At 38.9% G+C, this 141821-nt stretch overlaps 10 protein-coding genes across 16 annotated transcripts in view; 6 read left to right on the top strand and 4 right to left on the bottom strand.

Annotated features, from left to right (window-relative positions):
* The window catches only part of nceh1a (neutral cholesterol ester hydrolase 1a), a 9342-nt gene extending 4629 nt beyond the window's left edge, over positions 1–4713 (top strand). The window contains exons 2-5 of the mRNA XM_072458077.1: positions 63–291; positions 941–1010; positions 1536–1707; positions 4041–4713. Coding sequence (XP_072314178.1) covers positions 63–291; positions 941–1010; positions 1536–1707; positions 4041–4658 — 1089 coding nt within the window. The 3' untranslated portion in view covers positions 4659–4713. The remainder of the gene's footprint in view (positions 1–62; positions 292–940; positions 1011–1535; positions 1708–4040) is intronic.
* A 1321-nt stretch (positions 4714–6034) lies between these two features.
* On the bottom strand, positions 6035–15860 carry LOC140370249 (ELAV-like protein 1). Of its 4 annotated transcripts, none has more exons than XM_072457313.1 (7): positions 15712–15860; positions 14928–14984; positions 13678–13858; positions 13136–13239; positions 11968–12121; positions 11464–11692; positions 6035–10107 (listed from the first exon to the last, which is right to left on the bottom strand). In XM_072457313.1, exons 2-7 carry the CDS (start codon positions 14958–14960, stop codon positions 9780–9782), a joined length of 1029 nt encoding a protein of 342 aa, XP_072313414.1. In that variant the 5' UTR covers positions 14961–14984; positions 15712–15860; the 3' UTR covers positions 6035–9779. The 4 variants fall into 4 exon arrangements, with proteins under 4 accessions (XP_072313414.1, XP_072313411.1, XP_072313413.1 ...); XM_072457310.1 differs by having other exon boundaries at positions 11959–12121; positions 13678–13861; positions 15712–15859; XM_072457312.1 differs by having other exon boundaries at positions 13678–13861; positions 15712–15859.
* Positions 15861–16468: 608 nt separating this feature from the next.
* tspan37 (tetraspanin 37) lies at positions 16469–21516 on the bottom strand. Its single transcript, XM_072457768.1, has 7 exons — positions 21430–21516; positions 20230–20427; positions 19326–19400; positions 19155–19253; positions 17598–17750; positions 17068–17151; positions 16469–16885 (listed from the first exon to the last, which is right to left on the bottom strand). The coding sequence occupies exons 1-7, from the start codon at positions 21490–21492 to the stop codon at positions 16811–16813; spliced, it is 747 nt and encodes a 248-aa protein (XP_072313869.1). The 5' UTR covers positions 21493–21516; the 3' UTR covers positions 16469–16810.
* A 5091-nt stretch (positions 21517–26607) lies between these two features.
* Positions 26608–43863, bottom strand: LOC140370410 (serine/threonine-protein kinase PAK 2-like). 3 transcript variants are annotated; one of them, XM_072457555.1, is made up of 15 exons: positions 43840–43863; positions 34694–34887; positions 33603–33709; positions 31831–31978; positions 31725–31741; positions 30658–30765; positions 30314–30437; positions 30166–30229; positions 29968–30016; positions 29780–29892; positions 29144–29261; positions 28965–29064; positions 27785–27981; positions 26939–27076; positions 26608–26733 (listed from the first exon to the last, which is right to left on the bottom strand). In XM_072457555.1, the coding sequence occupies exons 2-15, from the start codon at positions 34869–34871 to the stop codon at positions 26647–26649; spliced, it is 1548 nt and encodes a 515-aa protein (XP_072313656.1). In that variant the 5' UTR covers positions 34872–34887; positions 43840–43863; the 3' UTR covers positions 26608–26646. The 3 variants fall into 3 exon arrangements, with proteins under 3 accessions (XP_072313656.1, XP_072313654.1, XP_072313655.1); XM_072457553.1 differs by lacking the exon at positions 43840–43863 and adding an exon at positions 38568–38838; XM_072457554.1 differs by lacking the exon at positions 43840–43863 and adding an exon at positions 35791–35929.
* Positions 43864–45588: 1725 nt separating this feature from the next.
* On the top strand, positions 45589–56282 carry hltf (helicase-like transcription factor). Its single transcript, XM_072457949.1, has 24 exons — positions 45589–45800; positions 45997–46163; positions 46319–46476; positions 46571–46638; positions 46723–46794; positions 47279–47470; positions 48210–48284; positions 48357–48486; positions 48562–48604; positions 49209–49273; positions 49345–49392; positions 49466–49576; positions 49804–49895; positions 50595–50738; positions 50814–50946; positions 51358–51493; positions 52179–52358; positions 52427–52542; positions 53368–53549; positions 53649–53765; positions 54120–54232; positions 54847–55027; positions 55106–55186; positions 55609–56282. Exons 1-24 carry the CDS (start codon positions 45603–45605, stop codon positions 55753–55755), a joined length of 2949 nt encoding a protein of 982 aa, XP_072314050.1. The 5' UTR covers positions 45589–45602; the 3' UTR covers positions 55756–56282.
* Positions 56283–56398: 116 nt separating this feature from the next.
* On the bottom strand, positions 56399–65470 carry gyg1a (glycogenin 1a). Of its 2 annotated transcripts, none has more exons than XM_072457872.1 (7): positions 65317–65470; positions 62299–62434; positions 61506–61680; positions 61019–61181; positions 60430–60556; positions 59653–59878; positions 56399–57275 (listed from the first exon to the last, which is right to left on the bottom strand). In XM_072457872.1, the coding sequence occupies exons 1-7, from the start codon at positions 65453–65455 to the stop codon at positions 57099–57101; spliced, it is 1143 nt and encodes a 380-aa protein (XP_072313973.1). In that variant the 5' UTR covers positions 65456–65470; the 3' UTR covers positions 56399–57098. The 2 variants fall into 2 exon arrangements, with proteins under 2 accessions (XP_072313973.1, XP_072313972.1); XM_072457871.1 differs by having other exon boundaries at positions 56400–57284.
* Positions 65471–70320: 4850 nt separating this feature from the next.
* On the top strand, positions 70321–83415 carry LOC140370722 (plastin-1-like). Its single transcript, XM_072457931.1, has 16 exons — positions 70321–70486; positions 72642–72723; positions 74881–75041; positions 75746–75875; positions 76473–76605; positions 76695–76776; positions 77626–77791; positions 78688–78830; positions 79624–79716; positions 79798–79993; positions 80948–81026; positions 81123–81237; positions 81318–81451; positions 81819–81942; positions 82261–82394; positions 82766–83415. Exons 2-16 carry the CDS (start codon positions 72654–72656, stop codon positions 82902–82904), a joined length of 1899 nt encoding a protein of 632 aa, XP_072314032.1. The 5' UTR covers positions 70321–70486; positions 72642–72653; the 3' UTR covers positions 82905–83415.
* Positions 83416–83795: 380 nt separating this feature from the next.
* Positions 83796–114071, top strand: atr (ATR serine/threonine kinase). The gene is made up of 48 exons (XM_072457328.1): positions 83796–83969; positions 84753–84844; positions 85324–85476; positions 85815–86710; positions 87570–87691; positions 87776–87952; positions 88043–88209; positions 88622–88774; positions 89256–89454; positions 90501–90751; positions 91766–91962; positions 93146–93246; positions 93629–93800; positions 94497–94652; positions 95355–95549; positions 96506–96601; positions 96689–96778; positions 97034–97129; positions 97223–97353; positions 98040–98183; positions 98262–98355; positions 98757–98882; positions 99764–99970; positions 100540–100653; positions 100733–100848; positions 101547–101667; positions 101806–101943; positions 102538–102712; positions 103940–104106; positions 104949–105113; positions 105192–105283; positions 105655–105746; positions 105825–106002; positions 106438–106617; positions 106853–107012; positions 107240–107419; positions 107878–108020; positions 108177–108274; positions 108965–109194; positions 109715–109849; positions 110052–110252; positions 110338–110481; positions 110856–111006; positions 111684–111840; positions 112574–112727; positions 112905–113056; positions 113194–113299; positions 113687–114071. The coding sequence occupies exons 1-48, from the start codon at positions 83917–83919 to the stop codon at positions 113858–113860; spliced, it is 7791 nt and encodes a 2596-aa protein (XP_072313429.1). The 5' UTR covers positions 83796–83916; the 3' UTR covers positions 113861–114071.
* A 1502-nt stretch (positions 114072–115573) lies between these two features.
* LOC140370848 (endophilin-B1-like) lies at positions 115574–123101 on the top strand. Its single transcript, XM_072458101.1, has 10 exons — positions 115574–115836; positions 116796–116937; positions 118663–118791; positions 119454–119587; positions 119677–119769; positions 119922–120005; positions 120089–120112; positions 120750–120839; positions 121609–121709; positions 121902–123101. The coding sequence occupies exons 1-10, from the start codon at positions 115780–115782 to the stop codon at positions 122404–122406; spliced, it is 1359 nt and encodes a 452-aa protein (XP_072314202.1). The 5' UTR covers positions 115574–115779; the 3' UTR covers positions 122407–123101.
* A 13670-nt stretch (positions 123102–136771) lies between these two features.
* LOC140370990 (pentraxin-related protein PTX3-like) lies at positions 136772–138770 on the top strand. Its single transcript, XM_072458268.1, has 2 exons — positions 136772–136898; positions 137959–138770. Exons 1-2 carry the CDS (start codon positions 136772–136774, stop codon positions 138516–138518), a joined length of 687 nt encoding a protein of 228 aa, XP_072314369.1. The 3' UTR covers positions 138519–138770.
* The last annotated feature ends 3051 nt before the right edge of the window (positions 138771–141821 follow it).

Raw genomic sequence — 141821 nt, 5'->3', positions numbered from 1 at the left:
ATACTTCTATATATTTATTTTATTTATATATTATTATGTATATTCTTCTGTGCCTCTTCCAGGCTGCACTGATGCACTGGCTCGGCTTTGGCCACAGCATCCTGACCATGCGAGCGGTTTCAGAGTTCATGGAGGTGGACATTGGACCGGAGTTTGTCCCCGGAGTTAAAGTGACGGATGAGACTTTTGCCGGTGTCCCGGTCCGAGTGTATGAAGCGTCTGGAGGAGATGGAAGTCTGAGGAGAGGACTGGTGTATTTCCACGGAGGAGGATGGGCGCTGGGCAGTGCTAGTAAGTGTGTACTGTCTGTAGTATTGCAATTTTGTACATTTCACACTTGATTTTGAGACAGAAAAAGGCTCAATGTTGATACTGCAATGAGAAGGAAAATCACAATTTTAATTTAATTTTATTTCCATGGGGTTCTTTATTTCCATGGGGTCCTATACCAGTTCTGATAGACCAATCCAAAACCGCCCCAGTTTGGTTAATGTTTTTTCTTTATTGATACTTCAAATGAGTATGATTGCTTAGTTTTGACAAATTAAGTGTAAATACATCTAATGCCATATATATATTAAAGCCCAACACAAAAGGCCACAAATAGATAGAAATAAAGACATTTATTTAATTAGAGGTGTTTTTATTGCACAAAAAACCCTTGTGAGCGGTTCGTCACTAAATATAAAATACCTGACATGTAATTTTGCTGGAACATTCCAAAGAATATCATAAAGCTGATCTATCGCCAAGGAGAATGGTCCAAGATTTGTTTTTTTTTACCCTTCTGTCTCCCTGGAGTTATGCAGGTGCTACTCATCTTAAAATCTATTGGTTTTGGATTTTCACATAATAAAAAGATGACATAATCTATTTATTCAGGATAAGCAGTTTTGTGCATTTGTGTCCTAACAACAACAACATGGTTCTGTGTTCTCAGAGAAAGGGGCTTATGACAAAATGAACCGGATCTTCTCTGATGAGCTCAACGCTGTAGTGGTCTCTGTGGAGTAAGTCTGTGGTCAAAGTATTTATGTGTCAGTCCACAAAGAAATACATAATAAATACACATACTACCTGCTAAATGAACATATACATTGTAAATAGATAAGATAAGATATTCCTTTATTGTCCACACATGGGGAAATTTCATTGTTGCAACGCAGGTAGATACAGAGGAAAAGAACAGATAACTTATAGGAAGTTTAAAGAAACACTCTCAATAGAAGAACTCTTATAAACAAAAACTCCTATAAACAAAACCTCCCATTTCCCAACAAGGGATGGAGGGGGAAAATAAATAGATAAAAATAATAATAAATAAATAAATAAATAAAAATAGAATAAAAAAACAGCTAGCGTAAGACAAGATAATACTAATAATAATAATAATGGAAAAATAAACACCATGTGACACCATTGCATGTGAGCACGACAGTAATTGCACATGAATATAGATAAATTCAAATAAATATAAATAAATAGAAATAGAATGATAAATATATAGATGATAGATTCTTCTTTTGCTATTACAGATACCGTCTTTACCCGGAAGTGCAGTTCCCCGAGCCGTACTTGGACTGCCTCGCCGCGGCCAAGCACTTCCTGTCGGTGGAGGTTTTGTCCCGATACTCCGTGGACCCAGAGCGAGTTGGCGTGTTCGGAGACAGCGCCGGGGGAAACCTGGCCGCAGCAGTGTCTCAGGAGGTGCACACATGGCTCTGTTATCAGGGGGGAAATAATCATTGTGTTTATAGCAGCGCTGTCACAAACTCCATCAAGGTGTCAGTCAGAGCTCAGGGTTGTGAGTGACTCTAATGATGACTCTAATTGACATTTTTAATTGCAATATGACCAGTGCAATTCCATTACATAAGCAATATTATGTTCTGTGTAGCGGTGGGGTAGTTAAACATTTGAGTAGAAATTGCATACGTACGTTTGCCTAGATACGAGGTATAATTTAAATATTGTGACAGGAAGATGACTATTGCTGGCCAGTTCCTATAACTAGGGCTGCACAATTTGTGAAAAATATCTAATTGCGATTTATTTCTTTTTTTTAACAAGAATTGTGATTAGATTTAAGCTTCATTTTTAATAATAGGATTCTGTTCAAAATTCACATTGAAATGCAAATAAACAAAAAGACTGAAAAAGACCTGTGAAGTGCCAAAAATACTAAAAGACTCATGTATTTCAGAGCATAACTGCAGATCCAAACTATAGTTGGCAGTTTTTGCGTGGAATTAGACTTCATATTTTGTTGTTTGTGGAGTAAATGATGGTACTTTTTTTTTAATTTGCTAATTGCATCCATTCACATTGCGATTAATCTTGCAGCCATAACAACAACTAAAAGCAGTTGTATTACACCTAAAAGACCTCTGATCCTAAGCTCGGCACCAAACTGAATTATGTTAAATGGACTAAAGTTTTAAACACTGAAACTAACACAAGCTAGTTATTTACTCATTACTCACTAGCTTGTGTTAATAATAATACATGAAACTTATATAGCGCTTTTTTTAACACTCAAAGACGCTTTAAAACATAGAAACAAAGTAAAAAGACAATAAAGGTGTAAGAATCAGGGAAATGCAAGGCTATACGGGTGAGTTTTTAGCTGTGATGTGAAGTTCTGTGATGAGTTCCAGGGGGTGAGGGCAGCTGCAGCGAAGGCCCCGCCCCCCCGAGGCGTTGTCCTGACGACGAGAGCGAGGAGGCTGCCGTGGGCTGATCTGAGGCGGCGGGTGGGACAGTGCGATTCAGAGGGGGCCAGGTTGTGGAGGGACTGTGATGAGGAGAACCTTGCGTCGGATGCGGCATTGCACAGGGAGCCAGTGGAGTTGTTCGAAGGGTGGGCGTGGTTTCTGGAGCGGGCGTGGTTTCTGGAGCGGGTGTGGCTGTGTAGGCAGGCGGCAGAGCTGTGGATTGTCGGCGTGCTCGTTTATGAAAGAAGGGGCAAGAATCAGAAAGTGAAAATCAATCAGATGTTTAATAATCCCTGCCATTTACAAGACTAATACAGATAACCAGAGTGCTTGCCTAAAATGTCCCTAACGAATATGACGGCGACTTACACGGGCGTGGTCCGGACGCGCCCTGTCCCTGTGCGCTCAAACAATTTATACATTTTCATATGGGGCGTGATATGAAGGTTGTATTCTTCCATTCGCTGTTCCATCGCACAGAGATGTCCTTGGGGTCTGCAGCTTTCTCCTTATCTAGGAATGTGGTCTGTGTGAGGCCAGTGTCAGCACAACTTAAGAGTGACTAAAATGAATACAATCTAAAGTTAATATAGTTGGAATTCCCGTATTATATCAAAGCACAGTTTTAATACAATTACGTAAAGTTAATATTTGGTGTTCCCTTCAGGATGTACTCTAGTTTTTGGGAGGTGGGTGGAGAGACCATACAGAAGGCTATTGCAGTATTGTGATTTCTGCAGTAGGTTGTGAGAGTTAGTTTAGTTTCAGTGCAGCTCGCCTCTCCCCCCAGAAAGATAGAAGACAGTGACTCTCCAGTTCTCTGAAGAAGCTACCGTATTTTCCACACTATAAGGTGCACTTAAAAGCCTTTAATTTTCTTATTTCTTATATATGGATTAATTCCGGTTGTACTTACTGACCTCAAAGCGATTTTGTGTGGTACACCTTTTGTTCCGCTTAATGCACCTTATATATGAAAAATTATCCAAAATAGACCATTCACTGACAATGCGCTTTACAATCTAGTGCGCCTTATAGTGCGGAAAATACGGTACTCTTACAATTTTAGTCCAGTTGGCAGAATAACATTTTCTTTTCCTAACTTTTGGAACTACCAGGACAGACATCTGAACTCTGCTCTTACAAACCGTGTGTATTTTTTCATGTTAAAAAGTTCAAATTACTGGATTCTCTCAAATCTTAAGGCTCCAGTTTGGATCCTTCCAATACCAATAACTGCTAATGACATATTATTTTGTACAAATACCATACATTTCTGCTATGTAAGTTACTACCGGTGCTTACTAAACTGATTTGCATTCACAGATCTCCCAAGACTCCAGCATGAGTGCTAAATTCAGCGTCCAGGCTTTGATTTACCCCGCACTTCAGGCCCTGGACTTCAACACCCCGTCCGAAATCCAGAACCGTAATGCCCCCGTGCTGACCCGCTCAGCCCTGGTAAAGTTCTGGGTTCAGTATTTGGGCCTAGACCTTTCTTTGATGGACCAGGTGCTGCTCAACCACCACAGCTCCCTCCAGCAGCCTCTCCTCACTCCCCAGGTGAGAGCGCGATACGACTGGAAACTCCTCCTCCCCGCCGAGCACCAGAAGCACTACGAGCCGGTGGTCGCGGACAAAGGGCTGGAGCGTATTTCCGAGACGGTCCCGGCACTGCTGGACGTCAGGGCCTCTCCGCTCTTGGCCGACTCGCAGGTGCTGTCCGAATGTCCGAAGTCGTACGTCATGACGTGCGAGTTCGACGTGCTGAGAGACGACGGTTTGATGTACGCGCGGCGCTTGGAGGACGCCGGGGTCCCGGTCACGAGTGTCCACTACGAAGAGGGATTCCACGGATGCTTCAGTTTGGCCGTCACAATGGACTTTGATGTGGGAAAGCGAGCAAAGGAAGACTTGATAAAGTGGCTCCGGGACAATCTGTAGAAGTCCTGTGTGTCTGAGCAGTGCTGAACCAGAAAGAGGGGAATGATTTATCCAGGCTTCAATTAAAAGGTGCACTTTGTAACCTGTCGAGTGCTTGTCCCCATGGTTCGTGTGGCTTTAACTTGGCTATCGCCGTGGAGACAAGCAGGCGACGCAGGCCAAAAGTACTTTATTTACAGTGAAGAACATAAACACAACCGAATAAATGCAAGATAGACAACTTTAAGACACACTGGAGAGAAGTTAACAATTAAACATAAAAAACAATAACATTTTGCCATTACTAATAATTAATTAATTAATAATTAATATGTACCCATGAGTAATGCATGCAGTGTACCGTATTTTCTGCACTATAAGGCGCACTGTCAATGAATGGTCTATTTTTTATATATGTCGCATCGAAATATAATGTGCATTAGGCAAAACAAAATCGCTTCGAGGTCTGTAAGCACCACCAAAATTAATCCTTTTTAAGGCGCACTGGATTATAAAGTAATTTTTTGAGAAAATTAAAGGCTTTTAAGTGCGCCTTATAGTGCGGAAAATACAGTAAGTGTGTGTCTGAGTTCATATGTGCAAGATGATGCTGATGCAGTTTTAGGAGTGATCGATCTAAGGATGGGGTTTTTTGTTTGTAATGATTAAATTACATTTTATTGAAACATGTACCAAGTATCCATCTACATTTATGTTCCGTTTTTGAAGATTGGCCTGGGACTACAGGTGGAAATGAGCCTTTTTTACCCCTTTTCTTTTGGCTATAATCATGTACAAGGCATCTGTTCACTGTTCAAATAAAAAAAATACTCCACACTATAATTTTGCCTCACTTTGAAAACGGGTCAAAAAACAAGAAATATTGTTTGAAAAATAATCATGGTTTCATTGAGGACCAAATACCATGTTTTTTTCTTTTTAAATCAAGAAGCCCTACAATGGATCAATGATGAAAACTAAATACAACATGCTTCTAACAAACACCTAAACTAAATAATTTGATACAACTGCTATTTTTCATTAAACCAGTCGATAAACTATTCATTTATAGCTACATTCACGCCAGCCATAACCGCCCTGGGGCAGTCGAGTAATGGGAATTGAACCATGTGCTGCATCATCCGGTTTCTGCATTTGTGTCCAAAATCATTAATATTTTAAGCACCCTTTAGCTCCTGTAGTAAATACATCTTACTGTATTGGGATAGAGCCATTTTTAAATAGACTTTCAACTCAATTTAAATGTATTGGCCAATTTCAATTTTCAATATTCACCTTACATTTATTTGGTGCAATAATCAAAAAGCATCTTTTGTCATCAGAAAATAAAAAAAATGGAAAACATTGTTAAGAATCATGAATAACAACAAAATGTGTTTAAATGCATGGAGATTTATTAGAAGCATTTTTTTCTTCTTTTTACATTTACAAATGCAGTGTATGATTTCTAATAAAAAACCCAAAATGAAAACTTCCTGTCAAATATTTTTTTACTACAAATGATCACATGTGAGTACTATTTATAACAACATGAACCAACATTGTGATAATTTATAATGTAGCGGTGCCCTTACAAAATGAAGTCGTTTCGGGGCCAAATAAGAATTCAAGAAAAGACAAATACACCATTAATCCAATGTACAGTTACACTTTCAACCTGCTTGTGTCCTAAAACCAAATAAATATTCTTTCATGTAAACAAACACTTAAATTAAGGCAAAATAATGTTTTCTACTGCTATATTTAGCTGCACCTCTAAATGAAACCCCCGCCCTCCCAGAAAAACGCTGGCATCTTCTCCCGATATGACATTTAAATAACACTGAATACACATTTTACACATAACAGAACAGATGTGAACGCTGCAAAAGTTAAAATGTCAAGAATTTAAAATATTCGCTTTGAGTAGGTTTATCTGAGGAAGTTTTGATACGCTCTAGACTTGTATGTATAAGGGTTTGAACTCAGAAATATATGGTCCATTTTGACGTTCAACTGTCAGACTGCAGATTTATTGACTTTATGGTTAAATATCTCTGTAAATACTGGGACAAACAACATTAGTGCTTCAATTAATCAACTAAAAAAAGAAGATTTGGCATGGCAAAAGTCTCAGAATTATTAGAATCTTGCCAAAAAACACAGGAGAAATGGTAAAGGGCATATTCAACGTAAACGCCTAAACTAAACTGTGCACTCATCCCCAAAGCTCCAGCAAACACTTGTGTTGTGCTTACAAATTAAAATCCTGGAAAAAAGGTACAGATTACAAAAGATAACGCTACAAATTTGGTTGAATAAGAATAACACCATTTGACCGTTGAAACAAAACACAAAAATGGCATGAAGTTCGACATCTTCTCTGCCGTTATAAACTCAATTTCACAATCATGGTAAAATGTGGTGGTATTTTTTATATTCTTTTACATTTGTTGTCAGTTGAATGGACTAAAAGCCATAAAATGAATGTCTATTTCCTTTAAAAAAAACCTTAACCCTCCGTTAAGTCTGAAATGTTGGCATCATGAAATCGAAGAATGTGTCGTGAACGAAACACACGATCTACATTTCAAACTAAAATGACCAGCAGAGTCAAAGAAATGAGCAAATTGCAAATCATCCAAATATTGATATTGTTACCTAACGACAAGATAGTCACGTCGATCCTCAACATAACATCCTGAATTCTGCTCATTTTAACTCATGCAGATTTCCATCCGACATCGAACCGTAGCCTCGTTTGTGGATTTATTGCAGACTAGTTGAAGTTAAAACAGTTAAAGGTTTTTTGTTAAACGTGTTAAAATGTGAATATTAAAAAGACCACGTCACAAACACAACACGGAGATATGCTCAAAATGTCAGTCACGGACAGAGTCAAACGATTAAGAGACATCGAAAAATTAATCTCGAGGACAGAAGATTGACGTGGAAATGTTTCTCAGGCCTCAGTAAACATGCCAGGGGCCAAATACTGTAGTGCGGTTCCTACTTTTAGTCCCTATAACCACTTCATTAGCATGCAATTAGCTCAAGTTACGCAATAACTCACCAATGGACTATTGTATTATTGGTCAAAGTCCTCCAATACTGAATTATTCAACTTAATAAACGCCATGTTAGTCTGGAATCAACTGAACTTCACTGAAATTCGCCAAAAGAGTGATCAATTTGAATTATATAAAAATGTATAAAATATATGACGACCTCTATTACTAGTGCTGGAACTGGAAGTATAAGAATCAGGATTTATAAACTTTTAAGTGCTGAAGAATGTTTCCATGAGCTCACAAAAGTCAAACAAATCTCAGAAACTGGTCAGGAAAAGGGTCGATCGTGGAGTCGAAACGTCTCCCAAGCGCGTACGGATATTTAACGGACATCGCTGTACGTTTACGCGAGTTGGGCGGGTCCAGAATATCGCTCTGCATTTACACAGATATTAAACACGAGTCGGGTAAACCCTGCAATCTACCGGAGTTCAGTGCGTCTGCGTTCTAACAGATGTGGAAAACGGGATTGGCAAACGGTATCGCAAGGACTAAAACAATAAAAAGTGTCATATATTTTACATATTTTAAGTTTGATAAAGTTCTGAGTGATAAATGACCAATGAGCTCATTTGATTCACACGGAAATAAACAAATGTGACTGCACGGTTCTGTTTGAGTTAGAAAGTAATGGAGAAGTGCGTTCCCTGGATACGAGACATAACTGTTCATGGGTTTTATGGACGACGTGGGCGCCCTATTGTTAACTTTCAATGTGTTAAAAAGACATGGCAATCTAAAATAAGGAGTAAAATGGACTAATAATATAAACTAGTTTCATTTTTGTTCATTTTTTGGTCATCATGCATACTGCATGCAAATGTGCTGAAAAAGAAAAGAACTATTTCAAAAGAAGAAAAACCAAACAAAATCGTGGATGAAAATGAACTAAAATTTAATGATTTATGCTGAAAATGAAACAAAAAACAAACACCAAAGCAAGGTAAAGAAATCAAAACTAAAATGGTTAACAGAACTCGGCACTCGGCATTAACACTTCGTAAAAGCCGCTAGAAACAAGAAAACAAAATAAAAAAAAAACTCTGAAATAAGAGATCGAAAATTACTCAGAAAAATAAATCAAAAAATGAAATCAAAAAGGAAAAACCGCAAACTTAAAGCTGCACTGTGTAACTTTCCTGGTCGAGGCTTTCTCTCTCAAACATTTCACTTCGTTGCGTGAAACGTTTTAATGCAAATCGCTGAATCAGACCTACATTCTTACTGCGTGCGACGTCGCCTCTCCGTCGATCCGCCCGGTAACTTTGCCCGGCGCCGTAGACCGCTCGTCTCCGCGGAGATAAGACCAGTTTATATCGCGTACTGTGGAAGACTCCCGGCAAAGCAAGAAGAGCATCTCCGTGGAGACGAGCGGGCGACAAGAGCCTCCGTCGGAAAAGTTTTGCGGTGCATCTTTACGGACTTCGCAGGTTTCGAACTCAAAAGTACCTCTTCGCAAACCTCCAAAAAGAAAAAGAAAAGAAGCGGTTTCTAGTTGCAGGCAGAAAACCTCCCTTTGGTCCATCCAGACTCCCTGCTCCGTACTGGGCCTTTTACAGGACAAAACTAAAAATAAATCCACTTTAGATAAACATAAACCACATTTTCATATAATTACAGAGTTCGATATATGTAGTCAGTGGTGATATTATATTATTCATTAAAAGCGCTTTGCTCTTAGAACGGAGGCAACATCTTTTAAGTGTCTTAAAGATGATAATTTAAGGCAACTATTTCTAAATTAGAAGGATCCGGAACAGAGTTGATTGGAGGAACGCCTCCCTCTCTTCTTTAGATTTATAAATTACCACTAAAAACCTTAACAAATAACTTTGAGACATATTTTACAATTAACCAAAAACCTTTTGCCTTTGCGTGTTGTTCAATTGATGCTCTGAAATAGCAACGCTGCCCAAACTCTGCAGGAGCTATTTAAAAAAGACAATTACCCAAATATTCTTAAACACAATACAAAAGGTGCAGGATAGTGATTTTACAAACCTTTCAAAATAAAAGCCTAGTGAATGTCGCCTCCTTACCACTTGACTCACTCGATTGTCCAGCTCTTTCCTTACTTGTGTCCTTTGTTTGTCTTGAAGGACACTTGCAGCACCTTGTCTCCGAGGCGGTAACCGTTGAGACTGGCGATCGCCATGGACGCCTCCTCGTAGTTGGTCATGGTGACGAAGCCGAACCCTTTGCACTTGTTGGTGTTGAAGTCGCGGATGACTTTGACGTTTGTGACGGCGCCGAATGGGCCGAACATCTGCCACAGGACGCTCTCGTCCGCGTCCTGCGTCAGGTTGTAGATGAAGATGCACCAGCCGTTGTTGTTGTTGCCGCCCGGGACGCCCACGCCGCCCATGCCGCTCATGTGGTCCACGCCCATCGGGGAGAACCTTGGAGTCAAACAGAAAATGATGTGCAGGGTTCCTTTCAACAATGCAATCAAATCTCCCTCTTATAAAAGCAACGCCCAGTATCTATGATCATAAAAAATATTAAAAAAAAGGTTATTTCACATTTGCGTCGTCACAAAACTCAAATTTCAAACTAAAATAAGATACAGATTGATATGCCAGACGCACATTTTGATACAATCATCTCGTTTTCTAAGCAATCAACTGTTTTTCAACACAAAATAGTACTTTTTTACTTACAATGTGGTCTCATACCATTTATCTATGTTCCATTTTTTTTATACAATTATTTAACCTGGAAGTCCCATGTGGAATAAAGTAGATTGATTTGAGTAAAATGTTCATGTGACCAACAAGTCAACCATGCACGACTTTTTAGTCTGTGTAGAACTTATATTCTCTCAAAATCAGCAGCCCTGTGGTAACTAATAAAAACAAGAGGATTATGTGGGGTCGTGGCGCTCAGACGGGCTTCAGGAATAAGGTGAATTACATAAGAGTACAGCTCTTTTAACATCGGATTTAATACTTTACACAACATCTATAACAATATTCTGATCAGTCACATGGTTCATTTTTATACAGTAAAAAAACAAACCTCAAACTGTAGTTCTGGGTTCCAATTGGCAAGATATGACACATTAACAGAGAAAGAACACCCAAGGCCTGCCTCGCAGCACAAAACAATAATCTGTCTGTTGTTGCCACGTTATTAAAATATAACAAATTCCATCTGATGTGCGTAGTCCAATTTCTTTCTGATTGTGAAGGTTTTGACAAGAAATATGATAAGCCAACTCATGAATCTGTTAAATTACGATACATTTTGAAACAACTCTTCTTCCAAAGTCTTCCAAATGCAACAGCTACTCTAAAAACGTTACTGGTCATGTACCACAACTGTACCCACCGCAACCACCGCCTACGTTCACATGTACACTAAAATCAGATTGTCATCCCGTTTCTTGACCTTTAAGATTATTTAAACGGGAAAATGTGACGTGAGAAGAACTTGGCCGTCTTTGCCGTTTACATATACCGTATTTTCCGGACTATAAGTCGCACCTTTTTCATAGTTTTGGCCGGGTGCAACTTATACTTATATTCCGGAGCAACTTATATGTAATATCATTTGTTATTTTCACACTTGCAACTGCATTTCATACTCCAGTGCAACTTATGTTTTGTTCTTCTCTATTATACATTTTTTGGCTGGTGCGACTTATACTCCAGTGCGACTTATAGTCCAGAAAATACGGTAATAATCTTGTAACCCCCAAAAATCTGATAACTCTTTTGCGTGCCCATGCAATGCTAACCGGTCTACTGCCGTACCTGAAGCGCTGGGCCTGGTGGTGCAGAGGCCCCCCGAACCGCCTCGAGGGATTGGGGAACACTTGCGGCGGGACGAGCTGGGCGTTCTTCATCTGGTTGGGATTCGCCGCAAACTTCACGATGATCGGCTCCGTGGCGTTGGGAGGCTTTTGGCCGTTCAGATTCTTGATGGCCTCCTCCGCCTCCGAGCGCTTGTCGTAGCGGATGAACGCGACGCCGCGGGACGAGCCTGGACGCAGAAACGAACGTGAGACTGACGGAAAAAAGCCGTCACAAGATAAACCGTCGGAAGCGATGGGTGCGACCGGATTCATGTCGGAGTATTTCTCTCGTGTGAAAATAATCAAACATGTGCATTTCTAACCTGTGGCGGCAGAGTTTGTTTGGCAAATACATCCAGCAATAGCTCTTTTACAGCATTTCCCCAAATTTTCATGGGTGTTTCTTACGTGAAAAAGTAACAACATTAAGAAAAGTAGCAAGGACGTCAATCACCTTTCATACCTGTGCCCTGTTCTACAAGCAGACGGGAGTTAATGATTTGTCCATATCGTGAGAACATGTCCTCCACATCCTTCTGGCTCAGGCCCCGGGGCAGCCCGCTGATGTACAGGTTGGCATCTTTAATATTGTCAGAGCTCGGCCGCGCGTAAGACACCTATGGAGAACAGGCAGCGAAAGCATGAGAGAGGTTTGACAGGTTAAACGGTTAAAAGTCAATCATGGTGAATATCGTTTGGCTAACTGTCACTATCGAGCAAATATTTATTTTTCGTCGGCGTACAGCGGTCGAAAAGTGTGTCTACGTTCACAAACTAGCAGTAGCCGTACGTGGAAATTGTTTAAAAAAATATTCTATCTGATGTGTGGAGGCGGAAGCATTAGAAACGTTACAGCGACAATAATAATAATAATAAAATAAATGAACATCTGAAGGGGATAAATAAAATGTGAACATAGGGCTGGGCAGAATGCGTGACATCACCAGGACTTTTGGCAAAATGTTGGGGCATTGTTGGCTTTTTTTGTCAACTCTGAAATAAAGTTGAATTTTGGTTCATTCTTATTAATTTTTTATTCCAATTCAACACATTTTCCAATCAATAACACTAAATTTATAACCAATTCGAGAGGCATTAGGGCTACGTCTAATGATTATTTTAGTAGTCGACTAGTCAAGACTTTGTAATATAAAATGTAATCAGTTTAAGCTATAAGACGAGAAATGGTGGCACCTTGATAGCCAAGTTATTTAATAAAAAAATGACAACGTATATAATCCTCTTGCTGGCAGATCGTTTAGAGTCCCAGATGACGATTGATAATAATTAAAAATAGAGTATTTCTGTAGTCGACAAGTCCATTCTGATTGCTGCAGTGGCATACATTAATACAGAAAACACGACAAATGACAAAACTGCATTTATTGCCCAGCCCTAGATGGATGTCAAACGGAAAATCAACAGAAAGTATAAATTAAAGTATAAATGGGTCAAATTAAAAGGCAGACTGAAACAAACATGTCAGAGGGCGATCAGTGAGCTGGAGAAGCCTCAGCAGCTGACATGTACAGGGACTAGAGCTAGTTAGCGACAAAACAAGAGCCACAATAGAGAGTTATGACATGAACAAGTTTACTTTGAGAATTGTAGAACACCCGTTTGCACGTTACCTTGATAGTTTTGGACTGGAGTCTTAGTCCATTCAGAGTACTGATAGCTCTGTCTGCATCACTAGGGTTTACATAGTTAACAAATCCGTACCCTAAACTGTGGCCTAGAGGAAAAAAAAGGAAAACAACAAAATAAAAACAAAAAAAGTTCAAAAAAATCTGTGAAAAAACAAACAAATCATTAAAAGCAAAAAACAAATCCAAACATTGCGTACTATTGGAAGCAAACAAATTGAAAAGCTTCTGAAATAGAGTAGAAACAAATAAAACAGCTCTATGGCATATTAGAGTAAAACAATTTGGAAAACATGCCCGAATTAAGCAGGAAACAAATCTTCCGACACTTAAAACAAATTTGAAAATTCACAGAACTCCTGCTGTAACAAATAAACGTTAAATAAAAACAACACTGGTCAAAATTTACAAGCTAAAATTTGGTTCAGCTTCTTTTTTTTTTCTTCCCCGTGCTCCTCCTTTTCAAGTCTGTCTTATTTGCATTTTCGGGTTGTCGTGGCGATATCCCTCTAAACCAGGGGCCTTACCTTGCACTTTGTCCCGTATGAGGTTGGCCGAGTTCACCTCCCCGATGCTGCTGAAGAGGCTGTGCAGCTCCTCCTGCGACATGCTCTGGGGCAGGTAGTTTATGATCAGGTTGGTCTTGGCGTCCTTGTCCGCGTCGCCCCCCATGTGGTCTTCGTAACCGTTCGACATGTCAAACACCTCCTGCTGAAGAAATGAACCACACTTAAAACCAGCGTTATAGACAACTCGCACGGTAAAGAGTTCTTGGAATACTAAAACGTAACATTTCGATACCGATTTTAATATCCAAACAGAAAAGCCGATTTTAACAATACAAATGTAGTCTTATAGTTTAGACATTAATCAAGAATTCTAAAACTAATCATGAAAGGTCAATATTTTCTCCTATTTATTTGCCATTTCCGCCCAGGTTTCAATTTTACATTTGGAATTGATAGTATCTGGGTATTTTTTATTTCCCTTCCTATTCCTATATACATATACCGTATTTTCCGGATTATGAGTCGCACCTTTTTTTTTTTTTATAGTTTTGGCCGGGGTGCGACGTATACTTCTATTTATACTTATACTCCGGAGCAACTTATGTGTGATATTATTTGTTATTTTCACACTTGCAACCGCATTTCATACTCCAGTGTAACTCATGTTTTTTTTCCTTCTCTATTATGCATTTTTTGGCTGCAACTTATACTCCGGAAAATACGGTAACCATTTCCTTTTCCTTCTTTCCTTTTGAATTTGAAGTATTCTTTACCCAGGATAAACTAAAATAATGTACATAATTATGCCCGCAGCTCAACTCATTGCAATGGGAACGATTCACTACTTCGCAACTCATTTGAATTCTCGTTTGAAGACCAACTTTTGGGGGTATGAAAGCGGCATTTAAAGTGATCTCGTGATCCTTTAATGTTTAGGAGATAGTGTTGGGAGTGTGACCTGGCAAACATCCATTCATGCATAAAAAGAGGGATGTAATTGTGTAGTCTGGGGTTTCGGAAACACCGGCCATGAATGAAAGGTTTGTGCTCGACTGCGCACCGACTGGAGTGTGTAAAGCCACTGTTGTTGAGCTTGGTCCACTTATCCAATAAAGCATTGTTTTGTTCAGTCATTTTGATACTATATAATCAAACATAGTGGAGATGCAGAGTTTGAAATACCGTTTTGTTTTGTGTGTATGTGTTACAAATTTTCAGTTGCATTGAGGTAAGATTTAGTAATTCGTAGATACACTTACATCACTTACTTTAGAGTACTTTGAATGTCCTCGAATTGCCATGAAGACACCTCACTGCTCTGAAAGCTGGGGGAGAAAGGCATGGTTAAAACATATTATGACAAAAATACACAGTAACACATAAACGTCAGAGTACTGGGGAAAAACTAAATAGAAATTAAAAAGGCGTAATATATTTCAATGCATTGTGTCATTTGAAATAGTAAAAAATAATGTTCACTGTTGTAAAAACTTAAAGTTTTGCTTTTCCTCATCTGTAGTACATAACTCATTCATTCATCATTTACAGTAGCGTGAAACACATACGCCCCCATAAGACAATGATCTTTTGAGCATAAGAACAACGACTTTCTTATCCCTCATGTATAGACGTGTTGTTTCAATCAAACAGTGAATATATCGCTTTTATTCATAATTGTATATGTTTTATGTGTCACTTTATTGTCAACGTCGTGTTTTACGCGCATGTGACGCGCACAGGCCCAGGCCTATCACCAAGGCAACGTAGCAGCTAATGCTAGTGCATCGTTCATGAATGAATGCTTCACATCATCCAAAAACCGTGACTGGCAAATCAAATGAAGTCTAAATAGAGACAGAAAAGAGAAGCTTGTCAAGTAAATGGTTTCCAAATGTGGAATGCAGCGTCCACGATCCGAAACAAGAGCGGCCTGAGGCTAGGCTAACGTTAGCACAAACAGCTAACACCATGCTAACATGCACCATCAACATCTAGACTCAAAGTGAAACGGCTTAAGACTTCATATGCGCGGAAGAGTCTCCATTGTCTTACCAGTTTTTTTAAATACTCGTTTCTCGCCTCCTTTTAATCCAGTGTACGCATCGACAGGGGCTTTGCAGAGGTGGAAGGACCGAGTGGTGTAACACGAAAATGCGACGTGATCACCGCCGCAGACTGACGCTGCCTGATCTGCCACGCCTCTGCGCCGCGCCGTGCGCATGCTGCTTTCACACCGCTGCCACTGCTCCACATTAGAACAGATCAATGCCACTGCTCAGAACGAAAACTACAACAAGTACAACGATTACAAAAAAAATGTGTCGAATAGTCACCTTTTATTTTTCGATGAGTCGAATATTCAAACGAAAATCTCAATTGAGCGTTAAAATACATTTTAACCAAATAACTTTGATGACTGAAGATCTCTAATTAGAAGTATATCAATTATTCTCTAGTAATTGATTAAAATTTCGATCTATAATTTTGTTGACATTTTGATCAAATGATGGCATTGTCTTATGTTATTTAAAAAATATATGTAAAAATGATGTTCATTTGTTAGAGTTTGTATATTCGCTTATGGTGATCAGGATCAGAATCAGGATCAGAAAAAGGTTTATTGCCACTTGTTAGTGAACAAAATTCACATAGACATAGGACCTTGTTTTCGGCATTAATGTACAACATAAAAGAAGAAGAATAACTGCAAAGTATATACAATCAAATAAGGCATTCATACATTAAGAATTTACTAATAAAACAAAAATAATCTCGGTCATAGTATGTCGGTGTAATCCCTCATTCGGTCTCATTTGGTCATAGTATGTACACAACATTTACAGATGGTGAGATAAGATTATGATGTTTTAAAACTTGAATAGCTACAAATATAACAACCAAAACTAGGCCTGTACATTTATAGTCCACACATTTAATTTTAATTTCCATTAAGTTAGGCTTTTTAGCCTTGTCCTTTACAACTGTCACAGCAAGGGGCATTTATTCACACAAACACAGCAGCAATAAAGCAACAGTATTAGTATTAGTGTAGACAGTAGAATGCTCTGCTTTGCTATGCTTGGCCAGATGCTCCTGTTTATTGTTTGTTGCAACTTGCAATATAAGACAGTCCTTAGTCACATGTTAAGGATCAGCTTTGGTCCAAAAACTGATAAGAAAGAAGTGGTTTCCTCATCAGCAACACAACAGGCACAAGCAAAATCACCTGTGTGGAAGAAATGGAAAATATTATCGCAACTTCCACTTGAAAGCAATAGAAGCTTAAATTTGTCGATTAGCATGTGATAAAGAAAACATTTTTGTAGGAGATATTAAGTCAATATAATGTTTTAGAGGTGCCAAAGACAGGAGATGTATAGAGGAAGTCAAAATCAGATATTAACCTACCAGCAATAGAAAAACCCCTGCAAACATCCACATAACACTGTCCAGAAGAAGCCGAAAGACAATTTGTAACTTTACTTCACAGCCCTGAAACAGAAATTGTTGCATTCAAAAACATAATAAGTATACAGTAGTGTTTTTCTTTGTATATTTACAAAAAGAACATTAAAAAGGCAAAAGGAAAGTTGGTGCCGGGGCAAGTAATGATAGCTGTATTGTTTGAATGGTAACAGCAGTAGTTTTGTCGGTCTAATAGTTTTACAAGTACTTAAAAGATTACTCTGTAAATTTAAATCAAATGGTGAAAGGTCTGCCATTCGCTTGTGTCATGGATACGTTATTGCTTTGCCTGGAATGCTCCACAGTATTGCATTAAAGATATTCATCATGCATTTATTCAATTACATGCGTTTTTATTATAACCTTGACCTGGCTTGTAACTTCTATTGTCTCAGTAGAGATAGATACGCCTGAAAAGTTACAGCGCGCACCTGAGGATATTTGACTACATGTGCATTTTATTTGGGGCGTACCATTTGGTAAAAGTGATCGGGCAGAAGGACGGTGCCGTTGCAGGAGGTGAAGGTCCGATTGCAGCAGCTGTGAGGGAGCATATGACTCCCGCTGCGAATAAACCAGGAAGTAGCTCTCCAGTCACTGTAGTTCTGGAGACCACAGCACTCCATCTGAATCACAAACAAAGTACACCTTATTATGGGAGATAAAGCATGTACATGATACCATTCTTAAAGAAGGGATATTACATGATAATTAATATATAATATAATGTATATAATTTCCCTATTTTCCATACTGTTCATTGTAAACCAAGTTGATTTAAAACAGCTTCAGAGAAATTCAGTTTTTACATGAGCAGTAAAGTTATCTGATTGATTGATTGATTGATTGATTAAATTTTCTGAGCACTCAAGCCTCAGTTGCAGGACAATACAGGATGCATGAATCAATCAAAATACAACTTAGAGTAAGCATTGCATTTTTTAAAAGTCAATTTTGCATAATGTGTCCCCTTTAATTGTTTACTCTTCACAGTGTCAGTACATTTCCTGCTGGTGCCCAGAGTCAGGACTAAACATGGACCGGCCTCCTGCTGGTGCCAGAGTCAGGACTAAACATGGACCGGCCTCCTGCTGGTGCCAGAGTCAGGACTAAACATGGACCTGCCTCCTGCTGGTGCCAGAGTCAGGACTAAACATGGACCGGCCTCCTGCTGGTGCCAGAGTCAGGACTAAACATGGACCGGCCTCCTGCTGGTGCTAGAGTCAGGACTAAACATGGACCGGCCTCCTGCTGGTGCCAGAGTCAGGACTAAACATGGACCTGCCTCCTGCTGGTGCCAGAGTCAGGACTAAACATGGACCGGCCTCCTGCTGGTGCTAGAGTCAGGACTAAACAGGGACCGGCCTCCTGCTGGTGCCCAGAGTCAGGACTAAACATGGACCGGCCTGCTGGTGCCTAGAGTCAGGACTAAACATGGACCGGCCTCCTGCTGGTGCTAGAGTCAGGACTAAACATGGACCGGCCTCCTGCTGGTGCCAGAGTCAGGACTAAACATGGACCGGCCTCCTGCTGGTGCCAGAGTCAGGACTAAACAGGGACCGGCCTCCTGCTGGTGCCCAGAGTCAGGACTAAACATGGACCGGCCTCCTGCTGGTGCCAGAGTCAGGACTAAACATGGACCGGCCTCCTGCTGGTGCCAGAGTCAGGACTAAACAGGGACCGGCCTCCTGCTGGTGCCCAGAGTCAGGACTAAACATGGACCGGCCTCCTGCTGGTGCCAGAGTCAGGACTAAACATGGACCGGCCTCCTGCTGGTGCCAGAGTCAGGACTAAACAGGGACCGGCCTCCTGCTGGTGCCCAGAGTCAGGACTAAACATGGACCGGCCTCCTGCTGGTGCCAGAGTCTGTGTATGAGTGCTGCCATCATGAAGAAGTACAATTATTTACAGGAGTTGCTAAATCTTAATTTGCCTTTTGACAAATGAAACTAGCGATTGCAGTTTTAACAACCGTCAGGGGAATTTTGAGGGAAGTAGCCTTTTTTGTGGCATGCTAACGTAAAGTGTACCGATTCTTGTAAGCCGTCCACAGCTCGTGAATTCTGATCTTGGCTGCTTCCTGTGTAGGTCCTGAACACTTCACCGAGAGGTTGCAATTCTGAATCAAGCTGCGGCAAAAACATCAAATATTAAGTTAGTGCCCAAAACACTGTTGCAACTACCACTGATAGTAATTGTACCTGGAGTGAGTGGTGAAAGGCCAGTGCTGAGGCTGTGCACGCCAGGCAGAAAACCACAAAAAGGAGATAAACAAACTGCAAACAACAAAACGTTTAATACATCCATTTTGAGTTGAGTAGTTTTGACTGAATAGAAAAATGTGCTTATTCTTGCATTTTACTTTGTTTCCCTTTTTTATATGTAATCTATTTTAAAGGGGCACTGCGTAACTTTTCAGGTGGAGTCACTGTCCGTGGTGCCACCAGGCCAGGTTACAGGTCAAATGTGGAGAGCGCAGTAAGAATGCCTGGTACCTGTATTTTTGAGTGCTTAAAAACACCGTCATTAAATAAATGTAAGATGGATAGGTTTAATGCCATGCTGTGGAACAATCCAAGGAAAGCCAAAGCATTTCCATGGAGACAAGCAGGTGGCAGACCCTCCACGAGAAAAGTTAAACGGTGAACGATTGTGCGATGTAATTTATAAGTCGGAAATACCTTGAAATAAGTTAAATGGTAAATAAATAGTGAATAAATGAATCTAAATCATGTTAAAAAAAAAAAAAAAAGAAGCTAATTCCTGAATCCCCAACCTCAAATTAAAGGTGCACTAAGTAACTTTTCAGGTGGAGGGTCTGTCACCTGCTTTGCCTGGAATATTCCACAGTATTGAACTCACCAGTGGAAATACATGCATACTTACTTACTTGCAGGCAGTAAGTTTGCATGTTTTTCAAGGTTAGCAATAAAAACACCTGCAGATGAACGTGTTTAATGCCAAACTACTCACGCAAACTGACGACATCTCCATGGAAACAAACAGGCGATGGACACTCCACCAGAAAAAGCTACATATTCCACCTTTAAATAACGTTTACAATGCATGTTTTTCTGTGTTTACAGTGTGTCACAAAGCCCTTACCAGTCCCTGCAGACACGTTGACTCCCTGGCGCTGCCCACGAACGACCCCACGAACCCGCTGACCAATAAGAACGCAGCGGTGGCAACGGTGATGAGGAACGGCAGCGTCATGTACGAGGAGGGGGAGAAGAACACGCTGCTCTGCCTGAACTTCAACAGCAGGTAGAGTCCGGCCAGGCCCACGAGCGTGCCCACCAGCTGACACGGGCAAAACAACAAGCAGTAGAATTAGACTTAGCATTAGAGGTGCTCTGCGCAACTTTTCCGTCTTGCGTTTATTCATTTACAGCTGCTTTTAATGCTGCGTTGTGGATTTTTTTCAAACCCTGAAGGAAAGGTACATAGTGCACATTTAACAAGCAAATGACAAACTTTAGGGTGATTACGTTTCGTTGTCTGCTGAGATTCATCCACCCACGGACTATAATCAAACGTGCTAAAACATGCCTGTAATTGTCATGGGTGCACAAAGAACTAAACTGTGAAACTAAATTAAAAATGTCATCTGTAACGTTAAATACAAATTTGTTTGCCTGGTTTGCCTGGTACAATAAATAAATGAATGTTTTCTACAGACTTACTTAGATGTGACATTCAAACTGTGCATATCTTCAAAACAACCATTTCTAAATGATCATAAACAATATATCACCTCTGGTCAAGGTTTATCGTTTTAAAACAGCTGTATTTTTTTGTAAATAATCACCATAGCCTATGACTTTTTAAAACTAAAAAGGGCTTGTACATTTTACCATTGCTCTTTTTCTTTATTAAATGTGTCGTTTTAGCTCTTAAACCTATCAATTCTCTTTAACATTACATTATTTTATTAGATTAATCACCTTTACGGGCTGAATCAACAAACCCTATAATAATTACTATGACTATTCATGCCTGAGACAAAAAACACAATTTGATACTGATTTCGATACCACAATAATAAACACAATATATAATGCATAATGTAATTTTCAATACACAATAATAGGGGTTTCTGAATGTGATTGTGGACTTTACTAGAGCTGATAGACATCCAGAACATTCCAAAATTATTCATAAAGGGACCATTTTGAGTGATATGTATGATTTATTCCAGGATTAGTACGTTCTCAAAAGTAAGTACACAATTTTCTACTTATGGTTTACAAATACACGGCGGGTTTATGATTACAGTTTAAGAAAAATGAAGCGCTGGCTCACCCACAGAAGCAGACTCATGCCGTGGAGCGCTGTCTTCAAAGCTTTCCGTCTCCGGTCATACATTTTCTCTTTTATTAAGTATTCTGCTTCTTCACAATGCGGAACGGCCCTTAAACGTAACCGTAAGTCATGCTACATTCCACTTTGGACTTCCTCAAAGAAATTCAGGAAGAACAACTTTACTGTAGCGTGTTCATTGGGGGTGGGTGTCGAAAACCAGTTCCACTAGTCAAACTTTTGTCTAAATGTGTCAAAATTAGATTAGCCTAAAATATATGGTTATAAAAAGATACATAAGATACATTTAGGGGATATATAGTGAAAGGAATCGATCAGAGAATTGTTCAGGGATTGAATTGATAATAGGAATTGTTCATACCATTGATAAAATCCTATCAATTCAAAGTTTAAAATATGCTCCTGTTGTGAACTTCTATCTCCTAACGACCTTATTTATGTACCACCATTACCCAAAAGAACATGCCATATGGATTGATAGAAAAATTGTTGCGTACTTGGGTTGCACAGACTGTGGTGCCGCTTTATTTCAACAATAAAGGAAGTTACAATCATAATCATTCAGCCGCATCTGCAGCTGGACATCATTTTAACTGACAAAGCCAAAATTAAAATTAAAATTAAAATTAAAATTAAAATTAAAATTAAAATTAAAATTAAAATTAAAATTAAAATTAAAATTAAAATTAAAATTGAAATTGAAATTGAAATTGAAATTGAAATTGAAATTGAAATTGAAATTGAAATTGAAATTGAAATTGAAATTGAAATTGAAATTAAAATTAATTAAATCAATATAAAATAAAATAACAATACATTTTTAGATTTTATGTACAAATTGAATTTAAAAATAAGATTAATGGAAGATTTATAACATTGTGACGTCATTGTAATGTCAGTAATTGGCAGAATTACTATTTATTTATTTTTTTGATAATTGAACACACGTTATTTCAATGGCCAATGCGAAATATGTACATTTACCAAGTGGCTTAGATTTTCCTGAGTAGAGTAAAGACTTTTTACTAACAAAATTACTAACATGTAAAACAATAAGTGATTTATTTTAGTTTTGTTTAGTTAGATCTTAGATTAGACTTCCAAACATGGGCTACATATAACTTTTCCTGAGCGTGTGTTCTCAGCTTGTGTTTAGGCTGTGTGAAGGCTTTTTATTGCAATTAATTTATAGATGAAAACAAGTCAAATAAAGTTAAGGAATTAAATCTGCCTGACGAAAACTTTATTTGAATGAACTTAACTTTATTTTAGTTTATGTTATTTCTGCCCAAGTGGAGTATTAAAATTGGACAAAACGAAAAAAGTCAAAGAATCGGAAGTGGAAATAATCAAGTAAACATATTTAAGGTTTACAGTCATAACTCAAATAAAAATTAACAAACGTAATGTTATAAAAGAATGATAATGCGTGCTGCTGGTGGTCGAGTGGTTAAGTCACAGCGCATGCCGGGCTCCAAGTGTGTCCACAGTGTCTTGAGTTTGAATCCCGACTCCAACAATTTACTGAATGTCCTCCCTTCTCTCTCACCCCCATTTCACCTTTCCTTTCTAATAAAACCTTCTTGCAAAATATGTAAAAAAATGTGCGTTCATGCCGAGTGAATGAGGAACTTACTGTAAAAGTTGTGCAGGAGGTTTTTGTACGGCGCTTTTTCATCGTGTGCTCCTTCCACCTGTATAAGCTCCAAAACAAAAGTACTCCCCGGCGTCCTCAGCCTCCACTCCACTGATGGTCAGTGTGAAGTCGGGTTCAGATCCATTGCTGCTGTAGCGACTCGCAGTACCAGATGCACGAGAACTTATTTTATAAAATAACAGTTTAGGAGGCTGTCCAGGTTTCTGATGGTACCAGCTCAGGTCATCATCAACTCCTCTGCTCGCTGTACACGACAAAGAAACTGTCTCTTTCAGACGAGCCAAGAGGGTCCGAGGGGACTGAGTAACTGATCCACAGAACCTGAAAATGAAATGACATCTTTATTGTATTTGAACCATTCATTTTTAAAGTAATTATAAAGTTTAGAGACCTTGTTTGAATCTGGTGTAGTCATAACATAGTGCAGGTTTAGTCCTGGTTTAGTCCATTTAGTACTATTTTAGTCCTGATTTATTTCACATAGTACATTGTCCTATTTTAGAACGAACCCGTGTTAATATTTGGTCCTAAATTGAGCCCATTTTAGTCCTAATGTGGATTTGATTTGTTCCTGTTCTAGTTCTTGAGCTGATTTAGTCCCGCTTTAGTCCCATCATGGTCAGATTTTGCCGTTTGCGTGCCATGTAAATAATCTTAAAGGTCCAGATAATAAGATAATAATACATTTTGATGCGATGAATGCACCCGTAGTCCTCCCAGTTTGGTTCTAATATAGTCCTGGTTTAGTTTTACTCTGTTCCTGGGTGTTTAGAATTAGACCTTCAGCGCTAGTAAAGGCCTGGGTTAGTCATAGTTTAGGCCTAATTTAATCCAGGTGAAATTATAATCACTATTAAAAAAAAAACACACACACAATTCCTCACCCAGAAAAATGATGACCACTGCAGCAAACAGCAAAGTCCCCACAGTCTTCATCTTGACACTCAGCAGTTCACAGAGCAAACGAGCAGCACAAACTGGTCTCACTGTTCCCATTTTTAACGGAGCTGAAGGCACTGAAGCAGAACAGACACAGATGACTAACCTCAAACAAATGCAAAGGGTAAATGCAACCGAAACATCCAGCAGATCCGAAAACAGTTTAACAAATATCAAGACCCCGCTGTATCATGCAAGAGCTGGTCCTGTTTTAGGCCCAGGTTTAGACTAAGGGGGTTTAGTCCTCGTTTAGTCCTCGTTTAGTCCTTGTTTAGTTCTGGTTAAGTTGTGTTGTACTGGTTATTGTACTGGTGCCGTCCCAGTTTAAAGAGGCAGTATGTAGTTTTCTGGTGGGAAGCCCGTTACCTGCTTGTTGTTATTTCGTTGCCTGGAATGTTCTGTATTTGTCTTTGTTTGGTCCTGGTTTGAGCCCAGTTTAATTGTGACGTAGACTGGATTTGGTCCTATTTTAGTCCTGTTCTAGCCCTGGCCTTGTCCATGTCGAGTCCCGGGTTTAGTCCTAGTTTATTCCCAATCTTAATGTAGCGTTTGTGCAAAAGTGAGATTCAATTTATTCATCTGGTGTACTCTTTTGTTATTTAAAAATGACCTTGAACTTGGTACTGTGCTAGTGGCTCGTCTCCATGGAGATAGACAAGTTTAAAGTAGTGATGGGCGATATCACAGATTTTTTATTCGATCCGATATAAGTAATACTGTATATATAAATATTGTGGTATTGATTCGATACTGATACCAATGAGTTTTGTGCTAAAATGCATTGAAACTCCTTGAAAATTAACAATTTTACCATAATTATCATTGTTTTCTTTAAATCTCTCCTTGAACTATTATGAAAAGTAAATATATGTGCAGAAAACATACAATATAAACAATGTATTACAGAAAATTGAACAAAGTGTATTAAAAACAGCATTAAAAAAAAGTATTGATGCTTTTCGATACCGCCGTCTGTATTGATTTATCGATATTTGGTATTAATCTGCCCGTGCCCAACACCTAACCCTTGTTTAAAGCCATTCTGGGGAACATTTTAATCCTCTTTTAGCCCCTTCAATACAAAACCTTAAAATTAATTACAATTCACAACAGTGTGGAGTGAAAAAAACAATTTATTTGTAAAATTGCACTATTTGCTGTACAAACTCAGTATTCACATAAAAATAACTGGAATGCATGTTTGTTTGTTTTCTAGCAGCCGAAGAGAGAGGCAGTCTACAGTAATACAATGGTTTTGACTTAAAACACATTGAAGTTCAACAAACCGTGGCTTGAAAATACTATGAGTGTCATGGATTTTCAAATACAGTTCCTCGTCTAAAATAATTGCACTAAACATCAACATAAGATCCAAAAAATGTTGACTGAGAGCCGTTTGTGCCACTTACAAATATAAAACAATGATAAAAAAAAACAAAAAAATCTCCATAAAATAAAATAGAACAAGAAATGCAGCACTTAAAAAATAATGTCTTGGTGTAAGTTACTTTTTTCCACTCACACACAAAAAAAGAATAAACATGCAAAGTCTGAAAGCGCCTGAAGGTGGCAGTAGCACAACAAATAGAAAGGACTATTCAATTCAATTACTATTCATTACTAGAATAAAAATATCACTAACTTTTGCTGTCTTGAATAGGGACATTAACATTTAAACTGCCTGTTTGACATGTGACAACAACATTTAAACTGCCTGTTGGATAGTTTAACAACATTTAAACTGCCTGTTTTATAGTTTAAATGTGACAACATTTAAACTGCCTGTTTGACATGTGACAACAACATTTAAACTGCCCGTTTGATAGTTTACACATGACAACATTTCATTTTGTAAAAGTCACGAAGCGCAATGGTCTGAGTTTGTCCAATAAAACATTTGCATCATTTCTCGTGGCATTATCATTCAAAAGATGCACTATTTAACTTTTCTGGTGGAGGCTCTGCTACATGTTTGTCTCCATGGCGATTTGAGTGCTTTGCCTGAAATGTTCCAGAGTATGGCATTCAACTTATCTACGCTACATTTATTCAACTACAGGTGTTTTATTGCTCAGAAATGCCTTAAAAATCACCCATCCTTGCTGTGAATGTGCTCGTCTCTCCACAGATCTGACATGTAACTTGACATGTAGCTTGACGGGGCCACCTGCTCGTCTCCATGGAGATATACAGATCCAGACTGTGGAACATTGCAGGCAAAGCAAAAAACACTTCATGTGGACTAGCAGCAGAAAAGTCATGTAGTGCACTTTTACTGTTATTTTGTTGCCATGGTGAATAACAAATAGAAAGTCTCCTTCCACAGACTGGGATAGCACCTTTGTACAAACGTTCAGCGTCGACTGCAAGGTCTCGTCAGGCGTATTGACTGAATAAAAGGCTGTTGCTGTTGTTGATCTCTGAGGTGCGTTACTGGAAAACCTCGTGGCGAATTTGAATACCAAAATGTTGCAAAAAGTAGTCATCTGGATTTAACAGGAACAAAAGATGTGCAACTTAGAAAATGCAATTGTTAAAAAAAATAAAAAAACAGAACATCAGACGAGATGGAGAGAAAGTTTAAGTCCTTTTCTTTCTTGTGTTTAGCGGTTGCTCCTCATGGCTTCTTTAGCGGCCAGGATGAGCGGAGTGAGGCTGGACAAAGGCTTGGCCAACTTCAGGAAGGGATGCTGCACACAAGATACAGGAGAAATCACCAAATTATTAATATATACGAAGGTTGGACATGGTAGAAAATCCCAAAATATATTTAAAAAAACAATACAAATGTGCCGTGTTTGTTGTTCTCGTCACACTAGATGTACCTTTAGTTTAGTTAAAGCAGAATAAACGTGATTGGAATGTGTTGTTACGTAAGTGAAAAGGTTCCTGTACCTGCAGTAGTTCCCGTCCGGACCCTCGCTTGTCCACGTCCATCTCTAGGCAGCGAGTCAGGAACGATCTGAAGACGGGCGACAGCTTCTCTGGACTCTGGAGCTCCGGGGTCCCATTGGTTGCAATTAGATACAGAGCCTAAAAAAAAAAAAAAGAGTGGGACGTGACAGTGTGAATGAAGATAAAACAGCAAAAATGAAGGGCGTTTTAACTTGGTTGTTAATTATTGAAATAAATGTAATAATTTTGATGTAAATTCTATACTGATAAATCTACTCAAGTCACGATATTGATTTCAAAACCACAGTAATGATTATTTAGGTCAAGGTTTTAGATAATAGACTGACATTTTCAAAATAAAATGGTACTTTCTGGTCTAAAACTAGTTCTAAGATTGCTTAATAATTCTCCTAATTATATCTTTTTTTAATTGATACTTGCTCAAATTTGTTTTTCTATTTTTTATATTAGCTCTCGTGTGGATTAGTATCTTAGTTTTTATTCTTTAGGCAACCTTATTTTGAACACAAACCGAAATGAACGGTTTAGAATAATTTTCTCTCTAAATATCGACGAGACAAAATGATCCTAGAGGACTTAATTTTTGTAATTTGGAAGTTTTATTTGTATTTTATAGTCAAGAAAGAGGCATGCATGTATTATCCAGTTAAAGATTGCCCTTTGAAAGCCAGAATGAGGTGCAACTTGGTATGGAAAAAACTATGAATCTCTGTTATTGACAAAGCATATATTGTGTAGTTGCAATTTACACCATCGCCACCAGATGTCACTACATTACCACACACCGTTACCTTATTTATTTATGTTTTTTAAATAATCACTTACTCTGAGAGGGTTTTCGTTGAGATACGGGGGCTCTCCTTCCACCATCTCTATGGCCATGATGCCCAGGGACCAGATGTCCACTTTGGGTCCGTAGGCTTTCCTGGTGACCACCTCAGGGGCCATCCAGTACGGGGTCCCCACCATGGTGCTGCGTTTGCTCTGCTCTGGAGTGATTTGTGCGCAGAAGCCAAAATCAGCTGCAAACAGAAAAATATTGGTTGTATATTAGTTTTTTTTTTAAGAAGACATTAAGGCTGCATTCAGAATTGTCCTTATTTAGTCCTGGTTTGCACCCAGTTTAGTTTCGATCAAGACTTAATTAGGTCCTGTTCTGGTTTTGGTTTAGTCCAGGTCAAGCAGAGGTTTAGATCCGGGTTTAGTTCTGATGTAGTTCTAGTTTTGTCTAAATGCAAGTGTGAATTCTCCCTATACTAAATTTCCGTTGCCGATTTGTGCTTTCGTGTATCGCTTTTTAAAACACTTTTGAACATCTCCAGTGTGACATATGGACTTTAGAAATATGGAGGCTTAGGGACGTTTGTAAATGATGACGCCAGAAAACTTCACAAAACCGGATTAAACTGAATGAAAAATAATATGTGAATTAAATCAAAAGCTGCCGGTTCTGAGGCGGCGTTCACTCAGTCACCTCAGAAAAGTTGGAACTAAACCAGGAGAGAAGACCGACCAGGACTAAACAAGGACGAGAACAGGACAAACCCAAATCTACACCATCTGCTCGATTTAGGACCAAATAATGGCAAATGTGAAAAGCTGCCCGGTCTGGAAAAGATCTATTCAGAGAGAAAAGCAAATAAAGCTCGAAAGATCCTCTCTGACCCTAGACATCCTCTTTTCTCCGAGTTTGTCCTCCTGCCCTCCTGTTAAAAAATAGGTCAGTTCAGGTCATTCTTCCCTCTAGCAATAAACTTTCTATCTATGTCGTCAACTGCGCTTTACACAGTATTTAAGGTTACATTGTTTTTATGTGCCACGTGTCCAAGTGTTAAAATCAAGCCAGTCATGACAATTTCCTGCAAATTAATGAATTAAAGGATCTGGGACAAATAAAGTCTTCTGTATATTTAATAGCTTCAAGTATTAAAAGGGGAAAACAACTTAACGTTATGAACTAGTCCCTTGTTATTGTATAGAAGCAGGTGTAACGTTGTCATCTTACTTAGTTTGACAGATCCGTCCATTCCCAGCAGCACGTTGTCGCTCTTGATGTCTCGGTGAATGACTTGGTTTGCGTGAAGAAACTCCAGCGCTTGAAGGACCTACGGAAACCCAGCAGAGGTTTCAAACTTTCACACAAACAATAAGATGGTTAAAAAAACAAAAACAAGTTGAGTTTACCTCTCGACAAACTGCTGCTATCTGCGCCTCGTCCATGCAGGTCTCGGTCACGACGTCGGTGAGCGATCCTCCGGCCAAATACTCCATCACCACAAAGAGCTCGTCTCCTACAAGGAAACTACACACACACAAACAATGTATTTTAATTTATTTATTTTACCAGAAATAATAGTTTTAAATTTTCTACATTTTGGATGCCTATTTTGTCAGATTTTGTCAGAATAAAAACAAAAAAGTTATTTGACAGGAAATGCTTTTTTATTCAATTTGTTATTATTATGTATTAAATGTATACATTTTATTTTATGAATTTTATTTACCATTTATTTATGATGATTTGAAAAAAAAAAACTAGATTATGTATTGTATAGCTGTTAGAATATTGTATTAATCAATATACCGTATTTTCTGGACTATAAGTCGCACCTTTTTTCATAGTTTTGGCTGGGGTGCGACTTATACTTATATTCATACTTATATACTTATACTCCGGAGCGACTTATATGTGATATTATTTGTTATTTTCACACTTCACACTTTCACATTTCATACTCCAGTGCAACTTATAGTCCATAAAATACGGTATATTTTGTCCAAACATACAACACCAGGCCGGTATTTTCCAATTGTTATTACCTGTCTAAGAAGTTGACAATATTAGGATTCTTCATCTCCTTCATCACCAGAATTTCGTTGATTATCAACTCCTTCTTCGGTTGCTTCTGTAAGGTGATCTGCTTGATAGCCACCTGGGAAGCGAAAATATAACTTTAACACCAAAAAAAAGTCACACAGTCTACAAAAAGTATATTATGTAGACTTACCTCTTGTCCCGTGGCAACATCTATAGCTGTGTAAACTGTGCCAGATGCCCTGCAATAACACAATACAATGTAGACTTTTAATTTAGGCTAATTTACTCCCATAAGAGATTGTTTAACTACAACAATCATCAATTATTCTTGGCTTGGAACCGTCACAAATACTGGTACATCATTCAACCCGACTCAAACGCTACTTACCCCTGTCCGATCTTGTCATATCTGGTGTATTTCTTTTTAGGATCTCCAATACTAACAATTGTCCCTAAAAAAACAAAACAAAGCACATTCAGTTTGTATTTGCTTCTGACTTATGATACTGTCAGTTTGCAAACGACGTATCACGCACGTAGTTTCTCCATGATCTCCTCGTCTGTCATTTTGCCTCCCTTATTCTTCTTCCTGTCGACCGCTTTCGACGCCGCGTCTCCTTCGGGGGCCGGGATGGGGTCTATTACAGACCTTGTGTACATCTGCAGACGCACGGAACATTGCAAATGACATACGGGGAACTGAATGTGCAAGTAAATGGACTTAAATAGATTTATGGTGGTGTAATGGTCAAGTGTAACAATGAAAGTGAAACCACAACACTGTAATAAGACAAAAAGACAAAACCCACTGGCCATATAACCCACCAATGAACATGAACGTGTATTTTTGTGTGATTGTCAATATCTTTTCGTGACTTACGGATTTCGTGTGTTCCGGTCTCGGAGCCACAATTGGAGGAGGAGTGTCGTCGTCATCGTCGTCGTCTCCATCTTTACCTCCTGCTTTACCGCCGCCTTGTTTTCCAGGCTAAAATAAAGTGTCATTTATTTATTACATCCAAATCAGGCGAGCTTTTGATAGAAAAACACAGTGAATATAGTATCGTATGAGTTAATCATGTCACAAACACAATACAGACGTTTTTAGGGAAATTTCAATTTATGCAACTACATTTCACCAAAACATTTCATGAAAACTACCATATTTTCCGGACTATAAGTCTTCTTACATAGTTTTGGCCGGAGTGCGATTTATACTTCAGAGCGACTTATATGTGACATTATTCGTTATTTTCACACTGGCAACTGCATTTCACAAGAGGGCGCTCTAGGCACTAAGTGACGCAGAAGAAGAATCTACTCTTCCTCTACCTCCGGAGATTGCGGAGTTGTTTAGAAGTGACACAGAGGAAGAAGAATTCAGTGGATTTAGTGATTTGGGGTAAAACTGATGCTTTGGTAAACTTGTTAGCATGTTCTTTATGCTATAGTTATCTGAATAACTGTTCATATGTTACGTTAACATACCAGACACTTACCACAGTTCTGTCTGTGCCTCAAGTAGCTGAAGGTGTTAGCGTTAGCATACGTACACCTATTCACCATGTTCTCTCATCTGTTATTATTTTAAATTGCAATTCAAGATGAAATCTCTATTCTTGGTCTTGGATTTAATCAAATAAATTTCCCCAAAAATGTATACTCCAGTGTGACTTATATGTGTTTTTTTCTTCTCTATTATGCATTTTTTGGCTGGTGCGACTTATAGTCTGGAAAAGACGGTAATTCTTGAAACTGACATTTCATGAACTGGACTTAACCTTTACCGAGCCACAATGGATAGTACGTACTGAACATGTATAATTAGCACGGCAAATATATCAATGGATTACTATGTATCAACCTGATTACGTTTTATAGTCGAAGTTAAAGCAATCAATATATTACAAAAGCCTCGGGGCAAAAGTCAGTTGTGTCAATGCTTACCGACTGCGAGTCCTTATCTGAAAAATACCATATTGTTGTGTCAGGACCATAGAACAAGGGCACATTATTTTCCAACAGTTTATTTGATACATTTATCTGTACTGACCGGAGGCGGAGAAACTGAGGTACTTCTGCTTCCCACTGGTCGAGTCGTAGAACTTGAGAATGTCGAGAACGGCCTGGGGGTTTTGTTTTTGCTCCGATTTGCTGATGTTGGAGGTTTGAAGGAGCCGGGCCCACTGCTCCGGCATGCCCTGCACAAACACAGACACGGTGACTCAGACCTGGCCGAATCGTCGCTAAAGCCGCAAAAAGTCGTGAATAATGCAGCCAGTGACCGCGGTTTAAGTGAAAGCAGCTCGGTTCGGTCTCTGATGGATTCTTGGCGCTTATCCAGAGATATGTAGAAGTATCAGATTCATCCCAGCAAAATTTAGGAACCACAGAGCAGAATCTTTCTTTTCCTCATTTTGATTGCCGGATTTAGATTTCATGTCGTCTTTCGTGAAAAATGCAGTCGAGAGATCGCTAAAGTTGGCCACAGAATCTATGAATAATGCAGCCGATGACCACAGTTAAAGGGAACGCTGCCAGGTTTGATCTGGGATAAATTCTTGGTGTCACTCCAGCGATACAGACACAACTGTTCCGTGTAGAATTACCATCACATTAATCCATCCGAGTTCACTCGACCGCGTCACAATTTGGAACAGTTCAAAACTCTTCAACATGTTTAACTTGTATCAATATTTCACCTTGACCTGGCTTTACCTTTCTACCAGCAACGCTTTTTTGTTTCCTATGTGAATGTATTAGAAAGGCACCAGGCACAGAATGGCACCCACATCTCTGTCCGAAGGCAGCTGTGGCTACAGAAGAAGCTTACCACCAACACTGCATGTGGAGTGAATAAATAACTCGTAATGAATATAATTGTTTTTAAAATTTGTCAGTGCAATAAAAACACTGTAATGAAATAAATGTATTTTTTGGCTCAAATGTTAAATGCTATAATATAATACTATGGCTTTAAGTAACGAGCGTCTAAATCAGTGCAATTTAAGACTGATTCACTTTAGATACAAAGAAGCAAGGGGGGAAAGTAACTATTGCAAATACTCACGTTACTGTTTTCGATATAGTATGACTTTCAAACCTGTATTTTCTAGCTATGTAATACTACTTCAAAACATTTTACATTGAGTTATTGTTTACATTACAAGTCCAAATCGTCCCAAACTACAGTCATCTCTGTCTCTGCTCATTTTACACTTACAAACACACATAACAGCCCTGCGCGGCCGGCTCTGATTGACCAGAGCTCAAAGAACATACAGACTGTGGATTTAAACAACGTTGTTAAGTTTAAATGATTTAATTAATCAGTTTTCTATAAAAAGACCTAAAATGCTACTAAAAATGTGTTAAACTAGTATTTTTCATGTCTACTTTTTTACTTTTACTCAAGTAACATTTTGGCAGCCATACCTTTATTATTATTTATTATCATTAGCCATGTAACTGTACTTTTACTATGCATTTTAGTACTCTTTCCTAACATTTTCTTTTGAATAACTTAACACAATGGTGCCACTTTATAATAACTACACCTTAATTTACCTTAACAAAGCATGAACACAGACTTCATAATGAATATATAGTTAAGTATGACTGAAGCTTAATAACTCCTTCAATAGGGTTAAGTTTAGTTTAGGAATTAAGGTTAGAGTAATTACAAAGCCTGAATTATATTTGTTCACTATAAAAGTCTTTGTTCATACTTTAATAAGTCTAGTTATCATTATATTAGTGTTACACAAGCAGCTAATACATCCAGAGAAAGGAGTTACTGATTCATAATGTCACAAAATGATTTACCGTGAATTCTCCAGTAACAGAGTCAAAGCCCACGTGGATGGTGTGTTCAAAGTCCGAGGGTGAGGAGATCTCGGGTCTGTCCTTGTCCCGGTCCTTCTTTCTCGCTCCTAAGACACGACACAAACAAATCCATCATCGAAATATTGCCAACACTGGTCTGGTCAAAACTGCACACTGCCCTCCACTAAAACGCACGGTACTAGAGACTTTGACAGAAAATAACTACAGCATGATCTCTTTGCCATTTAAACCCTCCTTGAGACAATGTACCAAGTCTAAATACCGTATTTTCCGGACTAAAGCACCTCTTTTCATAGTTTTGGCCGGGATGCGACTTATATTACTTATATTTATACTTATACTCTGGAGCGACTTATATGTGATATTATTTGTTATTTTCACACTTGCAACCGCATTTCATACTCCAGTGCAACTTATATATGTTTTTTTCTTCTCTAGTATGCATTTTTTGGCTGGTGCCACTTGTACTCCGGTGCCACTTGTACTCCGGTGCCACTTGTACTCCGGTGCCACTTGTACTCCGGTGCCACTTGTACTCCGGTGCCACTTGTACTCCGGTGCCACTTGTACTCCGGTGCCACTTGTACTCCGGTGCCACTTGTACTCCGGTGCCACTTGTACTCCGGTGCCACTTGTACTCCGGTGCCACTTGTACTCCGGTGCCACTTGTACTCCGGTGCCACTTGTACTCCGGTGCCACTTGTACTCCGGTGCCACTTGTACTCCGGTGCCACTTGTACTCCGGTGCCACTTGTACTCCGGTGCCACTTGTACTCCGGTGCCACTTATACTCACGGTATACAAGTTGTTTCTTACCACCCGATTTCACTAAAAACTATATGTTCAAAGTTAATCAATTATCATTAAGTTATACATATCTGAAATATTTTACAGTTGTTGTTTTTTGTGAACTGGGAAGGGAGAAGGGTAGTCATTCGTTAAGCACACGTCTTACAGCTTTTATTGTTATAGTGTCAAAGGAGGATCAAAATCTCAATTAACGATACACATTTATGACAATTTTTGCTCATATTTGCCCAAAAGTACTTGTATCAGCGCCGCATCGTCACCTTTTTCGGACGCAAACATGGAGATGATTTTGTTCCTGGACTTCTTCTCCTCGGGCACAGAGGGCAGAGGGCGCGAGTTGTGATTGGCTGACTGAGGGTCCTTGGCTCCTCCTCCTTGGCTGCTCATCCTGACAGGGGGGGCGGGGGGCTTGTCCTCGCACACTGCACTGTCACACATCTACACACAGCGCGCCCTGCAGAGATCGGGAGAGAAAACCAATGCAATAAGTACAACATTATTTACGAGTCGGTCTTCGGTCTGAACGATGACTCAAAGCAAAGTTGGTTCGATTCCCGGTCGGTTCTCGCAATAAAAAACTGCTGTTGTGTCCTCGGGCAAGACCTGAGTGCTTGTAAGTGTGAATGAACTAACCCTATGCTACTATACGAACTCCAGTCTAGTCACGTTTCACTGCATATCTGTGTTGTACAGCACTTTAAAATGGAAAGTCAAAAATCAACTAAATCTATAGAGATCAAGATTGTGTCGTCACATCTCGGAATTGTCATTAGCTTGATGTAGAACCCATGCAGATTTTAAGATGCTAAGTACTAAACGTGATTCAAACGTATTCCGAGACTACATCAGAAAACGTATTTGTTCAAACACAAGATTCGAGTTTTAATGAATTGTCAATTTTAAGCACACATTAAAAACAAGATACTGTAACACAGAACATCAAAATTGATATAAAAACCTCAGTAAATAGCCACAGCTCATTTGTTTTACATTGTGTTTGCTAATGTAATCCGACTTAAAAGTTTGTGTGTTTTGACTCTGAGCTCTTTTCATTTCTCCCCTTTCGTTTTCAGCCAATCCAAATCAACACCAGCGAGAATCACACTTTTTGTACACGTATTGCCATAACAAAGAGAACGCGTCTTAACAGACTTAGCTCAAAAACAAGTCAACCAATAAATCAAGCAAGAATTGTTATCTAAAGTTTACTTCAGACGCCGTCAAAAACACAGCACAAACTGAACCGACGGCGACGGCACCGACTTACTTCTGCTTTATCTCATATTGTGCAACCCGCCAGCGAAAACTACACGACAGATAATGATAAGAACGGCAAAATACAGAGCAAACTACAAACCCAGATGAGTCGGTTTGACGACGAGCAGCAGTAGAGGAAAAAAACCCAAACAAACACGGGAGAAGCGTTAGTGAACAGGAGTTGAAAGGAGAAAGTGACGAGTTGAGTCTCGTGGTTCGCAAATGAATGAGGAAGGAAAAAGACAGAGCTTCAGGAGAGAGTGAGCCTTGCAGGCTGTTGTCACATAGTTCTAAGCCATTATTCAACAAAAGCATTAGCTAGAAATAGACACGCAAGATAAAGCCTGTGAAAAAAAGTAAGCAAACAGGTTGTTCAGCAGATATTTCGGAAATCGTGCGATTTTTGCAGTACAAACATGGCCAAATGTCTTATCAATGAGCTGCTTTTAGTCTGCAACGTGAACCAGAAGGACCAGAACTGTCAATATTAACAAACAATAAATCTACTGTGTGACAATGACGCCCTCTAAACGAGCTCCTAATATGGTGACAACTGCGATGGCAGACAGACGGACAGATCGAGTTTAACGCCAAAACCCAAACCGCAGATACAGGTCGCAGACGCAGCACCAGCAGTTTGATCAAAGCCTAGTGTGAGTGACATCACAGGAAGAAGGAAGCTCCTCTTACTGTGAGCGCTCAACAGTAACATTGTGTCGCTGTGGATGAGTGGAGAGCACAATGAAAGAAGTCATGCATGAATTTGTGTTAATTATAATGGAGAAAATGTGCTAGTTGTGCGATTGTTTACGATCCTTGCCAGATAAATTGAGAAGATTAAAACGAATCAGTAAAAAGCAAACATAGAATTTTATATTTTGTGAGCAGACAGAAGAATTAACATGGAAAGATTATGCAAGAAGTGCCATGCTGCAGGAAAAGTAGCATCCAAAAACGTATGGAATAACAGGCAAATAAACATAAAATAGGCTACGTGAAGCGGGTGTGTTCATTGCTAAAAAGTACCTTCTTAAAAACATGCATTCATACAGTATTAGGCTCCACTGATCTGAGCTATAATTCAAAAAGCATGCAGACGTACAAACATTTTACATATATGTGACTTTCTACGTTAAATTTGTGATCTATAAAAAGACAACTTGATTAGAAAATGTGCAGTCCGGTCCCAAAAGGTTTTACCAATGAAACCTCCGACCTGTAAGTTGGCTTGTTTGCGTTCACGAGTTGTCTTCATGGAGCTGGTTTTTATTCTACGTTTAATGCCATGCTGTGGAAAATTCCAGGAAAAGAACTTTGCGCACCTTAAGAAACTGTACATAGTGTGCGCATCTCTTGTCAGAATACATTACTTCAACTGTGCAGGCCAGACACGGGACGGAACACGCTTCACAGCGAGTTAGTCGCTGACGTGGAAATAAGTATCATTCATTCAGGTCAATTTAGCCTCACTACATCACCCCGGGGAAAAACAACCTACGGTGGTAACGTGGAGTGGACAGGGATGCGTAACACTGGCACACGCTGGGTACAACGTGGGACTAAACGTGGGACTAAACGTGGGACTAAACGTGGGACTAAACGTGGGACTAGACGTGGGACTAAACGTGGGACTAAACGTGGGACTAAACGTGGGACTAAACGTGGGACTAAACGTGGGACTATAACGTGGGACTATAACGTGGGACTATAACGTGGGACTAAACGTGGGACTAAACGTGGGACTAAACGTGGGACTAAACATGGGACTAAACATGGGACTAAACATGGGACTAAACATGGGACTAAACATGGGACTAAACATGGGACTAAACATGGGACTAAACCAGGACAAAACCAAGACATTAGAATTAAACCTGGATCGAACCAGGATGCAGCCTAGTCCAAGGATTCAACCCACAAAGACACAAATCCCATCTATAAACCGATAAAAGGTCCACGATACGATACGAATCCCGATACAGCGAGCGTGATACGATACGCGCCCTGATTCACGATATCCCATAAAACCGGTGTTAAAAGTTTACTAAAATTATGTTTCATTAGTAGAACAACAAAATGCATTAGAATGTCTTGTTCACACCGTCCTCAATATCAGAATACAACTGTCCTATGATGAAGTCACATTTTCAGCTCCTCAGACTCGTTTCAACAGTCTGTAGGTTCAAAAGTGTCACTCTGCTATTTCTAATGACTTCATGTTGTTTCATCACGATACGCATCTCTGTATCGATACACGTATTACCAAGAAATCCATCACGATACATCCCGATATCGATATATTGAGCACAGCCCTACTACCTACCTTTGTGAAAACCATTTTGCGCCGTTTATGCATTCGTTCAGTGCTGATACTAGTTCAAATTATATTAAGTACATTTTGGTATTGACACTTTTGACAACCCCACTCGGGTGTTGGAGCCACATTACCTTACTGGTCCCGCTCTCCGTGCCCTGCCTCGCACCTTGAACTCGTCGCACCTTTTGCACCCAGTAATCCGTGCATACGTTGACACTAATCCAACATATCACCATAAAGCGTTGGCCTTTAGGTGCATAAAAAGACATTCGGCGTGCACTGATATGTCCAGAGCCTGAGGCCACACAAACTGCAGACACGTCAGCAGTTTTCCAGGCCAGCGCTAAATCATTGCCCTATAATTTTGCAAATACACTCGGCACAACTTGTTATTAACACGGAAACTACTGTATTTATTTGAAATTTCAACAATGGTCATTTTGAAGCAGACGTGGCTACATGCATCGAATCGCTGGAACACTAAATGCTTGCAATTTTGGCAACTATTAAACAACGTAAACATAAATACATTAAATATGCAATACAGTCAAGGTACTCACCCTATTCTTGCTTCTTCTGTCCTGTGCAGAAGATACAGCCAAGGAAATACAACTTGGGAGCGCAAGCTTTAAGTCCACAGAGCTTAGTTTTTCGTTTACCTGCTAAGCTGCGATTTCACCCCCTTCCTCGCCCCCTCTGTCCTCCTTTTGGGGCAGGTCTTAGCAGGCTGCCTCATTCCACACACCACCCTCTGATGGGGTAGGCGTGCGTGTCCCGGCAGGTTAAAAATAAGATCAGGCTGCCCCTTTAAATGTGCGTTTTTTTTCTCTCCAAAAGCGTGCGGATGGTACTGGATGCGCGCCGCGGGGTCGGGCTTAGACAAGTTGACTCTGCGCAGGAATTTGGTAGCTTCAGGGGCAGCTGGAGTTTTGGGCGTGGGCAAATCTTCGCGCACACTCGAAAAGTCCCGCCCCTTCACACAATGGGAGTGTCATTGTAAATAAGAGTTTTATGGCTGTGAGCTACGCTTAGGTGAGAAGTGGAATTCAAGGGATCAGGTGAACAAATAGAATACGGTACAATGCTCGGGTGACAATTCAGTGAGGTATTAAGCTCATATTCTAACGCTCTTCAATCTGAGGAGTTGGGCAATATCAGTTTTATCATACTGTTCTAGTGTTGTTGTGATATAAAAAATGTCAAACTCGATTTCGATTGTAAGGAATATGCTCGATACTCAATTTCGACACCACAATGATGTAAAAAATGCTCTTCTTTTAGCTACATTTTCAAGAGTATTTTCTTTATGTTACTATATACTAGTTCTGATAAAGCTCAAGCTCTTTTTAAAACTGTTCATGTTTTTTCGATACCTGTACTTTCGATTCTAGTTTTCGTATCAATTTGTATACGATTTGTTGATACTTTTGACGTCCTGTAAGTTTGCCAAGTTGTTTAAAATAATGGTGTGTGTGTAAATTGAACAAAATATTATAGTGTTGCCTACATTTATTGAGGCATTACATACAAATCTGTTAATTTACTCCTTAGTCACATGGGTGTTGGTGATCTATTTCTCGACCCAGCTTAAACCACTACCAATCACGCTATCCTCATTTATATGGTAAAGTGTCTTGCCCAAAGTTACGAGGGCAGAATGCATAGCCAGTAAGGTTCAACTCTTTTTTTTCTTCTTCATGTCAGGAATTAGGGCAGTACTATGAATTATATATAAATAAACGTGCACTATGTAACTGTCCCGGTGTGATAGTGGGATCCAGCTACCTTACGATGTTATAACCTGGCCTAGAATGTTCCGCGGTATGGCATTAAACGTATCTATGTTGCATTTGTTTGATTAAATGTGTTTCTTATGCTAAAAAAAGGAAAAAAAATAGAAAAACATGCGTTGAGTAGGCTTGCCTCGCCACAGATCTGACCTGTAACGAGGCCTGGCGGCAACGTTATAGCTCGTCTCCATGGATATAGATGCGTTTAATGTCATACTGTGGAGCATTCCTGCCAGAGCCATAATATGTCCATGGAAACAAGCAGGTAGTTGAAAATCATCAAATTATAAATCGTACTTTGTAATTTGTGATGGTCGGGTTTAAAGCCGATCCGGAGACAGTAAAACCTTGTTGCCTGGAGCAGACACGGACTTTGGAAGAATGCATTGGAATTCCTAATGGTTAATGGCCTTGGAGTGGAAACTATTTATTTGTTTTTGAGGTTTCTCTTCTGTCACGGCCATGAAATTACAAAAAGAAAAGAAAAAAGACGATAAAATGATCAAATCAAATCAAAACTTAAAATGAATTTGAAAAAATAATAGTAATGCAGATAGAATTTTCAGCCCCATTGCCCAGTTGTACAGGAATTCGTTTGCAGTAGTAGAAAATATGAATAATAACTACCAGTATCTGTTCTTCTTTTTGCACGCCCGTTTTACTCGTGAATATCTGCCATCACAAAGTTTCTATTCTTCATTTTTTTGCCGTCTGTCGCACTGAAGTCGTCTCTCGTCTCAGTGGAGGTTCGTCGTCAAGGGAAACCCACTTCCTCATCCTGGAACTCCCCGAGCCCTGACGGGTCACGGCGCGGCGTCGGCCAATCGCAGCTCAGAAAACAAGAGGCGCCGCTGTTTACAGGAAGCGCACAACAAGCCTTTTGTGCTCGGCTTCTATAAAAGGAAATACTGAGGAGGACTTCCTGGAAGGAGTGATGTTGTAGGTGCACTTAACTTACTCTGTCACGGTCTCCACCTCCGCCCCATTCATGCAGAGACACAAGAGGTAGTGTTGTATAGTAGTAGTAGTAGTCTGGGCCTTTCCGTGTGGAGTTTGCGTGTTTTTTACCATGTGTCCGGGCGAGTTTCCTCCCGACACTTTGGTTTCCCTCATCCGCCTGACACGTGCACAATAAGGAAGCTCCTGACAGGTCGATGTGAGCAAAAGATAAGTGTAAAAAGAGTGCAGAGAAGAGCAGTACGTTCTGATGTATATGAGCTCCAATCAACGTGTTGCTGTGCCCTCTATCTCACCCCAGCTGACCATTGGACCAGAGCTAATGGTCCATACAAGTATCGGATATTAAAACCCAACCTGGCCCGTATAAAACTTTTTTTTTTTGCCCACACACTCTCCCAGAATAGAACCAGCTGAATTTGTTTTAAGCCCAATAAAAGTCGGCCGGCTAAACTATGTGTGTTTGTTGTGACGTAATCGGAAGGAGAATAAGGAAAATAACTATTTCAAAATATGTAGTGAAGCATAAATAAAATAAAATAAAATAAATAAAATAAAATAAATAAAACAAATAAAACAAATAAAATAAATAAAATAAATAAAATAAATAAAATAAATAAAATAAATAAAATAAATAAAATAAATAAAATAAATAAAATAAATAAAATAAATAAATACAATAATTAAAACAAATAAAATAAATAAAATAAAATAAAAATCCACTAAAGTAGCATTCATACTAACACATACACATCAGAACAGGGACTGGGACGGGGGACCAGGACTTGATCTACATTAAATAGGGTAAAACCAGGACTACGCCCGAGACCAAACCAGGACGCAGTCTCGCAATTGTAGTTTTGGAGCTATGCAAAATGAGTTTAACGTCTATAACTAAAATGACAGCAAAAAGAGCTGATTAAAAAAACAATAAAAATGAACAGAGATACTGCAGAAATAAAATTACACAAGAAAAAGTAACATTACAACATTAAATCACACCTTAAGTTGTAAAATAGCTACTCAAGTAACAATAAAGTAACTGACAATTACATTTTTTCTATGCTGAACAGACACTCCCGAGCACACAGAAGGCACGTATTTTCCAAAGTTACTAAAGTGTAACCGTCTGCCTCGGATTCATAAGGAAACAAACACATGCGTTGTGTATACAAAGAGCCACAGTGAGGGCAGTGATTACACGTTTGGCAGAGATGACAGAGTAAACACACTGCCCTGCGCACGCCCACTCTCCTCAACACCTTATCCTGTTATTCTGCAGCTGCCTCACCTCTGAGTCAACACCATCACAAACCTGGCAACCCGACGGCTGTCACACACAGGCGGCGCGGCCCGGCACAGCAAATAAGCATCCAAGGAAGAAGACAGAAGTCCTCCTGGTTCAGTATGACGTAAACACTGACTGCACAAGTGGTAAAACAATTAAAAGACGCTTTGTATTTTAGGGCTGTAGTAGACTAAAGACAAATACAGTGTTTGATCAATTAATTGACTGATAAGAGACAAGCCAGATGAGAAGTTAACTCTAAAACTATCAATATGTACCGTATTTTTCGGACTATAAGTCGCACCTTTTTTCATAGTTTTGGCCGGGGTGGGATTTATACTCATATTTATACTTATACTTTATACTCCAGTGCAACTTATATATGTTTTTTTCTTCTCTATTATACATTTTTTGGCTGGTGCGACTTATATTCCGGTGTGACTTATAGTCCAGAAAATACGGTATATGAAATCTGATCCCGGCTGCACTGACAAAGTCACAAGCTCAGGAGTGCATGCAAAAATCACTATTCAAACAGAAATCCCCAACTCCCCTGTGTCTTCTGCTTTCTGCTTTTGTCCATATAAATCTTTTACAATCCTTATGAAATACAAGACAGCAAATAAAACCTTCCAACTAAGAAACCAACTTGTGTTTTTTGTTTTTCCTCAATATTTGTGTTTTAAATGATTCACACTGCACACAACATTTGAGAAGATTGTTTAGACTACAACATTCACCTGCATTTCTTTTTTAGAACGTGTGCGTAAAGAAGAATTCACATTTCTTTTTGTACACATTTGTGATTTACCAATTGTGCTGCTGACTATTCACGTTGTAATAAATTGTGCAGCTCATCTTTGAATTAGTCTGGGAAGAATATCCACTTTCTTGTCGAGCAGTGAAGTCGAGTGACTTTATAGTAGTACTATAGTATTAATTGATGTGCATGAAATAACTTGACAATAACCGACATTCAAGTCAAAAAAAGAACTCTTTGTAGATCTAAGAAAGAAGGATTACAAGCCACAACTGAAGTCAATTAAACCTACATTTATTGAATATCTCTTCTGAATCAAAAGTGTCTATAAAAACTACTTATAGACTAATAGTTTTCCTTTGTTGCTTTTCAAGTAGTTTCTTTCTCGTCGCATCTGTTTCGTGTTCGGACTACTTAAGGTGACTTCATCCTGACAGCGCTTTGTAGCAGTAAACTGTAATTACATGGGCTTAAATTAAAAAGAGGGCAGTCCACAAAGCCCACAAACACAAAGATGTAGTATTTTTGTCTTGCCGTAGACATGACACACAAGTGCAAAAGCCAATGGGACAAATCAGATGACATGTTAGATGGTTCATAATTAAATAGCAAGGATTACTCAACATTGGACAAGGCTCAAGTTGTTTTTAGAATGGGCTGTTTATTATTATTAGGTTTATTAGGTTTATTAGGGGAATCAAATATAAAATAAACAGGCTGCAACATAATATTCCACTGGCAAAGCATTACACATGAACCATATTATTAAAAAAAAGAATGTCATAGGTTTAGTAAGTGCAAAGTGCTTTTAACAATGACCTAATTTTTCTCTCCTCTGATGTTTATTGATTTTACATCACAAAGATGGACCTGGGCTATTTATAGCAAAGCAGACAGACAAAACAAAACGGCACAGAACCAGACACTGAACAGTAGATCGGATGTTACGAGTCGACATTTGAAATATACACACATTAAACACGAAGACAGTATTGCAAGCAGCGTGTCTTATTGGCATATTGAAAACGCGAACTCACCGGGCAAAAGCAGCAAAAGAAAACCAAGCACCAGCTCCAGCTCCAGCTCCAGCTCTGCTCCACAGACTTTCAACACGTTTTCTTCACTTTTCCAAATTCGAATCAAGCAGCTAGTTAGTTTAAAAGGTACCAGTAAAACGTGATTATTCTCCGTTATTTGATGCCCCGGCTCTCGGTCCGTTCGCCTGGTCCCGGTCAGACTTAGTGGTCAGACTTTGGGAGCAACTTGGCTGGAAAGGAAAGGAAGCGGAACGTCGTAAAAGGCGCAAAGCAGAAAATCCAGTGTCGTTCACGGGCTTCCGTAGCGCGCTGCACAATCCGCGGCAAAAAATAAAAGCGTGCAGCTGCCGCGCGTGAGACGCAAGTGACAGCGACGCTAGTTCTGACGGGGGGAAATGGCTGCAAGGATTTTCAGATTAAAAGCAAGGCCGCGAGGAAATCTTGTTTTCCGTTATGATGATAAGAAATAAAAAATATTTTGTCATTACATTTCTACAGCAATTGAATCATTGAGTCTTACCTGAGGAGTGAGATTTGGTGATTGGATTTAATAAATTAATAAATAACACTGAAGAAAAAGATCCAGTTGTAGTCATCCAGACACTTTTTCAACCTGTTAGGAAATAATTTAGTCTGAGAATATTTGTTTTTCCAATACAGTGTCCAGATGACTACAACTGATTCGTTTTGTGCAATTAATACACTCCTGGACGAATGAGGCTTTACTTTACACCGATTTCTTAACCATTGAACGGAAGCTGTAAGACAATAATTAGCTTTATTGTGAAATGCATACCAGATGTTGCACTAGAACATTCGAAATCTTGTGTGTAAACCATATTCGCAGCGACATTCTAAACATCAACATCAAATCTCACACTGCTGGTCAACGATTTATAAAAGGTTTTTAAACATTCATCTATTTACTCGTGTTTATAAGAGCACCGTGTCTTCCATGTGCATAATAGGCAGAAAACGTTATTGTGCTAGTTTTTCGATAACTTTTGGCTAAATCGGTTCTTGCTAGCACCTGTAAACAAATGCTACTTCTACAACTTTTTAAGGATTTTGTTCAATAACGTGTTGAATGTATTTTTAGGAGTAGAATTTTAAGACAAAGGTGTGATTTGTTCATCTTAAGTCATTTTCCAAGTTCAAAGAGTCATTAATTCTTAACTAGGGGGAAGAAAAGACTTCCAAACATGTTTTATTTCCCCCTTTACATCGTCTAAAATCAACCTTAACGACACATTAGCATGACAAATTATACTTTTGCAGCCTCTTGTATTATCATAATCCTATAAAAGTAATCCAAAATGAGAAGGGGAATATAAATAGATGACTTTCTTTCTTCCACTATAGATTACTATTTAAACTATTATTTAATGAAGCAAATAGTCTAACATGAACGGAAATATTTGTAACAAGGTAAATATGAAATCTGTTCATATTTGTGTGAGTGACAGTGACAGAGTTGTACTAAAACTAAGTAATACATATTTTAATAATTTTGTTTAACACAGTTTTTTGAATATAAATGACACTTGTTGATCAAAAAGCACTGATTACAGATTTTTGTCATTTATTTATGTAATTTATTTATATTTATAGGACAATACCACAAGCATAAAATGTCATCTGTGCAATCAGTTTAATTTTATCCTTTTTTTTCTTTTTTTAAAGCTGTATTAATGTGTAAAACTGTTATTGTCATTTGTCCAAACTGCATTGTAAACATATTTATCGCTTTCTGTGCAGGCGCCATGTTTCGCAGGTGGGGCTACAGTTGGAACAGGGACTTTGACGACATCGACCTGTTCACGGACCGCCACGACCTAGACGCCACGACGCTGTCCCAGGCCATCAGAGCCGCGGCCGCCGAGGAGCCCGACGCCGACGGCAGCGTGCTCTTCGGGCAGATCAAAGGCACCGTGGTCGGGCTGAGGTACTACACAGGAGTGGTGAGTCACGTCATAACTGCTAATCTTGCATGACAGTGTTTCAGTTTACAGTGTGACGTTGCTAGGATGCGGACGACATCGCCGCAGTGGAAACCGTGTGTGAATGAATAGTGCATTTTCCTTCGCTGCGTGTGACAATTGCGAAATCCTAGTGTTTCTTCTCACTATTTACGTGATTTATTTGTCTTTTTTTCAGGTGAACCGGGGAGAGATGGTGGGCCTGGTGAGACAGCCTCAGAATCCGTACGACCGGAACGCGGTGATGGTCGCCAACGTGTACGGCCAGCAGGTGGGACACATCAAGAAGGAGCTGGCCGCCGCGATGGCCCAAGTCATGGACGGCAACCTGGCCAAAGTAGAAGGGTGAGCCATGTCTGTCTGTATTTTAGTTTTTATTGAGTCTCATTATTTTGTCTGATTTATATGTATTCTCTGACCATCAACAGTACAGACTTTTAAGAATTGCTGTTTAAAATAATTGATTAATGCATCAATTTCTCTTCTTTTTGCTTTCTCAGAGTCGTGTACTCGGGAACAAACAACTCTTTCTCGATGCCTGTCGTTATGTCTTTTTGGGGCCGAGAGGAAAACAAAGAAAATGTGACGAAAGCGTTGGCCCGTCGTGGATTTAAACTCGAGGCCAGTCTGAGCTCGGCGTCTGGTTCGAAAGGCGGAGGTAAATATGACTTTCAAACCAGTTCATGGCAAAGTTAATGCATGAATAATGATGTTTGTGGCAGTTGTTTGTGTAATTGTTTGATTATGTGAAGGTGGTTCTAATGAAACCTACACAAAAAGAGGAAAACTGCCTAAGACTGTGCCACTGACAGCTGAAGAGGTCGCGTTCTTTTCTTTATTTTTAATGTAAATTGTATTCCAAAGTCTTCACACGCACTTTAACGATACTTGTATTTTCTTGCAGCTGAAAAACGCATTTGATAACTTGTTCGATGGACTGATGGAATGTAAAGATGGAGAGAGAGAAGCTGCAGATGTGGGTATTTTGAAAAAAGTACAGCGCAACACTATATGGATTAGTTTGCATTACTTCATTAACAACCAACATTCAAAATATTATAAAAATATGATTATAAAACAGCATTTTCCCTCTGTGTCCTACCTCGACACGTTAAAATAATTGTAATTTTTAATGCAAGCTAAATGTTATGCCTGCTGTAATATGCACTGCAATTAGATTTAAAAATGTAAAAGGTTTATTTGTTTCTTTATCTTTTGTTGTTGTTCATCATTTAATTCTGACATGATTTTTGAAGCAATACAGTATATTTAGCTTCAAGTCAGATGATAACATAATAAAAATAATGTAAAATTAAACCTGTCAGTCAAATATACTTAAACTAGTTGAAAGTCCAACATGATGATTTGAATTCAAGCTATTTTAACTTGAGTAGATATAATTTTTTTGCAGTTTTGTGTCTTTCTAAATCCATAGCCGTATTTGATGTTTCTTTCTGCAGGCCGTGTCCACTCCGCTCCTGCCCCATCAGAAGCAGGCCCTGTCCTGGATGTGTGCGCGGGAAAACAAGTCTGGTCTTCCTCCGTTTTGGGAGAAAAGAGGCGACCTGTACTATAACAGCCTGACCTGCTTCTCCTCCAAAGAGGTCCCGGAGCTGGTGCGCGGGGGCATCCTGGCCGACGACATGGGACTGGTAAGACGGACACACCTGCCTGCCGTCACATTTTAGGGTTACATCTCTGTTCTGGGTGTTTCTGGGATATTGAGCTTCAAAGTTCTGACCACTCGCGAAGCACAATGGGACCGGGAAGTGGGTTTTTGCTCATTTATCAACAAAACAATGCACCAAACCCCTCAAGATTCTGATAAAGTCTACATATTAAGACTTTTTTTTATTTTTATCCTATAGCAGATTTAAATAGTTTTTCTTTTTGACTTGCATAGATTGGGTAATCATTGTTCATTGTTTTATGTTCCACCGAATCACCAAGACAAGTTTAAACCTTGTCTGATTCTGAGAAAGTATTCAGTAAGTAGTATATACAGAATATAGGACATTTTGACAAAAACGTCAGCTAGAACCCAATAATTTGATTGGTGGATGTTAGTATTGTAATGCACCGACACTTGGGACTGGCCTGGGCAAAAACATGTATTTGTATTATGTATTGTACTTTTCACATAATAAAGACAGACGTTTCCATAAAATACAGTAGAAGAATTGGAGTGTGACAGAAACACTAAAGGGCGTTGAAAATCATTTTACAATAAAAATAGATTCATTGGACAATATGTTATCAATACATCACAATTTGAGCTGAGAAAGTGAATGTTATTATTACGAGTTAATACACACATTATCGTTACCGTGGCTGCTTCTACTAACAGTCTGTGGTGGTTATATGTTACATCTTGTTGCTGTGTTTTCTCAGGGCAAAACGCTCACAACTATCGCTCTGATTCTCACCAACTTCCAACAAGGAAAACCTCTGCCTGTCGAGAAAACTGTAAGTGTGATCATCACTAAACTGATCTGTTTGAACATTTGTGTGACTGACGGTAAGTGTTCATGTCGACAGGAGAAGTCTTCACCTAATAAGACCCCCACAAAGACCCCCACAAAGACCCCCACAAAGACCCCCACAAAGACCCCCACAAAGACCCCCACAAAACCCCCACAGCTCCAGTCGACCGTCTCCAAAGCCGAAGGTACTTGGATCAAACGTCAAATGTGTGGATTTCTCTCATAAAAAGTATTGATACTATTTGTGTTTATCTTTGCAGACGTCGTCATTGTTGCCGCGGGTGATCCTATCGCGTCAGACGTGTAAGTGCACTTCACCTCGTGCAGTGTTGCTTCTGCGTCCACAAACGCTGCAGTGTTTTGAAGGGTCTTTTGCAACACTTCTAACAGATAGAAGAATTACATTTTCAACACAAAATAGCTCTACTTTCTTTATTATTGGCATTCGCTCTTGATATACTGAGGAATCTTGATATACTGAGGAATGTACCGTATTTTCTGTACTATAAGGCGCACTGTCAATGAATGGTTTATTTTCGATCACTTTTCATATTTAAGGCGCACCGGACTATAAGGTTTTGCATTAAGCAAAACTAAACCACGCAAAATCGTTCCGAGGTCATTGAGCACAACCAAAATTAATCCATATATAAAGCGCACTCGATTATTAGGCACACTGCGTCTTTTGAGAAAATTGAAGGCTTTTAAGTGCGCTTTATAGTGCGGAAAATACGGTACATTCCTCTCTAGTGCAGACCAGAACCCAATGATGCTGTCTTGGTTAAAATGTTCTTTTGTTATCTGATTATTTTCAGTTTCTGCCTGCCATACATAAAATATAAAATAGGCTCAGGCAAATTTATGTAAATGTTGGTAAGTGTTTTGTGATGTTTTGCCTGTGACTTAGGCCCCAAGCAGAGGAGGTGATCTGTGCCGAAGACCCCCCTGAAGTCGTCGTCGACACAAATAAAAGTAAGAAAATGTCTACTATGTACAACGTTCAACTTGAAACGGTCTTCAAATTTGTATTTTTTTTATTTCAGAAACTGGAAAGGGAAAGAAAAAAGCACCAAAGCGAAAAAACAGTAAAGGTATTCATTATCCTCATCTTTAAAATGTAGGATTTCTTCAAACCAAAAACTAAAACACATTTAATTGACACAGATAGCGTGGCGCTGCTGGAGGATTTCGACTTTGCTGCTGCTCTGAGTGGTTCCAGCTCAAACACGAGCCAAAAGAAGAAGAAAAGTGAGAAAAATACGCCTGCTTCACTGAGTAAGTTATTTCATTTGTATTTAAAGGTACACTATGCAACTTAAATAGAAAACATATGATCTACAATTGCTTTATTTAATTTAGCTGAAAACTAATGACATCTTGTGAAGCCAATTAGAGTTTTTACTGTGGCTAGCCCTATGTTAACTGTGTTGTTTGTAAAGAATGTAATGTAAAATAAAGCTATATTATGAATGCATTATGTGGTGTTTTATTCTTCTGTGCAGTTGGAGAGTCGGTCATCCCTGAAAGCCCAGAGGATCCTTCAGCCACAGCGACGCTCATCATTTGCCCGCTCTCTGTGCTCAGTAACTGGCTGGTAGGACAAAGTTCAAGACACAAGTATCAGACACTTTTTCCCACAACATTAAAATAATAACGAACAGAACATTTCCATTAATTTTTAACACAGACTTTTCAAACATATTGACACAACAGGTAACTATCACTTAAAACTTATACAAAATTAAAAAAAATTAAGTTTACAGTTTCAGAGACAGATTTTAAAGTTATCACATTAGCTTATTACGTATTTTCGCACTATAAGGCGCACTGGATTTGGATTATAAGGCGCATTAAGCGAAACAAAACGTGTTCCACACAAAATTGCTTCGAGGTCAGTAAGAACAACCAGAATTAATCCATATATAAGGCGCACTGGATTATAAGGCGCACTGTGGTTTTTTGAGAAAATTAAAGGCTTTTAAGTGGCGCTTATAGTGTGGAAAATACGGTAGTCCCATGCAAGCGCTCAAACTTTTAATATAAATGTTTTTTCTCTTGTGGTGGGTGGTCACTGTGGAGCGCCGATAAAAAATGATGTATTAAAAATAAAATCACAATATTTTGCACTCTGAGCCACATGACGAATAACGATTAGTAATCTATCATTTTACAATATTCAAACATATGATATAGTGAATGTTTCCCCCCTAAAATCATTTAAAATGATTTCAAAAGCGTAAATATTTTATAATAATAATTCAGACATAACTCTTGGCCTTTGTGTTTCTTGCAGGACCAGTTTGAGCAGCACGTGAGCGCTAACGTGAAGCTGAACGTGTATTTGTACTACGGCCCCGAGAGGAACCGGAGCCAGGCGTTTCTCTCATCTCAGGACGTCGTCATCACCACCTACAACGTGCTCTCCGCCGACTTTGGGGTGAGTTTCAAATAACCGTTGTGATCATTTAGGAGGAAAAAAAATGAATAACCTAAAAATAACAATCTCTTTCAGAATAAAAGTCCCCTCCACAAAATAAACTGGCTCAGGGTGGTCTTGGACGAGGGGCATTTCATCCGCAACCCGAACACACAGATGAGCAAAGCCACACTGGAGCTCAATGCCTCGCGGCGCTGGATTCTCTCAGGTTTCAATTTACAGCCACATTTCTGAGCGGTTTCAAAAATATTCCGATTCTTTTTATCATCAGGATACTTAATTTTTGTCAATATAGTCCACTACTGGGAATGTCACGGTATCAGATTGTCCAGTTATTCAACAACACCATTCACATTGTCTATTTACATGATCATTCCTCCTTATAAACATCAAACTTTGTGATTGATAAAGTTTATGTGTCAGATAAAAAGTAGTTTTCATTTCGATTTTACGTAACCTAAATAATCATGATTCATCTTGACATCCCTATATATAAAAAAATCACCATCATTTAAAGATTTGCCCGCTGTTTTGCCCAAACGTTTGCTTTTTAGGCCGACGAACAACGAATATGACTCTGCAGATCTTTGATGGACTGTTCTTGTCCCCTCAAACGCAGGGACCCCCATCCAGAACAGCGTGAAGGATCTGTGGACACTTCTGGCTTTTCTGCGACTGAAGCCGTTTGACGTAAAAGAGTGGTGGACCCGAGTCATCCAGAGGCCGGCCACGCAAGGCGACCGCACCGGGCTGCAGTAAGCTCCGTGATAAATCTGTGATAATATACTATTTCAAAGTCTATTTTTTACAAGACCGTGGTGTGAGAGGGTTTTCTAATGGTATATGATAACAACATAACATAACATCAAAAATAAATACAAAGCAAAAACAGTGTGGATTAAAAGAAGACAGAAAATACAGTTATAGACGATTAAGAAAGGAAACGCACATAAGATAACCTGTATTTGTCCCACACAGATTAGGCACAGAAGTATCATAATAAAAACGGATAACTTAGAAATAACTCTTACACTCTCAAAGCAATATTTGTCCATAAACAGTAGAAAAGTTGAACGCGTTGTGAAGAAAAGGCTGTTTTCTCCAGGTGTTCAAACATGTATTCTAAAGCGAGTTGAGGATGCTCTTGAAATGCAGATCATTTTGGGGGTAAAACGAACCACAAACCCCAGATATTACATCACAAATAAGACCTTTGTTTTGATGGTTGATGGACACCAACTCAAAATTAAAGCAGTGGTCTTCCAGGCCAATCCAGCCTTATGTATAGAGAACTTAAATAAAAAAAACAACACTGTCGAGAAAGGGTTGGGCACAAATTAAAACATTAAAGCGGCACCAAAAAAGAAAAAGGTAAACCTAAAGGAGGGGGAGTTGTACTTGGCTTCAGATTGTATGCAGTAATGTGTCTGCTGTGTTTAGGAACCTCCAAACTCTGGTGAAGTGCATCACACTGAGGCGCACAAAGACCAGTGAAGTGAACGGGCGCCCTCTGGTGGTGCTCCCCGAGAAGGCAGTGTTTGTGGAGCAGGTGGAGCTCGGCCCCGAGGAGAGAACGGAGTACGAACTGGCCAACAACGAGGGCAAAAGTGCCATCAGACGGTGCGGCCGTGAGTCACCAGCACACACCGGTCAGAGTCGGTTTATAATCGGGTTCTGTTTGCGTTCAGATATGTTGCCGAGGGATCCGTCTTGAAGAATTACGCCCATGTTTTGGCAATTCTCATGAGACTGCGACAGCACTGCTGCCACCCGGATCTGCCCACTAAGACCAGCTCAGATCCAGGTAAAACATGGGGACGTTTCACAATGTTCATTTGAGTGTTATGAGATTTTACGATCGCCATGGTCACTACAAAGGCAAAAAAAAACATAACACAATTTAATCTACATTATAAACTAACAATTACCTTCTTTTCAGACTCTTTTATGTCCGATATTATTGATTATTTGTGCTTTTTAAATTATTTAGAACACCGTAGTATAGGTAATGTTTTTCATGTACAAAATAAAATGTATGTTCTTTTGTCTGAAGTCGACAGTAAATGTGTTCATACAAAATGCCTACAGAGGGCGCTAGAACTGCATCTGTTGGAGCCAAAGTTAAAAGTAGTGGTAATGCTTTAAAGAGTCCCTTTGTTAAGTATTTATAAAGTGTTAAGAAGCACTAGTTATTACTTAATGCACGTATAAGGCCTTTACTAGCATTTATTTATGACTTGATTATTGAAAATGGTTTTATACACATGCTGATATACATTTTGTACCTGGTTTTCATAACACACTTTTTTTGTTGTTGAACATTTGTAAGGTATTATAAGCTGTCTACAAATGCCAGTTAATGCATTATAAGTGCATAAACAAATAACGTGTTTATGAATTTCTTATAAATAGTTTACAATGTGACACTTTTATTTTGTAGCTTTTTTAAGATACTGTTTTAAAGCATTTCCGAAGTAGTATAATGTAAATAAAGCAGCAGATATCGTCAAAAATGCCAAGCCGCTCAGGGCAAATGAAACAAAACACAAGTTCGGGTGTGCGCTCGATGAGTGTGACGCGGTTAAACGTTCAAAACCGTCTCAGAAGTTCACGTTTGCATGTGTTTCAGACTCAAGTGCCACTCCCGCCGAGCTGCGAGAGCGCCTGATAGAGAAACTCCGCATGGTGTTGGCCAGCGGCTCTGACGAGGAGTGCTCCGTGTGTCTGGAGTCGGTCCGCTTCCCCGTCATCACTCCCTGCGCGCACGTCTACTGCCGGCCCTGCATCGCCAAAGTCATCAGCACCGAGGAGGTAGGACGGCGTCTCTCAACAGTCGCTCATATATTTGGATCGGAGTGCTTCGCTGCCAGACTTTCACGTAACAAAAACTCTCTTACATTGTGGATGCAGCAGAGGGCACGCTGTCCTCTGTGTCGCAGCGAGATCAGGCCAAATGAACTGGTGGAGGTCCCGGCCGAGGAGGAGGACGCCGACGCCGGTACGAAGCAATGGAGGAGCAGCTCAAAGGTGAACTGGAGGAGTACTTATGGCTTCAGCAATGCCACGTATATTATTCTCTCAATGTCCATACTATAAACGGCAAGACAAACTGTGGATGATCCTCTCAAAAAGCTCAGAGTTTAGACCTGCTAAGTAACTTTTCTGGTGGAGGGTCAGTGGAGATGCTTTACTTCCATAGAGATAAGCAGGTGATGCTAATAGCCCATGTAATGTACAGTATGTTTGGTATTTCAGTGTACGAGGAGTTACACGGTGCGCCTTTTAAGTTTGGAAACATGTATTTAGTGGTATATTTTGTTAATCCTGTCGGCCTAATCTCGATCTAGCTCAGTGTGAATTGTTTTTGTGTCGGCTGTGCAGGTGCAGGCTCTGATGGCGAATCTGCTCCGGCTGAGGCTGGAGGACCGGAGCATTAAGTGTCTGATCGTTTCTCAGTTCACTCGCTTCCTCACCGTCCTGGAAACTCCACTCGGGTATTTGGGAAATCTTGATTTTAGTCAAAATATATACTTTGAATGTTAGAAAAGTAAACGCACGCATGCAAAAGACATCTTTCATTTAGAAGTTAGGTTCCATAAAACTAGAGGCAGACTACAAACAAACTGGAAGAATTGTGATTTAGTACAATGGTTCTCGACATTTTTACCCTCAAAATAAAACTGTTGGCATTCGCGACCCCCCCAAAAAAGGAGACTACCTCCAAAACCTGCAAAGTAGCCTCGCTTCCAATATTTGATACACAGCAAATAATAACAAAACATTGAATAACATTTGCCACTGCATTTGAAATGTGTTGTTTAAGACTATTGTATACATTTTAACATTTTCTCTGATGACCTCTGGGGACCCCATGTAATCATTTTGCAGCCCCAACAGTTTGAGAACCCCTGATATTTTAGACAATGTAAAGGGAAGTGAATCGAAACTTTTACTGTTGTTTGGCCATGGCATCAATAACAGTAATTTCTTGTCAAATCGCACAATAATCGTAAAACATACCCATTCACACTGCAAACAGAATCGCAGTTTGACGTGTGTTCAAAGTGGTGCAGCTCTTGTGATCATCCCTAAACCTGTGCTTTCTTAGAGAGGAAGGCTTCAGTTTCGTGCGTCTCGACGGGACGATGACGCAGAAGAAGAGAGCGCAGGTCATTCAGGAGTTCCAGAGCGACTCCTTGGACGGCCCCTCCATCATGCTCCTGTCGCTGAAGGCCGGAGGAGTCGGCCTCAACCTCACCGCAGCCTCCCACGTCTTCATGATGGACCCAGTAAGCACCGTTTTATTGTAATTTCGATTTAGTTTTGTATCTTTAAGCGCTGAAGGTTTATTTTATTCTAATCGCTAGGCCTGGAACCCCGCGACCGAGGAGCAGTGCATCGACCGCTGTCACCGTTTGGGCCAGAAAAAGAATGTTGTTGTTACCAAGGTCAGTCATGGGGAAAACTGTTCCGTCTCTTGGGAAATTTCTACTACAGCAAATGCATAAAATGGCCCGTCAGAACTGCAGCTAAACAGAATTGTAGGATATGCTACTTTTTCTCTGGAATATGAACGTCCCTAAGTTATTTCTGCATAAGTTTGGCGCTGAAATGGAACAAACGATAATGGTTTATGTTGTTTCTTTAGCCGTTTCTGCAATAAAACTGCATTTGTCGATACGATATCACAAGATTTTAGTAGTTACATCCCTATCTATAATAAAACTATAATAAAGTGTTATGCTCCTTATTCATTCACATCTTTGTACACGTGTTAAAAGTAGTATTTACATTTGTATCGTACAATCAGCACATTTAAAGTCACAGGTCCGTCACTGCTAGTTTTCTAAAATTGTCCTTTTGTTTCTAGTTCATTGTGAAGGATTCTGTGGAGGAAAACATGGTGAAAATCCAGAAGAAAAAGCAAGATCTGGTGGAGAAAGCGTTCGGAGCTGCCAGCGGCAAGAAATCCTCCCGACTCGATGACATTAAAACTCTGATGGAGATTACGATCTGATTCAAATTTACAGTTGTGGTTTTGAACAGACATTTGCACATCTTCTGTTCTTAAGTTGTGATTTTGTTCATGTTCAGTCTTTATGTTGAAATGTTTCACAAATCTATTTAGATTTAGTGTAAAGTTCAAAGTTATCTTAAAATATTTTGTCCCGGGACCAAGCTTTGTATTGTATGCGTCAATGTAAAGAATCCATTGGAACTTCACTGACACTTTGTGGTTTTACACAATACTGTAATGTTTAAACAGTTCTGGTTGACAGTGATTCTCAATGTTCAAGTACCCAACAAAATTAACTATAGGAAATGGTATTAAGACTAAACAAGGCCTCAACTAGTATTGAAACAGGACTGATTGGATTCAGGAAAGTTGTGTTTTATTCTAGTCCTAAATCAGAACTTTGAACTCAGTACTGCACTTTGAGAATTACTGAGCTCTTGCAACTATTGTATAATTTAGAAAGTTTTGTGGTCAAAGTAGTGAAAAGCAAACCTCAGCTCATTTAACTTTCACAAACAGTATGAAAGTGCCTTCATTGTAGTCTGAGCAAGGACCAGTAACATTCAGATGAATTTATACTTGTCATTATTTATCAATAAATGGTAACACACGTAATTTTTTCAAGTTTTTTTTATTTGTAGTTCAGGGACGTTTTACAGCAGTATAGACCATAAATTAATTCCTTATACTTCAAGTAATATTTGTTTTGTCGGGACAGTCTCGGTCTGGGAGTGTTCATTTAAACGCTTTGGGTCGTTTAAGAAGCTCGTCTAACACTTGTGAGGAACAACATTTGACCACTATTTCAGCCACTATTGTAGCCATTTGAACGTGTTGTAAACAGCAGTGGGTAAGGCAGGCATTTAAACTAGAGTGAGGCAATGCTAGTAACATTAACACGCAAACGAGGAGGTTTAACCCACATGATACAAAAATGAAAAGTATAAAGCCAAACTGCCCAAACATAGTATTGAAAATGAAGCCAAAACATGTGTCAAAGAAGTGGTGGTTTAAAATGAGTGAAGTAAATGCGATTGTCAAGAGATCATTTCCATTTAGCCACTTTTAGGCAACATTAGGAAGACTAAGGATTTGTAAAGATTTTAATTATAACTAGTATTGCACATTGCCGCCATCTTGATTGTTGGCATTTCGGTTTAAATGCAAGAACCTTATAATTTAGCCTCATCGGAAAAAGACTTTCTAAATACTTCAAAACACACACTTCATTGCAGTAGTTTGTTTAATGCCATGATTTATTTGGACGGCAGCCTGTGATCGGCAGAAGGGTTGTGGGTCGAATCCCCGGGGAGAGCTTCTCTGTCCGTGTTAAATGCTGGCTTCTACTTTAAAAAGGAGTCTAGTTTGCGTTCGATGTTGGCAAAGGAGTCTTCCCCCAGGTAGTCGATTTGGCCGGCCTCCCAGCGCTTCTTCCTCTCCTCAGACGAAACCTTTGGGGGTTCGGGGGCGGCGAGAGCTGCCTGGTGTGCCGCGCCCGCATGCTCCGTGTGCTCCTCGTGCTCCCCGTGCTAAGAGAGACATGAACAGTGAATAAATGGTCAAATACAGGGTAAAAAGGTTTAGCGAGGAGTGATAAATTGGATAGTTTAATTTGTTTTAATTCATTCTCTTTAATTTAAATCATTTAGTAATTTAAAAAAAAAAAAACATTTTTATATTATACTATTGCTTTACATTTGTTCATTGTAAAATTATATTGATTTTTGTAAAGCTTAATGACTAGATCTGAGCCTCTTCAGTTTATTATATGGGGACTCAGGTCTCAAAATTAAAAAGATAACTTAAATTGAATGAATATATTGACTTCAACCGTGTTTACGTGATTTGATTCATGCATGTTTGCGAGTGATCCTTTGACCACAACCAGGACATTTATAGACCCGTGTTTGCACTTTGCTGGACTGCCACGATGGTCATAAAAATACTGGAGAAACTAATTTTGGTCCGCATCCTCCACTCCTTGACGATAAGCTCGTTGACTTGGCAGAGGCCTCGTTAAGTGTTCCAGCCTTTTTGCATACTTGAGCACTGATCCAGGCGCTTGTTCACAGCTCTACAAACTACTTTTCTTGCCCCGTAGCTGATACTTTATAAGGACTGTTTTCTGATGTTCAGCCTCAGTGGCGATTCCTCACTGTGGAATCTGAGCTTTGTGTATCTCAGACAAAGACACAGGGAGGAAACAAAGTGCACTTTTGCAACACTTAATGATAAGAGCCAAGTTAACCTATAGCGCAACCGGACAAGAGTAGGTTTAGACGAAAGCCTTATGTCAAGTCGTTTATGGCAACAAGGAGATATTTGTGAAGGGTGCGCAACAGTTTGACCTCGACACAGACAATCACATTTGCCACTTACTACATTCATTTTAGTTTCCTTTTCATTGCAAATGAAATGACATGCAGATAAACTGATGTTTATGCGCTTAAGTAGTTGGAATAAATAGCCTTCAAGAATGTCAAGAGGAATTCTTACAAAGCTAAACGTCTAGTGATGACGCTTAAACATCGACCACGGTCGTTTCAGTTCAGGGGTAAATATTTAGGGATCTAGACCCGGCCCAGACTGGAAATAAGCATTTTCCATCAGGGAGTTACTGTCCAATTATAATTAGATGAGAATTCCTACTGCAAGTCAGTCATTTTACAGCAAAAGGTCAAATGACGGCACTTAAAGCCAAGCCATGCCTACGTCTGAATACAAGATCCTTAACAGCAAATAAACACTGGGAATTTGTCAGGAAATGAGCGAGTAGAGCGCTCCGGAGTGTAAATAAATAGAAGTGTCCTCTACATTACTGGTGGAGCGGTCTCATTGCAGAGCACCAACAAGTGTGAGACCTTAAATTTAAAACATGACAAAGTCAGACAACGGCGGAGACTTGGCTCCACTTGATTCGAAGCAGTCAAAGTTACGCGACTGCTTGTGTAACTTTGGCTTGCCAACTTCCTGCAGCCTGTGAAGTGGTTCTGGGAAACATGGCTGTGCGTTACTTATGCATGGTTAAGTCCATTCATTTAGACATCACTTAAGGAGCTGGCATGTTAGAATGAGCTTTTAAGACGAGCAGGCGTGTATAAAGTCAAGTAAAAGGATGGTTCAGGAAACATGCAGTTTAGAAGTCAAATTGCTGCTTACGTCTACTTCCTAAAATCACCTCTTTGTAGCGGCGAGAATTGCATGATGGAACATAGAGTTTATAGACAAACGTTTCCACAGATTTAACGGAGATTACACTTGTTGGCATGATTATGTTGTAAAACCTGCTCGGACACGTCAGACATCGCCTCAGGGCCAAATCCACACTTTCACAGTCGCATACACTCAACATTTAGTATCCTACGGTTTTTATTTGACGCCATATTGCAAATAAATTTCCCCCCCTGATAGCTTTAAAATGATAAGTGTAGATTTTGAAGAGGCTAATCAGGTACTGTATGTGGTAATTAATGAGCACAAGATGCACAATTTAATTTACAAACAAGTTCTGAAACTTCATAAACTGTAAAGTTATGTAAAGCTTTTGATTTAGTAAAACAATTTCATACACTGGCTTGAAAGGAATTGCAGCATGGACATTGTGCCGCTCTCATGTGCACGTCAGGCAGTAACAATGGGAGATTTCGTTTGCTGTTTCTGCATCTTTGACTTCAGATTTGGATCATATCATCTTTCAATCCATTCTATTTGTTGACATTTCCACATGTGCAACTTCCAATCGAAAAGTGGCATTTACGAGTCATCTGATACATGAAAGCGGCATTAGTTTTGAAAATTGAGACATTACTTCTGGAATCACAGTGGGCTTCAAAGTGGGCGCGCTTTGATTACGCATCTGAAACCCGCCAGTAACAGAGTTTAAAGAGTGTGAATTACCTGGACAAAGCCGCTGTAGAATGGCTTGTCCCCGAAGGCCGTCTGGAGGCGCGGGGCCACAGACTTGGCGTAGAGCTGCCACCAGAGGAGCAGATAATCCGGGTGCAAGTGTCCCGGCTGTTGCGACACAGAATGCCCTCTGACCTCGCCCTTCTGGATGTCGTACGAGTAGCTCCACGGCTTCACCTGGCCCAGGAAGTGCACTACTTTGGCATTATGGCCGTACCTGCGACGCAAAGAGTGCACGACTGAAACTCCCAATCCAGTACCACCTTTTGACACCACAATGAACATAATCCCAGTTTTTATATGCTAAAAGATGCATTAATGTACTTTTCCAATCTCCAAAAAGGTTAGTATAATTTAATCACGTGGGAGAACGAGGAGCAGCACGTGAACAGGGATGAGCCAAAAAAAAGGAACAGAACTAGGCAAATCTAGTTTCTCCACAGAGCTCACTAATGTGTCTGAAAAACGCAAGAGTCTGTATAGTAAAATTAACAAATACGACGATCAAAATAAGACTAGGATTGGCAAAAGTTTATAAAATAATCCCAGGACAGCAGAGCATTTTGAAAGGCGCCAAGATAACACAAAAAACATTCCACAAGCCGCTTCTGCTTCCGCTTCCGCGTCTGCGTCTCGATTGAGGCCTTGCTGTTTTGCGCTGGCTTTATTTACATATAAATAGAGGCGAGAATTTGAACCGAAAACAGAAATGAAAGGAAACCCCGGCGCATTGTGCGGGACTGGACGGGCGCCAGTCGGGCCACTCACTGTTTAAATGCTGGTAGATACGAGTAAATGGCGATGCTGCTGAGGTTGTAGATGAACGGGAGGTGTTTGGAAATGTCCGCCGTCGCCCAGGTGTTGAAATAACTGTTCAGGATGCCTTGGTCACCACCTGTAACAAACAAAATCAAAACCACCTAAACTTAATATAAAACTTTAAGGCTCAGATTTGTCATGAGTTTTAAATGTCAGATGAAAGCAATAGACTGAAATGTGAATGTTGAAATAATGTCATTTTCAACAATGAACCGAAATAAGTGTTAAACCCGATTCAATATCAGTAAAGACTAAAATGTTAAATAAAAGCCGCTCTTTAACGTAATCTTAAGCGGCATGATCTTCATTTATAGAGGAATCTAAAAAACATCCGTCTCTACTTTTATTCCTCACTTGTTTCTTGTGATCGCCAACTTTTCTCCAACACTTTTGAGTGCTGACAAAAGCGACTCTCTGGAGGAAATGCAATTCTATTTGTACGTTTATTCCGTGTCCCTCCCCAAAAAGCAGATAAGAGCGCTGTACTGAACTCCTAAGGATTTACTCATTCAAACCGGCTTAAAATTTCGTTTTTTACCGTCAAAGCTGCCATTTTCCGAACTGAAGGAGAGCAGTTTCTCGTGCGTTTCGTTGGACGGTCTGAAGACAAACACTCCCGAGTTGAAACAGTCGGGCCAGCCTGGGTCCGGGGCGGCGGACAGCTCCTCCCTCTCAAAGAGCTCGTCGATGTTTGACAGCACCTGGACACAAGGACATTTCAGACAGAACTACTTCATCGACGACGTTCGAGTACCGCCAACTGTCAAGTATTGCTAGTTATTCCCTGTTCTCCAGTGGTGGCTGCAAGCTGGAGTTCTTTTTATTAAGGCAACTAAACGGATCTAACGACTACGGTGAATAAGATGTCGAATTCTCCAGAGATACATTAGCAAAAACATTATGAAAAGGTGAACAAAAACCTGATAAACAGCTAGATCACTGCTGGTAAATACACGCATCAGTCGATAGAGACGTTACGCTGATGTCAAGTGTGTTGATGTAAAGTGCGTGTTTGTTTCACTCACCATGGTGTCGGCGTCCATGAACACACACTTGCTGTACTGCGTGAGCGTCCAGCAGTGCAGCTTTGTAAACGTCACCCCCAGGTCGGGACGCTTCATCAGGGCCAGGTTTGCAGAGTCCCCAGAGTCCATCACGTCCACCACGAGCACCTCGTCGAAAATGGACTTCATCGCCTTGCTGCGAGACACAAGACATGGGTAAAACGTGAGAATAAGACGACGTCACGAGGAACAGGCGGGTCGATCAGCCAGTCAAGTCGAATTCATCCCTCCACCAAGTTCAGCTTCTTGAATTACAACAATGTGACATACGAGAAGTGAAATTGCTTTTTGTAATTCAGGATTACTGAAGAAAAAAAAAAAAAAAAAAAAAAAAAAAAGACGCAGTAGTCTCATTTCTGTACGTTTTAAGTTACTGTAAGTACATTTAAATGGGTTAGGGGTTGATTTAAATGGCTAAAGAAATAGTACTTTATGAATTAGGAATGTCAAGATTATTTGGTTAATTATGCATGTCACAATATTAGTTTTATTTTACATGTAATTTCATGTAAATCCGTACTCAAAGGAACCCTAAAATTAAAGCGCTTTTTAGCTCACGTCAACTCATTCAGAAGAGTTCATGTCAAACTGTCAGGGTGTGACCAAGACAGGAAGGATTTCAAAGTTGTTTGATCGTGCTGTAAATCGTGAATAATTCAAACACTAGTCAAGTATGACCTTCTTACTTTTATGTAGCCACTTAAACGCATTAGTTTCAGCTCTTCACACCTCAGTACACAAGTTAACCTCTTACATGCAGCACTCCGTGACATGGGCTCCTACGAGTGCCACGAGCTTCCTGGTCGTGAGGTGGTTCCTCAGAGACTGTCCGAGAACCATGGCTCCCTTGGCGTAACAGTCACTGGTCGCCAGCGTCACAAATGCTTCTTCTGGACAAAGAAAAAAAACAGAAAACATGCCATATTATTGGAGGAAATGGAATCGAAATGAACAATTTGTGAAACGCATCCAACCGCAATGTTTCTGACAATTGTGATAAGATCAATGTTATTCTGTTCAAACTGCACATTTTAAAAACACATCCAGGAGAATTAAGAACGACAAACCTTGCACATTTGTACAACTCTAAACTACAAGACGGAATATTGTCCTTTGTAGAGGAAATTTTAAGCATTCGATTGACATCCTTTATTATGAAATTAAAAAAGAAAAGCTCAACATTCCGACTGAGTGGCAGAATTTGGGCTGCACGATTGACAAAAGGGAGATACTTTGCCTAATTTGTGTCCCTGTAGTCGTTTTGCTTAAATTAAACTTTATTCTGCGAAATGGAAATTGAAAGTAGTTTGTTGCTTCAGCTGCAGAGTTTGTGAGGAGAGATAAGAGGACACTTCAACTGCTGCACAACAATTTCCTCTGACTCAAAACAGCTGAGGGAATGAAAGGTAATCAGCGCAGATGTGTACAAAGTCTGCATCAGTGATCAATGCGAGCGTAGCTTCAGTGTTCTGGATTATCTCATCCTTCTACAACTGTTTACTTTTCATTTAGACGTCGGATAAGAACCAAATATTGAGCTGGAGTTGTACACGTTTAGATCATTAGATTGTAGCTGCTCTCTAACATTTGTTGTGTTTTGAGCTCTTACCAGGAGAAAACGTCACAACTCAACATTGACTCACGTTTTGGCCACTCACTGTTCAAAATTTAGAGCGCGTTAGGTCACCTGCATTAGGTTTTAACAAACTTATTTTGACGGGGTTAGGCATTTTGATATAGTCCTCAAAAGCCCTGAAGTCATTTGAGGTGCCGCAGTGGGCCACACGGGGGGGATCCTGGCCCAGCACCACAGGGATCACATTCCCCTTGGCTCCATGATGAGTCTATAAATGTCACCATTTTGTAATCGTTGAATCCAAATGAACATGTGTTTTGTCCATACTCTAGAGCTTAAGTTTTATGCTCTAGGGATACGTTTAACTTTGATTTGTGTGTTACAGTGTGTGGCATAACAAAAAGGTAGTTTAATACTATTGTTTATCATGATATTTCTGGAATAATGCAAGCAACATCTGTAAACACGCCAGGCCTCGCTCCAAGTGAGAACACATTCACTTTAACTAAATTACCTAAAGCTACAAGCCTACATTTATTTTAATTGACAAGACGACCATAGCCTTTAGCTTGAAACTACATCACGAGCAGGGAGAGACATTCAGTAAGCGTATGATTCATATTAAACAGCTTCTTGCAACTAAGTTTGAGACTTTTATATCAGTCTGTGTGAACTGAAAAGCCACAACCACAATTAGACACTGAGACAAACAAAAGAAAACCACATATAATGAATAAACTAGTGTGCAAAGGAAAGGTCATTTAAGACAAAAGTTATCTATCGGGGTCAGATAAGGGCCAGTGTGAGGCAACAAGAGCAACAACTAGTTACCATTTGACAGCACTAAAGTTAGTCAAACCTTTAGACTGAAAAAACACACTTTTGCAGTAACTTCCTAGCAAATTATCCAAATAAATTAAAACTGGTGCAATAATGGAAACACTTAATTAGGCTGAGAAGTCTATAAAAAGCAGATTACCGTAAATTATAATTAATGCAAGCAACAGTTGGATATGGACACGATTAAAAGGGTGAGCGTGGGAACTGACGCAGGCATCAACACGTTTTAAATTCCTTTTGTTTGTTTTTTTAACGCGCTTTAATTGTTCCCCGCAGAGACAGACAAACAGAGTTAGTTTAATCGCGGATGGAGGAAAAAAAACAAAAACTTGGAAGGCCAAGCACTTGCTGGCGCACGTCCGCACTGTACAGCCACTGCGCCAAGTTTGCGCAATTCTCCCGCGAGCGCGCAGGAAGTTAGTGAGGATCTGAGAAAATAAAAGCGCGTGTAGAAATGATCGACCTTAGATTTCCAGGGTACAAGACGTGCTCTTCTACAGTATTTGATGGAAGAGGACCAGTCAATACAGTTTATGGTGAATTATGTAAGAATTATGCAAGACACAGAAGAGTGCAACCATGGGGATTGTGAAATAGTACCGTGTTACTACAAATTGCGCACATTGAATACAGGCCAATGACTATTTTACAGATTAAGTATCAGAAGACAGTTTTATTGTCCTTACAAATTGAATAAAATTTAAAAACAATGAACATTAATGGAAAAAAAATACGAAAATAAAGATAGGCCTAAATTTATATTCAGTATTTTTGTCTTATGTTTATTCAGCGCTTAAACCACAGTAAAATAACCATAAACTGTTGGTTATTCGGTTCACTTTGGACGTGCAGGGGTTGATAATGGAGTTGGCTCGTGAACGCACATGTCACACAGACGTCACAAAATGGGACACATTGATCCCAATCAACGGCATTGAACATTCCCAATCTGAACTCAACGGTCACTGAAGAAAGAAACTAATTTAGAACAAACAAAAACACGCATTTAAACCCAGAACTGTTTTTAAAAATCAGCTCTTGCACATTGTATTTAACTTTGAAACGCTTAATCGGATAGCCCAACGCTGCACGCCGTCAACTTCACTACGGTCCAAACCCGCCGCAATATCTCCCATCACCACGTTAATGCGGCACTTTAAACTCCTCACACGGTGTAAAAACGCGCACCGGCCACGCGGGCCACGACACGCACATTTCCACGCGTTAATTTCACTGCGACACAATATCGGTCCAAATATCACTAAAGGAAGGAGAAGGCGCTCCCCCCCTCCGACGTCGGCCCAGACGCAGCCTCCGCGCAACGGCACCGACCCCCGGGTTAAGCGTTTTACATACCGGCCATGGTGCTGCGGAGGTGCGGGACGTCTAGCCGAGCTGCGGGGGTCCTGGTCCTGATGATGCGCGGGGGCTTGCACTGCGAAGGGCACAAGCTCAGCAGCTGCGAGCAATTCAACACAGGATTTAAGCACAGCATTTTCCGGGTCACGTGGGCAGCCGGGGCTAGTCGACACGCCCCCTTGATTATTTTATTTTGGGTGCGATATAAATATATAAAACATGAGAATAGACAATGTGGTGAAAGGGTGGGTTTGTTTGTGTGTGATCGGTGTGATGTCTGTGTGGAGTTGTTGGATTAGGATTAATGAGGCTTAGTTTATTTTTAAGTGGTTCTATAAATGCAGCAACAACAAGGCGTCTCTTTGTTGTTTACGTTTGACTTTAGGGTTAAGAAAACAGCAAAGTAAAAATTTTAAAAAATTGCTAAAAATGTGTTTTTTTTTATCAACTAGACAAACTGTGAAAATAAAATTAAGTAAGACGCTACAGGCAAATCTAATTTTATCTTATTTTATTATTATTATTTTGTCAATATGCTCTCTCAACAGAAACGTTCATGTGGAAACAACATTGTCTAATCTGCTCCAAATTTGTTTTTTATTATTTTATTTATTTCTATGGGACACTGTAACTATACTACCATATAGCTCTTGGTTGTTGCACCTACACACACCAAACCTTCCAAACTTGTACCTCACAATAAGTGCCATTTTGACCATTTGTACACATAAAGTGCCTATTTCTATATGAAAACATTACATGATGAAAAACTTACATTTATGTGAGTAAACTACAGGAGAAGTCTCAAATTGATGTCTTTAAATTTAAGATTTTTTCCCCATTCACCTGCAGTGTCTCACCTTAACATAAAGACATAGTATACCTATAGCCAGTAAATAAAATAAATAGCTAGTAAAATTGTAAAATGACTGTACAAAGAGAATTCTCATAATAAAACAAATTGGTTGTGGTGTTAAGTTAAGTTATGTATTTGAGACAGGTTCAGTGCACAATATACATGAACCTTATCAGGAAAGATGCATTGTACCAGGTTCTCAAGTGCTAATTTCCCTGTGTCGTCCCTGGACAGCTGATGTTATCGAGTCCCTCTGAGATGTAACTCTCTTTTTCTGTATCTAAAATATAGTTGTTCTACTGTTCTCTTCGTGCTTTAGTCCATGTGCACTTGCATAGTCTTGTTGCCTTAAAACGTCCTCTACAGTAAGTACAGTTGTGCTCTGAGTTAAATACCAGGTTTGTGTTGTACCTTTGAAAAAAATCTACTAATCCAAATAGCAATACAATCTCTGATGCAGCAGTGCCTCTGGGTGGACAAATCTTTATACTACAACTGCATTCACTGCGTCTAACAAATGTTGCGAAAGGTTATATACAGTTTCTGAACAATTTAGGCCCATGTTTTAAGTTGATTACTACAACTCCTATACTGTACATTTCTCCTACTATTACTACTGCTAGTCTTTACTCTACTACATGTACTATAGGCTATTATTTTTTTCTTAACATCTGTCATCACTTACTTATTCCGGCCTGTACTTATCTACGCTTACTCTTTCTGGCTTCTCCATTTAGGCCTATGACAAACCTACCTTCAAATAACTCCAATTATGCAACTTTTGTTCATAACTTCACCTGTTTATACTGTATTTTCTTGACTATAAGTCGCACATTTTTTCATTTTTATTTATTTATTTGACAGGGACAATGTGCACATGTACATAGTTACAAACAAAGCTTGCAGCCGATGTGATGCACACAAAGCTTATAGCCAGAGCCATAGCGACTTATACTTATATTTATACTTATATACTTATACTCCGGAGCGACTTATATGTGATATTTTTTGTTATTTTCACACTTGCAACCGCATTTCACACTCCAGTGCGACTAATACATGTTTTCTTCTTCTCTATTATGCATTTTTTGGCGACTTATACTCCGGTGCGACTTATAGTCCGAAAAATACGGCACTTTCCACTTCCATTGCTGCACGGTTGTTGGCGCACGTGAGTTGCCGAAATCCAGTGAATTATTGAGGAGGCTTATGAGAAAGTCTTTGTTCTTTTTGCAGCTGATCCCGGGTCAGCGCTCCGGCCTCACCTCCGGCGCTGCAGCCGCCCGCGCACCTGTCCCAGACCCGGGCTCTGTGGAGGAGCGCGTAACCGGAGCCACTGGGTGAAATCAGACCTACTGGGTGACACAGCAAGAAGGAGGGAGACTCTCTGGACAATTGCGCAAAAGATGGAAGGCACCGGAGAAGAACCACGGCCTGATCCAACGATGAGGTGGGATATATAAAAACGCATTCGTGGTGATTTGCTTGAGTTTATTCGAGGCGCTGGTCAGTATCGTCTGTTTGAATTTATGCAAAGGTGGACGGAAGAGGAGGAGCAGGTGGCTTGTGGGATACGTAAGAATTAGTGATAAAGGATTCAATGACTTTCTCCTTTGCACTTCCACAACTAAAGCATGAGGAAACCGCAGTGGACCCTGTGAGCCTCTCAGCCCCTCTGGCTCTGCTGCTGCATGTAAGCTCCTTTGTTTTTGCAGTTCATTTTGTGTCTCATTAGAGAAGTAAAAAAGTACAATTTGCTGGTTCGTGTGTGAGTAACATTTCAAAAAAGTTGAAATAGTTACACGTGTTATTCTGTTTAGCTTCCTTCAGTGCTCACAACGGACAGTATTATTGCAAGTATAGCTGTGGATGTTGATAACCGAGGTCTTTTACTACTTCAGTCATACTTATCTACCACAACCATGTACTATAACTGCAACTTTTACCATTTTTACCCAGCTTGAATTACTAGAAGTGTGTTTACTATTGTTGCCGAGGTGTGCTACTGGACTAGACCAGGACTAAGACAAGACTAAAAAAAGGACCAAATCAAGTCAGCATCAGGATTGAACTGCGCTCAAACAAGGCAACAGTTTGTTTTTAATTGCAGGGTGAAATGCAAAAGAAAAGATAACCTTTATTTGTCCCATAATGGGGAAATTCCACAGTTGCAACACAGATTAGGTACAGAAACAGATTAGGCACAAAAGTATAATAATAATTTAAAATACCTCTTATACTCTTAATAAAAATAACACTCTTATTTACAGCTGTCATATGGAGAGAAAATATTGCACCAGGATGATTGACATGTCACAGTATTGCACATGAATATACAGTTTTTTTACGATTGAATTGTTTTGTTTTATTTAGCAAAACCCTACACACAATTAGCACAACCACAAACCCAATTAGCAAAACACCTCAGCTCCTTTGCAAAATGAAAAACTCTTGGAAAAACTAGACACTAATTGATCAAAACCATATTTTTTGAACATATGAAACACACACATATGACTTAACTATGTTTGCACCAGTTACACACGGCTGTGGAAAACCTTAAACACTTTCGGCTAATCCTGCTTCTAAGTGCACAGAGTCGTGTGGGTGAAGTACACAGAGAATTTGCAAAACATCGCTCGGATTTGCACAACTGTAATCACAACGTCTGCTCACACTTTGCAAAACAATACACACAGTGAACACTACACACACTTGTATGCATCACTGTAGACACCACACAGGACACAAGACTAATGCTGTTTTCCATATACTCAAGCCAACATGGCAAAAAAAAAAAAAAAACATTTCCCAGTTTTCATATAACATTATACTTTATCCAGTACAAAAAATAACTCCCCCAAACTCCTCCCCCTCTTCCTCCTGCTTGAAGTCTTCCTCTTTCTCTTCCTCTTTCTCTAACTCTACCTCTGGCACAGCCTCCTTCTCCTCCTCCTCCTCCTCCTCCTCCTCCTCCTCCTCCTTCTTCTCCTCCTCCTCCTCCTCCTCCTCATCCTCCGATTCCCCTTCTCATCCTCACTCCTCCTCTTCCTTCCATTTTGGTTAAGTTTGGTGAACTCACCTGCTGCATTTTTATAGTGCTTAAACCTGATTGGTGTGTCTACAATTAAGCAATCTTGTGTTTACGCGCCTGATGGCAGTGTTCAATCAATTGGCACATGGGTGTGGTCGTTTGGCACATGGGTGTGGTCGTTTGGCACATGGGTGTGGTCATTTGACAGTGCTTTAGAATTGCAAGGAAGTGACATCTTGATATACTTCTGTGTCTAAATGCATACAAGTGTGTTCAGTGTTGCAAATCACTGTGTGTGTTGTTTTGCACAAAGTGTGAACTGACTTATGTGTCCGTGTTTAATCCGATGATGCTGTTTGGCTCCTCGCTTCGTGTTTCAGGGCTTTGTGTGGCAGGCTTTGAGGAAACACGCCCGTCATGTATTAAACATCAATGGAGTCATATCAAAACAAAGTCACACGCCAAGAAAAGATCAACACAAAACTGTTGAACATGCTTTTGATCATTTTTACATTAATTTTGCTATAATTTATCTGCAAATAAACGTATAGAAGGACAGGAAATATGTCTTATTAGATGCCCTTTGAGATGGCAAATTAAAGATGCATTAGCAGTTTAATAGTCTGCCTTTTATTCCTAAAGGTGAATTTGCCGACAACATGAAGTATTTGTGTCATTTGTGTCATTTGTTGCTAATACCAGCAGAGGAAATGACTAATTACGTTCTCTGTTGATGTGAAAGCGCTGATAAATCTTACATGTTTAATTTCATGCACATCAAACGTTATATGAAAAAACTGCATTAGATTTGGCTTGTGGTTCAACTTCCCATTTCCAAAATGACCAGGTTCGAGTCTCAAAGGATATTGACTCTCACACTGCCTTATCTTGTGATTTAGAACGTGGCCTTAACTCACACCGCTGCCAGTAACCAGCAGATTGTGGCGCTGTAGACAATAAACATGATGACACAGCTGAGGTGTTAAATGTTAACAGCGCGACTACGCCTGGTCTAAAGGTCTAAAGATCCGGTTTGCGCCTCTGCTGAGTGAATCCGAGCGAGCGAGAGACGACCACAGCCCGTCGTCCAGCCCCTCCAGACCGTCCAGCCCCTCCAGACTGACAAGCCCCTCCAGCCCCTCCAGACTGACAAGCCCCTCCAGACCCTTCAGCGACCAGGGAACGGGCCCCGGTTCACCCCTTCACCTTATCTGCAAACGGGACAGGCCCAAAAGGGGATTCTTCACTGGGATAGCGACACATCAGCTGCACACAAGGTATTTTTTGACAATAGTAGTAGTGTTGGATATTGGTGATATTGGTGTGTTTCCACTGTATTGATAATGGTCTGATATTGAAAATGTAGACAATATGTGGCACCAATATTTACTTCTGTACTGGCCCAGTCTCTGTAAAGCCATGTGTCATTCCCAGTTTGTCCTCAGTGCATCAGGAGTCATCAGGCTTAAATATGTCTACGTTTACACAATCATGCATCAAACTATTTTAAATCCCAGATAAAGTACTTAAATTCAGCTTTCATTTTTACAAAGTGATTGTGAACTTTACCATAACTTAATCTGTGGGCCTTGCCATGGATTGAAAAAATGTAATTTTAGTATCAACATAACATAACATCAGTTACGGCCACAACGGCTCCAAAGAGAAAATAAATTCCATATCAGATCATCCATAACCGTGACATAATTCCATGTAAACAGCTGCTGATTTTTCCCTCGTGCTTCAAAGTCAGGCTGACAGAGACTGCAGATAGTTATGAATGCTAACACTGAGTGGTTCTGGCTCCTTCCCTGTGGTTCTCCCTGAGGTTTCTTCTTTTACCAAACGGCTTTTTAGATTTTCCGTGCTGAGATTTCGGGTCTAAGTACAGGGGATGCTGGGACAGTATCCATTCGCTAATTTCCTATGAGCATTGTTTAATCTGCTTCTCCATTTCACTGTCGCCCTTTGAGGTCACTGCTGTTATGATTTTGGGCATTACAAAAAAAAATATTTGAATTAACCCTTAGGAAGCTCTGCAGAGGCTGAAAACACTGACTGACAAAGGACGTGTGGAGCAGAACTTATAACTATATCACTTAAATACTCTTAAACAAGTTAGTACGTAGAAATATTAAAGCTTCACCACCAGATACTCCATTTTATTTTGTCATTTAATTGTCAGTCATAATTATCGTTATCGCTAATTTTCTCTTTTATATCATGATCTAAATTTTAGGCCACATCAATTTAAACTCCTTCACTTATTTTATACTCCTCCTTGATTACTTTATAACTATAGTGCACGTCGCCCTTGTGTCTCCGGGCAGGACACCACTCACGCTGCTCAGAATCCTTAAGGCTCTGTGCATGTGCGTAAGAAGATGGATCACGTTGAGAAAAACCACTGACCACACTAAAGACTTGAGGGAATCCTAGACCTTTTGAAACAAGACACAACATTTCCAATACGTACTTTCTAACTTACGGAGCCAAAGTAACAATTTAGATGTTGTATTTTGTCTCTTCTTATTTGCTCTCGAGTACAAGGCAAGCAACAAAAAAAAGAAAAAAGTCTTGGCATGAGTTACTGCACTTGCAATTAGAGAGTCCCAAGTTCATGTTACAGAAACCCTAATAGTAAAAGAATAAAAGTACTAGTAGCAACGGCATTGGACGTAGTAGTTGTTGTAATTTTCCACATTCCATTGAATTTTTTTGACAACAATTTTCAAAGAATGAGGAGATGCATTGCGGTCTGTGTACATAAATACTGTACATAGCAGACAGAGAAGTATGTACGTACAAAATGACAAAAATCGAAGTAGCAGCTAAAATAAGGTTGTTATCTTTTTCTGGACCTTATGGCATAACAATAATGGTCTTAATACATTTTTGTTCTAATATTATTTGAACAAAAATGTATTAAGACCATTATTTTAGTTTGAGTGAGCTGAATGAGCAGAGTGCAAACGTGCCTACTATTGTGATGTGAATAATGTCTTGCTTCAATTACTATATCAAGTTGTTAAAAAAAAAATAGAAACACAATATTTATCTATTTTATCTTATCTTATTAATGTCATTTGCACTAGTTTAGTACGAGCATGTTTCCTTGTGCTATTTTGTATCACAGGAACTTTTTTCAATGCAGTGGAAGGTTTTTCATTCGTGAAGATTATACATCATATTGTTTATCACAACATTTTCTGTAGCAATGTATAATATTTAATAATCAGGACAGTGCATGTTAATAAAAAGTTGTCCCGCATCCGTTGGACCTTCTTGCTGTGAAGCGAGAGCGCTAACTGCTGCTCTACCGTGTCTTATATATCGCACTTTAAAGTATTTTATCATGACAGGCCATTTAAAAATGTTTTGCATGTTTTACGTTTGCTTTTTTTTTTACAACCCTTTGCTGTTTTGCTCTAGACTCGAGCCACGATGGAGAGCCAGATCACTCAAATTTCCCGTGAGGACCTTGAAGACCTCAGAGATGCCTTCAATAAAATCGGTCAGTTCAGGCTCACTTCTCTGACATCTGCTCGCACTGACCAAAGTTTTACAAGCGCTCATAAACCACAAGCCTTATATAAGTCATTGCATTGTCCCAAGTGAGATTATGTCTGTTATGGAGAGGGCAGTTAAAGGTTTAACCGAGTCAATCAGATTAAAAAGATATGTGATACTTTAAAATAAGCGTATGATGCCACCTGTATCGTACAATGTGGACCAGGGATTTGAATGAATGCACATTTTGAACAATACAATATAATTAAAGGGATTTCAGCTGCTTGTCTCATTGATGGCTCAGAGTAAATGTTCATCTTATCTAAAATATTTTAATGACATAAATTAGATAAAGTGATTGTAAAGTTGCATGTGCTTCAGTGCTGTGATAAAAAAAAAAATACAATCACGTTATTAAATGGTGAAGGTAGTGATAGTAGCAGCAATAGTGCAAGATTTACTGTTACTAATACAATCATTTAAAGATTATTTTGCTTTATCGATTGATGATTTTCAAAATACAATTACGGTAGAGGTCGGCAATATTTTGAACTTTACTTAATATTGTGAATGTTGTTTTGAGACATGCAACATTTTAATGTTGAGTTTGTCGTTTATGGAAAAAATGCGATAAAGACCATGATTTAAAAGAAACAATACAAAAGCTATGTCGTAAACTCTTAACTAAGGGTATAAAGTGATATTTATGCACGTTTGTGATTAATTTTACGGACAATTCATGTTTGTCTGATAATTAAAAGTCGCCTTTAAATCTCGAGAGTTTAGTTGAGAATGTCCATGTAACAAGAGAAAACAGTAATACCAGCAACTCTTCGCCCACCTTTAAATACAATCACAAGAACTAAAGCAAAAACAAAGACAATTTCAGAAGCAAAAATAAATAACATGATCTATTCTCCAATACAGTCAAGATTATTGTATCGATTATGGCCAAAACGTCTCGATGTCCAGACGACCACAAACATCCAAAGCAGCTAACATATAAAGTGCTTTTTCAGTTATTTAAGCTATTTAATTTCAGCTGTTTAAGTTGACTTTTTCTTTTTTTAAATATTTTATTGCCTCCTAGTATATTCAGAGAGTTTGATTTCGTAAAGCTGGCCTTGAGAATAATCGGGCATAATCATAACATTGTTTCTTCTGACAATAGTTCCAATAACACTAAACTTTTATGACGTGACATTCCTTTTGTGTATGTGTACTAGCTGTTCTACCTGTACTTTCTATTACTACTACTTTTACAACGTGCTAAAGCTGAAGTTGGAGACATCCCTTATTTCTTGTGGCTCTCCAGTCTCTTCGGGGGCGTGGGTTCGAATCCCACCGCTGCCACCAGTCTGTAACCCTTATTTCTTGTGGCTCTCCAGTCTCTTCGGGGGCGTGGGTTCGAATCCCACCGCTGCCACCAGTCTGTAACCCTTATTTCTTGTGGCTCACCAGTCTCTGAGGCAGTGGGTATTGCGGGTTACAGTTGAGTTTATAATGTTGTGGGTTTTATGTTATTTTCCTGTGCTAAAATAGACCAACACGGCAGGACAGTGTTTGAGCAGCCGTCTCTTTATTTTCACGTGCTCTCAACTCTCAACTCCACTTTCTGTGCGTCAACAAAAAGGGTTGTCCTGAAACAATATACAGAATAAATGTTCCCAAAATAAAATAAGTGCAACACACTATAATCAAATAATAAATTCCCCAAGTAAATCAAACAGAAATTAATATTAAATAAAATCATATGTTACAAAACCTTAAATTCAGATTTTTATTTTGTAGAAATCATCTTTCTGCACTACATTTGTAATTATGCTGTAAAATGTGTGTACATAGTAAGCCTTTTCTTATTTTGATCCTATAGCAGATTTAAATAGATTTTATTTTTGACTTTATATAGGTTGTTTTGTCATTATTCATTGTTCACTTTTCTGGTTCTGATTCTATTTTTTCTTCTTCTTTATTCTAACTTGGTCAAACATACTTACTAACCTCTATTTTAGATTTGTTCTTGACCTCTATTTTCTTTATATTTTACTGTTTTTCTTCGTGCTTTTATGTTGAGTGTCGGCTGCAAAAACGATGGTGAAAAAACTATTAGCTTTGGCTGTAAAGCACCGATACAGAGCTTCCTTTCGTGCGTTTTGTGCAGACATCGATAAAAGCGGCTTCGTGAGCGACTTCGAGCTGCAGGAGCTGTTCAGGGAGGCCAGCTTCTCGATCCCCGGGTACAAAGTGAGAGAGATCATGGAGACGTTCATCGCCGGGGACACCAACAAGGACGAGAAGATCAGCTTTGAGGAGTTTGTCGCGGTGAGTGCAAATCACATCAAGGAAAAGATGAGAAAAGATATTGTTCAAAGGAGTTCATTCAGCATTTTATTCAAGGCAATACATTTGAGTCGTTCTGCTCTGCTTTACGGACATTTATATAAAGAAGATCACACTTTTCCCATTGATTTTGATTTTGGAAGACTTTCACGAGCTCGGATCTCATCTTAATTTTGTGAAAATACGTGTAAACGATTGAAAGATTTACTCCCAATGCATTACTAAAGCTTTGAAAATAAAAAATCTATTAAGAGTCGTAGAAAAGAGTTTCATCTGGACAAAAAGTAATGACAAACAGATTGAAATTACCTTAAAGCATTGAAGAATTACACCAACTAATGACAGTATTTGCACTTGTTTCATGTAATAATTTTACTGTATGTTGAAGACACAGTGGCATTGCTGTACATTTATAATAATTCAGATTAAAAGAACCAAAAAAAAACTAAAAAACATATTAAAAACTATTTTCATATAACTTTCAACTAGCTTCTCATTACATGTTAAGATATACAGCATCACAATAACCCATGATGCTGTTTATTCAATGTTTTGCAATGCGGAGGGTCTGATTTGAATGTAACTCTAAAATGACCCGCACATTTTGCTCTGGCATTGTCTCTACACGATGAAACCGTTTTACTCACTGTGATCAAACTAAAGTCCTGCCTCGTCCTCGTCCTCAGATCTACCAGGAGCTGAAGAGCAAACAGATCAGCGAGACGTTCAGGAAGACCATCTCCAGGAGGGACGGGATCCGCTCGTTCGGGGGCATGTCGGGGAACTCCTGCGAGGGCACGCAGCACTCGTACTCAGGTACACACAGACCCAAACGTGCAACCGCTTTTTCCTCCAATTTTTACTGACACTGATCCTTATAGAATGTGTAGAATCACCAAGGATACAGTTCTGTAGTGTTCCAACCATCGCTTCTCAGTAGTGACCATCAGTCGCCTTTTTTCTCTTCTCACTCCATCGTTTTGACCTCTTTCCCATTGACTTTTGGAGTGTTTTGGAGTTGCTATTTCGATCTTTCTCTGCGCGTACCATCACAGACTTTGGCCTTTTTTTTTTTTTTTACATCTAGGCTTGATCAGACCGGCTTTTAACACTCAGTAATGCAGTGACACTTTGAACAGTTTGCTTTACGGTTTTATATTGACTTGGTTTTATTGGAAAGCACTTTGGTCACCCCGAGTGTTGGAAAACGCTCTATGAATAAAGATGGATTGATAAAAATGGAACATAATTTTATCTATAAACTACAATGTCGCCGTCTCACGTAAAACCACATTTTCGCAGTTTTAGATGGTCACCGTTTTCTTCTCATGTTCTTTTTCATCCGCTTTTTACGCACCCACTAACTTCACTACATGTCTACGGGAATAATAAAGTCTGCTTTCACTTTTTTAGAGGAGGAGAAGGTAGCGTTTGTGAACTGGATCAACAAAGCTCTCGCCAAAGACCCAGACTGCGAGCACCTTCTGCCCATGGACCCCAACAATCAGAGCCTTTTCGCGTCCGTGCGGGACGGCATAATCCTCTGGTAACTGCGGTGTATTCTGAGTTTAATTTGGTCTATGCGCTCATATTTATGCATGCAGTGGATTAATTACGAATTGTTCTCTCTCGCAGTAAAATGATAAACCTGTCTCAGCCCGACACCATCGATGAACGAGTCATCAACACCAAGAAACTCACCACTTTCAAAATGACAGTGAGTAAACGTGATGAAAAAAACGTGACTGAAATGAAACGTACACTACACATGATCGATTGTTTTTGTGCCTTTGAGCAAGCATTCACCCAGTGCCCAGGACAGTGTGTTTTATGAGTGTTTTATGTGAAGGAAGGAATTTTCTTTTTCAAACTTGACACAGGCAAACATTCACAGATTTACCAGTATTTGCTGCCTTAAGGTTTAAAAAGTTTTACTGCAAAAAAATGTGTGATTTCTTTGAAACAATGGTCAGACTCATAATCCAATGTTAATTTTGTCTCCTTAAGATATATCCACAGACTTAGGTTATTTTTAAGGCAATCAATTCAGGAGATGTTATTACCTCGTTGAGTAGCTTGAACACCGTAGTAACATCTCCTAAACTGATTATCTTATAACTTAAGTCTGTGGACATATTTTGACCTGGTTTGAAAAAAGAACTATTTTACTTGAGATATGCGTATATATATATTTACTTGTAAGGCGCACTGTATGACTTTTCAGGTGCACAGTCTGCCACCTGCTTGTCTCCATGGCAATATTATATTATAATGTTCCGCGGTACAACATTAAACCTTTTTACTTACGTTAATTCAATTACAGATGTTTTTACTTTGAAAATACCTTGAAAAACATACAGTCTCAATGTTCGAGGCCTCTGCTCTCCACCTCCTGATAGATGTTTAATACTGTACTGTGGAACATTCCTGACAAAGCAATAACATCCCCATGGAAGCGTGCAAGTTCTTTGGAAAGTTATTCAAGTCGGCTAAATGTTTCTGCATAAAAAGTCACTTATTCACACCTGAATTCCCCCACGACTGTCTCTGTGTGCTGTGTTTGTAGGAGAACCTGGTGTTGGCCCTAAACTCTGCGTCTGCGATCGGCTGCACTGTGGTCAGCGTCGATGCCCATGATCTGATGGCCGGGAAACCCCATCTCGTCCTGGGCCTGTTCTGGCAGATCATCAAGGTCGGACTTTTCGCTGATATTGAAATCAGCAGGAACGAAGGTCAGTGAGCGCAACGGCTGTCGTAATCTAGCACGGTTATACATTTTATTGTGCTTTATTAATGGTTATATGTCGCTCATGTAAAGCGATGAACTGATAAGAAATAATGGCAAGAGAATCAATATGTACGTGTCAGACAAATGTGAAAAAATTTGAAATTACTTAATATTTAAACACTACATAATAATTAGTTCATAAAAATGTTCATTAAAAGTGAAAAATATGATCTAACAAACCCCGATAAACAGTCACAGTGTAAGCAATGACACAGAAATGCCATTAAGTGGAGGCTCATTATGTAACAAAGCAGTAAAAGTATAAAGGAGAGAAATGTCCCTTTATATCTCTATTTGGAAGTTTACAAGTTTAGACATTTAGTTCTAATCTAATTTTCTATTCAGCTCTTTTTGTAGGGATTGGGCTTTTCATTTGAAACAACACATTTTTCTCATTATTATCAATATTTTGATGCTGGTGTGATATAAATATAGTCTGAAAACAACCAATGATTGACACATTTCAAGGATTAGCATTTAATGTTTTCTCCTGCCAAGTCAGTTTAAATCTAACTCTAAATGTGAATCTAAATGCGTGTGCCATTGGGATATTTTCAGCTGTGCCATAAATAATGTCCAATTTGAGTTTATAGATTTACACATGGATTTGTTTGAATGCGCTGGGAAAACAACAAAACAACAATCATGGCCAGATTTTAAGAACGAGACACAATATTTGCCACACACTTGATCTAAAAAAGTGTGATTTTGGTAATATTTCAGTTGGTGTTATGCCATGGTATATTTTCAACCATAAATACTGCTGAATCAACCTCAGCTAACACGAACGCTGCTTTGATGCTCTGTGACGTTGAAGCCTGATTTGATTTCTGGGTCCAGGCCTGATCTGTCTGCTGTCGGACGGGGAGCAGCTGGACCACCTCATGTCTCTGTCGCCCGAGGAGCTGCTGCTGCGCTGGGTCAACTACCACCTCCGCAAAGCCGGCACAGAGACCATCAGCAACTTCAGCGAAGACATCAAGGTGAAGTATGAGCGACAGCCAAAGACGACGCGAGACCTCAGCACTTTCCCCCGACGATTACGATCAAGACCTTCTCGGTTGTAGTCCCGGGACAGGTTTTAAAAGTGTTCCCTTGAAATGTTATAGAAAAGGATGTTAAAAGAGCAGTGTTGTTGTGGGGAAATTGGCTATAAACCATCTTGGCGGGCACGGATCACATGTTTTCTATGATAAATGCACATTACAGCTTTATGGAGGACCGCTTTCCTGCATTGTGTAAAGAAGTACTGTATTACACCAAAGTCTGGCGCTCCTTTGAAACAGAAACTGACCTATTGACAAAGACCATGCCTCAACTTGAGAGAATACCATGCTGTCTTTGTTGAACTTAATTTTAATCTACAACATAAGTAGATCACAATGTCAAAAGTCAAAAAAGTTGAATTTATTCTCAGGGCAGAAGAAAGTATAATCTGTTGCATGCATTTTGTTTCTGTTTTGCAGTAATATACATTGCCCTGTATTCTAATTTGAAAAAGTAGGTCAAAATTAACCTGGTAAACCTAGCAAATATAAGTAATACACAATTTATTTGACTAGTGTAAGCAAGTATGCATTTTGCACTGTTGTTACTGAAAAACACCCCTTCACCTTGTCCCTGAAAAAAGTGTATCCTCTATAGCGGTCCCTACTAAAATAGTTATGAAAATGAAAAAAAAAGGTGAATTGTACATCATTTTCCAGAAAAATCTTTGCCCACAGAATTTCAAATCTATTGCTGTTGTTTTACTGTTTCCTGTCCATTTCTGTTTAGGACTCCAGAGCTTACTTCTATCTAATGGACCAAATTTCACCAAATGGAGACAGCGACAGAATGAGCGTCAAGATTGACCTGAGCGGCATGGGCGTACGTCAAAAAACATAACAAATCTGAAGCTTTCCACTTCTAGTTCGCTCAATACGGTTTCCATTTCTCCCCGACATCCAGGAGCTCGACCTGACCCGGCGCGCGGAGCTGATGCTGCAGCAGGCCGCGCGCCTCGACTGCCGACAGTTTGTCTCGCCCCAGGACGTGGTCTCGGGGAACAGCAAACTCAACATGGCCTTTGTCGCCAACCTCTTCAACGCCCACCCGGCTCTGCAGAGGGGGGACATGAACGGGCTGGACATGGCTCAAATCGAGCGTGAGACACCAGACACAAAGTTCGATCGTAAACGGTTGATAGTCGCAATGCACAGAGCTGACAGATGATAGAGCGACTGGTTCAATGAGGAAACGAGATTGGAGAGATTGTGCCATTGTAGCTGCCATAAATGACTACAGCCTGTTCAGAATCTAGTATCACGTTTGTAATGGAGATAAAATGTGTTACAGTCAAATAGCGAGGTTACAAATACAGTATATATCATTATTTTTTGTATATTCATCTAGTTTGTGTCTTGCTCGTCGGATTTGTTGGGAGCTTTTGCTTTTTTCTGCACCAAAAGCTGTTCCTACATTGACTAGAAACAAACAAGCTCTCAATGTGCACTCAAATAATTACAAACAAAGCTGACAAATTCAGCATAAAAAGGAATTAATTGCACACAGTCCTTCCTTTGCTGTTTTATTTTCTGAAAGACTACAATAGCTACAAATGTGTGTTATATTCAGGCCATCGCTCAATCAAACTTCATTTATAAAGTACATGAGTTTGTTACGAATGTATTTGTCAATTTCTACCTCATTTACATGTGTTTGTATGATTATTTTGGATACATTTTACACAAAAAAGCGAAACACATTAAATTGGTTCCATTTAGAAATCAGAAAACTTGAACAATCATAGATAACCCTCTGATTAGATCTGATATTCGGTGTATGTTCACATGCACAAGAGAAATGAGAAATGTGATCATCAAAAACACCAGGATTTTTAGATTAAATGCTGGAAAACAAAGTACAATTAGTAAAATTACCACTACATTTCTCACATTTCATTTTTCACTTTCGCCGCATTAGTTTGCCATTTTCTGCGTAATTTGACATTTCAAATACTCTGATAACTCCAAGAAATCGCATAATGTTCAGATGTTTTGGTGTCCATGTAAGCACAATTATAATGTTTCTTTATCCTGTTTTTGCTTTTACTTTTTAGCTGAAACAAGAGAAGAGAAAACGTTCCGTAACTGGATGAACTCCCTGGGCGTTTCTCCATACGTCAACCACTTGTACTGGTAAGACCTTTTTACACAATGACAAGTAAAATGCCAAAAAAACAAGCAAACACTGAACGGCAGCTTCATCCAATATTGTTTATTTGTCTTTTGCAGGGACCTGTGCAATGGTTTGGTGATTCTGCAGCTTTTTGAGAAGGTTAATGTCTCCGTAAACTGGAAAAAAGTCAACCAGCCGCCGTATCCTACAATGGGAGGCATCATGAAGCGGGTGCGTGTACTACAAACAGTATATACTACTATTTTTTGAAATATTTTGTTCATGTAATTCTATGTTAAATGTTTAAATAGATGGAGAATTGTAACTACGCTGTGGAGCTGGGCAGAGATGTGGCTCACTTCTCTTTGGTCGGGATCGGAGGACAAAACATAAACGAGGGGAGCCGCATGCACACGCTGGCCCTGCTGTGGCAGCTCATGAGAAGGTCAACGAGAATTACTTTCGTTTGCACCGTTACGCTCTGACTTAATGGTGCACGCTTGTTACTTTTTTTGGTGAAGCTTTCCACCACCTGCAAGAGATTGTATTGCTTTGAATGGCACATTTTAGAGTATGATATTAAACGTATCCATGGAGATAAGCAGGTGACGCCATTAGACCAAATTTCAAGTCAATAAAGGCCAACCTTAAATCCCCAGAAGAAAACATTATATTGCACTTTTAATAACAGTATAGAAACTAGAAATATAAAAACATAATGATGCTTTTAAACTCACATTGTGTAGCACATTACCTACGTCTGCCATTATTGTATTATTGTCTTGAATGAATGCATTTTCTCTCTCCATTAGATACACGGTGCTGGTCCTGTCTGATCTCGGCGACGGGGAGCGGGTCGGGGACAAGATCATCCTGGACTGGGTCAACACCACACTCACCTCGGCACGCAAGGACTCACAGATCAGCAGCTTCAAGGTGAGCTGACAGAGAGGTCAGGATTAGCAGGTTTTCTGTTCTGAAGGCTTCAATGGACAGGGCAGCTGAAGTGTGAATTGGGGAGCAAGAGGGTAGAGTAAATGGTTTGTAAATTAACAACGGCTTGGCTCTTAGACTGCATTAAAATGGGGAGGCACGAGGTGGGTGAGTAAGAGACCGAGGCGGAAGTGGACCTTTTATCCGCACTGGGCCCTCGTGGCTTTTCACTGCAGTTATGTGTATTTAAAACAATGGTAGCGTATCATTTATACTCTAGAATAAACAATAGATAAAGTTAATGTTTGATGTTTGTGACAGGACAAAAAGATCGGCACCAGTCTGCCTGTTATTGACTTGATCGACGTCATCGCTCCTGGGATGGTCAAATGGGACATGGTGCAGAAAATCGAGAGAGGAAACCTGACAAAAGAGGACAAACTCAACAATGCCAAGTAAATGCACAACGTTATTATCGAGACATCATTTTTGAATACTGAGGTCCAATTTGTGCACATGTCATTCCTTATGTAGTCCTGGTTTACTCCTGGTTTCTACTACTTCTAGTCACATGTTAGATTAGTTGTGCTGTGTTCACACGTTCACCACATCGAAATTAGGACTAAATCAGAACTAAACCCTAAACTAAACCTGGATTAGACAGTACAAATAAAAGACAAGAACAGAAGAAAACCAAACTCTACATCAGGACTAAAGTGTGCACAAACCAGGACCAAACCGCGACAAGTGTGAAGGAATAATAACACGAATATGCATAATATAACCATCTATCACAATCATATTACGGTTTCACTTTTCCCTCCAGGTACGCCGTGTCGCTGGCTCGTAAGATCGGGGCTCGGGTTTATGCGCTGCCGGACGATCTAGTGGAGGTCAACCCCAAAATGGTCCTGACGATCTACGCTTGTCTCATGGGCCACGGCATGAAAAAGGCCAATCGCTGAAGCGTGGACCTTACACGGATACTGCAACTCCCACAATGCCTCTGTTTGTCCTACAGCTTTGTGATGCACCATGGGTTTCAGGATGAGGAGAAATTAGAATTGTTGCCATAGCAATTAACAATTTAAAACAAAATGTATCTTTTAAAATGGAAAAAAAAAAGTCCTCAAAATGTGGCACGTATAACAAGAGGTTGAAGCTGACGTGTTTTTCATTCATGTAAATTATTGCGTATTTAAATGCATAATAATTAAGTAACGACAAAAATATAAAATACAGACTTTAAAACAGGAGCATTTGATTGTATATCTCAGATTGTATTTTCTTTAACGTATAATATATATTTTAATAATATAAAAAAAATAATACATATATAGGCTATAAATGTCTATTTTGACAGTGCTTGTATTAATGTTGTGTAAATTGTTATGTAATTGCTTTAAATCTGAGTTGTGTTCTCAGGTATTTTAGTTTAGTTTTTTTATTGATTAAAAAAATAAATTAATGACGTAAGCTGTGTATATCTATTTCTTTCATGTTTCAAATCTATTACTTCTAAGCCCTGGTATGGGGTGCACATAAAAGCATTTAAAGATCGTAAATACTCTACTTACATGTATTTATTAAGCTGGAAATGGCTAAACGCATTGATTAAAAATATAATTCAATATGCTGTATATTTTTTCGGTTTAAAATATATTCTTAAGCCCTGGAATGGGTTCTTATATATCATGTCATTTATTTAGATTTTTTATTTGTTAATTAAAACTTGTAACGACATAGAAATGACTACACACATTTCCAACACTGGGGGGCGCTGTGTTATTGCGGGTATTGTGTTTTTTACCCTTTTGGCTTTCCGTACCAAAACAAAGACGCACGTCATTTTGGAGCGAAAGTTTTGACAGCGGCGTGATGTGCTCCTGCTGTATCTCCGCGAAAACGACCACAATCCCTCCTCAAGTTGTATAATAAAATAAACTATCTGACACTGAATCTGCGTTTTGTTTCACGATGGAGGGTTTGGAGATGTCAGCGATGATTCCTGCGCTTCAGGAGCTAGCGAGGTGAGGGAAGCTAAAGTTGACTCTGCTAGCTTAACTCTAATGATATGAACTTTTAATTAAACGCAATGTCATCGCAATGTTCAAAATTATGCAAAAGAAGGCAAGACTGAACTATCATAATACATTTCAATGATTAGCTGACATCAAATTTTCTAAGGACTTTTGGGATTTTAAACAAACAATAAGCTACTTTATTTATTATTATACACTATTTTCAGTGTGATAATGTGAGCTGGTTTGGTTGTCTATTACAATAAGAGACTGAGAAATAGTTTTCTAACCTGAAAATTGCATTTGAGCTTCCTAAAAAGAATAATGTAGTGAAGGACGTTATCAAACCTTAAGACAGTGAAAACTATTGTGGGGTCAACATTTCTGTCAGTATTTATGCAGTAAAACCTAAAAATCAAGATTTTGCTTTTGTCTAAAATACATACTGTGTGTGATAATCGCCTATTAAATAAAACTATTCAATGAAAACATTTGTTATGTTTTCTTTCCAGGCTCTGATGCTACTTGTATCTGAGTGTATTGTTATTTATTATCGTTTATCTGTCTGAACCATATTCATTTTTCATATTTTATAATATTTTGAGGCTAATCCCAATGTCTCAATTGTAATCACATTATGTTCCACTTAATTTTTGCCTTCAGTTGACTCGTTTTGATTTAGAATGTTTTTTTGTCTTTTTTTGTACAAACATTTCAATATAAAAGTAATAAAAACTATATTATTTTGAAAACCTTTGTTTAAAGTAGATGCTTGATTTACATTATTTGCAGTGCCAGTGCAGCAGGGTACGAGCAGGCTGTGCAAAAGCCTCGTCAAATCCTCTGCCAGTTCATTGACAGGATCCTGACCGATGTGGACGTCGGTGAGTCTTTCAAATGATACATTCACGAAATAGATATATTTAGTCCCAAATAAAAAGGTGTTAATTGTCTTCTCTGTGGTATTGCCAATATCCTTTGACAGTAATTTATATGCATCATTATATTCCATATTTTTTTGTAGATTGATTTAGTATATTGATTTAGTATTATATAATTCAGTCTAATTCAGCCCTTTTGCATAAATCCAAGGATGCATTCACAGTTGCACATCACATCGGTTGGGGCTAAAGTGGGATTACTACATGAAAGTGAAACTGGACTAGACTAGGAGTAAATTGGACATGTGTCTAACTTAATTGTATATTATGCAATGTAATTTTATTTTCCAAATGTTTTTGTCACTGTCTTGTGATTGCATTATTTATATAATCTAACTCTGCCCTACTTTTGTAATATATTAAAACTACAGAGTGGTGAAATAATAAGACTTCAATCCTAGTTTTTGGTTCTTTTGTTTCAGTTGCACTGGGACTCAGTAAAAAGTCCAGTTCGGAGCCAGCCTGTGTGATGCTGCTACACTTTGTTCAACATATCATCAAATCCTCGTCCCTCATGTTTGCCAATCCCGCCTGCCAGCCCGCCGACTACCCAGAAGCCACCCAGAGCAGCACTGGTAGAGCTATGCAGTTGTTCATTAATATTTAGTGTACTTTTATTAAAAGCACACAAGAGTCAATAACACAATTATACAATGTGGATTAAGGAATTCTGTAATAAATCACTCTCTAAAAGAAAATGAGTTTGATATGTGATCTGGAGACATGCTCACAGAACTTTGAAATTGCGCATACATGAAATGCATCTTCTTGTGGCCTATTACAATTTTAGAATGTATGCATGTATGTATGTACAATAGACATAATGGTTTGACTATTTCACTACTAAAACAATTGTTGTTGACGGCCCTACTTTTACACTTTCTTCTTTGTGAACTGTTTTGTCTCCCTATAGACTTCAGTAAGTGGGTGCTGGTTCGAATGCTGCGTGTTGCTGCGTCTCCGGACTGTGAGGTCATCCACGACAGGATCTGTGACGTCCTGAGCCTTTTGCTGCACACTTTACGAGTCCGGGCACCGCTCATTTACAGCCACCTCACCAAAGAACTAATTTCTTTGCTCCACAACCTCAGCAACATTGTCCACGACCACCTTCTGACTCTCGCGGGACAGGGGAACATTTTGGGAGTCCACTCTCGCTGCCAGTGGCCAGTAACGCTTGAAAACTTGAATATCTCTTGCGCCTCTTCGTACCTCACTCCTTCACCTCTTGCGCTGTCGAATCCGGCATCGTTGGAGTCGCTCACTGTAGTCACAATTAAAATCATAACAGATTCACTCCGGGGTGTTGTCTCGCCACGTGACTTAAGTATTGCCTGGGAATCTGCGTGCTCCTTTTTATCAAACGGGACGATTCGAATGACGAAGCACTCTATGGCAATGTTGAGAGAACTGGTTGAGATTGAAGATTTTCCCGAATTGCAATGTCACAGTTTCTTCATGGCGTTTTCGGATTTGTTGGAAACGCACAGGGACCCGCTCTCGTCCGATGTCGAAACGGAAAAGCTTTATGAAGGAGAGCTGCTGAAATTGACTCAATGCATCTTTCAGTCGCCAAGCATCACAGACTTTGAGCCCATTTACCTCTCGCAGCTGTTCGAGTCTGTCTGTGCCATTGGGACCACGCAGAACAAACTGGGGGTGGAAGTTCAAGAAACGATCTGCCATATTTTTAGGTTCTTGCTCTCTGATGCTCTGGTTTATGAAAACGCTGCATCGCTTCGGAGACAAAGGGTCACGGAAGTTTGCAAGACTTTGGCACAAACGGTCGGAAACGGGAAACAAGCTGAAGTATGTTTGTTTATTTTTAGGTCAATAGTTTTATTTTGGAGTTAATGCAGCTCTTTGCTATAACACAGACATCTACTTTTCCCCTCCCACTCCCCCTGTTGGTTGGCTGTTACATATATTATGTAAAATTTAACCGTGTTGTAAGATTGTTCTCTCATCAAAAACATACCTGGAGTAGTATTTAGCTTCATTCATGCTGTTAAGTAAGTCTTGTCCCTCTGAGCCTCAGAAAACCCGTTTTCCAGTTTTGTGACGTCATATGTAGAGCTCCTAAATCTCTTGCACTGCTCTTTAATCCATAAATCATTGGCAGACTCGTTCGGAGCATTTCTGTCGTCAAATCACATTAATTACAACTTCATGCTTGCATTAGCATGTCGGGGAACGCTAGTTTTGTCTTATCTCCCCATTGTTATTCTCTCTACTGCCAATAGATGGACGTCTAACACCATTCCTGATGTGGGAAAGGCTTGACTGATATGAAGTAATGTTTGTGTTTTTGTAGACCAATTCTTTATGTTTTAAAACATGAAATACCAAAGCAAAATTCAACAGCATGTTTAAAGGCCGATAATAATACAAATAATGCATAATATGTGTCCTTTAAATCATAAATAACAGGCAGATTTAACCAATAACAGTGACTGGTGGCAGTTGGCATTAATTAACTCTGGAGGCTATGAAAATGTCTACAACTTTACAAGAGTCATAATAAAATTGATTAGTGACTCTCAAAAAAGTTGTTGCAAATGTGTACCAATTTTACCCACTCCTGAAAATGTGACGGATACAGCCCTGCTATTCCCTTTCATTTCTGTTCAAACTCAATGTTTACTCATGTGTCCCCTGTATTTTTCAGTGTGCCGAGGGTTTCCTCAAAGCTTCCCTCAAAGCTGAGACCGCGGTTGTGATGCAGAAGTTGCAAGTTGTGGAGCCGCCTGCTAAAAGATTAAAATCAACCAAAACTGTCACGGCAAAAACGTAAATGCATCAAAACTTACTGCATTATTCACGTAAACATTTATCATGCCACTAGAATGATTTGGTTGGTTTGTTTCTTCACAGCGAGATAGATATGCGCGTTCGCAGTGAAGTTTGGGCTGTCGTCAGCGGTCGTCTGGAGGAGCTGCTCAACTTTGTGAATTCGAACTCTCACAGCGCTGAAAATCCAGAAATCCTCCCCGCCATCAAGGGCCTGGCGCTCATCCTCCATTTAGCCACACTTTGTTCCTCCCCCACGAGGTTTAAATATTTAAATATAACCACCACACTTCTGAACTTAATAGCGTGTTAATCGGAAATGGCTTTGTCCTTGTGTTGATCCCTCTCCAGCTCAGCAGCGCCGCTCCTCTGGTTGTCCACGGAGACGCTTGGCAGAGCTCTGAACACCTGTAAGTCTGTTTTAGATGGAGGCGGGAAACCTGTCGAGAACCAGAACAACTATCAGTCCGTGCTTCAGTCTACCGTTAGTATCCTGGATTCTGTCATCTTCCTGACAAGTGAGTGTGTCCTTTTTTTGGTCAATCAATTACTCCATCAATAAAAATCATTTAGAAATAGAATAAAAAGATGCAGTATTGTGTAGGACTGACAAATATATAGGACAAAATCGTAGGACAGAAAATGTATTGCGGTTAGTTTCTCCATTGACCTATCTTCATTTTTTGAAACTTTGATTTTATTTTGTCTTATCTAAAAGAAGTGCAATTGCTTCTTCATGAACGTAAACAATACAGACTTTCAATCACTGCCATTTAACACAAAAATAGTCAAAGAAAGTGGCTGTTTCATGATTATTACTGAAACGCTGCTTGTTTTTTAACGTTATCCATCAACACATTGTGCATCCTAGATTACTTACTTGGTATTGGCCTCTTTAACATGTGTTGGCTTTTGCTTTTCTACTCGCAGTGAACGGCCCCAGTGAAGACGGGCTTCAGCGCAGAGTTTGTGCCCTGCTGTCTCTGCCCTGGGTGATGGAGAACAAATCTGTTTCTGTGTTCAGGACTTCAGCTTTCCCGTCCTGGCTCACTGGTTTAGCACAAAGACTCACCTTTTGTTACAGTAAGTTCCTCAAATGTACCAAAACATGAAGATATACATGGGATATTAGAACTTTTCAGCTTAGACCATAATTATTTACATTTTTGTTGAATTAATTGTCTCATTGTCTATATTTACCCTTTTTTTTAAACTAGAGGTGGGAGAAATACTGAAAAATGGAAAAATATCGTCAATGTTGTTCTGTAAATATGCACAAACATTAGATTATTGAGTTTATTGACTATAATTAAAACAACTAAAAATGACAGCAAAAAGAGCTGAAGAAAATTTTAAGTGTAATGTGCAGACTACCGGTAATCTTCCAAAAACAATGGAAATAAAGTGATATTTCTGCACTTTTGTGGTTACTTTTATGATCCGTTCACGTTTTGTGCAATACTTGAACACAATTTATTTACATTTATTGTCCTGCTCAATTTGATACTGTGAGGTAAACACTTTTGACTTGTTGTTCTTACTCATTTTTTAAATATCTTTTTAGGTCCCGAGGTGCAAATAGACTGCATTTCTCTGCTGGCCGTCCTCCGTCAGGGCGTGTGCGAATCGTGGCGAGCGCTGGTGTTTACAAATGCACTGACAAGTCCAGAGGATTCCGTGAGAGCGGCCGCTGTCGGGGCCTTTCCATTGTTACTCCATCACCTGGGAAGAACTCATTACGGCCTCATCACGTCTACATTACTGTATGTAACTTCTATTTATAACATTATAACTACCTGACAAATGCACAGTGTGTATTTTACCACCTTTTTATAAGAACCATCCTCTACTTCACCATCAACTGTTCAATCAACCCAACGCTTCCTCTCAATTCGTTAAAATGCGTTTAACTAATAAAATCTGGACAAAATTCTAAATTGATTTATCCAAGTTTTTCAGTTCTAATATCAATGCCAAAACCTGTATTTCTGTTTAAAGAAAAATAACATCATTGATATGCAGAGAATTATTTTGAATCGACTCAATATTCTGAGTAAATAATACATACCGTATTTTCCAGAATATAAATCTCACCAGCCAAAAAAAGAAAAAAACATATATAAGTTGCACTGGAGTATGAAATGCGGTTGCTAGTGTGAAAATAACAAATAATATTACATAAAAGTCGCCCCGGAGTATAAATATAAGTATAAGTATAAATATAAGTATAAGTCGCACCCCGGCCAAAACTATGAAAAAATACGGTAATTTGAATGCAATTGAATTAAATGTAATGAATTGATTGGCACAAATCATCAAATGGATATTCTGATACAACCAATACGGATCAGGGCCAATACCTGAAACCAGTAACTGTATCGTACGTCTCTAGATAAAGTACTTACTGCCTAATTTATCCTTTTGTAATGAAGTCATTTTCGAGACAGTCGCTTGTTAGTCGCTTGTTGTTGGTGGTCAGATTTAGGTTTGTCGCACATTTTAGTGTTACGATTATTGTGGGAAGAAACGTCACAATTAAACGATTATTCACGGTTACCACGGTGACGCCATGACCAAACAGCAGTGACATTTCAATAAATCAAACTTTCTGAATGATAAAGTCAAAGTTATTGTGACAAAAACAACTGGAGAAAAAGCACTTCACATTTAGGTTTACTTTTTTGTAATATTCTGAATCAAAATAACTTAATTATTGAGTCATTATGATTCTAATTTGACCTAATTCATTATGATTAAGGATTAACAATATATTATGAGTGTGTATTTGATAAGAGCCATGTTTTTCTAGTCTCAGGTTGGAGGACAGTTCAGTTCAAGTGAAGCAGGAGCTGTCCAGGATCGTTGGTCATCTGAGCTGCATTCAGTCTGAAGTGTCTGAACTGAGCGACACAAACGTGGAGTCTCCTTCCATCGCCTGCCATCGACTTTGCCTCGCAACCAGACATAAAGAAAACACGGCTTCAGCGTTTCTGAAGGCGTCTTTTGTCCGACCGTTTCTGCCTCTCCTCCAACGACAAGCTCCGAGCAGTGTCAAACTGGGTACGACGACTTACTTACTATTTTTCACTCGATTCTTCTTTTTGGCTCAGCAGTGGTCTTCACAGGTGAATAGGAAAATGTCTTGAATTCTATATCAGTTTGAAACGCATTCTGTCATTTACTGACATAAATGTAAGAAACACATTTTTGTTATTTTTTTTTCATATTAAAAAAAAACAAAACTGTTAAAATGGCCAAACTTGCACATATTTGGGACATGCTTGCATCAGACTGTTGGCATTTTAGATACAAAAAAATTTACATAGGGCAATTTCGATATCTTATTTAGTATTTGAGTACAGGTATATAAGATCTTACTAAAAATTGGCCCCATAACGTTATTTGGGGATGAATTGCTCTGGCTTGGCATTAGATATCAATAAATCCTTCTGTATGGTCTGTCAAAATCTTGTTATGTACTAAAGTTTAGTGTGTGTAGGTGCTACTTTAAGGGGTGATCCTTATTTCCAGAAATATATATATTGTTTTAGAAAACACCCTTTGAAATGACTATGCCTCATACAAAACTATTGATGCGAGTGGATTAAAAGATATAATAAATTATCGTTAGGTGCAGATTGGACATTGTTTCCATTTAAAAGATTGAAAGAGCAAACTGACTAAAAAAGAGTTTTACCTAGGTAGTTTTTCACTTCAGGAAAAACCTGTGCTAAACCAGGTCCAAAGAGAGCAATATGATACATGTTACTGATTTAGAATACTCTGTTTCTCTCTGATCCCCTAGTTTACTAACCACTGGTCTAATTCTATATTATGGATGTAAAGCTGTAAAAAAAAAGTAGTCCTAGTATTTAAATTTAACTTTACTCATGTTTTAATCCGCTTTTGGGTTGGTTGCTACTTCAGTTATGTTATTTTTTTAGACCTGGTTCATCTTCAGTCCTATTATAGACCTTGTTTAGACCTGGTGGTACTTACAAAGCCAAATATTTATGAGTAGATGTTTCTTGATGTAAAAAGTGTGCTGATATATCTTATTATGTTGTCTTTTAGCCTTTCTGGAAGCCCTCCCACACCTGTGTCAGCACGTGAGTCTGTCCAGTGGAGACAGGGACTCGAGGGCCGTGTCCTGCGCTCTGATTGGTCTGATAGAAGACTCTGATACCGCGGTCAGAGCCTGTTTTGGCCAATCGGTGCGCTTCCTGTTGATGGAGAATGGACAGGCCTCTGAGCAGAACTCTCTAAGTGAAGTAAGTTATGTAGAAGTATTAGAACATTTAATGTAATGACTATTGATGACATCTACTTCACTACTTATTTTATTCCCAAATGTCAAGTCATTAAAAGTGCAGAATGTAACCTTTCCAGTGGCTTGTCTCCATGGAAATGTTATTGCTTTGCCTGTAATGTTCAACAGTATGGTCAGATGGTCAATTACTCATTGCAGAAAAAAACACATTCTCAACAATGTTTTATTAGTTTTCAATAGAGAAAAATAACATCACAGTACAGCAAAATGTACAATTATTTCCTTCAAACTAAAGTTTAAGTAAAAAATAAGTAAAATAATAAATACAAATAAATGCATAAAATAATAATACATCAAAATAAGTTAAATACCGTTCTTACAAATAAACAGCAGCGCCAAGACAAAGTAAATACTTTTTCTCACACTCTGGAATGCTACACAGTCACATTATTATTGTTGTTTGAGAAAGTCCGTTACAAGTGTCCAAACCTCTTCAAATTCTTGTGCTTTACCCCTGACAAAAGAAGTCAGCTTTTCCAGAGTAACACACAATATAATTTCTTCTATCCAGGCCAGGACTGTGCAGATAAAGCAACCATCCAGGCCAGGCACCTGGATATCAAAACTATTTAACTTAATGTACAAACCACTATCTTCCAAAAAGATACAAATGTAGGAATGTGGAATGTCCGGGGACCATTTGTGTGAGCAGATCTGATCTGTGACTTTAATGCCACGCTGTGCAACATTCTATGCCTGAGCCCCAGGAAAGTTAACGAGTGCACAGACTCAGTGGCTCAATTACAGGATTAAGAATACGTGTTCAAATGTTTTTAAAGCCACACCTTTAACCGTTCAATCATACAGAAGCAGTGCAACGCAAGAACACATGTAAGTTACTGTTGTTTTTCTGATTTGTGGTTGTAGAATGCTGTAGACAATCACTTTCTCTTACACATTTTAAACAACGATATATTTGCACACGGGATATATTTTTCATTTTTGCATTGGTTTTTCACGGTGGTGAAAATGTTTTTTCAAGTGTGCAAACGCTTCTCCATTCACATAACTTGATGAATGCATTAAATTGCTTCCCTTCGACTGGATATTTCCATCTAAATCATTAGGACAGTGTGTATATGGATACTTTGTCATTAAGGATTGTGTCTGTGGGATTTGTCCAGCTCCTGGTGACTCATCTTAAGGAAGGTTTCAACAACGCCAAGTTAAAACGAGACGACGATCTGCGCAACACACTCATACTTACCACTGGAGAAATTGGCCGGTACAGTAATGATTTGTTTTGTCTTGTTTTCCGTTTCTACGAGATTTTAAAAAAGGACGTTTTATACATGGCGCCAGATTATTGCACCTATTTATTACTCGTGCAGTGCATATTCACCAACTTAAACTAAACAAAAACAGTGAATTGTAAACATTTTGCGGAATAAAATGACATCAAACTACTATATACAAACAAACAAACAGTTTTCTTTTCATTTATTTATTTCATTTTCATGTTTTGTAATTGGGTGTGTCTGTGTAAAATGTATGTAATGCATTTTGAAGACTTCAGGAGGAATATCGACTCATTATTTGGACGCTAATGTGGTTCTTGCTAAGCTATCTAACTTCGAAAACGTTGAATTGTTTGCCGTCCTTTTCAGAGCGTCCCTGGGAAGTTTGGTGTCGTTCTCGCTGCTGCGGCTGCTTCACTGTCTGTTGTCCAAGTCGTCTCCCGTGTCTGTGGCGGCGTACACTCAGATCAGAGCTCTGGCTTCTGCAAAAGGACTCAAGCTTCAGACGCTGTTCAGCCAATACAAGAACCCCATCTGCCAGGTCAAGTCTGATGAGTAACAGTAACTGATCTAATGTTGTACATGTTTTACTCTATAATGTAACACAGTTTTGTTTCCATACTGTACATATATAGACCCTTTAAAATGCTCTGTTGTCAGAATAGAGGCAAAATGGAGTAGATTATAACACATTTTTACTCGTTGACTGGCATCAGATCTAAATATTAATGATTTTAAGTGTTTAGAACAAAAAAGCGACTATTTCAAACAATTTCCAGGGTAGAAATTTCAGGTAGCTTGCTTTTCTTTTATAGATTGAGGGTTAAAAATTACATTTGAGCTTCAGAAAAAGTATAATTTGTGATAAAGTATGTAGTATATCTGTAGGTAAAATGAAAAACTATTGAGGTATTTGTCTAGTAAAATGTTTTTTTTGCTTTCATAAAAAATGCTAAGTGTCTTTCATAATCTCCTATTAAATACAAAAATACTGTAAAATACAATTGTAAATATTGTCAAACCAGGCTCTGATTGCACTTACATGGATCTGAGTTGTTCACATTTTCCAAAACCACCTTGATGTTTCATACTCTGTGATATTCTGTGGCTAATCCCAGTTAAAGAAAGTTCTCCGTTGAAGTCACTTTATGTTACACTTCACTTTTGCCTCTAATCAGGAATTTTACAAACATTTTTTACAAACTTTAAAAGGCTCTGTTCCATTCTTCCTGCGTAGTTCCTGGTGGAGTCGCTGCACTCGCGCCACGCCTCAGCGTTACGGAGCACTCCAGATCAAAGCAGTGAATCGGCCAATCAGAGAGAGCTGGCCCTGGACATCCTGGCTCAAATTGCTCACGCTTTTGACTTTCCCGACCTCCACCGCTTTCTCACTGTAAGCATTGGGTCTAATTGCAGGGCAACAGTAATTGATTGACTAATCGTGACTTGTCCACTAGAAAAAATAATCATAGCTGTATTTTGACCATTGTAATTGTTAACTGGACGATACAGACTCTAAACCAAATACGAAATGCCCTTTTTATAACAAAGACTTTGGCATTATTAAATCAAACTGTCAAAACGGAATAAACATTTTTTTTTATTTTAATTAATTATACACTATATTTGTAAATATGATCTGTCTAGAAGCCTTCAGTCACCATATTTCAACTTTTGTTTGGTTCATTATGTATTTAAAAAGCCTCACTCAACAACAGAAGTGATCATTTGACTTGTCGAATACTAAAACAATTGTTAGTGGCAGCGCTTCTAATGCAACGATAAATAATATAGATAGATAATATTTGGATTGGTGACTAATACTCATTATCATCAGTAAATTATGATTTATGTAACTAAAATATGTTCTCACTCGGATCAGTAAAGTAATTCTGAAAATTTGCACACATTGAATATTCTAGTAATTCTTGTATTTTTACTTGTATTTACAAAATCGAGATGTATTAGATTTAAATGGTATTTTTAGATTTATTGAATATTAAGAGACAATATTTTGCGCTAATTTTAAATTGCGCCAATCACAACATCAGAACACAATAGAACAAACGCATTAACTGTTATTGTTTTCACTCAGCGAACGCTTCAGGTGCTGCTTCCGTACCTGGCGGCCAAGGCCAGCTCCACAGGCTCCGCCCTCATCCGCACTCTGGCCAATGAGCTGAAGGCAAACAGGAGAGAGATCCTCATCAACAACTTCAAATACATCTTCAGTCATCTGGTTTGCTCGTGCACCAAAGAGGAGCTGGAACGAGCCTTTCACTATCTACAGGTTCCAGTCAAAGTGTTTTCAGTTTTGATCATGTCTTTTGCAAACCCTGGTTAATATTTGTATCACTCTGAATCGAGTTCAGCGCATTTATCAATCTGAACAGTCTCTTGCCGTGTTGAAGCCAGTCAGAGAAAAGCACAGACTTCTTCCCCATCCTCAGATGCAAAAAGTGTTTCTATGTGCACATTTAAAAAACAAAATAGTCTGTAAATCTGCTAAATTAGCAATTTCAGGTTTCATTGATAAATACAAGTTTCATTGATTTCATTGATAAATACAGGTTTCATTGATTTCATTGATAAGTACAGGTTTCATCGATAAATACAGGTTTCATTGATTTAATTGATAAATACAGGTTTCATTGATAAATACAGGTTTCATTGATAAATACAGGTTTCATTGATAAATACAGGTTTCATTGATTTCCTTGATAAATACAGGTTTCATTGATAAATACAGGTTTCATTGATTTCCTTGATAAATACAGGTTTCATTGATAAATACAGGTTTCATTGATAAATACAGGTTTCATTGATAAATACAGGTTTCATTGATTTCATTGATAAATACAGGTTTCATTGATTTCATTGATAAATACAGGTTTCATTGATAAATACAGGTTTCATTGATTTCATTGATAAATACAGGTTTCATTGATTTCATTGATAAATACAGGTTTCATTGATAAATACAGGTTTCATTGATAAATACAGGTTTCATTGATAAATACAGGTTTCATTGATAAATACAAGATTAATTCATATCTTTGATAAATAGCTGTATGTTGTCTTTTTAGCAGTGGAAGTTTTACCAGAAGCGTGAAGTTTATCAGTTTTTCGCAGTTTATCTTTATGACCCATTGTTTAGATCCGTGTTTCCAATCAAACGAGTTCTGCTAATATATATGTGACAAATACAATGGTTCAAACTAATACTTAACGTGCTCTTGGTTTTAGAGTGAAACCGAGATTGAACTGGGCTCTCTCCTACGTCAAGATTTCCAAGGACTTCACAATGAACTGCTGCTTCGTCTGGGAGAACACTATCAACAGGTCATAAAACACAGCATTAGCCGTCCCAATAATAAATAAAATAAATTGTTTTGGTGTAACATGTGCCCAATCTTTATTCTTTAACAGGTTTTCAACGGTTTGGCCATTCTAGCGTCATTTGCATCCAATGACGACCCGTATCAAGGTCCTCGCGACATCACCACACCAGAGCGAATGGTGGGCGTATTCACACTTTCATCAGATTATTGTCTAGCTGTGCATACGACTGAAATGATTTTATCTACACTCTCATCTTTCAAAGTCAATTCTATCATGATTATTTATGTTTTTTTTTATCAGTTTTATGATTTTAATACATATTTTCCTGTTGTGTTAAGCACTTTTGAATTGCTTTGTGTGTGAATTGTGCCCTACAAATATATTTATTGTTGTTATTTTGCCTTAATCATTGTTCCCGACTGTTTCCCAAAGGCTGATTACTTGCAACCGAAACTGTTAGGGATTCTGGCTTTCTTCAACATGCAGCTGCTCAGCTCCAGCGCCGGAGAGAAGGATCGCAAGAAGATGGTAAGATTGTACATATTTCAATTATTGGCTGTCGATTCGCTATTCTTCCTTCAGTGACTATTGATTTACGTGTTCTCTTTCTCTCGTGCGCAGGCTCTGACCAGTGTGATGGCTCTGATGAAGTTGATGGGCACCAAACACATCAGTTCCGTCCGAGTCAAAATGATGACCACTCTAAGGACTGGGCTGCGCTACAGAGAGGACTTTCCTTTGCTCTGCTGCCAGTCAGTATTGATATCACACATCTAATCAGAAGTGGGCAAAGTGTAATATCAAATTCAAGGTCGATTTTGATACTAAGAAAAAGGCGTGGTACAGTTGGTCTTCTCCTCCTATGGGTGAGGAACCCAGAGTGGAAATTTAAATACAAAATTATAGTCATGTGGTCTTATTCAAGATCTGAACTTTGCTCAACTTTGTTCTTATTTATGTGAATTTTTATTAAAATCTATTTATGTGGCAAATAAAATAAAGCTGTAGCAATACTTGAATAACTAGTTTCTATACTAGTTTGAATATGAATTAGAATTTGGGTACAGATCTTTTTTTGATGGGCTACACATTATATCGAAAAAGTAACAAATTAAATATATAGCAATATCACCAAGGTTCTTATCTTACAATAATGGTTTTATTTGTATTATCTTGTTTCATGTTATGGCTTGAATTAGCATTGATCAGTCACGGTTTGGTTTCTGTTAAGCTTTTATTTTGAAAATTTGACTAGTAAATTAAACCCAGGCAGATTTAACCAAACCGATTAAACCTTGTCACTTACACAATTTATCATATTCAACGTGTAGGCATTTTCCTTTTGGTTGTTCCTTTTTATGCCATATCACTGATACAGAAAACAGGTTCTTGCCCCCAAATAACCGTAAACTCATTCATTGTGTGTGTGTTTTTGTAGAACTTGGGACGGTTTTGTGAGAAGTGTGGAGCCTGCTCACCTCGGCCCTCTGCTCAGTCACGTCATTGTCGCTCTTCTACCTCTCATACCCATTCAGCCCAAAGAAACTGCTGCCATCATCCGGTTCCTCATACATGACAACAGGTAGCAATATTTAGTTTGAGACGTTTTTGTTCATTTGATGTATATTTTTGTTAACTTTAGGTATGTGTTTTTGCACAGAGACGAAGTCAATGATTATTTGCATGAGATTTACTTCCTTCCGGACCACCCAGAGCTCAAAGACATCCACACGGTGCTGCAGGACTACAAGAAGGTTGGGACAAAAAGAGAAATGTTTATATCAAATTTTAGTGTTACGATAATTGTGAGGAAAAAAACCTATATAACGATGATTAATGATTATTGACACGCAAGAAAAAAAAAAAGAAATCCGTAATTTTGTGTCTTTCTAATATTCTAAATATTCTTGCACTTTTAATACAATGTTTTCTATTATTAAAGTGCTGAAATATATGGTATTTAATGTTGGAAAATGTGGTATATAATAATGCTGCTGTATAAGTTTTCCTTAATGTCAAAATAAAACCTATTTGAACTATTTGTCTAGTTCCGCGTACAAAGTAACTAACATGATATTATGTACTTAAATTAATCATACATATGCTTTTTCTTTAATGTATGTCTCAAAATTGCGTATAATCTTCCTGCGTGTAGCTCACAGCCAGTCGCAGCGACTTGGCGGCGGCGCTTCAGCTCTCCATGAGGGCCGTTCAACATGAAAACGTCGACGTCCGGATCCACGCGCTGACGAGCCTCAAGAACATGATGCACAGCAAACAGGTCTGTATTTTACGCATTTTATCATCTAATTTATATGAAGAATTCCTATCTCGTGACTCAAGAAATGGGAAGAATGAGAGAAGACACAATAGTTCAGTTCACAGTTTTTACCACGTTTTAAAAAATACTTTTGCGGTCATTATAGCACTGCTTTTTTATATTTCATATTTTTTTTTCATATTTTTTCATAAATATCATTTTTTTTTAAGAGCTTCTTTTTGTCCGTCGCTCCCTGTGACGAGCTGGCCCCTGTGTAACCTTTTTGTTCAGTCAGGCCTTTTAATTACAGTTGCTTTAGGGGCTGATTTTACTATATATTATAAGCGTATTGCTCATTGTAAGTTTTTGGTGTTTTTATTATTTTATTCTGTTCAGTTTTTGTGAAGCACTTTGTGACCTCTGTATGTAAAAGGTGCTATACATATAACATTTACTTTTACTTAAGACCCAAATTCACTGGGATAGGCTCCAGTCACCCGCGACCCATAATGGGAACAAGTGGTAGAAAATGAATTAAAAGAAAATGTAAATGCGTAGAAAGAAAAATCTCACAAGGTAATTTTCTACATTGGCCTCAATTGGAGGAGTTCAAGTATCTCGAGGTCTTGTTCACGAGTGAGGGAAAGTTAGAGTGTGAGATTGACAGAAAAATCGGTGCAGTAGATGCGGTTGCTGAATCAGAACGTGGTAAAGAAGGAGTCGAAAGAGAAAGTTCACAAAAAGTGTATTTCTAGAGTGGCTTGAGAGGTGATTGGCAGTATTTCTTGTGATTGACTGACAGCAACAAGCTGGTAACTGTAAATAGTCTTTCTGGATGAATTCCTGCTTCGCTTTCACACATTTTACATTTGCGACAACCACTCTGAACTCTCGTGTTGTAGGAGTGGCTGCTGCATCAGGTGTGTGCGAGCGAAGCCGTGGAGCCGGTGATCTCCAGCCTGGTGGCGGTGCTGCTCAGGGGCTGCCAGGACTCGTCACCAGAGGCCAGGCTCCTGTGCGGGGAGTGTCTGGGGGAACTGGGGGCCGTGGACCCTGGACGACTGGACCTGTCCCAGAACCACAACTACGGAGACCGCAACAACTTTGTGGTAGGTTTCTGTGCGTGCCAAAGGGACATTCAAGCGACAATGTACAAAGACTACAAAAGTACATTACATAAAGGCTTGTATTTGTGATTTTTGTTTGCAAGTTAACCCTTTTCACACACTTAACAAATAATATCAAATCATCATTGACATTAATTTTGTCGCTTCGATTTGGAAAGTAATTTTTTTCCAACTTTTCCGTTCTTACTTGCGGTTATTCAAACAATTAGACTCTGGGTCATACATGAAGGGTTCAAAAGCCATTTTTTAAAACAAAAAAGTAACTTTAGTCATAATCTGCCTATTGAATCGTTTGTTTTTATTTAATTTTATTCAGACAAAAGTGTGTACATTTAAATACGAACAAACAACAGCGCTCAAGCATTCATTAATCCTGACAAAAAATTTAAACAGTGGAATGAAATGAACGTGTAAAATAATAATCTACATATGTTTATAGTTTATCACTGAAAGCTTGAGAAAAGCCCTGTATGTCGTCTTAAAATCTTTGGTGAAAGCAGGTTAAATTTCGATGCTTTTCCTAAGATTCTTCAACTTGATTTTTTTCACAGAGTGGCGTGGACGACCCTAACTTTGCCTACGACCTGCTCACTGAACTCATACGGACGTTTCTGGCTTATGCTGATAACGTGAGAGCTCAGGACTCTGCCGCTTATGCCATCCAGGTGCACATCTGCCGTCCTCGCAGTATCGTAAATAATTTGCCTCCAAACTGAATGTGCTGAATCGTTTGTGGTACGACAGGAGCTTCTGTCCATCTTCGAGTGTCGCGAGGGGCGCACAGACACCCCGGGAAGACGACTGTGGAGGAGGTTTCCAGAACAAATGCAGGAAATACTTGAACCTCACCTAAGCAGCAGGTATTACTACTTTATGCGTATTAGTGAGTTAGAGCTGGGCGATATGGCATAAAAAAAAAAATCACCACTTTTGTCCCTCATATTGATCAATCTCGAGTTCCGATTCATGATGATTTATTTCAAACAAAAACATAATACAAATGGCTGTCAGTTTTGATTTAATTAACATAAGCAACACCGACTTGTAATAATTGCCATTTAACACAAAAAATAGACTATAAATACTTTTAATAATTGCAATTTAATTCATAACATTTCCGCACAAACTTCAGACGTCTCAATTCGCTTATCATTGACATTTAGACATGGCTGAATTGGATTAAAACTCGATTAATTGCACAGCCCTAATTAAAGTTGTTACAATATCGGCATCACACATATATCAATATCATCATATCATAATCAATATCAATGTCTAGATGAATGTTTTCATGTACATAGACCACGATCCTTTTCTTCAAGTTTCTAAGCAGTCAATATTCCGAACTTGCAATTACTTTTATATAATATTAAACATCTATATTTCATGACTATAATAATTGCTTTCAAGGCTCATTTTAGAGAGAATTTTTGTATTTTTAGTTTTCTGTGAAACAATATTTGCAATAGTGTCAGACTGCTGGTGAGAGTGGGAGATTATTAAGTGCGTAATACGTGTACAAGACAAAAGTATTTCCATGTTTACTTTGTGTTCACAGGTATAAGAGCAGTCAGAAGGAGGTGAACTGGTCCAAACTCAAGAAGCCCATTTACTTGAGCAGCAGAGGCAGTAAATTCTCAGACTGGGCGGCCACTTGGGCAGGATATCTCATCAGCAAGGTTTGTCGGTGTTAAAAAATCATCTCAATTGTCCATTTCGATCGCTACTTTTTACTTGGCTGCCTTAGTTATGTGGCTTTGAAATAAACGTGCTTTCACTACTGTGCATTTGTTTTTACCGGATCATTATTGTTTTAGGTGAGACACGAGTTGGCCGGAAAGGTGTTCACCTGCTGCAGTTTCATCGTCAAACACGATTACAAGGTTACCATTTACCTGCTTCCTCACATCCTGCTCTACACGCTGCTCAACTGCACCGCCGACGAGCAACAGCAGGTAAGAACTCCTGCTTTGAATACACAGACTTTTAAACACTCACAGGTGGTCATCTGGATGGAGTTTTAAACAAAGCAAATTTACAGCATTTTTGTACAAGTTAAAGCAGTGTTTCTCTTCTGTTGGGCTGTAGTCATCTAAAAAAGCCTTGTGCGTCGATTATCCCGGTAAAACAATTAGTCGACTAATAAAAATGTTGGTCAACTAAGACGACATCAGCCAATTAATCAGCTGAACGACTTTCTAAGTAAAGCCTTGTCGTAAAATTGAGCTGAAATGTACAACGTTTTTAGAGAATTTCTCAACTTTTCAGATAATGCTTGTGTTTTTTTGTCTACTTTTCACACAAACTTTATCTTTATACCGGTATATGCAGTAGTACATTAGCACTCATACTGCACAACAATTTGACCATTTAACTGTCACACAAGCTCTGAAACACTTTAAAGGTCCACTATGTTATTGATTTAAAAGAAATACGTATCCTCTAATTAGCCATTTTGAGGCGTGAACAAGAAAATAAACTACCTTTATGAAACCCCAAAAGCCAGTTTAGTTTGAAAATGTAACTACTGTGACGTCTCTTTTGTTCAGGTGACGGAGGAGATGCTGGCAGTGCTGATGGAGGGCGATGGCCGTGGAGAAGTTCTGAATCAGGAGAACGCCTCGGGTCTGTCCCAGCTCAGCACACAGACCGTCTTCAGCATGATGTCTCACCTCACACAGTGGAGCCGCCACGTCCTCTACTCCAAGCACTCCAAACACAACGGTGAGAAGAATGCTTAACTACATGCACTGACACTGCGTTGGGATGATTTAGTTAATTTAGGAGATAAGCGGGAGCACCTGCTGGATCGCTTGTGGTAAGTCTTCGTAGGATCAGGATCGAGTTGAACAGAAGAAAGTGCCTTGGATCTGTTTCTTCTGGTGTTGTTGTTTTTTTTTTCTAAAACCCAAATCCTGAAATTCAATATTAGTTTTGCTAATCAATGCCTTTAAAATCTATAGCAAGGACAACAAATTGAAGCAAAGTTTGAATATAATAATAATAGAAATTGTAATGACGATTGTGTAAACATACAGCCATTTTTATCTTCATTGATAATCTATTTGCTTTAGAAATAGAAAAGGTCTTTGCTTGCTCTGGGGCAGTGGTTTAAGGAGTATGTGGTTCTTAACCAACTCTTAACCTTTCTCTCCCCATTTCACACTTCAGCTGTTCTGTCAAATAAAGCCTTCAGGCCAGAAGAAATGAAAAAGTCCAGATATCACGATGCTGATATGTTTTCAATCTCCAGTGTCTGAATGTGGATGCCAGTGGTTCAGTGGTTGAAGCTTTCATCCAAAACCCCCCAAAGTTTTCTGTTCAACCCCAGCTCCACTTTATGTATTCTGATGTGTCTGTGAGGAAGACTGTTCACTCACCTTTACCGACTGTATGTAAATAATGTGGTGATATCAGAGGGGCGACTCTTCTGTGGCCCTGCCTCAGGGCAGCTGTGGCTACAGATGTATCACTCCTCACTATGGACAGTGAATGATAAATTAATGAAATCATAAAACATTTTTGTCTGTCTGACAATGCACTTTATATGAATAAAGGGTAACACTTTATAATAACTACACTTTTAATAGCTGTAACAAAGCATAAACAAATGCCTAATTCATAATGAGTAAATAGTTTTAAAGAAAGAATCAGGCTCTAATTAATACCTCTTAAACCCTTAATTAAGGCTTAGTAAGCTATTTGTTCATTATAAAATAAGCCTGTGTTTGTGCTTTTATTAAGGCTTATTAAGATATAGTTATTATAATACCAAAAGAGACTTTCCAAGACATATTCTCAGGTGTATTGTTAACTTCAAGAATGACATACACAAAATACAGAACCATTCACTCAATAGTGAAATATATTTACCTCCATAAATGAATGCAACAGCCTGTATAACTGGTGATATGATAGTAATTTTTGAATACGATGTGCTGTGTGTTGCAGAGAGCGGAGAGTACCAGCGCGTTGTGGCTTTCCTGAAGGGAATCCCTCAGGACGTTTTGGCCAAAGCCTCCCTCAGATCGAAAGCCTACACTCGCGCCGTCATGCACTTTGAGGCCTACATCCTGGAAAACAAGGAGAACGTGCAAGATCACCTCACCTTTCTGCAGGTCATTGATGGGAAATGGGAACGGCACAAATTATTTTTTATAAAAGTATTACTCATTTTGGTAGAAATATTATTATTATTATTATTATTATTATTATTATTATATATATATATATATATATATATATATATATATATATATATATATATATATATATATATATATATATATATATATATATATATTTTCAGGCTGCGTTAACAGGGGTGTGAAACATGCAACCCCGCATACAAACATAACCCCTTATGTTTACACTGGACTTTTTATTTATTCATTCCATTTTGTCCACTATTTGATAAAAGGAAACTCTAAAGCTGCTAAATATGCTGTACATAAAAATAAAGCTGTAACCCACTTATTTCCAGTCAAATCAATCATTCTGGGAAGCATCAGGGTCAGTTTTTACTCCAAACCCACAGATAAAAAATTACCCTGAAATAAAATGAAAAATGAATAGGACTTTATATGTATTTCGCCTGGACATTTTTTGCTTTATTACAAGTCCCTAAAACAATTTTTTTGTGAATTAACTTTCAGCTTTTAAAAAAGAAGTCCATGTTCCTGTGTCTACAAATAAGTATTACTAGGGTATATAGTTTTTATTGTTTTATTTTTAAAACTGAGAAATGAGTTTGGCACCCCTGATCTAGAACCATTTACCGTAAAATAATATCTATAGATAATTAAACATAAGCTTTCTTTGTATGCACTGTAAGTTAATGTACTTTTTTATTTTAGGTTTGTACTTGGACTTCCATGAAATTACCCCAAATTATTTTATATTAATGCCAGAAGTATTACTTATTGATGAAACATTTTCCGTTCTCACCCGTCCTGTGCAGACGCTGTACGCTGCGATGCACGAAGCGGACGGCGTCAGAGGAGTGAACGCTTTGAGGAGAGAGGAGCCGTCTTTGCGAGAGCAGATCCTGGAACACGAGAGCATCGGACTTTTGAGAGACGCTACGGCCTGCTACGACCGCGCCATACAGCTCGAGTCGGACCAGGTACACGCGCAAACCGTGCACACCGGGTTATAAACGGCACCAAAACGAGATGATACACGGTGTTTTGCTTGGTTCTAGATCGGTCACTACCACGGCGTCATGACGTCGATGCTCGGCCTTGGACAGCTGTCAACCGTTGTTACTCAAGTGAATGGTGTATTGGCAAACAGGTAAAAAGAAGTCATGTAATGTTTACCGTAATTATTATATAGCCAATGTGTTCTTGCCTTAAATCGGGGAGGTTAGAAGCTTTGTATTTCAGTTAAAAGCCTAAATAAAAGTTGAGGGTGGCTGCAGGAATGGCATCTGACTTAAAAACAGCAGAAAGCAGAAGATTGACGATGTCTTAGAGAAAGACAATTGATTGAGAATTATTTGAATAGTTGTAGTATCATAGTATTTGGTAAAAAAACAACTAATGACTGCAGTTGCTTTAACTATTCACAATGTACTTTTATTGTCCATAAAGGTTTTTTTTTGTACAAAGTGTGCTACATAAACACATTTTGATTTGTTTTGTTTGATAAATCTGTACATTTAGACCTCAATGGAAATCCGACCTGAACACATACAGAGTAGAGGCTGCCTGGAAGCTGGGGAAATGGGATCTACTCGAAGACTACTTAGAATCCGGTTGGTTGAAGCGTTGTTTATGTACTTTTTGCCATTCACTTAATTTGCTGCCCTCATAAATGATGCTTTTGTTTCCAGACTGTCCGTCCAGCACGTGGGGAGTGCGTCTGGGACAGTTGTTGTTGGCTGCGAATAAACAGGACAATGAGACGTTCTATGAGAAACTGAAGATGGTGAGAAAGGAGCAGGTTGTGCCTCTGTCTGCGGCGAGCTACGAGTGCGGGACGTACCAGAGGGGATACGAGTACATCATCAGGTGTGCTATTCTATTATCACTTCTCATAGACATGTTTTTAAGAAAAGCTGTTGGCAAAAAACGTTTATTAAATGGAAAAACATACATGTAAACCTAAAACCTCCTTTTGGATAAAAGGGTATGCCTGAAGGTCTCAAAATCCTCATTTAATTAAAGGTGCAGTGTGCATTATGTAACTTTTGTGGTACGGGGGACCTTTAAAACGAGATCCAGAATGTGTGTAGTGTCTTGAAATTATATACATTTAGTTCTATAAATATATATAATTTATATTTTGTTACTATTTCCTTTATATTAATATCAAAGATAATTCACAATTTGAAACTAGTCTGAATGCATTAAGGCTCTCCTCACTGAATACAAACATTTAGCCTTTAACTTTTACTCTATCTCAGTGATATTAATCATGATTATGTTGTTTACCTTCTCATGTAGGCTGCACATGCTCAGTGAGCTGGAGCACGCGTTCACTGATCTGCAGAAACAGAAGTCCACTCCTAAAAACCCACAGCTGCCTCTGCACTGGTCCGAGAGACTCGAGATGACCCAGAACTCCTTCAGGGCAAAAGAACCCATCCTGGCTCTGCGGCGGGCCTTGTTTAGTCTGAGATCAGCGTAAGTAACTTTATTTTTTGAAATACTGCAATACATAAAATACAAAATAAGTAAATCCATCTTTGACTTGACTTGAATGTTTTTACTTTATCGTCTGCAACCAAAGAAACACTGTCAGATGCAAGAACCTTCCAAATATTGCATTTGAGTTATACATATAATTCTGATATTGCAATGATTTCGCTGTTAGTCAGACTTAAAAGCAGTAATTGACATTGATTTGTTTGCGCTGCAGATCGGCCTCTAAGGAGCTGATTGGAGAGTGTTGGCTGCAAAGCGCTCGAGTCGCCAGAAAAGGAGGACAGCACCAGACGGCATTCAATGCTCTCCTGAACGCAGAAAACACGCACCTCGCTGAGCTGGTCACTGAAAAGGCAAAGTGGCTCGGCTCTAAGGTACACGATAACAAAAAACGGACAATCTGCCTTTGTGTAGTGATTTCTGTGTACTTTGAAGATAAAATGTCGCCGCCTTGTACATAAATATTTGTCGTTTAAAGTATCACCAGATCTAAACCAGGTCTATAACAGGACTATGCTAATAAATAATCATTGTCTTTACTTGTTTTTGCCTCATAAATGTCTCTTTTACACCTTTAAATTTGTTTTTTTCCTTATTTCAGGGCGACGTACATCAGGCCCTAATTGTTCTACAAAAAGGTGTGGAGCAGTGTTTTCCGGTGGACCAGATCTTAACTGACCCTCGCAGTTTGCGGACCAAAGCGAAGGCCATGCTGCTGGTGGGACACTTCATGGAGGAGACCGCCAACTTTGAGTCTAACGCCATCATGAAAGTCTACAAGGTACGATTGTCCTGTAAACACGAGCGGTGTAATGATTCTACATGAAGGGCTTTTGTCAAGGGTGCATTTTAAGACAAGCACTTGAAACCACCAGGTTATTATTAGTATAATTATTGTTATTTCCCCCCCCATAACTGATATTGAATGAATGCAAGATTGACATGTTTTAATGTCTCACTGCCACCAGAAAAAGTTACATATTGTACCTCTAATTTAGGGTGAGTTTACACTTGCACAATCATCACAAAAATCTATATTTGGACCAAACCGAGAACTAAATCAGGACTGTGTTAATCTTTTCGCAGTTGTATGTTTGTTTAGCTTAATTTCTCTGTGTTATACATTTAAGATTGTGTTTGTTTGTTTTTAATCTGTTCAACACCCTTGATTTTAATAGATTTTAGCCATTGAAATAACTCAACCGTTTCCTACTGTTGATGGTGTTTTGTTTTTTTCAGGATGTGACCAACCTTCTGCCTGAATGGGAAGACGGCAACTTTTATCTCGCCAAGTACTACGACAAAGTGATGCCAATGGTGACTGACAACAAGATGGAGAAACAGGGAAACCTCATCCGGTACATCGTAACATACAGTGGAAAGTAAGATGATTTTTAAAATTATTATTATTTTTTTACTTCTGTTTAGTTTTATTTATTTTTTATTTTATTTATTTTAGTATTTTATTATTATCTGTATTAATTTAAGTATAATGCATTTGTTTACAGCCTGTGCCTTTAAAACGTGTTGTGTTTCAGAGCACTGCAATACGGGAACCAGTACATTTACCAAGCAATGCCTCGAATGTTGTCTCTGTGGCTTGATTTTGGAGCAAAGGTCTGTGAGCATGAAAAAGGTACGGTTCATAGCATCACTGACTTATTTTTATTTCTACACTTACATTGTACCTTATACCAATGCACTGTGCAACAACTTGTAATACCGTGTTACCAATCTCTCTTAACAATAAACTGTACCCGAAGTCCACATGGGTCGCATTCAATGGTGGAATTTGCTGCTTCACTGTCAGATTTGCAGATTTGTCATCCTTATTTTTGGTTCATACTTCTGAAATTGTGGGGCCTGTCCACGTGAAACGAAAACTGTCTTTTCTTCCGTCTTTTCTGTCAGCGTAAATAAACAAAAAGGAATGTAACTGTACACGATAGCTTCAGAGAGTGGTGCCATTATTCAACTCCAATGACGTGATTGTTTTGTTCGTTGAAAGAACGTCAAGCCATAAAATATTAATAATAAATAATGTGGCAAGTTTGTGAATCCAATACCTTACAAATAACATTCCTGTATCGTAAGTTTAAATATTTCTTTCAAAAACTATCGTCCATAGAGTTATATAAGCCCCTGCTATCAATTTCTCGAACATTAACGCAACCAGTATTTATGCCCAATATTCTATACAGATTTGCATGTTGTGTTTGTGTTTTATAATATGTTATTGTTCCTCTTGTACTTTACTGTGGATCAATGCTCTCTTAATATTCATGAATCGATTGTTTAATACTGTTGTCGCTTGTTGAACTTGCAGCTGGACGAGTGGACAGGCAGATGCGTCAGGAGATGTCTAAAATTAACTCGGTGATGAGCGAGCACTGCGAAAACCTGGCCCCGTACCAGTTCCTCTCCGCCTTCTCGCAGCTGATCTCGAGGGTCTGTCACTCCAGCGACGAAGTCTTCGACGTTCTCATGGACATCGTGGCCAAGGTCTTCCTCGCGTACCCCCAGCAGGCGATGTGGTTGATGACGGCCGTGTCCAAAGTGAGGATTTGGGCCAATTTGCAAAGTTTTATAGTCTTTTTGTGTCTAAAGGTGGAAGGGAGTTTGTCAGATTACGATTGTTCAGAAGCAAAGTGTTGCCTGCTGCAGCACTACATAAAACTACTGGATTTGTTAAAAATAAATGAATAGAATAAGTCAGAATTCAGAATTATAATTTTAGTCTCAGTTTCCTGCCTTCTGCCATTGTTAATAATAAACTTTTGATACTGTTAATAATATGTACATGTAAATAATATGTAGTTGGTTAAATAATGGCAACTATATAACAAAGTTAAACATTTATGTTGACACAAACGGTTATTTGTTTGTCATTTTGTGTCTGTTCTTTGGAAATACCAGAAAATGTGTGTTAAATTTAATGTTTGTCTGTCCCATTACTATAACTAAGAAAACATAATAGATTAAATAAATATCTGTGAGGCATTTTTGTATTTGGACAACCAGTTTGACACGATGTAGAACTCAAATACACAACTAATTATGTTCTGTTTTATTCCAGTCTTCCTACCCAATGCGCATGAACCGCTGTAACCAGATCTTGAAAAAGGCAATAAATCTTAAACCGTCCCTGGATAAGTTTATTGGAGATGCCAATCGACTGACCGATAAACTGCTGGAGCTTTGCAACAAACCGGTAAACAAACATTATACAGTAGACTCCTGAATCATTCTGTTTTCCAAGAGGGAATAGTAGTAAAACACATCCATTCCTTATTGTTATTTAAAAAAAAGTGTAAGTTGCCTTTTACAAAATGTGCTCAAGTATATCAAATAGTACTATCAACTTAGTTACTGATTTGGTAATGTATTTATTTGTTATGTTTTGTCTTTTAAAGGTGGACGGTAACAGCTCCACCCTAAGCATTAGCGTTCACTTCAAGCAGCTGAAACGGCTGGTGGAGGAGCCAACCTTCAGCCAGATCCTCATCCCTCTGCAGTCTGTGCTAATCCCTACACTGCCCTCTACTGGTGGAGCCAACACAAATCACGACGCCTTCCCTGGACACTGGGCTTACCTAGACGGCTTTGACGACTCAGTAGGGACACATATTTGCAAATAATACTGTACGTTAAAACATGCGTACAAATCTCCTTTTTTTTTTTTTTTTTTTTCAATTTTAGGTGGAGATCTTGGCGTCATTACAGAAGCCGAAGAAGATAAGTTTGAGGGGCTCGGATGGGCGGAGCTATACGATGATGTGTAAACCAAAAGATGACCTCAGGAAAGACTGCAGACTGATGGAGTTCAACTGCCTCATTAACAAGGTGCGTTTTATATTTGGAAGTAATATAACTGCTCCGTCAAAATATACAGGAAATATATGGATAAATAAACTTACACAAACTATATCTACTTTTGTTAGCTATATTATTACTCTGGTTGACACAACATTTTTCTTTGTGTATTAAGTTCATAAACACAAGTAAAGTTCTTAAATAGTCCTCTTCTAGACACCTAAATTGCTTCTTTTTTTTGCCATACCTGCCTTTCCAACCACCAAACATTGACTCATTCATGCACGTTTGGAAAGGTGTCAACAGTTTGATCCACTAATTTTCCAATTATTTGACGACCACTACCCTGAGCCCTGTTGCTTGTATGTGATAACATTAAATGACTTGTTTGGCGTTGTGTTTAGTGCCTTCGTAAAGACGCTGAGTCCAGGCGGAGGGAGCTACACATTCGAACGTACGCGGTGATTCCCCTGAATGAAGAGTGCGGGATTATCGAATGGGTCAACAACACCGCTGGACTACGCCATATCCTCAACAAACTGTACAAGGAGAGAGGTATGCGATGAAGTCGACAAGTTACAACACAGAACAGGGTTAAAGGGTCCGTGATACTATAGCGAGACGGCATTACGTCGATGCCGTTATATTGTCTCATAGAAAAACATACCCAGAGTTGCTCAAAACATTCTGCGCTTGTTTCTTGTTTTTTTTAAAGCACATAGTCTGAATTCTGCTTTCAACACTGACATTTTGTGAACAGAATTTTCAGAAATACTGTTACCGTATTTTCCGGACTATAAGGTGCTCTTAAAAGCCTTTAATTTTCTCAAAAAACGACAGTGCGCCTTTTAATCCAACTGCGCTTTATATATGGATTGATTACCGGTAATATCTCACCGCAACTGCCAAAAGAATACGAAGAAAAGCTGGCCACATTCCGCGCATACTGCATTAATAAAGTTCAACTGACTGACTTATCTGACTGTTTTGTTTCGTTTAATGCGCATTATAATCCGGTGCGCTTTATATATGAAAAATGATCGAAAATAGACCATTCATTGACAGTGCGCCTTATAGTGCGGAAAATACGGTACTTCCTGTCTATTCTATTCGATTCTATTCTATTCAACATGAAAAATACCTATGCAGAACCATCCAATGTATTTTAAAACAGGTATTGCATACAATATGAACTTCACTAAACTGCTTTCTATTCTGTGGCTGCGTCTTAGGGATTTACTTGTCGGGCAAAGACCTGAGGAAATTGATTCTTCCCAAGACGGCGCCGTTTGAGGAGAGGCTGAGAATACATAAAGAGGTGCTGTGTGCACGCCATCCGCCGGTGTTTTACGAGTGGTTTCTGCGCACCTTCCCAGACCCAACATCGTGGTAAGTATTTTATAGATTGGAATTAAAAAAAGAAAAAGATCAAATACCTATTTATTGGTCCCAGAGGAAACTAAGTTCTAGCAGAATCATTGCAATGCATTTAATAGTATGGACAAAATGCTGATTCTCCCTGAGCTCGCTATGCAATAAAGCTACAAAATAATGTACAATCAATAAAATTAAATAATCTTTAGCTATAAAAAAAAGAAAACATAAGTCCCATCATTATTAGTAAAGTATACGTTTTTCTGAATCTTATTTTGCTACATGATTATTCTCAAATCTATTCATTCATTCAAAGTGCAGAAAGAAGGATCAAATATAAACCACTTTTATTTTTAACCTAATTTATTGTACTGAGCAAGATGTTTTGACTATAAATCACATTAAAAATATACTAAAATTAAACAGAGATGACTAAAACTACTATGAAAACAATAAAGTTCTTTAAATTTCCATCAGATTTGCAGTGTTGAGCAAAAAGTATACAATGGTCATATTATAGTAGTTTATTAGCATCTCCATCATGATGCTTCCTTGGGTCCACAATTGAACTGAACATACTAGAGTTACCTTAACATATTGCGTTGTTTAACATGTTGAGTGAGGTCCAACAACAACAACAACATATTGATTAATTTACTATTCGTCAAAGAGTCCATTTTAAACTTATTACTGTACAAAAATGTCTTTGTACTTTAAAGTTGTTTAAGTGTTTCCTCTTGTTTCTCAGGTACAGCAGTCGCTCTTCTTACTGCCGCTCCACTGCTGTGATGTCGATGGTGGGTTACATCCTGGGTTTGGGAGATCGTCACGGTGAAAACATCCTCTTTGACTCCTTCACCGGAGAATGTGTCCATGTGGACTTCAACTGCCTCTTCAACAAGGTTTTTAAACTTTATAAGACTTGTGTAGTAAGGTCTAGTTCATGTATTAAGTATCGATCATCGCAATTATAATTAGAAATGTAATTTTAGTACAGAATATTAATCCCAGCATTCCTAATTTGTCATTGAAAAGAGTTATGTTCTGTCTATTTATGTTGTTATTTTTATATCCACTAGGGGGAGACATTTGACGTGCCAGAAGTGGTTCCTTTCCGTTTGACCCAGAACATGGTTCATGCGATGGGCCCAATGGGGACCGAGGGGCTCTTCAGACAGGCCTGTGAGGTAACTCTGAGGCTAATGCGAGACCAGAGCGAGCCACTCATGAGGTACAGAGCGGAGGAAGTAGAGTTTAAAGATTTAATTACATACATTTGAATCACTCTTACGGAAAACGTTTGGGCTTGGCCTTAACGTGCAATAGGTACAACTGTAATTGAAAATGTTCCCTTTCATTTTGTGTCAGTGTGTTGAAAACATTCCTTCATGACCCGCTGGTTGAATGGAGCAAACAAGCCAAAGGACTTACCAAGATTCAAGTTAACGAGACAGGAGAAATTGTGAATGAAAAGGTAAGCACATCTCATATCACATATCTATTTATTCTTCATCAACTAGTCTGGGCATTTAGGATCGAACCTACCTGGATGACTGAGGGATTATACATATTTTCATTCTTATTACAATATCAGATAATCCAATATCAATTTTACTACTAATTGTGTTAAGAAAAACTAAGAACTTACAGATTGACTTGAATATTTAGTTAAAGTGCGATTCCAGTCTAGAGCTTCATTTAATTTAGCCTTTTTTTGGTCCTAAATACATAAATAAATAGCCAAATTCAATAAATTGCATCAGAAATGGTTAATTGCATTCCCACCATTCTTCTTGAATATCACATTACTTCTCGTACGTTCGGGCTTTACTAAAGTCTTTGCTTTGTTGTTTTCCATCAGGCCAAAACCCACGTGTGTGACATAGAGCAGCGTCTGCAGGGAGTGATCAAGAGCAGGAATAAAGTCCTGGGTTTGCCTCTGTCCATCGAAGGCCACGTGCACTACCTCATTCAGGAAGCGACGGACGACAAACTGCTGTGTCAGATGTACCTGGGCTGGGGGCCATATCTCTGAGTGTTGATGACGAATGAAGAGGTGCTTTTCAACGCCATTCTGTTTGAAAATACTCACTGCAAATATTCACTGCAAATACTCACTGCAATCTTGTCCATGTCACATCGATAATTATGTTAAAGAAATTGCACTAATGCCTGTTTGGCAAAAAAAATTATATAAGTTGGTAATTGTTTTGTCATTTTATCCTTCTGTTTTCTAGAAGTATTTTCCAACATGTTCAATAAAAACATTCCAGTTTATTACTTATATTTTTTATTTGCATATCACTTAATTTATACTTTTCTTTCAAGATAAAAAACAAACATTTAAATCAAAATGTCCAAAAAAGATATGAGCTTTTTCTGATTTACACTAATAATGTATGTTATCGGTACGTATTTTCTATTTTAACCTTTATATGGTTAAAATGTATTTAAATTAGAAATCATAATTTGACAAATCCAAAATGTAATCGCTGACTATTAAAATAACCCATTAGTTTCAGCCTTATTCAGCACCTAAGTAATAAATGATAAGATAAGATAATCCTTTATTGTCCCATATGGGGAAATTCCATTGATGCAACGCAGGTAGATACAGAGATAGACACAGAAGAAAAGAACAAATGAAAATCTACAATAGGTCATGTGCGTGGAGCCGGCAAATAAAAAATAATTGAATAAAAAAATATAAGATTTCCCAGTTCTGTCTATTATTAGAGCAACTTAAGGGTAGCAGCCGGCCGCTCTGTCAGATGGTCGCTTTAATCCCGTCTCTTCCTTTGCTTAAGAGCAATGGGCCAATCCACTCACCCCACATAAACACTGGCACAGATTACAGCCAAGTGTCAGCCTGGGAAAGCAAGCAGCTCGAGACGCTACAGCCAGGATAACATAGCGATATATTCCTTAAGCTATTTATGCGGGGCGAGGTTGTCATAATGCAGAAATGAGTGTAGACATACAGCATGTCACTGTGTTTGTCATCATTACTTTCCTCCTCCTCGTCAATGCCTGGCTGCTGCTTCCTCTTGCCTTTGGATAGGAGGTAGGATGGCTGCTCCATAACAACAACAAAATAGCATGATGGTATTTTTTTTTATATCATAAGAAATATTTGGGGGATATTTGGGGTTTAACATGGCATCAGCTCCATTAAATGCTTGCTTCTTGGACTTTTGATCAATGACTGGGCATGCACATTTGATCATTGTAATTGAATATCATAATCTTAAAGTCAAAAGTACACATTTGACTTCCTTTATATTATAGTAAGTAATAACATGTCTTTATATTTGCATGTATAGTGCTTCCACCTATATGTAATCCAACCCTGTCTGCTTTTAAATAACCTACACCAGGCTAGCTTATATTTGTAGCTAATGTTTGTAGCATCACACTGGGCAGGAAACGGCAAAGCAATGATGAGAATAAATGCATAAAAATATGGTCTGTCTTGTCGACTGACGATTAAAATCTAAAACCTAAACTGTGCATTGAGGATAGTGTTTGCGAGGTATCAAAAACATTATCAAAAACGACATTACAATAGCAGATTAAGCTAAAATCCACTGACGCTAAACAGACGACTGCGCCTGGAGGAGGAGGACGCAAGAGGGGCGCGGCGTAACCTAGCAACGACCCCAATAAAATTATAATAAAATACATATTAGCAGTAAATACACTAATGACTATAGACGAGCACGTTGGAATTGCCAGTATGCGTCACAAAACCGTCACGCTTATGCTCTGGGCGGTGGTTTATAAGTGCGGTCGGGGCTATGGCGCTGTTGTTAGCGGCTAGCTAGCTGACGTTAGCCGCCCGGAGGTAAACACAGCGGAGCGGTCAGTGCCTGGTGAGCGCAGCCGAGAAGAGGACGCGGCTCGGCGGACACTCGGCTCCGCGGACACTCGGCTCCTGACCTTGAGGCGGCTGCGATGGACCTGACGCGACTGGCGGTGGACGCTGGACAGTTCATCAACCGCGCTGTTCAGGTAAATCACGATGATGTGTAATAAAGTGTTATTATTATTAGCGTGCAGGAGTCTAATGATGATAATAAATGTCAACATGGAGCAGATCAGAACAGTCATGTTTCCTGCGACGTAACCACAAGTAATTAATGGCATTTTTATTATCATTACTATCATTACTACCACTACATGTTGTGCAGGTGCATCTGAATAAGATTATTAAAATGACATGTATACTGCAATATCTGATGTGAGTTATCTGATTTCTTTCTCTGATCAGATTTTGGGGTTTGCATGTCATTTGAATGGGTTTAATGGTCCAGAAACCAGATGCCTTATAATCTGATTTGGCATGCTTATAAACATAGCCACTGTAGAGAAATGTATCTTATCCTATTTATGTTTGTTGAAGAGGTGTTTATATTTTATATCTATATATTATAGTTTGGCCTACTGTCTTTTGAACAAACCTATACCTGCTTTACAGTTAAGTCTACATCTATGCATCTTATTAGGTTATTTTCGATTATTGATGATTGTGAATCGTATGGATGTTATGTATTGAGCAAATAAATCATTAATTCAGTCATTAAAGTAATTCAGGCATTTAGGTTTGTAGAGTCTGTAGCCTATTTCAAATTCAACATAACCGATCTTTGTGTTCTCAGATATCGATAACAGCCAGTTGATTTAAACATGCTTATCTCATAACAACTGATATATTAATTTATTCTTAATTTCCCAAACACTGGATGAGATGGCCATGAGTTAATGACGTAATTTGAGATGATTATTCAATGAGAAAGCAGAAATCATCTCAATTAGTTTGCCATTTTCAACAACTAAAACCATTTGGAAATTAACCTAAAATGACTGCGTTTTAATGGTATTTTGTTCTTTTTAAACCAGTAAGAGCACAAGCTACGCACATACCCTCCCTGTAATAAGTGCTAAACCTCTAATTGTGTATTCTCCTTCAGTACACAGGGGAAACCATTGGCACAGCAGAGAAGACTGAGTTGGAGCCAGATTTAGAGCGACTTCTGGCCAAGGCAGATGCCACTAAGAGTTATACCGACCAAATCATCAGCCAGACAGAGGCCCTGTTACAGCCAAACCCCGGTGAGCTAACAGTTCATTTTGTTTATTCGATTACTGGGGATAAATTTACACTGTCAAGCTATAGCAACATCAATATCAAAAGTCTAAGATTGTTGCATTATTACGGTATTGTGAACTTTTATCAATCTATAAACTACCGAGCGAGTATTGTAATGTAAACTTAAAGACATATTATCTTTATCTATTAAAAACACAAACATTACTGTGATAATTGCACTTAATAGCTATAAATATACTATGAAATCTGGATATTGTAACATACGTATCTGTTAAAGGAGCAAAAATAAAAGGAAAACATTGTACAATGTTCGTGTTAAGTTCAATTGAGCACAAATAAACACATGTGCTATTTTATGTGGAGTAACTCTTTGTTTTGAGTGCTACGAATGAGTTACGATAATAATAACTAATAGCTTTGCTTCATTATCCCCCTATACAAATGTATCTCATGTGTAGTGGCTCTGCTTTTGACTCTAATAGACCGGTTATGATAAATGAGACTGCTCTTTGTTCATTTATCTCAGCCAATTGAAGTAAAAGTAGATGTGGTCTGCTCTGTATCAATGTAACTGCCAGAGATAATGAGCTTTTACTCTGTGGAGCCGCCAGCTTCGGGGTGAGTGTGTTCTTCTCTTTTAAACAATAGGAAACTGGCTAGAATTTCCGAACAGGCAGGAGGTCGACTACCTTTAAGTGGGTTTATAATGGTGCCATTCACATTTGACCCTTGTTTAACACTCTGGTAGTTTTCAGTCTCTAGACGTAAAGGGTGAGAAAATTTTGCCTATGATAATTTTGTATTTGTAAAGTGCATAAATTAAGATAAGCATTTGGAGAAATGAATCGTCAGCATCGAAGGACACAGATTACGATGATGATGATAGATTTCTAGGGATGGGCAAACATTTTCCACAATTTTTGGTATCAGCACAACCATTTTTTTCAATACTGATACTCAATACTGGTCAAACCTTATGGGTAAAGGCATTTCAATAAGTATATGCTTAAAGAATGGTTTCAAATTGACTCTAAAGGACAAACAGAACACCTGACACAGACAGAAACAACTATGAAGAATGAAAAACTAGGAAGAAATAGCTCTAACATGTTTATAATTGACACCTAGCCCCAAAATGTACACATATAACTGTATCAAAACCCACATTTGTATCAATACCGATATATTGATACTCCCATCCCCAATAAATCATTGAAATGTTCGAATAGAATAAGACAATTTGGTCCATCCCTTGTCTACACATCACAAGAGCTTGATGTAGTTTCAGTATCTTTAAGACTGTGTAGCTACTTTCTAGCACTCACAGCGAGATGGTCCAGGGTTCGACTCCCTCCCAGACGGGGTGAGGCCTTTAGTTTAGCGTTCTGTGTCCTCCCCATGTCCGGATTCGTTTGCACAATTGGCAAAATACTCCCAATCAGTTCATCCTGACCACGCTTGGCTCAGGATCTGGAGATGGGTCCCTGGACGCTGCGGCTGCACACGACTCCTGACAAGCTGCCCCATTCGGCTTTATAGGAATTTCCCTACAACGACAATGAAGTGTACCTTAAAGTTCTTAACGTTACCCTGCATCCACACAACACTCCGTACACTAACAAAATACATTTAGCCTAACCTCCGTTCTCAGTTAAACACCACAGACCTATGCTTGTCTGAAACCCGGCATTCATTTCTAACCATATGTTTTTTGTGTTTGTTCGTAGCTGCCCGCCTGGAGGACCGGCTGTACGAGCATCTGGAATGGCAAGCTCCACCACGGCCCCGCAGTCTGGAGGTCCTGGGAGAGCTCATGACCAACGCCGGGCTGGAACTGGGCTCAAACACGCCCTATGGTCAGGTCACAATGTCATTTCCCCACACGTGCCACCCAGAGTAATAGAGTACAGTCGGCATCCGAGACATCAATCCATTCATTTTAACAGCAGCTGCATCACCCTCTGTTCTAGAGTTATTAAAATAAGATAAGATAAGACAAGATAATCCTTTATTGTCCACACATGGAGAAATTCCATTGTTGCAACGCAGGTAGATACAGAGGAAAAGGACAGATAACTTATAGGAAGTTTTAATAGAAGAACTCTTATAAACAAAAACTCCTGCAGACAAAACCTCTCATTTCCTAATAAGGAATGGAGGGGGAAAATAAATAAAGATAAAAATAAAATAAATAAAAAAAACAAATAATTAAAACAAATAAAAAATTAAAAAAATTGTTATCTGTGGTAAATAGTGAATAGTATTGTTTTATATTGGATCGATTTGTGAGTAGTGGATAGCAATTGCTCACCTTTTACATGTCAAAATCATCTCATCTGAACACAAAACTCACTACAGTTTAATTTTCTTTATCTTAATTGCTATAAATTGTCTTATATTGCTTGGAAAACTGTCCACAACCTATTGTTTTAAGGATGTCTTTAATGTGATTTTGTTCCTGTAAATCTGCGACCCGATCTGTCTTCTTCACGTCCAAATTCCCTGTTGTGCTTCGCAGGTTCAACTTTAGTCAGAATTGGCGAGACACAAAAGCAGTTGGGGGAAGCGGAGCGCAAATTCTCCCAAAGTACCAACATCCACTTTCTAACACCTTTGAGAGGTTTCACTGAGGAGCAATACAGAGCCATGCAGGTATCGTTCAGTGATTGTTTTTCATGTTTTCAATACACTTTTCAATTCTTTCTGTTGATTCTTTTGCATATTGCATTATGTCGTAACAGGACGAACGCAAGACTTTAACAAATAAGCGTCTGGATTTGGACATTGCCAAGACCAGGCTGAGGAAAGCCCACGAGGCCGACAGGGAGGCCAGAGTAAGTCAAATATACTGCAAAGTGACCTACATTACGCGTCGTCTTTAGGTATTATTTGTCATAACAAGACTTGGCCCGCATGAATGTATAAAGCGCCGTTCAGATCTATGTCATGTGTGTTAAATCCACTGACTCTGCGTGTTTTTTGACAGAACCTCAACTCAAACCCTGTGGAGGAAGACTACTTGGCGCACGTTTCCTTCATGTTCAGCTTCATACGTGTCAAATGGCTGAAGGTATTAGTAGTTCAAATACAAAGCTGACACGTGACGTATTTTTGCTGCGTTTGCTTATTCATAATTGTCGATTTTTCATTTAGATCTGGGCTCAGGAAATCTCCCAAGTAAGTACACGTTCAGTCTGATGAGCTAAACCGTTTTGTGTGCAGTCAGCAGTTAGAACTCATTTAGCAAGATCGAGCAAGATTACGGACCCAAATTTGTGTTTTATTAAGAATAATGACGTGCCGTGTTGTTTGTGCAAATGAAAAGCTGGAGCAGCGCTGACCATATTGCAAGATATTAAATAATACTTGCACAATTGATTGTTTTCATTTCCCGCGTATTTGGGCAGAAGCTTGTATTCATCCTGCTGTTTTCATAAAAATTATCCACAAGGAAAATGCACAAAAGTTGGGACAAAATCTCATGCCACGAGATCTTGCACGATTAAAATTCCATAAGCTTAAAATGGTAGGTTATTGAAGAGCACATTAATCACAATCATAATAAATAATAGTATGGTTTTCATTCAGTGTGTGTAGCTTTTACTGATTATAATTTACACAAAATGACTGGTTGAAACATCAATAGTGAATATATGAACAAAGAATGACTGCTATAAATTATATGAACATCATTATATTTGGCTTTTGTGTCTCGCACCAAAAATGTCCATATTAACAATAGTCCTTTCTATTAAACGCTTGAATGTTGTTATTGTGCTGTTGTGTGCGCTTGTGTGTGTGTGTGTGTTTCCAGGCGGAGATGGAGCTGAGGATCTGCCAGAGTCTGTTTGATCGACAGTCTGAGATGACAAAGCGGCTTCTGTCGGGGCTCGATGACACACACGTAAGAACTAAACACCAACACAAACCCGAACGCGTCATTTATATCCTGATTTTGTTATTGTCGTGTTCTTACTCCATGTTCTGCATTCAAAGTTTGGGGTCCATAACACATTGTATTGAATCAGACATAGCATTGCAACTAACACTGCGACAAGATGATCAATTAATCGCAGCAAAACGATGACTGAAATAATTGTCAACTAAATCGAATTGTTAACCGGTCCATTCTTGGTTCCGAAACATGAACCATGAGCTGAGAAAAGAAGTTTTATGACTCAGATCAAGCAACGGTTGCATGAAAATGACGTGAAAAATGTGTAAATTTAGTGTATTCTCTTCGGCTTCACTTTCTGCTTAAAATCTTAAAATCTTTTGCAATTTAAATAATAATCTCTAGACTAATGCAACCACTGACTGGTGACTGAAATTGCAATGATTATTTCTTCATCATACATTTTTTTGGATGTTACATTCAGCAACAAATGAATATTTTCTTCTTAAAATTGATGCCAAAAAGCTGGAAGAATAATCAATCACAAGCCTAACACCAAAGCAAAATTGACGAGAACCAAATTGTAATTGGAAATCTCCAAAACTGCAGCTCTTGTGGGGTGTTTTTAGTCTGCAACAGTCATTATCTATTCAAAAAAAGTGATTAAAGAAAGTTAAAAATGGTGATAACGCAAGAAGCCTAGCTCACGTTTTGACTGTCCACGATCTGTATTCTGAAGGCCCTTTATGAATAAAAATAATGAATATGTCGCCGGCAGATGAACCACATGCAAAGCCTGAATGAGTTTGTGGAGGCTCAAACGTGCCACTTTGACGAGTGTAACCAACTCTCCCAAGAGCTCCAGAAACAACTGGAAAGGTAATCACGCCGTAATTAGAACTGTGCTGTAATTGCGACCAAATGTCCATGGAAACATCTATTGGAGCCACGGGACGCAGTTTGATTAGCATCGGGCGTGTGTTTCAATATTGCTTTTCGGATAATTTGGCTTAATTCGGCGGTTTATTTCCCACGACCAATAAATCTAAATTCACTTTCTCTCCGTCACAGTATCCCCGCCGTGCTGTGCTCCAACAATTGGCAGTCGGCGATCGCCAACGGAGTCGCACAGCCGCCAACCGACAACGAGCTTAGCGGGTCAGACTTGGGCAATCCAGTCGTCCTCCATCGGATCCCGGATTTCGACCAGGACTCTTGGACCGAACCCGACAAGTTGCCACAAAACGGGACAGAGCTCCTCCGCCAATCGAATACAAACTTCAACAACAACAACAACAACAACACAGCATCCAACTGCCAACCCTCTGCCGCCGAAGTAACCGACAGCAACGGCGCGTCAAAGCCTAAGCCGAAAAGACATTTCTCGCTTCTGCAAAGAACGGACACGACCACCGTGAGCGACGAACCGAGCGACGATTCGGAAAACGAGGAGGACGGCGGCGTTACTTCCCCGCCGTTAAATGACGTTGTAGGGAGGGCAAACGGTGCTGAGGCCGATTTAACTGTTGCCAACGGAGACGAGGGAGCGAGTGAAGAGGACCCCAAGGAGTCCTGACGAGCTTCTCAAATAATCACCTAACTGGCTGTGTTCACGTGATTCGTGGGTTTCGACTGAGGACCAGCGCCATAGTAGTTTATCTGAATACCGTAATGGCAGGAGTAAAGTGGTCATGCCAAATCAAACCTGTGAATAATCAAAAATTGAGGTGGAGGGCAGCTACGCTTTCTATGGGAGAATTCACCTTTTAACTGTTTTGTACTGGTTTACGGGGCCTATTAACTGTCACAAAAATCAATTCAACAATCTTTTTTGTAGTATCCTGATAACTATATACAGACAACATTATGTCAATCCAACTGAAATGTGTTAAAACATGTCTTCAAACGTATTAGTAGAGGTTTAATTTCCTGACAAATGTTAAATGAATCATAAAAGTGTAGAAATATCACCTATTCACTTATTTGAAAATTTACAATGAAGCTTTTTTTAAATTTTATCACCGTTTTTTGGGGCATTTTTCAGTATAAATTCGATATTTTTCCGAAATTTCCCCATTGTGTGGACAAATAAAGGCTTATCTTAATCTTAATCTGATAATCAAATTCCCGATATGATCTACATTTTTCAAATAATGTTATTGTTATATTACACCTGAAAACAAGGTCTGGCTAAAGTTTAATGTATTTTCTGTCAGCACAAATAAACTGACGTGGAATAATTGTATAACATAACTTCAAAAAGTAGCACTTTGTATAAATTTTTTTGTTAATTGTACCGATTCAAACCACAACATTATAGATAATAGATACAAGACTATGAAACTGTCACAAAAGGTCCAACATAAGTGGGTATTTCTTTCATAAACAGTGATCCGTCCCTGCCCTCCATCTGAAATATTGACATCAAATTCAAATGTTGTGAACGCAGCCGGTAAGAATGAACCGCCATTAAAAAAAATCGTGTTATGTTTGTCGGTAGGGACTCGATAGCCTCGTTTAAGTACAAATGGTAGCATAGCGCTCAGCCATTACTGTCACTCTTAATTGATCCCAGTGGAAGATCTAAATGTGACGCGGACGTGAGAAACGGTGCCGGTCTTTTAGCCATATCAATATTTTATTCATGTTGTTCTAAAATGGTGTATAATGTAGCAGTTAATTCATTGTAGGAACGAGAATTTGATGGTGTCTGTGCACAGATTCATTAAACATTGTGAGTAGAGACAAGTCTGTGAATTTGCAATCGTCATTTTGTAAATATTATATTGCGGGTTATATATCCAAACCCAGCTTGATTATAACAATTTACACTTCATCTATTGAGGGGTAAGTCCATATTTTAAAGGGATTTTATAGAGTTATGATCGGAAACTGGCAGATTTTTAATAACTCCAGTAACATTGACGTTAAACCAACTTTATTTACTAAATTTGTGCATCATTTAACAGTTTTTGTGTTTTTTATTGCTATTTACTTTGCAACTATATGTCTTTTTGGCATTTCAATTCATACCAAATGACAAATGAAAATCTATGCCAAATGCTTCTCTTACATAGTCTCCAAAACATTACTTTAACTGTTATTTTATGGTTATTTTCACCACTAATTGAATTAATATTGACGTTTTACATGTACACTATACAACTATTTCAAAAAAGGCAATGTAAAGCTTTAAATGTAATTAATATGCACTGTCCCTATCAAATAAATAAATAAATACAAATCTTTTTTTAAATCGTGAGCACGACTGGGATTTGTAAATTGATTTTGATCTGAACATTAGTTTACGTGTGGGTATTATTAATAAATCATGAAAGAAGATAGTGTTGGTGATTATTACTGTACAACTCTCTCAAAACTATGCTTGCCAAATTCTGACAGCGATGCAAGCTCGAAAACAGAAACAAAACTGTAAACTTCCCCAAAAAACAAGAATTCTTTTAAATGTAATAATTGAAATCATCTGCACGATTGTCATTGGTAAATCCAACATCTGAATTCAACATAATTATATAATATCCAGAGAACGTTTGAGTATTGTTTATGAAATGTTAAAGAAAGTAAATGTAGTATTGGTAAGTATTAATAAGTATTCCTTTCCTCCTTCAAACTATTCAACAGCTATCGGCAGTGTTGGGAAGGGACTGAATACAAGTACCGAAAACACATAAGATATTAAAAATACTAGGTTTGAGTAACTGTATCCGGTACTCTTTCTTTTAGTATTCAAAATGCAGTTACTTTTCTAAAATCAGAGAGACACATTGTGATATTTGATCATGAAATGTATAGGCTTCAAACTGCACCGAATTAGTGAGAACAATATAAATATAAAATACAGATCTTACATGTGCATTTCTTCCGTCTCTAATTTGCGATAAAGCTTCTCTTATTTTACAAATAAATTCATGACAAAGCTGTTTTAATCCTCTCTCTGTAAAATAATGCAGCTCAATGTAAAAATACAGAATACACTAATGGAATATGTTACAAAAAAACAAAAAAAGATGAATAAACAAATGTCAGTGCAGGAATATTCTGTAACTAAATAAAATTACTACCGTATTTTCCGGACTATAAGTCGCACCGGAGTATAAGTCTCACCAGCCAAAAAATGCATAATAGAGAAGAAAAAAGCACATATAAGTCGCACTGGAGTATAAGTCGCACTGGAGTATAAGTCGCACCAGCCAAAAAAATGCAAAATAGAGAAGAAAAACATCTATAAGTCGCACTGGAGTATGAAATGCAGTTACAAGTGTGAAAATAACAAATAATATCACATATAAGTCACTCCGGAGTATAAGTAAGTAAGTAAGTATAGTAAGTAAGTATAAGTAAATAAGTATAAATATAAGTATAAGTCGCACCACGGCCAAAACTATAAAAAAAGGTGCGCCTTATAGTCCATAAAATACAGTAAGTATTCTGGCTATAGCTCTACTGTTACACAACACTGAGCTGTCTTCTGACTAACACGCTTGTACCTAACGTGTTTACAGTTTACCCATGATGCAGTAGCACCCCTTAAAACTAGGTGTAGGTGAAAACGCCGCCTTGTCCCGGCTGAGGTCACCCGTGGAAACACACTACACCTGTGTCCCGTCTCCCGGGGCGACGGCCAAGGTGGCAGAGCAAAAACATACACAGGAAACGTCTCGACACATCAGACCCTCCCTGTCAAAAATGTAGCCCCCCCCACCTCTTCTGCTGAAAGTTTCCTCGTTGCTTATTTTGTAATTGAAGCCAGCCATAATGCTACTTCGCCGACGTCGTCACAGTGATGCTTTTCTCAGTCGCCGCATTGAAAGACAAGTTGAGCGTGTGTGTGTAAATCATGTGTCAAAGCTGAGGCCGGAGTGTTTTTGTGCCGCACATGTGGACTTATTTAAATAAAAATGTAAACGTACGACTGTTTGAATGATTGTCGCGCAAATGTATGACTTTATGTGTAATGAAATACTTATTGTTAATGTTGGGAAATCCACCTTAAGTAACGCGATATGCATTTCCACAATATCTGATCTAATAAAGTTAGATCTGGCTCCCTGACAGCTCAGAAAATGTCAAGACTGAACTAAAACATGTCAACTATAATGTTTAAGTTGTTGTGCGTTTATTTAAAAGCAGGTGGATTGTTATTATCATTTTATATTTTACATATTTAGAGTTTTAAAATGTCGACAATTTAGCTTTTAGTTTTGAATGAATTATAGTTGATTCATTTCCTTTCCATGTTACATTTAACAATTGTGATAATAATTTATCTTCATAGACTCTTATGTGCTAATGCAATTAAAATATATATATTTCAAGAACCTAAGATACAATCACGCAATAATTAGATAAATATGAATAAATATAAGTTAAAAGCAAACTTAAAATCAACCAAAAACCCAAAACTGCTGCCATTGGTTTTAGTTGCTGATGTAAACAAATGTGAACTCCAGAGTAAACTTGCACTAACTGCAAATGATCAGTATTAAATCAGTTTTGTATTTAAGCTATCAGTTCTTAGATTAATAACTGTCTCTTTTTGTAATAAGCTCTCTCAATACAATATCTGTTCTGACTGCCCGGCGGAATGTTACGTAACGTTATATTTGAAGTCTAGTTTAAAGCATTAAAGCAACAAAGGTGGAGTGGAATTTATTCCCAAAACATGTCAGAAAATACAACTTTAAGTTAAATTCGTATTTTTAATTAGCTGCCAGTGCAATGAAAATAAAATTGGTGTAATTTGTTCAAGTTGTTGTGTTTTGGATCAGCTGGAGCTTGTTTAGTGATTTTTTTTTAGTGAGTCCAGCTTGAAACTTAAAATAAAATTGACTCAAGTACTTTTGATTAATGAGTTTTTTCTCATTAATTAAGGAGTTTTTTCTTGTTATTTAATTACTTTTTTCTCGTTATTTAATGAGTTTATTGTCGTTAATTTACAACTTTTTTCTGACTTCGACTTTTTTATCATTAATTAATGACCTTCTCGTAGTGTAGCGCTTTTTTTTGTTTTTTGTTTGGCCCTTATACTCCGTCGTAACTCTGTCGTAAAACTGCAATTCCTTCAGGTATTATTTAAATTTGATAATACCAGGTTGTGTGAAATAATTCATGCTTTGTCTTATAACTTCAAATCATAAATCAGATGGTTTGTCCTGTCATTTACTCTCTTTCTTTACAGTTTCCACAAATACTTCCTGTCATTTCTTGTACACTCTGCTCCCACCTCTGCTCCTTTCAACCAAAGAGTGAGTGGATGTTGTTTAACCTTCGAGAATAATTCTGCATTTAACATTTTCTGTGTTATTGATTGACATTTTGACTGACTAATCGATACCTCACGAGCGACTGTGATGATGGAACCTTGATGTTTCAGTGGAGAACAGAGGGACGTGGACTTTGCAGTGTGTGTGTGTGTGTGTGTGTGTGTGTGTGTGTGTGTGTGTGTGTGTGTGTGGTAAGTCTCCGTCACCACAACATCTCATTATAACGTTATGAGGCAGTGCAGTTAATAATAAAACAAGCCAAGCGAAACCGCACTTTTACTGCTCGTGACACTCGGCTGAAATATTATTGGAGTGAAACTTCTGGGAAACGTGATCGGAAAGATGCTCTCTGTGGAGTTAGAGTCGGCGTGCGGGCAATGTGTGGATTATTTAAAAATGTTATTCAATCGTTGTTTGAACTTTTTATGGCGTTTAAATGTGAGTCGCTGATCAAAAACATAGACGAATTTGACTTTTGTTTTGCTCTTAGCTCGATTGACTTCACCACATGCTGTAGGCTTTGTAAAATTACTTTATTGGTTATTTTAAATCTGCTTTGTTTAAGTCTGAACAAGAAATTATAAGTTGCTCCGGAGTATAAGTTGCACCAGCCAAAAAAATGCATAATAGAGATAAGTGGCACTGGAGTATAAATCGCATTTTTGGGGGAAATGTGTTTGAAAAAATCCAAGACCAAGAACAGACATTTCATCTTGAAATGCAATTTAAAATACAGAGATCTCAATCAATTTAAAATACAAAATTCTCAAACAGATGAGAGAACATGGTGAATAGGTGTACGTATGCTAACGCTAACACCTTCAGCTACATGAGGCACAGACTGAACTGTGGTAAGTGTCTGGTATGTTAACGTAACATATGAACAGTTATTCAGATAACTATAGCATAAAGAACATGCTAACAAGTTTACCAAAGCATCAGTTTTACCCCAAATCACTAAATCCATTGAATTCTTCTTCCTCTGTGTCACTTCTAAACAACTCCACAAACTCCAGAGGTAGAGGAAGTGCAGATTCCTCTTCTGCGTCGCTTAGAGCCTAGAGCGCCCTCTTGTGAAATGCGGTCGCCAGTGTGAAAATAACAGATAATATCACATGTTGTTGTTGTTGTTGTTGTTGTTTTATGGCGGTTGGCATCCAATTGTTGCATTACCGCCAGACTTTATTCCTCAGACTTTTCGTAGTCCTCAGACTCTGTCGTAGTCCGTAAAAGAACTCCTTCCATTGTTTTGGTGTTACAAAGCCCATGAGGTCATGATATGTCTTTGTGACTAGAATAGTTGTTGTTGTTTCAGACAACAACCGGCTTTATGGATAGAGAGGATTTTGTACTCTTTATGATGGATGTTGTAAACTGTGCTGCTCAGACTCAAAGCAGAACTGAAAGGATCAGGATCATTGCTAAAGCTGCAGGGAGATTCCTTGGAACAAAGGAGCTTGATTGGGCAGATATAGAAAACAGGCTAAAGGCGCTAAATGGGAGTCGGAGTGATGGGGGTCTGCTTTTGGGGAGTCAGAGTGATCAGAGTGACGAGATGGGGGTGGGGGTGGTCTCCTGTCCTCGTCCAGTCTCGTAGACGCACGGCTACCAAGCAGCGACATCAGTGGAAATATTAAAGCCTATAGAATGAAGCCTAAAGAATAAAGCTGTACGGTGGAAGCACCGAACGTCAAAGAAGGAGAGGAAGATGAAGAAGAGTCTCCCTGGAATAAAGCCGGTTGGCCTCTGAAACAACAACAACTATTCTAGTCACAAAGACATATCATGACCTCATGGGCTTTGTAACACCAAAGCAATGGAAGGAGTACTTTTACGGACTACGACAGAGTCTGAGGAATAAAGTCTGGCGGTAATGCAACACTTGGAGTGATGGGGGTCTGCTTGTGGGGAGTCAGAGTGATCAGAGTGACGAGATGGGGGTGGGGGTGGTCTCCTCTGTCCTCGCCCAGTCTCGTAGACGCACGGCTACCAAGCGGCGACATCAGTGGAAATATTAAAGCCTATAGAATGAAGCCTAAAGAATAAAGCTGTACGGTGGAAGCACCGAACGTCAAAGAAGAGGAAGATGAAGAAGAGTCTCCCCGGAACAAAGCCGGTTGTTGTTGTTGTTGTTGTTGTTGTTTTATGGCGGTTGACATCCGAGTGTTGCATTACCGCCAGACTTTATTCCTTAGACTTTGTCGTAGTCCTAAAAGTTCTTCTTCCAGTGCCTTGACTTCCAGTGCTTTGTCCTGGTCTCGGCTTTATTCCAGGGAGACTCCCCCTCACCCTCCCCGCCCTCTTTGACGTTCGGTGCTTTGGAAGTACAAAGCCCATGAGATCATGGGACGTCTTTGTTGTTTTACAAAGCCCATGAGGTCATGGGACGTCTTTGTCGTTTTATCCTTTAGAAGTCCTTCTTCCATCACTTTGGCGTTTCTAGGCCCATGAAGTCCAAGCGCGTTAGAACATCCTCTTGCTCCTCATCCTCGGCTCAGTCTCCAACACCCCCCACCTCTATAAACGTTTACCCAGCCCTGTGCTACATAAGTAAGCAACCACAGCCTGACACAAACCCTGTGACTGGATCGCCAGAACGTTCCGCAGATTGAACTCCCGCCCATTATTCCGAAACCACAAGGCCAACCCGGCCCTTTCCCTATCATAAGCCTCACAGCAAATCAGCACATGCTCGACAGTCTCTGGCACCCGACAGTGACCACACAGACCGGTCGGATGTTTGCCTATCCTACTCAGTGACCAATTGAGTCCAGTATGGCCAATCCTCATGCGGGCACATATAAGTCGCTCCGGAGTATAAGTCTCGGCCAAAACTGTAAAAAGGTGTGACTTATAATCCGGACAATACGGTATCTGTCCTGGCAACACACAAAAAATAAGATCTTACTATGTTTTGCTTGTCATTTGCTGTTTTCCATTGAGAACCACCAGTTAGTTATTGTTTTTTATTGTTTTTATTGAATAGAACATGCACAATAACTATTTTTTGTAGAACCTATCGTCCAAAGGCAGGTATAACTAACTAACTAACCAAAACAACATTTATTGAGTTCTATAGTCAAAATAATAACGTCTGTAGCATTGCGTGGTTGATTCAAAGGTGCCACCTGCTTGTCTCCATGACGATGCGATCGCTTTGCCTGTCACGTCCACCTCTGGCATTAAACTTCTCCATCGACACGGACAGAAGCTGCTTTTACTGTCGCAAACAAATTGTCTAAATAAGAATAACTTGCCCCGCGCTCCAGACCCGCTCTCTCTGTTCGTCACTGCTCTTCTTCTCTCCTCATTATAATGCTATTTTTACCTTCCCAGTCCGCTCCCCGTCCATCAGCAGACCACCGTTTCTCTGAGGCCTTTCCTCAGGGCTCCAGGGACGCGGCAGGGAAAGAGCCATTCAATTATATTCTGTAGCGCTGGTGTAGAGCTGAGCGAGTTGTATATTTAACCTATGAATGGTCCCTTTGCGATGCCAAGTCTTATCATTAGGGGATTATTACCATTCATTAGGAAAAGCAGTCATCTGGAAAAAACAAGCGCATTTGTAAAGATGTGGTCTCACTTAAAAGGCAAGAGTTTTCGTTAACCTTTAATTACATGTATTTTCAAAACGATCCTGATATGATTAAAGTTAGAGTCAGGCAGTTGTTAGTGTCCCGGGCTCGTGCGATGGGCCCGTTGTAATCTGATCCAGGGTGAAAGCAAAAATCAAGCTCCGGTAATTGGATTTGCTAATGCTGCGACTGTAGTGCGGATCAGTGCTGCAGCTTAGACTAAGACCAACGTGTGTGTATATTAACCAGATACAAAACAAGGTAATTAAAGTATCAAAGAGAGCAAGATGTTTCAAAATATATGAAAAATAACGTACGAGGTCCAAGGTCACTGGGATAGGCTCCAGTCACCCGTGACCCCTAATGGGAACAAGCTGTATTATATAAAATGAGAGAACATGGTGAATAGGTGTACGTATGCTAACGCTAACACCTTCAGCTACATGAGGCACAGACAGAACTGTGGTAAGTATCTGGTATGTTAACGTAACATATGAACAGTTATTCAGATAACTATAGCATAAAGAACATGCTAACAAATTTAGCAAAGCATCAGTTTTACCCCAAATCACTAAATCCATTGAATTCTTCTTCCTCTGTGTCACTTCTAAACAACTCCGCAAACTCCTGAGGAAGAGGAAGTGCAGATTCTTCTTCTGCGTCGCTTAGAGCCTAGAGCGCCCTCTTGTGAAATGCGGTCGCCAGTGTGAAAATAACGGGTAACATCACATATAAGTCGCTCCGGAGTATAGGTCTCGGCCAAAACTGTAAAAAGGGGCGACTTATAATCCGGACAATACGGTATCTATCCTGGCAACACACAAAAAAACATGTTTTCCATTTAGAACCACCAGTTAGTTATTTTTTTTTAATTTTTTTAATTGAATAGAACATGCACAATAACATTTTTTTTATCCTATTGTCCAGGTATAACTAACTAACTAACTAAGAAGAAGATGAATGAATAAGGTAAAACAAAAAGTACATGTATAAGGATTATTATTATTCGTTTGCTTGGTCAGGACAGTGTCTGTAGTCCTACATTCACTCTCACAACACACTCTCTTTAATTCATGGATACTGGAGACGACGTGGGTGAAGTGTCTTGCCCAAGGGCACAACAACAGTGTGTACAACTGCCCTTTGTGGCACGAGGCATTCCAGCGGTCTCCCATCCAAGAACTAACCAGGCCCATCCCTGATCTGGCTTTGAACCGTATTTTCCACACTATAAGGCGCTCTTACTGTATTTTTCGGACTATAAGTTGCACCTTTTTCATAGTTTTGGCCGGGGTACGACTTATATATTTACACTTACATTTATACTTATACTTATTGTCCGGAGTGAATTATATGTGATATTATTTGTCTTTTTCACACTTGTAACCGCATTTCAAGTTGCACCGGAGTTTTTTTCTTCTCCATTATGCATTTTTTAGCTGGTGCGACTTATACTCCAGTGCGACTTATAGTCCGGAACATACGGGTAAAAGCCTTTAATTTTCTCCAACAAACGCCTTATATATTGGTTAATTCTGGTTGTGCTTACTGACCTCGAAGTGATTTTGTGTGGTGCACGTTTTGTTTCGCTTAATGCGCTTTATAATCCAGTGCGCCCTATAGTGCAGAAAATACGGTAACTTGGCCTGGTGGCTTCACACGCTTGTCTCCACGGAGATGAATATGTTTAATTCCATCCTGTGGAGCACGTTGCACTGGAAGGATGAACGTTTGCATCCACAGCGACACGTACAGTTTACAACACTCCCCAACGCGCTGCACGTTTAAAACAAGTCTATTTTCAAGTACAAATGTTAAGCTTAGACATGAAGGACATAAACTAAAACGAGAAATTAGAGCTCATTTAAGTCTGGTTAGCGTTTGGAGACGAAACACCCAAGAAAACCACCCACTCGTCGTAAACATCTCCCACTGACTGGCAGACTCCGCAGCGTAACTCCACTGCGGTTTGTTCATTAGCACGAGTTTTGTAGCTGTTTTATTTCAACCAACATTTGGCTGGCAACGCCCGTCGTCCCATTTCCCCTCAACCCTTTCCCGTGCCCTTTAGCTACGCCGCAAATGTCAACAAAGCCATCTACAAATCCTCCTTTTCTTATCGTTCTTGCCGTTTTCCCTCTGCGTTTTCTCTCTAGCGCGATGCCAGTTGGTGGAGTCTAAAGTGTAGGTGTGGTTGCCAGGTTGGAGGCGTCGATAAACAGCGCTACACGATAAATCTGATACGGACACTTGTGCAATGACCAGAATAGAAGGCTGACCTATAGGAGGCAGTGACTTTGAAGCGCTGCAGAGACGAGAGCGATGACGCAAAACACTTGGCAGCAAAGAGTGAGTGAATTCAGATTTATTTCCAAAACCTGGCGAAAGCAAAGCCCGGGAGGTAAATGTCGGCTTAGTGATGCGTTACAAGGGAATACTTTTTCTTTTTACACTTCCTCCCGTTTATTTTTGTGTCCATATTTATTGTTTATTGAGGACTTATGTAGAGCAGGACACTACCTCAAAGAGTACCGTATTTTCAGGACTATAAGTCGCACCGGAGTATAAGTCGCACCAGTCAAACAATGCATAATAGAGAAGAAAAAACATATATAAGTTGCACTGGAGTATAAGTTTTTTTTTCGAGGTTTTTTTTGTAGTTTTTCCTGGCCGAGAAGGAGAGTCTAAGGACAGAGGACCCTGGGACATCGTCCCTCGCCACCACAGACATTGTCTGACTCCATCGCCACCACAGACATTGTTGATTCATTTCTCCCTGTGGCCCTCAGAGGCAACTGTTGTTGTGATTTTGGGCCTTACAAAAACAAATTGATTTGATTTGATTTGATAAGTATATAAGTATAAATATAAGTATAAGTTGCACCCCAGCCAAAACTATGAAAAAAGGTGCAACTTCCTCCCGTTTATTTTTGTATCCATATTTGTTGTTTATTGAGTTCTTATGTAGAGCAGGACACTACCTCAAAGAGTACCGTATTTTCCGGACTATAAGTCGCACCGCAGCATAAGTCGCACCAGTCAAAAAATGCATAATAGAGAAGAAAATATATATAAGGTTGCAAGTGTGAAAATAACAAATAATTTCACATATAAGTCGCTCTGGAGTATAAGTATAAGTGTATATAAATATAAGTCAGCCAAAACTATGAAAAAAGGTGCAACTTATAGTCCGGAAAATACATTATATCGTAAAAGCAGGACTTTGGGACAGAAATCAGACTACTGCTGCTTTCTGCATGTAATAATCGTGTTTCATATCTTGTCAAGAGCCCAAATCTGCGTTTTGGTGGTCAACCCTAGCTTCACTTCACCGTCTGAAAAAAGCGGTGCTAAAACTGCACCTAAAACGATTGTATGTGAATATAAATAATGTGCCAAAGGGTTTGTGAGAGCTATGGACAAGTAAGACATAGTAAACACCTGCATGCTCCTTTCGCGGTCTCAGCTTTGATGATCTTTCTTCCTCCAGGTTCCCTTCCAGCCTCAGTATGAGAGAACATCTACATCAATATATGAACATAAATGAGTTTTAAACCTCTGAGTCGGGGGAAAGACTGGAAGGTCTGCCCTGCACCTGCTTGTCAACATGTAGAGTCGACTGCTTTGCCTCTAATGCTCCGTGTAGGGCACTAAAACTGTTCTATCTCCATGGAGACAAGGAGACCGGAACTTAAAGGGCCTGTACCTGATTTCATGCATGTTAAACTACAATCTGGATACTATGTTGTAAAAGCATTTGTTCAGGGGTGAAAATTAGAGCTCTGAATTTAATTATAGAGTGTTTTATTCCCAGTGAATCAGGAAGCACTCCGTTAGCATCCACATGTTTGTTAGCTTTACTGTGACGGCAAAACTCTCTGGTCTGTGGTGAGTGAGCGATGTGGATTGCTGCAGTTTCTATGTTTCAAATGAACTGTTTTTCATGTTTTAATCAGGCACAGCACCTTTAACATAGAATTCTTACTAAAAGTGTTTGTACTGCTGCACAAATGTCAGCAGACTTCCTCAAATGTGTTTATTTCTCATCACTCTGAGCACATAAGGTGTTTTTGTAGGAAAAAACAGTAAAAGAAGAAGTACCTGATCAATGGAGACACGTTTGCAGACCCTTTATTAAAGTTAGTATATCTTTGTATCGATTTTTAGTGAAAAATCTCGTTACCACTGAGGTTTTTGGGTAAAGATTCCATTTTTAAGGGAATTCTGCAAAATCTAGTAAAGTGTAATTTGGAAATGGACACATTTGAATGACTGTGACCCAAATGAGACTTTTTTTTTTTATTTTAATTTAAATGTGTAGTTGATGTCTATTGGTTTGTTGCTTTGTGTTTTAGATTTTATCTTTTGAAAAAATGTAATCTAGAAAAAAGAAAGAAAAGTACTAGTGGAAAAATGTGTTTAAATTCTCTTTTAATACAGAAATACCCAATAAAATGTGTGATGAAGCAACATGTTGACAACACCTTGGTAAAAAAACAGATCAATCTTTCAGTAGTGTGTCTCTGTGGTCCAATGAACACCCAAAATGTGCCTGTTCCCATTTTCCCTTCATAAAGCTGCCACCACTGCCCTGTCCCGTGTCCTGGGCTGCCCTCTGTCTCTGCTGCTGTTAAATCAAACCAGGACAAAACATCAGACACTCACAGACACTCGGACATCTGCAGCTCCAGAGGTCAAGGCTGAGTGACCCTTTCCTTCATCCTAAATCGCACCTGTTTGGCACAAAAAACCCTGTAAAACCAAGTCATCCCCTCGTAAAACATGTTTATTGTAGGCGTTGGATAATCCCTTACTTTGCAAATACAGACATTTTTGGCAGACGGATTTGGGTCATTTTGACTGAACAGAGCTTTACATGGAGGAATGTGTTTTAATCTTACTTTTAGGAATATTAATTGTGTTGAAAAACCTGTTGTAGATTTTGCCTCCCATTATGGAATATGCATGTCTCAATGTGTCTTGTCTTAATAGTTATTTATACTATAAATAAGTGTTTTTCATGCAAATTATTCATGCTACACAATTTAATCTACTTTGGCAATCTCTCCTCAAATATTTTACTGTTGTCATATATATATTGTTGTTGAAATATTAGGGTTCTGTATGTGGAAATAGAATGCAAAGAACAACTATTTTAAAACGCTGATAGTACTTGCCGGACAAAATAAAAGAACATTTACTGTATTTGTCCCACAATGGAGAAACAACATTACATCTGTGGAATTAGAGTGATATGTGCAAATATATCGCTGTTGTGCTTCATAAAACAGGGAGAAAGAGTTTATTAAAGTCAAACAATTGCAATTATAGTCTATTTAAGGCCAATTTCATGTCTTCTGGTCCGGCACACTTACAAATGAACAGAGCAGCGGTTCTCAAACTTTCCACACCAAAACATGTGGCATTCATTCATTCATTCATTCATTCAATCATTCAATCATTTATTTAACCATTATAGTTAAAAACCTTGCTGACATTTAAGATCTGGCCACGTGGCAGGAGCACAAATTACTCAGAACACACAGTGCTTCACAAAACGCCCAGAGGATCATCGGACCAAAACCGGGTCCAAAACAGGATCATATCAGGTCTAAACTAGAGCTAAACCAGGTCTAAAATTGTGACAGCACTTTTAAATGAAGACTTACCTAAACAAGGACAAAAAAGTGGATCAAAAGGACTTTAAATTAAGGTAACAGAGCCCACACGCCACAGTTTGAGACCCACTATGAACCAATAACAACGTGTCTACAGTTCTCAAGCAGGTCAAGTCCGTCACAACAACCAAGTGGCACATTCTGCTTTACAATATCTGCCACTCTTGCTTTTTGCACTCATATATTTTGCTTCCCCGCCCTGGTCCCCTTCGCCTGACGCCTCTATTTTAGTTTAGTCATTTTACCTCCATCGGAGCGTTACTCAGCCTCCTCTCTCTCTCCTCCACCCTCCTTCACCTTATAAGAGTCTGCTCCAAACATTGGCTCACTCAACTTTAGGCAGGACTTCAGCTCAAATAGAAGTAGTAGTAGTAGTGATAGTAGGAGTGATAAAAGCGGTGGTGATGTTTGTCCTTGTGTGGAGTGTGTTGTGGAGTTTGGGATGCTTCGCCACGTCTTTAAATGAAGTTGAGTACGACGCAAACTGTGCCGAAAACTACAACAATGAAATCTCACTGGATCAACAAGATGGTAAGATACTATTGTGTGGACTGGAAACACCATCAAACGTCTTATTTCATGTTTTTTGTATTGCATGTTTGTTTTTTCAGCATCTATTCATTCTGATTGGAGTTTATTAGTTGTGGGTTCCTCTTTAAGCAAGGAATTTATTATATATTCACGGGTAAATGCTTTCTCTTTTAAACCATATGGCAATTTTATTTTATTCTTTCACGGTACAATCTACGATATTTATTGCAATAATGGAAATTCTAACACAATTGAGAGGTTTTCTTTGCTTTTAGAATGCCTTGACAAGCCTTTGGTACAGATTATTACTGTCATATTGTTATTGTCATTATCTGCACTGAAATAGAGCAAAGCATTATGGTCTATGTAGTTAATCTATTGCTACAACAACACAACATACTTAAGCAAATAAGCCACTTGTAATTTGACTTTAGAGCTGCCCCTAACTATTATTTTAGTAGAAGAGTCATAGAGGAGTTAATGATCTTTTTTTTGTGCTAAGTTGGCAAGTCAAACATTCATTTTTATTGTACATTGAGACTTTTTAAATACATTTTTAACCAAACAAAGGTTAAAATATGGTGCTTGAAAGCTTTCAGACGGATAATATTTATGAATAAAGTGTATTATTGCTGAAAATCATGCCTTGTTTCTTCTTTTTTACCATTTTGATAATAATACTGCTGTCTTAGTTATGAAAAGTATTTATTTTGGTATGTGTTTTAGAGTCTGCATAGAGCAGATAAGGATTACGACATCAAATACGACCACGATTAGTTGATTAATTGTTGCCGCCCTCTTGTATAAATTAACAGCGATATTACTTTGAAGATTTATACTGGTTATTGGAACATCCCTGATTATTTCACCAAACAAACACCACAAACAAAAGTAGTTAATTAGTAATAGTAGTAATTTAATTTAATCCGGACCTATGTTGTCACGCAAAAACCATCATCCGAACATCCATCTCAGCAGAATTAACCCAGTCGTGCAAAGTTTTCGCACATCTTAGCGGTATTTCTAGTCGCTCACACACACTTCTGTTGACCCTTCGCAGACGCTCCATCTCCGGGCCGGTGCCGGGACGACGCCCCCCGCTGGGACAAGCTCTTCACGGCGCTGGAGGACTCGCACATGCGCCAGAACATGCTGCTCTCGTCCGCCGAGCAGAACTGCGCAGGAGGCGCCGCCGGGGCCGTCAAGATGCTCTGGGACAGACTGACCAAAGGGGGCTGCCATCTCTGTGCCGCCAACATGGAGAGAATATGCAAAAGTCAAGCGGAGCACCTCGACTCAACCGTACGCCGGGAGTTCTCGGAGAGCATGAACCGCCACGCCGACGCGGAGAGGAGTTTGAATTGGACGCTGCAGCGCGTTTTGCACCAGAGCAAAGAGACCAACGAGAGACTGAAAAGACTCGAAGACAATTCAAAAACGTCGCCCCGGCCCACGGTGTCCAGCGGCGGTTTGAAGGAGCAGGACGTGGCAAATCGATGGTCGGACAAAGGCTCGATCGGGGAAACCCTGGTCACCATAGCGACGGAGCTGCGGAGAATTCAAGTGCAGCTCGACGGATTGATCGAGGAGGCGAGGATCAAGGACAAGGGAGACACATGAAGGAGCCGTGAGAGGGAAAAAAGAAAAATACTATCAAGATGTTTTATGCAGTGATATTTTGCCCTGATCAAATCCAAATAACTTTTTTATACTGTATATATTTGTACGTTTGAAGTTTGTAACCACGTAATAGCATGTGTTCGCTTGTTGCCTCCATCCAAGAAGTTTTCATTTGTTTCTTTTTTAGCTTTGCTGGGTTTGGTTGGTAAAATAAACTAAGAAAATATATGTTAACCTGTCAGAAAATATGAATTACAAGCCTAAAATTATATATTTTAATCCAATTTGCACTGCACCTCAACTTTTTCTAGACTAATCGATTATCCAAATAAACCATAATTGCAGACCTACTATTTGTGTGTAGCTGTCATTGGTTGCTATGGTCATTATAGCCGGATTCAAAAGCTAAGATAAGATGAGATGAGATAAGATATGACTTTATTTGTCCACACAATAGGGAAATTTTGGTGTTGCAACGCAAGTAGATTCTTATAAGAAGCTCTTAATAGAAAAAAACTCTTATAAACAAAATTCATATGGACAGAACCTCTCATATTCTTAATAAGGAATAGAGAAAATAAAAAATAAAAAAATGAGAATAAAACAAAAAAAGATAACACAAGACAAAAAATACTAATAATAGTGGTAAAGTAAACACTCTTATTTACAGCAGTTATATGCACATGAATATGACATTATTGCGTATGAGTATTGCACATGAAAAAGATCATTAATCATCTTGGAAAATCAATTGCACTGCTTGTAGTTTATATATCAAATCTTGACTATGCAAAGTTTGTTGCTTTATTATTGTGGTTTTACATCTTTAAAAATCAGACTTGGGGAATAAATAAAATGTCATGTCAATCATTGCAGCGCCGTTTTTCTGCGAGTTGGCACTGCTTTTTCCCTGTAGAGAGCTCTAGTAAAGTCAAATACACATTTCCCGAGGCCAGTTTTTGCCCACTCAAACATTTTCTTCATTTCAACACAAATGTGCACAGTATTTGCTACTTCCTCTGATTCAAAGATGAAACATGTAGCGTCCGAAAAATCCATTTGGACAAGTTCATTACAGCTTTATTCCATTCGTTTGCACCCATTTTGAATTTGTACATTGCATTTTTTGCCTAAAAGCAGCAGTTTTTAGCTTGTCTTTCATTGCTAACAGTTGATTTTGTGCAAACATTTTTAATGCTATGTTAGTACAATAAACAAAAGCCTGTAGCATATTTTTCTACATCCTCTTTCTCAGTAATCATTGTCATTTACTGCGTTTTCAGACTGGATTTATTTGTCTGGGATGCTTTTGCCTGTCCTATAATTTCCGTGTTGCAGTCAGCTTGGCACCGATATTATAATACAGTAGTTTAGCCTCTATTTAAACCGTGCCAACCTCCCATTCATTAGCAGCTTTATGTGTGTAATGCAAAGAGGCCGCGATGACAAGTCTGGCCCAAGCTTTCTGCTGTTGTTTTATTTGGTTTGTAACAGCTGATAAGTGATTTGTAAAGTGTTCCCTCATTATGTTCTATTTCTTTATGCTTGGCTTCTCCGGTGTAATGAAATACATATGCGATCAAGACTTAATTTCTTCCATATTGTGTTTGCCGGCGTCTGTTGTGTGTCTGCACCTGTCTTGTAAATCCAGAGGGAAAAGACTTCTGTTTGTTTTACTGACTGTAGTGAAAGTGTAATTGCAAAACCGCTCTTGCTTTTTTTTTTTTTCTAATACAAAGAGAATAATAACAAACTAAAGGAACAAATGTCAATTACTAAGTTTATGGACTTATTTTCTTAATGGAGCTGTTGTAATGCAAATTGACTGTGAATCTGTCTCACCCGAAAACATTTTTAAAAAGCTTGAACAGCTTATTTAATTATGATAGTTACATGGTTACGTTGGGTTATTATTAGTAGTTTATTATTAGTATCTAAAACACAGAGCATTGCCACATATAAAATAGTAACCAAAGCCATGTCTATAGGCCATTATCATGACTTTAAAACTACATACTACATACAACATGCAGCACAGTAGGACATATTTACAAAACTTTAGTGTTCACAAGCTTGATTTAATTTCAGCCACTTCTTCAGTTTGTTTCAGTTGGGCAGGTGTAGTGTTCCGTTTGCCTTTTACTGAGAACGCGCTCTGCATTTAGCTCGTCTACAGCCACAATTTCATGCGCCACTTGTGCTGACACCGCCTGGATTAAACTTGTGAATCGTGACACTTACAGTTTCTGGAGCAAGATTATTTACACATTTAAGATAAGATAAGATATTCCTTTATTGTCCACACATGGGAAAATGTCGGTGTTACAACGCAGTAGATTCAGGGAGAAAGGACAGATTATAGGAAGTTTAAAAAACACTCTTAATAGAAGAACTCTTATGAACAGAAATAAAAAAAATTCTTATAAACAAAACTCCTCTCATATCTTAATAGGGAATGGAGGAAAAAATAAAAAAAATAAAAATAAAAATAAAAAGATAAAATACAAAAAATAAAAAATAAAATAAAAGGATAAAGATAAAGATAAAGATACAAATAAAATAAAATAAAATAAAATAAAGTAAAGAAAAGTAAAAATAGCTAGCATAAGACGAAATAATACTAATGTAAGTAAACACTCTTATTTACATCAGTTATATGCACATGAATATGGCCTTTTAAAATCAAATTATTATTAAACTTAATAAAAGACACAAATAAATTGTGCTGTTCTATCATTTTACAATAGTGGTATCGTATCTGCCTTTTGTCCATCACTTTTAAAGCCTATTTGTAAAGAGAGCTTTCACTTTCCATGGCCGACTTCCTGGCCTGGCCCCCCCAGGATCATTGCATGGAGGTATAATTTGTCAGCACGTGTGAGGTGAGGGTTTAGATTAGGCGGGGTCAATAATCGAGTATTAAATTGAAACAGATGTGAAGCTATGGTTGCCTGGGAAGTCCAGATTCAAATAAACTGTGTAATCTCCGTGAGGTCAGATGGGCGTGACTGACAGGTGGATATGCCAATCAGGGACACGCATTAGCCGGTATATATGGGTATTTTCCAAAAAAAAAGGAAAAAACGATCCCAATGGACTGAAAAACATCATGAATTACTGCAGAATCATTGAGCCTACCATAAAACGCTGTTAATCTGAGGTGAGAGAAGTTTGATTTTGTTCTAATGATAGATGAGCTTGTTCGTTTCTCATGCAACACAGAAATATAACATTTATGATTGCTCGCTACTCTTTGAGTTTGGCTCAAGGCGTGGCAGAGGGACCGCGGACTATATAGTGAAA

The sequence above is a fragment of the Eucyclogobius newberryi genome, unplaced genomic scaffold (assembly GCF_026437365.1).
Source record: "Eucyclogobius newberryi isolate DKJ021-1_F unplaced genomic scaffold, fEucNew1.0.hap1 SCAF_21, whole genome shotgun sequence".
In the NCBI taxonomy this organism is placed as follows: domain Eukaryota; kingdom Metazoa; phylum Chordata; class Actinopteri; order Gobiiformes; family Gobiidae; genus Eucyclogobius; species Eucyclogobius newberryi.
Note: the sequence above shows the minus strand (reverse complement) of the source record. Positions and strands in the feature narration are given on the sequence as shown.

What these genes read in the sequence shown, in the direction of transcription:
- LOC140370410 (XM_072457555.1), bottom strand. Translation starts at nt 34,871, where the DNA reads ATGTGTGACAGTGCAGTGTGCGAGGACAAGCCCCCCGCCCCCCCTGTC. An exon ending in CATGTTTGCGTCCGAAAAAG is followed by an intron (nt 33,710 to 34,693) that starts GTGACGATGCGG and finishes GTCGTGTCTTAG; the next exon opens with GAGCGAGAAAGAAGGACCGG. An exon ending in ATGTTGCCACGGGACAAGAG is followed by an intron (nt 29,893 to 29,967) that starts GTAAGTCTACAT and finishes TTCGCTTCCCAG; the next exon opens with GTGGCTATCAAGCAGATCAC.
- atr (XM_072457328.1), top strand. Translation starts at nt 83,917, where the DNA reads ATGGAGGGTTTGGAGATGTCAGCGATGATTCCTGCGCTTCAGGAGCTA. An exon ending in CAGGATATCTCATCAGCAAG is followed by an intron (nt 101,668 to 101,805) that starts GTTTGTCGGTGT and finishes TTATTGTTTTAG; the next exon opens with GTGAGACACGAGTTGGCCGG. An exon ending in CCGCCGACGAGCAACAGCAG is followed by an intron (nt 101,944 to 102,537) that starts GTAAGAACTCCT and finishes TCTTTTGTTCAG; the next exon opens with GTGACGGAGGAGATGCTGGC.
- hltf (XM_072457949.1), top strand. Translation starts at nt 45,603, where the DNA reads ATGTTTCGCAGGTGGGGCTACAGTTGGAACAGGGACTTTGACGACATC. An exon ending in AACCTGGCCAAAGTAGAAGG is followed by an intron (nt 46,164 to 46,318) that starts GTGAGCCATGTC and finishes TTGCTTTCTCAG; the next exon opens with AGTCGTGTACTCGGGAACAA. An exon ending in CTCTGCCTGTCGAGAAAACT is followed by an intron (nt 48,285 to 48,356) that starts GTAAGTGTGATC and finishes TCATGTCGACAG; the next exon opens with GAGAAGTCTTCACCTAATAA.
- LOC140370722 (XM_072457931.1), top strand. Translation starts at nt 72,654, where the DNA reads ATGGAGAGCCAGATCACTCAAATTTCCCGTGAGGACCTTGAAGACCTC. An exon ending in TGAAATCAGCAGGAACGAAG is followed by an intron (nt 77,792 to 78,687) that starts GTCAGTGAGCGC and finishes TTCTGGGTCCAG; the next exon opens with GCCTGATCTGTCTGCTGTCG. An exon ending in CACAGATCAGCAGCTTCAAG is followed by an intron (nt 81,943 to 82,260) that starts GTGAGCTGACAG and finishes TGTTTGTGACAG; the next exon opens with GACAAAAAGATCGGCACCAG.
- tspan37 (XM_072457768.1), bottom strand. Translation starts at nt 21,492, where the DNA reads ATGTATGACCGGAGACGGAAAGCTTTGAAGACAGCGCTCCACGGCATG. An exon ending in CAACGTGTCTGCAGGGACTG is followed by an intron (nt 19,401 to 20,229) that starts GTAAGGGCTTTG and finishes TGTTGTTTGCAG; the next exon opens with TTTGTTTATCTCCTTTTTGT. An exon ending in CCGATCACTTTTACCAAATG is followed by an intron (nt 17,152 to 17,597) that starts GTACGCCCCAAA and finishes TTTCTGTTTCAG; the next exon opens with GGCTGTGAAGTAAAGTTACA.
- gyg1a (XM_072457871.1), bottom strand. Translation starts at nt 65,455, where the DNA reads ATGCTGTGCTTAAATCCTGTGTTGAATTGCTCGCAGCTGCTGAGCTTG. An exon ending in CCTCCGCAGCACCATGGCCG is followed by an intron (nt 62,435 to 65,316) that starts GTATGTAAAACG and finishes TTCTTTGTCCAG; the next exon opens with AAGAAGCATTTGTGACGCTG. An exon ending in GGAAAATGGCAGCTTTGACG is followed by an intron (nt 60,557 to 61,018) that starts GTAAAAAACGAA and finishes TGTTTGTTACAG; the next exon opens with GTGGTGACCAAGGCATCCTG.
- LOC140370249 (XM_072457310.1), bottom strand. Translation starts at nt 14,960, where the DNA reads ATGGCAATTCGAGGACATTCAAAGTACTCTAAA. An exon ending in GACATTCAAAGTACTCTAAA is followed by an intron (nt 13,862 to 14,927) that starts GTAAGTGATGTA and finishes TCATTTCTTCAG; the next exon opens with CAGGAGGTGTTTGACATGTC. An exon ending in TCCAGTCCAAAACTATCAAG is followed by an intron (nt 12,122 to 13,135) that starts GTAACGTGCAAA and finishes TGTTCTCCATAG; the next exon opens with GTGTCTTACGCGCGGCCGAG.
- LOC140370848 (XM_072458101.1), top strand. Translation starts at nt 115,780, where the DNA reads ATGGACCTGACGCGACTGGCGGTGGACGCTGGACAGTTCATCAACCGC. An exon ending in AGCAATACAGAGCCATGCAG is followed by an intron (nt 119,588 to 119,676) that starts GTATCGTTCAGT and finishes ATGTCGTAACAG; the next exon opens with GACGAACGCAAGACTTTAAC. An exon ending in GGGCTCAGGAAATCTCCCAA is followed by an intron (nt 120,113 to 120,749) that starts GTAAGTACACGT and finishes GTGTGTTTCCAG; the next exon opens with GCGGAGATGGAGCTGAGGAT.
- LOC140370990 (XM_072458268.1), top strand. Translation starts at nt 136,772, where the DNA reads ATGTTTGTCCTTGTGTGGAGTGTGTTGTGGAGTTTGGGATGCTTCGCC. An exon ending in CTCACTGGATCAACAAGATG is followed by an intron (nt 136,899 to 137,958) that starts GTAAGATACTAT and finishes GACCCTTCGCAG; the next exon opens with ACGCTCCATCTCCGGGCCGG.